This window comes from Erithacus rubecula, assembly GCF_903797595.1.
Source record: "Erithacus rubecula genome assembly, chromosome: 25".
Lineage (NCBI taxonomy): Eukaryota > Metazoa > Chordata > Aves > Passeriformes > Muscicapidae > Erithacus > Erithacus rubecula.
In genome coordinates this window covers 4,917,838-5,037,772 of record NC_136677.1, presented here as the reverse complement: position 1 = coordinate 5,037,772, position 119,935 = coordinate 4,917,838, and the positions used below count along the sequence as shown (strand labels likewise).

General features: G+C 48.4%; 3 protein-coding genes across 6 annotated transcripts; 1 reads left to right on the top strand and 2 right to left on the bottom strand.

The window, feature by feature from the left end:
* Positions 1–21,719: 21,719 nt before the first annotated feature.
* ZBTB44 (zinc finger and BTB domain containing 44) lies at positions 21,720–59,544 on the bottom strand. Of its 4 annotated transcripts, none has more exons than XM_079326595.1 (6): positions 59,374–59,544; positions 41,390–42,459; positions 37,835–37,919; positions 32,972–33,135; positions 28,783–29,083; positions 21,720–26,828 (listed from the first exon to the last, which is right to left on the bottom strand). In XM_079326595.1, exons 2-6 carry the CDS (start codon positions 42,405–42,407, stop codon positions 26,546–26,548), a joined length of 1,851 nt encoding a protein of 616 aa, XP_079182721.1. In that variant the 5' UTR covers positions 42,408–42,459; positions 59,374–59,544; the 3' UTR covers positions 21,720–26,545. The 4 variants fall into 4 exon arrangements, with proteins under 4 accessions (XP_079182721.1, XP_079182722.1, XP_079182723.1 ...); XM_079326596.1 differs by having other exon boundaries at positions 32,972–33,084; XM_079326597.1 differs by having other exon boundaries at positions 32,972–33,081.
* Positions 59,545–68,497: 8,953 nt separating this feature from the next.
* ADAMTS8 (ADAM metallopeptidase with thrombospondin type 1 motif 8) lies at positions 68,498–83,864 on the bottom strand. Its single transcript, XM_079326573.1, has 9 exons — positions 83,218–83,864; positions 75,720–75,959; positions 74,966–75,098; positions 74,059–74,226; positions 73,576–73,874; positions 72,113–72,296; positions 71,262–71,434; positions 70,611–70,786; positions 68,498–69,232 (listed from the first exon to the last, which is right to left on the bottom strand). The coding sequence occupies exons 1-9, from the start codon at positions 83,803–83,805 to the stop codon at positions 68,500–68,502; spliced, it is 2,694 nt and encodes an 897-aa protein (XP_079182699.1). The 5' UTR covers positions 83,806–83,864; the 3' UTR covers positions 68,498–68,499.
* An 8,332-nt stretch (positions 83,865–92,196) lies between these two features.
* Positions 92,197–104,681, top strand: ADAMTS15 (ADAM metallopeptidase with thrombospondin type 1 motif 15). Its single transcript, XM_079326500.1, is given in 9 exon segments — positions 92,197–93,238; positions 93,241–93,264; positions 97,244–97,376; positions 97,866–98,033; positions 98,572–98,855; positions 100,369–100,546; positions 101,247–101,428; positions 101,991–102,166; positions 102,569–104,681. Coding segments are annotated over 9 exon segments (2,811 nt in total). The 5' UTR covers positions 92,197–92,350; the 3' UTR covers positions 103,347–104,681.
* The last annotated feature ends 15,254 nt before the right edge of the window (positions 104,682–119,935 follow it).

Genomic DNA, 119,935 nt, shown 5'->3' with positions numbered 1-119,935 from the left:
AACACCAAATACCCAGAGATGCCTCTGACCTGTTCACTATCTCTTCTTGCTCAGACTTCAAGAGGTTCCAGATTCTTCCCAAAGCTTCCCACAGGATCCTCTCTCTGCTCACAGGAGTAGGTGTTGCTGAGAAGGATTGTTCAGACACATTCTGAACAGGATCCATCCAGGAGAGGTTATTTCCTGAATGGAAATTAAACTCCTTTATATAGGCTGGGTTAGGGAGTCAGTGGCCAAACTGTTCCCTTCAAACCTTATTTTCTTTGGATTTTAAGCATACCCCACATGAGACATCTGGCACAGAGTTTACAGGATACAGTTTGCTTTGGCACTGGCCAGATTTTGGAGCTCACAGTGTTTAAAAAGGATTTTATGAATTGAAGATCTCACTCTCTTCTGTAATGCTTCAAATTAAGGTTTCCACATGTGCATTTAATAGAGATTCATTAAGACACTTCTTGTATTTTAAATAAACACCACTCAGTGAAACTGAGCTCCCTCACTGAGGATTAACAAACATACAGTTCAGCCAGGGTCCTGCAGCAGATAAACCTCAAATACAACTTCACAGTCACTATCAGTCTCCTAATTCAGATAATAGTTGCCCTATTAATGCTAATTAAAAGAGTAATGCCTTCCCACTCTTCTGGCACCCTAAGGCACTGAGCACAATCCAAAGGTTTTCCCAGGAAAGCAGGGCAGAGCAGTGAGAGGAATGTCAAATTTGTCTTTACAAACAAGCTGTGGATCTGCTGGTGGATAAAACCAGCACTGAGACATAAAAGAAACAATGGGATGGATTCCACTGATTGATAAATGGAAAAAAGAGATTTGCCTTTACAAACAAACTGTATGTTTGCTGATCAATGAATTCTGTAAGAATGAAAAATGAAAAGGGAGGGTTGTACATTAGAGGGAATCTCAGGTGTCAGGGGTTTGGGCAGTCTGTGCCTCTCAAGCACCTCAGCAATGGGGAAAGAGAGAGGGAAATTGGGATAAAAGGAGGGTGTGACCTCCAAAAATTGGAGAGATCCCAGGGGAATGCCCCATGGCCTCTCCCTTTATTGGAATAAATCAGAAGGACTCCTCTGTCTCCTTTTTGGACATAAACCTCTGGTGTTTGTGGATCAATTTTCCTGACAGCAGCAAGTCCTGGGCACTTCCCAGCTACAGAGCCAACAAGGCAGGAAGGGATTGCTGCCCTGACAGCTCCTCCTGCACTCACACACCCTGGCAAGAACACCCTCAGGACCCTGCTGGGAGGGCTGGGGGAGCTCAGGACCCTGCTGGGAGAGCTGGGGGAGCTCAGGACTCTGCTGGGAGGGCTGGGGCAGCTCAAGACCCTGCTGGGAGGGCAGGGGCAGCTCAGGACCCTGCAGGAGCCACTGCAGCCCCCAGCAGGGGATGGGGGAGCCTGCAGCAGCTCCCAGCCCTGTGTCTGTGCAGGAGCACAAAGAGCCTCCAGCCCCAGACACTGGGCAGCCCCAACAGCACAGCCAGGAGCAGATTCCTCTGCTGACCTTCCAGATGTTCCATATGTTCCAGCCCAGGCTCCAAGGGGGCTCAGCAGCCCAGGCTGTGTTGTAACACTTGGCTGTCTATGCACAGAGATTCCCCTGCTCCTCATTCCTGGGGTTTTGGTAATGATTATTGCTATAAAAGTTGAGCAGAAAGAAAGCAACAGTGGATTCCTTGCACCCTCTTAATTTTAATTGGATTTATCCTCCTTAAATGGTGAATATAATTGACCTCATTTCAAAAGAGGCCTGTTATCCTTCCCCATGGGATAGTCACCTTCCCTGCAGCTCAGGGTTCAGCCTGTTAGCATTGTTAGTTTATAAAATAACCCCTCTCCAAGCCCTACAGCAGACTGCACATTTAGATATTGATCAATTGTTAAAGCATCTCTGAAATGTGCTCTGCTGAAAAGGAAATGACCTTATGTCTCCTTGGAGACTCTTCACCTTCCTCCCCCAAGGATTCCTCCAGCATGACTTGCTGCATTCCCTGCCACCCCCTTGCTGCATGGGACCCTTTTTCAGAGCTCAGTTTCCTCTCCAAAGCACAAAACCCCCTCAAGAGACTCTTTGTTAACCTGCTCCCCTCTCACTCAAGCTTCCTTTTCTGGCAAAGGAGGAGAAAAGGCACTAAAAGGGAGGGGAAAATTAAATCCAAAAGGTTTGTGGAGACTGACCTGGTGAAGAGAGAACCACCAGACATCCCACTGCACACTCAGGGCTAAAGAACCCCCAGAGCCCTTCAGTTCAACCCCTTCCTTGGGGGTCTGGAGGGTCAGAGCCAGGAGCACCAGAGGCTCCCAAACACACCAGTGTCAGAGCAGGGAACTGGAGGTGCTTGGAGCAGAGTGATCTCACCAGGAGGGAAATGCTGAATGCTGCTGCAAGCCCCAGGCTCCAGAGAAGCATCTGGCAAGATCAGGAAAGGGACCAGGTAACCATGACAACCACTCATTCCTCAGTGCCACACATCCCAAATGACACCTGGAGCCATGGCCATCACCTGCACCTGGGGAGGACAGAATGATGCTGGGAGTGCCCCCCAGTTCACAAATCACAATATCACTGCTCTGCTCAGCACAATTTCTTACTCCTGGTCCCAATCTCTGCAGAGGCCAGGCAGGCACCTCCAAGCACTTTGTTCCAAAAAGCCAGAGCAAAACAAATGGGAAAAAAACCACATGAAAATTAACAGGGACGCTAAGAAAAGCTTAAGGAAATCCACCATTTCATGGCAGAGCTTCATCTTCCCAGAACAGCAGGAACAATTCTAAAATGTGCACCTGAACTGTCACTGTTGCTCACTGCACACATCAGGTGGGAAGTTTCATCTCCACTGGGCACCCACATCACTGATTTTATGAGCTGTGCACACACATAAAATCAGGAATAAAATTTAAATGGTTCAGACCTCAGCATTAACACCTTGATACTTCAGGCAAAAGGCACTGAACTGAGCAGCCCCCTCACCTCCCACCAGCTCCCTGGCTCCTGAGACAGAATCACTGAATATTCTGGGGTGGAAGGGACCCACACACGAGTTCTCACTCCCACCTCTCACTGCTGCATCTTCCCAGCACACAAAACACAGCTGGTCCTATCAAAGCTCCAGTTCTTCAAGGCAGACATTTGTGGTTGTTTTCTGCCCCTGCTACAGGTGAGGAAAAGGTTTCTAAATCCCTGGCCAGGCAAGGATAGGATCAGCAGCCAGGTGTGCAGGAAATGGAAACTGAGGAGTAGGGTGAGACCCTGAATTCCTTTGCAAGGTTCTTAGAGCTTGGTATCAATTTTTTCTTTTTCTGGATGACCTTTGCTGTCTCAATGAGTTTTTTATAAAAAGCTAAAACACCTTTCCTGCTCTCCCAGCAGCACTCCCAAGCTCTCCACTCCCCAGAGAGTGATCAGACAGAAATACAATCACTGCACTGCTTTACCCCCACCCCAATTCACACAGCATTTGTGCTCAAGCACTATGTTTTACCTCTAACATCCCACCTTGCTTTTCCAGTGTGCTGGATCCTCACAGCTGGATCCTCACAGCTGCCCAGCATGGTCTCCAAAATCTGACAAGGAAGATTTTTTGTCAGGCTCTCCAAATCCATCACTTGCAAAACCACATTTCCCATTCCATTTTCTTTGAAAATTTCTGATTTTCAAATATCAATATAAGACATTTGCCTTTTCCTCCACATTCCCCAGTATAAGATCTTTGCCTGTCCCTTTTCCTTCAACCTTTGGCCCTCCCAGGAAGGGCTGGAGAAGCTCCTGGAGCAGAAGGCATGGTCAGCCAGCTCTCCTCCCCCAGGAGCAGGATTAAACCCCAACCAGGCACTTGTGTGTGGTGCTTTTTATTAATTTATTTAAACCACATTGTGTCCAGCTTAACTGGAAGATTTGGGCTGAGCTCAAGCCTGACCTTAAGCAAACCCACCCCAACCAACACCCACCCTGCAGAGCTGCTCCATGCCAATAAAACAGCCAAACTGGGACCCACAAAACCAGCCCATGAACCTGCATTTTCCTAGATAAGGATTTTTTTAAAAATTTTTGTTTTCATTTTCCTTGAGCACCTGCTTTTCTGGCTTGAGCTCGGTGCACTCCACCCAGGCCAAAGGGAGCCAGGAGTGTTTCAGATGTCAGCATCTCCAGCTGCTGTGTTGATTTTGAGAGAACAAATGTGCCCAGTGAAGCAGAGAGGTTGACATAACTCTGTCACTGCTCAGTGCTGCACAAAGCATTGAGGTTCAAGGAGTGAGCACACAGAAACCCTGTCTGGAAATGTTCTGAGTTAAGCACACAAAAGAAGAAGAATGGAAACAAAACACAGATTTTCAAAGCTGACATCAAATGAGCCTTGCAGAATGAGCTTTTAATTAAACAATATTACAGGCCCCTTTTCCTGGGGAAAAAAAAAAAAAGGCTTAAAGCTGTTATTATCTTTAATAGATTTTGTAAAGATTTTGATTTGGGGAACACAGGCAGCACCCTGCCTTTGGCAAGAGCAGCTAGAGAGGAAAAAGATGGTTCTTGCCATAATCAAGATGATCCAGCCTAATCCCTTTCTTTCATACCAAGTATGGAACACTCAAAAACAGTGACTGGGGAGGGCTCAGGGCTGTATTTTGGACAGGAAAGTCAAAGATTTGCTTTAACTACTGCACAGGGGTGTCTGTCTGGAGAGAGATGCACGTGTGGATTGAGAAATGAGGAGGGAGAAGATATGGCAGAGACAGGAAAAGGGAAAGGCAAATTTAGACTACAGCTGTATTTGGAGCCAAAAATTCAAAATACAGTACAGAACTTGGTTGCAAGGTTCTCCTCTTTGGCTTCCAAAATGTTTCTTGCCCAGGTGCTCTGCAGCAGGGAGGGAGGTGCTATGAGAACACAGGGTGTTAATATTGCCAGGGAGCTTTTCAGTTATTAAAAAAATGCAGAAAATAAAATGTTAATGGGTCCTCCACAAAAAAAAAAAAAAAAAAAAAAAAAAGAGAAAAAAAAAGAGAAAAACAAAACAACAAACAAATGGAAAACAAAATAAAAAAAGGGAAAAAATCAGGAACACCCCCCCCCCCCCCCCCACTGCTGGACTACATAATGAAATGAATTCCCCTAATTACCACAAGATGCTCCCCAAGTCTGACAGTACCTCTTGGAGCAGATGTGCTCCAACAATATTTCCTCATGCTGCAGCCTGCATGGGCAGATTCCAGCACCAGGCACTTCTGTTCAAAACTTTCTAATGAGCACGGACATTTAAGAGCCTGCCTTGGCTTTTGGTGGCTGCATTTTTCCCATCTCCCAGGCCAAGTTACAAAAGTTGTGCTGGTATTATTCACATCAGAAAGTGCTTGATTTAAACAAAACCCAAACCACTGAAATCTGGACTCATGAGAGCAGTTGCTAGAAAGGAAGGAGTGGAGCCCTTGAAGTTTCTCTGCAGACAGTGAGTGCAAAGGGGCAGCTCTGAGCTTTTTCCAGCAGTGACAGCAAACGCTGCCTGCCTTGCTCAGGAGCCCCTGCAGATGTTATTTAGGGATGAAGGATTATACACACTCACACACAGATCCCCAGCAGGTTTTTCTCATGGGTTTCCCTGGTGCTGTGCTGGTCTCAGCCTGCTGCAGGGCCATGGAGGATCTTGGAGTGATGACTGCACCAAACAACAGGCAAGCTGGCAGCTGCAAAAAGGCAGAAGAGAAAATTATGCCAATTTTTTTCTCCACAGTCTTTCCCTTGCTGCTTGGGAATGGACTGTCCAAAGAGCTCAGAGATTTTGAAGCAGACCCAAGAACAAATGTTCTGAATTCTGCCATCTGTTGCCTCCCCTCCATCACTGGTGTTCCATTGCTGCTCTACACGTGTTTAAGTGGAGACAGTTTGTAAAGAATATCTTCACAGAGTCTCTTTTCCATTTCCCTCTCCCTTTTCCCTTGTTCAGAGCAACCTCTCCTCTCCTCTCCTCTCCTCTCCTCTCCTCTCCTCTCCTCTCCTCTCCTCTCCTCTCCTCTCCTCTCCTCTCCTCTCCTCTCCTCTCCTCTCCTCTCCTCTCCTCTCCTCTCCTCTCCTCTCCTCTCCTCTCCTCTCCTCTCCTCTCCTCCTCCTCTCTCTCTCTCCTCTCCTCTCCTCTCCTCTTCCTTCCTCCTCTCTCTCCTCTCCTCTCCTCTCCTCTCCTCTCCTCTCCTCTCCTCTCCTCTCCTCTCCTCATTTACACTCAGAAATAACTGCTTTAATTAGCAATGATTGTTTTGAACAGAAAAACTCAGACTGGGATGGGGGATCTCTGGGGAAATCCTCCTTGGGCTGTGGCAGCCACCTGACCCCTTATCAGAGCAGTGCCTGTGTGTCCCTCACAGCAATCTGTGAGGACAGAGCTGGGAGAGCTGGAAATTAAGAAATGTCATTGAAACTGTGCCAGTTAATCCTTGCAAGGGTCTGGAAGGGTTCCTGACAGCAGGTCCCTTCCCTCCTTCTTCTGAGCCTGCTTTCAGAACCCTTGTCCTCCTCAGGGCCCCTCTCTACCCCCACTCTCCATCCTCATTTCTGAGCCAGCTCCAGGGTTGATTTCCTGCATGTTTGAATAGGACCAGCTTGACACAGCCTGCCTTAGGATGAAATCACCAACTTGGCTTGCCTTCTGTCTGAAAAACAAATCCTTCTGCAGGGCTTTCATCTAGAAAAAGGAGAAGGATTCTGAAATGCAGGCAGGACTCTGCCAAGTTCCTGTGAACTGCTGCCTGAGTAAAGCTTGTTTTCTGTGTACTTAGCTTATCTTTAATAAAGGTAACCTACCTGAGATTTTACCCTAAAAATCATCAATGGATCTCTTCCTGTTCACTCCTTTAGTGGCTCAAAATAAGGAAGTAGAGACAGAGGGAAGGGAGGTGTGGGAGCTTGCAGGAACTCACTGTTTCCACAGAGGAGTGGGAAATCTCACCCCTGAGGGAGCAAAGAGCAGGGCAAGCAGAGAAAGGGAAACTAAGACACCAACCTCAGGCTGAGAGGATGTCCCAGTCTTCCCAGGTTTTTACAGGAATATCTTCTGCTGGATGCCTGGGCTTTGGTTTTCCTATCACTCTGCTGAAAATGATGATGGTGATGATGATGATGATGGTGATGGTGATAATTTTGGGGGAGCTGAGAGCTCTGCAGGTATATTTTAGTGTGCAAGGGCAAAGGGGTCTGACATGCACCAGGGGCCTGCACACTGTGGCTCCTGCACTGCTTTTGGGACAGAGCTGCTTCTGTGAGTCCTCAAATCTGCTCCAGCATGGTTGGCAGTATTTGCATCCTAAATGAATCATATCAAAATGATAAGGTGCCACTTGCATTTGATTTGCCCCCAAACCTTGAAATTATCCCAAGGCCTGTCTCTGCTGTTGTCCAGCCCCTCTGAATTCCTCTCCCAGAACACAAAATGTGCTCAGAAGAAGAAGAGTGGAGATGAGCAGTGCAGCAAGGTGCTGGGGAGGAGGGATGCAGTGGGGTTTGGGCTCAGTGATGTTTGTTACAGGGGTTCCTGTGCTCCAGCCCTCCTCAGCTCAGCTGATGCTGAGCCACAACCAAGCTCCTACAGCCCTGCCCTTCCTGTGGGAAGGTGTTTGCTGGGTTATTTACTCTGCACTGACTCCTGCTAACACTTCTGCTTGCTGCAGAGCTGGGATCTGGCAGCCACCATCTGGTTATCATTGGTACCAGAGCAGCATGTGGCCAGGACACGTGTAACTCACATTTTCCTCTGGACCACACTCAGCCTGCACTCACTCACTGTGGAGGAGGGACTGGAAAAACCATTGACTCACTGGCAGGAACAAAACATTCAAAATCCTGAAAATGATTCTTTTGAACAAAGCTTTTCTGCTGGTGCAGAGGAAAGGGAACAAGTGTTGACTAGGAAAGTTTGGGGGCTGCATGGAGTTTTCCTTCTGTGAGAAGTGGGAGGGATACACTGAAGGGACAGTTCTTTCTGGCACTGCTTTAACCAGTGTCAGATTTCTGCTCTGGCCTTGCTCTTGTCTGTACCTGGTTGAACCCACACAGAAAAACTGAGATCTACACTACCTATATTCTTCAAATCCTGTCTGGTTTAGAAGTGTCTCCATCAGAAATGGAGCCCAGGTGGGGACCCTGGGGCTCAAACCCCCCTGTCAGCTTGGGCACAGTACCTCAGACCTGAAGGCACCCTGCAAATGGCTAAAATGCAGCCAGCTGGCACAGAAGGGGATCAAAGGTTTAACCTGGAATTCAGGTAGAGCACAGCTCTGCTCAACACTCCCTGGCATCTTTACACGTGCTGCTGTGCCTCAGGTTTCCTACACTAATGGGTCACAGCCTGAGGGCATCAGTCATTCCATGCAGGAGAACAGTTTGTAAGGAAGTGCAGGAGGGAATCTGTCCCAGTGAATTGCAGTGTACTGATTACCAGGACATGGAAACAGCCCAGTGAGGATGGGTGTTATAAAACAGTGGCCACAAGTTAAGTTGCAGTTGGAATTACAGAACCTGCTGCAGTTTTTGGCTGGAGCCTGCTGGCTGTGCTGTGGGCAGGAAGGGACATGTGGCTGTGCAAGGGACAGAGAAGGTAGAAGATGCTGTGTGAGGGACAGGCAGGGTAAGATATCTGGGCTGGGGGACAGATTGGGGTTTAGCCAGTCATGCAGAGAGCAGAGAAGGAGTCAGAGCTGTGTGAAGCTGTAAGAAAAGGAATCAGTGCTGTGGGAAGCTGCCTGTGAGGGAAGGAGTCAGAGTTGCCTGAACTGTCTGTGGAAAGAAGGCAGGAAAAGTTTTCTAATAAAGGACTGGTGGTGAAGCCAGTCATATCTGTCTTGACAGAATTGTGACAATTCTAAAAGCTGATCTACAGAGAAAGAAGAAAAAGTAGAAAAACCAAAGACATAAGATGCCTGTGGGCAAAAAGGTCTCAAATGTGGGCAACCTCCCCTGTGCTGTGTGCACAGCCAAATGCAAACAGCTGCACTTGTGTCTGGTTCAGTGAGGCTGAAATGTGTCCAGCTACTGACAAAAAAAAAACTCCTGCAGATCTGAGGAGGCTCTGCTGGGCCTAAGATCTGAGCCAAGCTTAAGCCTGGATTCTGTTACATCCAGCTCCATTTGCCACCATGGGTTCTGCCACACTCACCTGAGCACAGATTTCCAGCTGTACTCAGCCCTGCTCCCTTGCCTCTGCACTCTTCCTGCCTCACTCTGCTGCTGGAAAACACAAGATAATGGAGATTAGCCAGAGCTCAAAGGCCTTTCAAGTATTTTCCACAGAGCACGAGAGCTCTCTGTTCCTCGCTGGCGTCACACAAAGACATTTCTCCCACCCCAGACATCTGAGAACACTGAATGTCTCACAGCTGAAGAGGGTTCCCGTCCTGAAATGTAACAAACAATGAGATGGCAGAACATCTGCAAGGAGCAGATGCTTCTCATATCCCTGGATGGTGCAATTCAGTGAGCTCTTGCTGCCACCCTGGGCTGTCTGCCCCTGGAGAAAGAGAATCTGTGCTCCTGGCAGAGCTGAGCTGTGAGTCAGAGCCCTGCAAAGAGCAGCCCCAAACACCTGATTATCACAAAGCACCCAGCCAAATGGGGGATTCAGGGAATATGTGGATGGGAGTGGCCAGGAATAACTGGAATTAAGGCATGGGTGAACACTGTGCATGCAGGTGGTGTAAAATCAGTGAGCTTAGCCCAGCTGCCCCACAGCTCTTCTCAGAAAATCTTATCCCAGCTCACAGCAGCAGAACTGAGCTCCTGGTTCAGCCTGAGGAGTTTCCAGGCAGAAAAACTGAGACACAGGTAAATAACAGGAACTAACCCCACCACCATCCATTGATGAGGATGACCTCTTTTTGCAGCCACTGCTGAAGCAGAAGCCTCTGTGTCCTGTAGACCAAGAATGCCAAAAACCTCCTCAAAAGGAGCATTGTGACACTGGGAGGGGTTGAATTTTGTTTCACAGGGAAAAGGGCCACCATTCATGTCCAGGGGTCAGTGGCTGGGACAAGGCTTCTCCCTGCTAAAATTCCAAATTGCAGGATTTCTGCCAGACCCAAGCTGCCACCACTTGCAATCCTGGCTGCCAGGAGCAGAATACACCTGTCCTTCAGCCACAACCTCCATCAGGTGTCCTGTTTCTCTGCTGAGCACCCAAGGAAGCAGGAGCAGGTGGTTTTGTTTTGGCAGTCAGGGCTGCCAAGCCAAGGCTCTGTGGCAAGGACACTTTGAAGACAGATCCTGTGCTATTTTCACAGCCCAGCCTTTCATGGTCTGACTCTTGGAGATGGATGAGTGAGATCATACCTGCCAGGTGAGAAAGGGAAGAGCTGTGCTGACAAATCCCACCTACAGCACCAGGAAAGGCAGATGAGGATGTTGCAAGCTGCCACAGTTTTAGTTTGTGCTAAGCTGAGCCCTCCAAACTCCAAACCCATGAAAGTTTATAGCTGGAATCCACAAGGCATTAATCTGGTTTGTCCTTTCCAACACCATCACTGAGCTGCCAAGCAGCAGCACTGGGTGTTACACAGAAATAATCCCAGCCTTCTTATGGCATCATAAATTGCCTGTGTCGTCAGTCAGCAGAAACCCGAGATGAAATCCTTCCATTTGCAGTTAATTATTTCCAAGCCTTTGCAGCCTTAGCAGAAGTGGTGAAAGGTGCTGAACTGACAGCCCTGAAGAAGCAGGCTTGCCTTGTGTCCACAGGGATGGGCAGGAGGGAGCCAGCAGCAGAGCTCCAGCCTGCTCTGCCAACAACCTGCGAGGCTTGGGCTGCTCCTGCTTCCTGCTGCTGCTGGAAAACCACAGCCCCAGACTGATGGAGCTGCTTCCCAGGGCCAAACCCAAGATGACTTTTAGTCTGGCAGCCTGGGAGGGTGCAGCAGCCTCCTCCAGCCCTGCTGCTGACGTTTATCATGGCCAGGTGCAAATCTTCTTGTGCTGGCCCAGTGCCATGAGACCAGCATGTTTTTCAGAGTTTCACCCTCCTACCAGACAGTGTTTTTCAATATTTTGCATTAAATCTTCTGCTGTATTTGATTAGCCTGCAGCAGCTGTTTTCCACCCTCACAACAAATCATAAATCTATAAGCTTATGTGTGAGGGACTGTCTGTGCCTGAGAATGCTGTGTCTGCACAGCTGTGTGAGCCTGCACCTGAGCACAGGCCTGGGAGACAGCAGCACACAAACCCTGGATCAGCCAGCCTGCAGCTCTGCCAGAGGCTCTTGGATTGCCAAGGTGGTTTACATGTGTGTGTGAGTGAATGTAAGAACTCCTGCACGGATACAAAGGAATTTGTGTGATTCCTTAAATGAGTGTTCCACACTGAAGACATGAGAATAATGCTAATAAACACCAGTGGGAGCTCACATCTGTGCACCTTTCTATGGAGGGAGGTGAGTTTTAGCACAAACAGGTACAACACATGAGCTGGAGGCGTCAGAACACAGGTAAAAAAATGTAACAAATCCCTGACACGCCCATCCCAGTCCCAAAAACACAGGTCCATGTGTTTTTGTCCAATCTGCTTTGTGATTGTGCCTACTCAGCCAGGAACTGCTTGGTGTGAAGCCAAGATCTCCTGTCCCATGGCCAATTCAGATAAGGAGAGCAAATGGCTGGAAGAGGAGGGAGGGAAGCTGCTACATGTATTAAAAAAAAAAGGTGTTATTCAAAGACTATAAAAGGCAAAAGTTTGGATGAAGGAGAAGACAGAGGGTTGCCAAGTCATTGCAATTAAAAAAAAAAAAAAAGGAGGAGGCTGCTGCCAGGTCTTGGCACGTGTGCTTTTGCTTGTATAAATCAGTCACTCTAGACCTATGGTAGTTCTTGCTGACAAGCTGTCAGGATCCTTGGCTGGGAGAATGGGGCATGTGCTTTACATGCACTTACAGAATAGTAAACTGTTATTAAAAATGGGAAAAAAACCCAGGCTGATTTACTTGTGGTTTTGCCTGCTCGGCTGTATTATCACACAAATCCACTCATGCATGGAGCAGTCTGGATCCATGGAAAACTCCAGGCTGAGCTCCTCGTGAAAGCACTTGACCCCTTAAGGGGAAGGGCACAAACAAAACGTCTCCAGGAACAGAGAGCAGAAGAAGAAAGAGGCCAAAGCCACAGAGAGGCTTGTGTGGGTTTCAGACAGCCCAAAACTCCTCGGGGTGGGACACCTGTGAACATCCCAGCAGGGCTGGGGAAACGGGGAGAGCACCTGTGGGCAGGCTGGGATCAGAACTGGGAGCAGAAGTGACCCAGAGGGGATCAGAGCAGGGAAAGGGGGAGAGGAGAGGAGAGGAGAGGAGAGGAGAGGAGAGGAGAGGAGAGGAGAGGAGAGGAGAGGAGAGGAGAGGAGAGGAGAGGAGAGGAGAGGAGAGGAGAGGAGAGGAGAGGAAGAGGAAGAGGAAGAGAAGGAGAGGGGGAGAGGAAGAGAAGGAGAGGGGGAGAAGGAGGAGAAGAAGATGAGATGAGGAGAAGGAGGGGGAGAAGGAGGAGAGGAGGAGAAGGACAAGGATGAGAGAAGGAGGTGGAGGAGGAGGAGCAGCAGCAGCAGCAGCAGGAGAAGGAGAGGAGGAGAGGACAAGGACAGGGATGAGAGGAGGAGGAGGAGAAGAAGAAGGAGAGGAGACGAGAGGAGGAGGCTGCAGTTTGTGCTGCTGCCGGGGACAGGAGCTTTGCCTGAGCGCTGGGAGCACTGGCAGGGATTGCAGAGGACGGGAAAGGATGGATGCTCTGCTTCGGGGAGGAAAGGAGAATTAAAAGCAGAAAATCCAGCAAAGTATTTAGAGGGATGTGATCCAAAGAGAATAAACAGATAATTGTGCGAGGATAACCCGAGCAGACCGGCTCTGGGTGCTGGCTGTGCCCCCGGGACAGCCCCGGAGCCTGGGGCTCATCACAGTGCCCGACACCCCCCGACACCCCCAAACACCCCCAAACACCCATCCCAGCCTATCCCGACCCATCCCAGCCTATCCCGACCCTTCCTGACCCCATCAGCCCCCCCCAGACAGGCTCTGCTGCCCCAGAACACACTGACTCATTTTGGACACACTGCAGCATTCCTGGGCTTGATTCACACAACAGAATTTTTTTTTTTTTTTTTTTTTTTTTTTTTTTTTTTTTTTGAGACATGCTTGTCAGGACATTCAAACCTACAGGAATTAAAAGTGAAACCCAACACAGCTATGGAATTTTATGGTGCTGTGTGTAGCAATACTTCCAAAAGTAGCTTTGGCTGGACACAGAGCTGGGCTGTGCTGACCCAGGACACACAAGGCACATAAAACATTGATATTGGAAGAAATGGAGTTTTTCTGTGTGTCTTCTACTCTATTCCTCCATTTGGAACCCACAGCTCTGCTGTAACCTGTTCTGGTTGGTTCCTCCTCAGCAGCACATTTTTGCCACTCTGAGTTTTACTGCTTGTTTGTTGTAGTTGTATTTGGAGGAAAATGTTTGTAAGACAAAAAGTATTTTAAGAGATAACTGTCTGCTAACAGAACCAAACACAACAACTTCAGCAGCCCAAATCTCAAATCAAGAGCTTCTTTGAGCCTGCAAGCAGAAGAAATTCCAGTAATAATCCTACCACCAATTCACAGGGAGTGCAAGTTCATCAGGACAGAGACCATGGATATGATGGCAGAAAAAATGGACAAAATGAGGTTTTTGTGTATTTGCAAAGTGAGGCTGTGGCCAAATCAAGCACTCAGGAGTTCAGCACAGATACAAAGCATGGGATGCTCTGTGTGGCCTGTGCTGCTGAGGGCTCAGGATGGAGAGGGTCAGGCTTGAGGTGAAGCAGGGCACTGATCCAAACCCTCCACTGCAGCTGGGAACTCACTGAGGCTTCAGCACCAACTGTCCTGACAGCACAGGCATGGATGGGGCTGGGGCAGCAGCAGCCCTGAGCTGGAGCAGCACCCAGCCAGGGGCAGTGGGATCTGCAGATACACACCCAGCTGAGGGAGGGGATTCTGCCCCTCTCAGGTGAGACCCCACCTGCAGAGCTGCCTCCAACTCAACACAGGAAGAACCTGGAGCTGCTGGAGCCTGTCCAGAGGAGGCACCAAGATAATCAGAGGGATGGAGCAGCTCTGCTGGGAGGAAAGGCTGAGAAAATTGGGGATCCTGGAGAGGCTTGACCTATCTGTGGCTTTCAGTACCTAATGGGGTTGACAAGAAAGATGGAGAGAGATTTTCACAAATGCCTGGGGTGACAGGACAATGAGGAATGTCTTCAAACTGATAGAGAGTAGATTTAGGTTAGATCTATGGAAGAAATTGTTCCTTGTGAGGGTGAGGGGCTGGGATGGAATTCCCAGAGCAGCTGTGGCTGCCCCTGGATCCCTGGCAGTGCCCAAGGCCAGGCTGGATGGGGCTTGGAGCAGCCTGGGACAGGGGAAATGTCCCTGCCCATGGCAGGGGGTGGAACTGGGTGAGCTTTAAGGTCCTTTTCATCCAAACCATTCTGGGATTCACCCAGATTCTCCCAGGGTGACCTGCCCGTGGTGGCTGGTGCAGCAGAGACCTGTCACTGGACACCATCACAAAACACACAGGCTCTGACTTTCGGGACAATCACTGCACACCCCAAACAAACACCTCAGCTCTTCAGTCCATGGTTATCTCAGGGAGTTCACTTTGGTCCTCTTTAAAAGGTGTGGCTGTGAATGAGTCATGGGGCACAGGGGATTAAAGGAAGGGGGAGTAAGAGGTTAATTGGATTCTATTTGGAGAGGGATTTAGGTTGGCTGAGTTTTTTCAGTCAGCAGCACATAGTGGAACATGTCACTTGTAATTGAGCTAATGAAACACCTCTGGAGATAAAAAAACCCACAAGCTAAATTCAGATTTGGCTTTAGAGACTGGATGTTCATTCACCACAAGGTTATGCAGAGATGGAACTGCTTTGTTTGAGCAGGGGGGATGGAGAGGTAAGAGCAGGATTGGGTTTGCTTTGCAAAATCTGCTTTTTGTCACTCAGGGCTGCTGGACCTGGGGGTAATTAAGCAGATTTGTGTCATGGACACTCTCCCAGGCCAGGAACTCACACTCTGCCAATATGCTAATGCAATTTTCTGAGTCCAGCCTCTCTCCTGCTCTATTGCTATTATATTTGTTTTCTATAAATAGACATTTTGCTCCATGGTTATTGCTGGGGAGCTACACGTGGCTGAGCTGCCAGTACCTGCCCTTTTCCATGCACCTTTTGGTGACTCTCTGCACAGCCCTTTTGGTTTTCTCAAGGGTAATTAAGGACTCGTTTTTCAGTCCTCAAAACCATGACAAAAGCACCTCTGTCCCAAAGCCAAGCTACCAAACATGACTTGAATGCAAGTGGGGAGTGTTGCCTCCCTGAGCCTGCCCAAGGGCCAAGCCAGAATTCTCCTTGTGAGAGATTCTGATGATCTGAAATTACCTTGTCTTCCAAGTCAAGAAGAAAACCTTTCAGAGCAAGGTATATCATGTTAAAAAATAAAAGGGAGGCATTTTCTGGAGGCTGTTTCAAAATCATAGAGGTATTTCATGCAAAACCACCACCTCCATCTTTTCACAATGAACCCACTTTGAATGAAAGTCACTTTCTAAATTAAAAAGTTGCAGTGAAAATTAGTTTCCAATTTTGCAGGTTTCATATTTTTGCTTTGGGGAAAATGACAATAATTCAGTAATTTCCTTTACAAGACACTTTCAGAAAACTAAAACTCCACTTCTTCATTCTCTCTGTCTCCCTTCAGGAATTTAAAAATAAAGTTACTTTTAATGAGCAAAGTGATTGTTCTTGACACCACTGATAAAAGAAACCAAAACCAACACAGAAATGAATTTTATGCAGCTGTATAAAAAATATCATGGGCGTGAGGAGCTCAGTTCCTCCATTTCTGTGCCAATTTCAGAACAGGAAACCCTGGAATGATGTGAAAACCATAACACACAAAGCAGTAAGAAGAGAAAGCACAGACTTACACCCATTGCCCTGCATGGATCTAGGGGCAAGGACAGAGGCTGGGTTTATATCCTAGTGACACTTGCTCAGCAGGAATTGCCTCCTCCTTGGTTCCTCCTGCTGAGGTTTGATTCCTCCCTCTCTGGCTTGAGGCAAGGAGACAGCAGAGCAGCTGCCTGAGCTGCAGCAGGTCCCTGGAAAATGGAATGTCTCAGGTTAATTCAGGGATCCAAACATCCAGGCTGCAGGAGGAGAGGAGAACGTGTCCTCTGTACAGCCTTTGTCACACACAGAGACTGTCTCAGAGCACACCTGCACATCCCCTGTGAGAAGGGAATCCAGGCTGCAGCCTGCTGGCACCATCACCAGCAGCAAAGACAAACCCACCTGGTGCCCAGTCAGCTCTGCAGCAGATTCAGGGAGTTTGCACAAATGGCAGCTGGTGGGGAAAGGCCCCAGTGCCACCTGAGTTCAGCTCCCTCTCTCCAGAGAGGGGGATCCCATTCCCTCCCCCAAATCTGCTCCCACAGTGCTGGGACAAAGGACCAAAGCCAGCAGCCAAAACCACTCAAGGCATGGCAGAGAGTGACAAGGGTCATCTCCAGGGAATGGTTTTATTGCAGCAAGGCTCCCCAGCCTCCCTTGATGAGTGAGAGCCACACTCCAAAGGCAATCTGGCCTGGATTAGAAACTGGAATATCTGAGCAGCTTGCACTTTCCCATTAAGGGGTATTAATTGCCCTGGTTATCATGTTCTGCAGTTTGACCTAACCTACTGATTCCCCTTCCTCTCCTGCTGCAGAGCATCCATCACTTTTTAAAGGTTTCATAAAGCTACAGGGAAGGCAGGCTCTGGTTTGTGTTAGCCTGATTGCTCTGGACTGTAACAAAGCACCCATCACAGCTGCCCAGCCACACCATAGATCAAGCTCCTCTCATCTTTCCATGTCTCCAGAGGGGAAGGCCAGGCAAATCAGCAGATTTAACCTCCCAGGGCTTTGTTTCTGCATGGAGGATGTCAGAGGCCATGCAAGCTTTCACTTTTTCCTTGCTTCCTTAGAACCCCCAGCAACAGACAGGAGGAGGAGAGCAGGAAAAGCAAGAGAGAAGAACAGAAACTGGGCTTTTCATAAAAGCCACTGGACAGCCAAGGGCCACCTGCAATGCTCAGCTCCTGGCCCAAGAAACACAGGGGAGAGCAAGTGGCCTTTGGGGACTCCACAGTCAAGGCTTGGATGGAGATCAGCTTCTCTCCTGAGCAGCCAGGCTGCTGGGGATGAAGCTTCATGTCCAACCCCTCCATGTGGCAAAGCTGGCAGGGAACCAGCACAGAACCTGCTGGCATGTGTGGACAGTCAGTGTTTCCACCCTGCAGGTTTCCTTCAGCACTGCTCTGAACCTGTTCCATCAATTCCCAGGGTGACTCACACTAACCAGCACACAGCAGTGGGATGTGGAGCAAACCCATCTCATGCAGGCTCCTCCAAAATCTGCTCCTCCTCTCCCTTTGGAAGCAAAAAGCTCAGGGCTCTTGTGGTTCCTGCCAATCAGGGTGAAAAAGGTGAAGAGGAGCAAAGAAACACCAGGTTTGACTCCTATTCCTGTCTCTCCCTCAGTGCTTTATTCCCTGAATCAGCAGGAGAAGTTCACAGAATTACAGGCTGGTTTGGGTTGGAAGAGACCTTTAAGATCATCTGGTTCCAAGCCCCTGCCCTGGGCAGAGAACCTTGCACTGGACCAGCTCTGGAGAAACAGAAAATCCACAATGTTTCTTCAAAAAGAGACCCACCCTGCATGGTTTGATCCACCTTCATCTGAATGGCAAATGAATTCCAGGAGTTTGCTCGTGTCTGCACAAAGCCATTGCTGTAGATCAGTAATTGCATCCTCCCTCATCAGAGGCAGCCAGGGAACGAGCCAGGGGCAGCTCCTGTCAGTGCAGGCAGGCTCTGACTCAGGATCAGGGCTTGCCCAGGTTTCCTTTCCATGAATCCATCCCAGGCAAGCAGCACTCACCCAGGTGCAGCATTCCTGCCCAGGGTACCAGATGCTGCCTCCAGCTGCACTCACAACGTGCAGATGGAGATGGAGATGGAGGGGATGCTGTGGGGGCACACGTGGGCTTCTCCTCCAGGGTGTGAATCAGCCACTGCAATCACAACACCCAGGGATGCTCTGTTAAATGCTTTTTAAAAAGGAGACTTAAAGGAACTCCAGTAAAATTAAACATTGGACTAGTCAGATTAAAAAAAAACAAGCTGTAAACCTTAGAAGAGAAACACAATTTTGCCTCTAACACGAAGAGAATTTTTAAGACCTATTCACTCTGTCTGTTCTTCAAGGAGATTTTTCAGCCTGGGCTTATGCTTTTTCTAAAGAGGCTGACCTGGGCATTTTTCTATTTCTTTCAAGCATAACAATCCAACCCAAAGCCATTTCTTTTTTGTCTGCCTCCTTCCTTTCTCTGTATTAATTTCAATTCCATCAACGAGGCAGTTGCATAACTGTTGTTTGTAATTGCTGTCACGTCAACCCTGAAAGTGATCACTGCAACATTGAAGTTATATAAAAGGTTTTGTTAGGATTTTTGTTATTTTTCTCGTTTAAATTGTGGGAAGATGAAGTCCTACCCTGGAGAGATGTTTTGGTTTTCTGAGCTCTGTTGTCTATTAGTCTTGTGCTTTGGTGTCTTTTCTCTGCAGTTTTGTTTTACACAGTACAAGGGTCAGTTTATGCACAGAAACTCTCCAAAACCAGTTCTGTGCACCCCATTAATACACAGGCTATAAAATAAACTCTGCTGAGTCAGAGAAGCTACTGGCAAAAGTAAAGTTCACAAAATGAGTAAGCTCTTAAGGAGCAATTTAAACTTCTGGCAAGACAGACTATTTAAATGCTTCAGTGGCTGGGATTGTAATTTACCTTGTTCTTCCAAAAGCAGTGGCCTGTTTCCCTGCATGATGGAGATCAAACCCTGTGGGATCATTTCTCCTTGTGTGTATCTCTGCACTCCAACACACTGAAATGCTCCTGGAATTGAGTCAGCTCCTCCTGATCATCCCCTTTGACCCAGGGCTGTGCTCACCTGGGAGTTTCTCCCTGCCCCCAGAGAATTTGAATGATCCATTTTACCATTTGTTTTCTGCCTTTCTAGAGGCACCAGGGCCACACTCACAGATCTCTTGGAGCCAAGGTAGTGAAAGCCATTCTGCACTGCAGACAGAAATTCCTCAAGCCAACAAATAATTAAGAACTTTATTTTGACGTGAATTGTACCCAATACTCACTTGATGCTCCTTTTTAGTTAAAAACAATCTATTTGTAGCTGATATTGTTTTTTTCTGTGAAATAGTCTAGACAATGTCAGATTCTACAAAGAGAAAAAATGAAAGAGAAAAATATACTGAAGTACCATCAATGCTCACTACCCCCTAAAAAAACCCCAAACCCTTCAAGACCAGACAACACATCTGCTTCTTGCAGTGTCTTGTCTGTAAGTTCTGCCTCCCTGGGGAGGAGAAGCTTGTTTAAGGATGGGCATGGGATGGCAGGAAAGCACATCTCTCATTGCCACTCCAGAATCAAGAGAAGCTTGTAGGGGCTCAAAGCAGAGCAAAGCAAGGATCTTGTACCCCATTTCATCTGAGCACTAACCAAGGGACAGCAGCAGCTGCTCTGTGGGGAAGCAGCAAGGAGGGAGATGCTGAGCTGGTGTTTTCACATGGTCATTGCTCAGAATTCCTTCTGAATGAGCACATTTGGATGGCATGTGCACCTTCAGGGGAACAGACAGAACTCAGGGAGAAAAACCTGCAAAACACAGGCATGAAAACACCTGGGGAGGACAGGGGAGGCATTTACAGACACTCCCACAGGATGCAGCAGTGCTGGACATAAGAGGGGTGAGCCAAAGGCAGGGCACAGCCACTCAACACTGCTACATTGAATTCACTGACTTCAGGGTTTGGATAGAACTCAAACTCCAACGGTGAGGCAAAGGTTGGAGTGAGATACACAAATAGATGCTCTGAGAGTTGCACTCTTATCTTCACCTGAGACCTTGTGACTGACACAAAGGCAACTCATGCTCAAAGGCAATTAACTCAAGCCCTTAGAGTGGTTTTCAAACACACAGATCTCACTCGGGGTGCTTGTGGCCTATTTCTCAAGGATTTGTGAAAGGCAGCTGAGGAAATCAGGGCTACCATCAGTACATCTGCTATTTGAGCATGCTTGTGTGCTCTGAAAAACTTAACAGAGCCAACTCCACAAGGACTGTCCCCCAGTCCCAGGGCTGTGCCATGGCCACACCTGCCCTGCCCTGTGTGCTCAGGGTCTCACAGAATCTCAGCTCTCAGAGCTGATGTGACCTCACTGCTCTGCAGATGCAGCTTGTGCAAAGCACTTCATGCATAACCCAAGCCAGGTTTCTCTCAGCAGCTTCATTTTCCTGGGATATCACCTGGGTGATCAGCCCTGGCAGAACTCCCACCCCTGCTCTGCCACATTCTCAGCAGCTGAGTTTGGTCTTAGCTCAGACACCCTCCTCTAAGCAAAAGCAATAATCCTCCATTACTGGCAGGAATAAAGTGCTTAATGCTCTAATAAAGCCACACAAAAAGCTTCAATAGTGTGCACTTGCTTTGTTAAGGGTAGCTAAAAGATGTTCCACACAATGGTTGTGCTTTGGAAAAACCTGCTGCAGTCACAGCCTTGCCATCTACCCAGGTGTGCCCTGCTCATCTCTGGGTGCTGTGTGTGAATCTACACCTTTACATCTACCCAGGTGTGCCCTGCCCAGCTCTGGGTGCTGTGTGTGAATTTACACCTTCACACCCACCCAGGTGTGCCCTGCTCATCTCTGGGTGCTGTGTGTGAATCTACACCTTCACACCCACCCAGGTGTGCCCTCTCAGCTCTGGGCTCACAGGTGCTGTGAATTTACTCAGGATTTAGAAACTCTCCAGCCCTCCCCAAGGTCCACTGTGGCTCCAACTGCACCAGGGATTTTTTTTCCCATTTTGTACCATCCTGTGTCAGACACTGAACACACTTTGGCAGCTGGTGCACAAATCACTCCAGCCTGTTATTGAGCTGGTGTAGGGCAGAGTTACCTCTTCAGCCAAGCACTTCCCAGCCTCCCATTTCCCAAGTTAAGTGTTGGTCCAGCTGGGATTCCAGCTCACTCACACAGGTGGGTCTGTAGGAGGAAAGTGATTTTAGTTCCAAGGGTTGTAGGAACAGCAGAGATGGATTTTAAGTCCCATCCCTCTGGGCTGTTTCATGACTAAGCTCCCAGCTGCACTACAGTGACTGCCCACTGTCCTTTTTAAACACCTTCTGCTTTGGCTAATTTGATTAGGTTCCCCCTGGCTGTCCATCAGAAAGTTGGCCCCACCACTTTTGCAGAATGAGGTCCAAGGAGAACATGAACAGAAGGCAATCTAATATACAATGGAAAATTAAACAGATATGTGTACTTAATTCTTAATACTCTTTACTCATGTAACTTCTTCAACCATTTATTAATGTTAATTTTGTTTTAAACTCCCTTTCTCCCAGTGACAGCTTCAGCACCAGTGAGTTCTCCTCATCTCAGCTATTCTGGGGCTTGTTATAAGCAAAGCTACAAGAGAATGTAGCTCAAGGGACAGAGCTGCACCTTCTCACTGAGGGCACAAATTAACTCTGTTGTACTGAAAGGCAAACTCTGGCAGAGTTAAATAACGACACAAAGCAAAGATATACTCCATAAAACATTAATATTTTAATGAAAAATCTTAGCTTCATGTTTCTATCCAAAGACACTCAAAACTAGTTTTTCTCCCCCCTTAATTTTGACCTATAATGGGACCAGTTTGGAGATTTTTTTTTTTTTGTATTTTGGAACTTTTTTTTAAAGATTAAACAACCAGGCTAGCAAAAAGGTACCCAATACATACTTTTCTTATATCAAACAAGCTAGTATTTCAATACAATGTAACTATACAGAATATATACATTACACATATGATCACAAAGCAAACACTACAGGCTCAGAACAGATTTGAAAAAACATGATATTCACATTGATTACAATAACTCTAAAAATGATTGTAACGTTGAAACGGCACTTAGTTTACAAAAAAAGTCACAAAAATATATATAGCCACCAAGAACTATGGTTCCTGAAAAATACTAATAGCCAGATAGTATTATATAAAATGTGAAGTGTATTTAAACATCGTATACATTAAAAAACAAAACCAAAAACCCAAAACCAATTCTGTTAGGTCAATAAACATGCCAAGTAATCTAGCTGTGGCCAGCATCAACAAGAGAAGCTGTACTGGGGATGAGATGATGGATATACGGCTGGTGACTGGAGACTGGCACAGTTAAGGGGGTTTCACTGTTACTAAAATGCACAAAGAAGCCCAACAATAATTTAATTCACATTTTTTTTTTCCCTTCCAGCTTCCATTTTTCCCTCTTGGGGGTTTCACCATGGGGCAGCACCTGGAGTGAAGGCACTGCAGGAACAGAGCAAGGAAGCTGTCCAAGGACTCAGGAGCCAGGGTTACAGGTCAGAATATCAAAAGCATGCATCAGCTAAATGAATGGTGAAACAAAATCACTCTTCTGGGGACTTCAGCAACCCTCAGGAAGACTGTAGGTACAGTTGCCACACAAGCTGGCAGCACCAGATTCCACTTTTATTTTTTTTTTAGTGCAACCAGATTTGTAGCTGAGACCTGTGGGACACGGAGTTACTGTTACACACACGGAGTGAACGGAAACCCGGAGCAGGAAGTACTGCTGCACTAAAAAATTCACATTTGTTTCTTTTATGGTACATTTCCTCAAATACTTGGAACCCACTCTATTCAGCAGTACCTCTGATGTGGCTGAGGTGCTGTCTGGCCACCACGATGCTATGGGATTTGTTATGCCTCCAAAACAGGATTTCACCTCGTGAGCAAAACTGGAACGTAACCGGCCTGAGTGAAAATCAGCTCTTGTCCATATTGTGATGGTGTGGAATTGCATCTGAATCCTCTCATCCCTGCAGGGTGCACCAAGCTCCCAGTGGATTTGCATATCAAATGCTTCCTGGTTTGGCTCAGAGAGACCAGCACTGCTCTCAGCACTCCCCAGCCTGGGCTGCAGGGTGGGACCAGCGGCCGAGAGGTGCCTGAAGCCCTCATATAAAACCCTCAAACCATAGCTTAAAAACAATAAAACTCCATCCCACAGGGGGCATATAGGGATCATAGTCTTACAAAATATATTTGACTGCATTGGCAGCTATTACTTTTTAAAAAAGTTTCAATTCACACCTTTGAGACTCAGAATGGGTGCGAAGCCAGAAGCATTTCCAAGAAGTGAGTCTACTGATCTCTCACTATGAGAGACTTGCTGTGCTCTCTGTGAGCCTGACAACTCAACTCCAGCTGTGGGAAACACCACTTGTGGCTGCCTCTGCTTGCAGCACGAGGGCTGAACCACACCAACCCTGACCCTTGGCAAGCAGACATAGAAATGCATACTAAATAATGGATTATTTGGGGGAGAGGAAAAAAAAACAACCAAAGAAATAAGAAAATGCATCTCAGAATTCAAAACTCTCTGATAATGTACTTAAAGAAATTTATGTTTTAGGTTTAATCCCAAGTGTAGTTTAAGGCAAGTTTTTTTTTCTGTTTTAGTTATTTAGTTATCTCTCTTGCTCTGTTTGGAATCCAAGCACATTAGAAACATAAAATGTTTTAAGATGTTTTTACATCTCTCTCGAAGAACACCAGCATTTCAAAGAACTGAACACTTCCAACAAGTTAGAGAGGAGAAATAAAACGGTGTTTGCATTTAAACTGTATCAATTTCTATGGAGAAAAGAGATATTAACAAGAATTACAGACAGGGAGATTAACAAGTAAACCCAACTCTAAACCAACCAAACAAAATCCTCCAAGAACTCCATTGTTCCTCCAGTTGAACCAGACTGAAAAGTGAGAACTAAATTAAGATGTTACCCAGAGATTAGGAGGTTGAAAAGATAATGTGGAACACAATGCAATGAATAATGATCCCCAGGCCTTGCCTTGCACCTCGGTGTTAATGATCTTTATTTCTTTTCAAGGAAGAACAGATCAGAGCTATAAAATCTTTGCAACTTTCCCCCCTTCTCTTTGGTATTCTGAAAGCAATTTGCCTTCTGACTCAAAATTTTAATACCCAGATATGTCTGTGGTGGATTTGTACCTTCTCACCAATGAACTCTTTAGCAAAATACTTCAGGGATGAAAATGAGCAGATTCTAATGATCAGATTATATCCTCCACCTCCTACCTGACCACCTTTGATTATTTCATCTCTGCAGTCAGGAAATGTGGTTTGGGTGAAGCACTTTTCAGAACATGAATCACAAAGGACTCTCATTTACCTGCATAACACACCAGGGAGAAGAGAAAATGCTGTGTCTGAGTTCAGTGTTGTAGCCCTCTAGTTCAGAATAAAGCTCAGCAAAAGGCATTGTCTTGTCTCACTGGCTTCTCAGAGAAATCAGAAGTGGAAGAGAAATGGTCTCTCAATTCAGCTCATCAACAGGCACTGGGCTATTTCACAGTACAGCAGCCCAGAAAAAGCTTCAGAAGAATTTCCCCTTCAAGCCCTTTTAAGAAGCCTCACAAAGGTAGATATAATCAAAACTAAATTGCAGCACAGAACTTTGCAGCATGTTTCTAAACCACCTTTTGGATCTGTTGGAGAAACCTCATTCCAGCAACTTGGAAAGTACTTAAATCCCAACTGTTTTTGCTCTATTTAACTAAAATATATGGGTTTTACCTAAAAAGAGAAAAATTGTTGAAGTCACTGAAATCCTTTAAACTCTTTCCAAAGGTCAATAAACTTTTTTTTTCCTTACAAAAACTGGCTATTAATAGAAACAACTCAGTCCCAGAGAGTAACAGAGCTGCCTAGGCTGACTGAATACAAATTGATGTGCAATATAATACAACTTTTGTGCCTTCTATTTCTTCAGGAGCAACTTTTCTCTCTTGGTTTCATTTCCTCCTCATGTTTGCATAACACAAATCCGGCCAGAAAACAAGAATTTACAAAAAACAAGACTCAAACCTAAGGGAATACTGAGATCAAGCAATACCTACTCACTCAGCACATCATCTGCAGGCTGTGGGCATTTGGCATCAAACACTGAGTTAACTTCAGAAGCTGTAAGAAAAATCACAAATCTCCTAATGTACTTCATAATTTAGATTTCAAAGCAGTACTTGAGCTCAAACAGCCTGGACCAAACAAGACTCACTGCTCTGAAAAATCCCACACCCTCCATTTGGAGCTTTTTTTCTAAATATGGAAAAATGAAATTGCAAATATTTCAGTTTATTGCTTGCTTGAGCTGTGTGTGTAGCTGGAGTAATGGCCTTTAATAAACTGAGCTGGCAAGGATTTAAAGTGTTTTGAAACAGGAACAATTCATCATTGCTCTATAGGCTTTTTGTAAACAACCCCCTGTTGGTTAGAAAGTTGTCCTTAAGAGAGAATAAATTGCTTGTTTTGTCCAAAACGGGCTAATAAAAATCTCTGAAACTATACATACCTATGTATAAACAACAACAACAAAAAAGTGCAATAATGCACAAAAGAGCTTATTTTGTCCAATCTGTAAACTCCCTCTAACTGGCTCTCTGATAAGTAAAAATATACAGTGTGCATGTGAGGGGGCAATGATCAGAACTGCAAATAATCTGGTTTAAGAATTTCAGTTTGGGAAAACCTTCATTTTCCTTTGTGGCTCCCCATCTACAGACAGACACAGTCAGGAGATATTTGTCAGGCTTGCCTGGCTAAACACTTTTCCATCATTCCCAATTCTTGGGGCACCTTTAGGCTTTCCATGCCTAAGCTCAGCTGGGCAGATGTGTTTAGGCTATTTGATCAAGCAGTTTCTAAAAGGACTGGAATAGAAGAAGTTGGAATACCTGGCATTCATCTGGGCTGGAGAAGTGTGTGACTGCTCCTTTCAAAACCTCTCACCATTCCCAAGCACAGGGCACAGTAAGGGCTTTGAAAAACAGCAGGCACATATAGGAAGTGTCACTTCTTTATGCAGAAGATTAAAGCATCCACTCAAAACTAGTCAAAACTGTTCAATCATGACTTCCAATGCATCCTTTTGTTTATCATTTGAAAAAGGTTTCCTCTGATTTCTTTCCCTTTACCAGAGGGCCTGCAGAAGCAAGAGAAACTTAATGAGCTGCTCTAACTGTGGAAGAAGGATTAGTTAAAGTGATCTGGATCAGTTGTTCTTCTTTAGAAGTATATCACAGCTTCCATGATGTTCTGACAAGATCTTTTTTTTGTGCAATCAGTCTTAAATATTTTCACAGAAGTGATCATTCAGTCATGAAAAATAATGTAACATCTGTCGCAGTTTTCAGTTTAAAGCGTAGCTTACAAAGTAAAAAGGGGAAAATCTCCCCACTTTTTTGTTAAAAAAAATTAAATTAAAATGTACAGGACCAAACACAGGCACTTTCCAAAGAACAAAAATGAAACCAACCCATGAATTACTCAATAGTAATAGAGGACAGCTCTGCTTTTGGAGGCTCACCCGGGGCTGCCTCAGCACTGGCGTTAGTCTTTGGCTGCTCTGGCACATCTTCTTCCTTCTCTGCCAACCCACCCAGAGACCCCAAGGGGAAAGTGCTTTCACAATTCTGAGTTGAGGACACCTGTGAAATGACAGGCATTTGGACAGAAGAGTTGCTCTCAAAGCCATGCTCCCCTAGCTCATACTGCCCGAGGGTCTCCTCTTGCTCCTGGTTTAAGTAGTCCGGTACTAGGAAGTCACTGCAAGAGGGGTAAAGGACAGAAGAGAAATGTCATTTCTCACACCATGGAATCAGCTCCATCACACAAACTGCACACTGCATTGACAGAGAACAAAGGTACTCATTTCACATTGGCCAGGATCATGGCACTGACATCCTCCACTAAGCACTAAAACCTGGTTCTCATTTCCACACACACACAGAATTTATTCAATGGCATCTATTTCACATCTGTATTTCCTACACGGCAACTTCTTATTATTAGATTGTATCACCTTGATGAGAATGCAAGTTAATGTCTGGAACACATTTGGCACTGAAAACCTCATTGAAAAAAAGGGAGCACTCAGGCTTTAAAAATAGTAACAAAAATTAGTTCAGCACTGGCAAAATGTGGCCCTTTCCCTGTCTGAGGTACTTCCCTCTGAGTGGGCAGGGTGGAACCAGAGGCACAAGGTGAGGCAGCTGAAGGCAGAGGAAGCTGCCAGCTGCAGCAGGGATTGTGATCCTGAGAAAAGAATGGAATTGCATTTCCTTCCCTTTTTAATCCTTTCAGGACAACACTTCTGCTATCCACACTTAACAGCTGAGGGCTCAGTGGATCCAAAGAAAACCTATCAAACCCTCCAGCTGCATTTTCAGAGCATGAGGACATAATGAAAATAAATTTCTTTGCAAGTTTTCAGCACCAGACATGAAGTTTGTACTTGAGATAAGTATATACATATATCACATATAAGCATGTTTGGATGTTTTGGTTCACCTGGCAATGGCTCACTTAAAAGAAATCCTGAAATGACAGCAGCATTCACTGCTCCAACCCAAACTCACTGCTAAACCTTGTGTTGGTCAAATCAGACTGAAGGAAGGGCTGTAGGCAACTAAAATCTCAGCCTTTAACATGACTTTAATTTGCTGACAACATTGCAGTGCTTGCCACAAGCAGGGCATCACCCTGCAGAGTTCTTGCTCCTGTTCTGGCACAAGAGCCAAGCCCACAGATATGAAGCACTTGTACTTTTAAACAATATTCTGCTGAAAAAACAGCAACTGGCTTTCCTGCTTTGATTTCCATTTTTTTGTCCTATGTCACTTCTGAGTTAATCCAATAGAACAAAATACTCAAATGTTTTTTCTGGGAAAAAGGTTGATGTCTGGGAATCAGGAGGGGTGGGATTGTGATGCTCTAACATCCAGAACACATCTTTTGCATTGCTGAAGGCAGATGACTTACACCAAGCTGCACTTTCTCTGTGCACTTTCCTGTCTTCAATTTCTCTCATCCAACTTTTGAATTTTCTATCTCTAATTCCAACAATTATATTTATATCAATAAGACAATATAGTGCTGGTCTGATACCTCACAACTCTTTGAATAGTCTTTAGCAGTGCATTTGTGAGATATGCCAAGTCTTTTGTGCCCTGATAAAAAAATGTCCAAGTGGCCCTTACTATTTCCAAACCTATTAGTCTAATCATTTAGTAATGTTATCTAGAAAATGAGAAAGGAGAAGGTCTGGAGCCATGCAATCTTTTCCCAGTGTTTAGCAAACACTTAAAATGAAGTAGGGATTCTGTGCCCTATGAAAGTGAACAGGCTATGCACAAGATTTTGAAAAGCAAATCAATATCAAATCACAGATACACTGTGGCTTCAACCATTGGCCTGGCCACAGATACTGAAAAGAGAAATTAAGTAACCCAGAAGCAGCCTCTGCATATCACTGGATTCTTCAGTAGCCTCCTATACAGCTCCCATGCTGTAAAACAGATTAGATACAACAGAGAGTGAGGCAGGAATCAATCTGACTGGAATTAGCTGGCAACCTGATGAGAGGCACAGCAGGCTGCCCTGAAAACAGGAAATGATGATCTAAGAAAAAAAAAAAAAAAAAAAAAAAAAAAGAAGAAAAAAAAAGGCAAAAAAAGAAAAAAAGCAAGTTTCCCTGTTAGGTTTTTGCTGTGCACCTCACCTGCTCTGGAAGTAGTTTGCTAGCTCTGACGCTTCATGGTTCAAGCTCCTCAGGTGAACGATTAAATTTCCAGAGTTGGTGAACATGGCGCCGCATGTTTTGCACTCGTAAATCCGAGGCTTGCGGATAATGTGCCGGGAAACCCGCATGTGGTGTTTATATTCCCCGAAGGAAGTGAAAGTGGCACTACATATCTGGCAGCGGAAACAGCGTTTACCTTCGTGCTTCAGGCGGTGCATCTTGAGCGAGTAAGCGCGGGTGAACTTTTTCCCACAGCGGTCGCACTGAAAGGGTTTAATGCCTGTGAAGAGAGAGGGGAAATGTTCACCCGGTGTAAGCACGGGGGTAAAATCCTCCCCCAAAATCCTACAGCTGTAGGAGCTCACAGCAGAGCCCTGCCTGAGGAACAGATTGTCTGCTAACTTTAAATCAGCTGGGACCTGGGTGTGTAATACTAAACAAGTCTAAACCACAGTGACATGGCTGAACAAGTCCAGACTGTGCTCTGTATTGTATGCACCTGCCAAACTATGTTTGACTGTTTTTCTTCATGTTTTGCTGCTCTGTTGGGTTGATGTGGCCAGAAGTGTGTATTCTATCACCATCTGTTGGGGCCTTATCTCCATGGAACATACTACCTGCTAATGGGCCATCTTTGGGACAACCATATTTATCTTTTTCACAACCCATCCTCCCTCCAGGGAGGTATCATCTGTTAATGGGTCATTGAGTCCCAGTGTATGACTGATAAAATTCCATCATCCCACTGGGAGATGCTCCAGCCAAGGGAGGAGCCAAGCCTTTCCTACCCAGATAAAAACTGAGATTTGGAACAGCAAGTTATCCTTCTTTCCACTGGATTCCAGAAGAAAACCAGACCCTTCCACATCATCTCAGGAAAACTGCACCTTCTCCAGGAGCACTGCTCCAGCTGAACCACATCTGCCCCTGCAGGAGGATGCAGCCACCATTGAATGGGACTGTGCCACCACCCTGACTGACTGACGGGTGTCAGCTTGGATTCTGACTCTGGCAGTGTTTGGGATTGTTCTTTGTAATACTGCATTTCTATTTTAATTTTCCTAGTAAAGAACTGTTATTCCTATTCCCATATCTTTGCCTGAGAGTCCCTAATTTGAAATTTATAATAATTTGGAGGGAGGGGGTTTATATTCTCCATTTCAAAGAGAGGCTCCTGCCTTTATTGGCAGATACCTGTCCTTCAAGCCAGAACAGCTGCCTAGTTGTTTTTCTGCATATTTTGCTGTTTCTTCACACGCTTATCTGTTTTTCTGTATATTTCTTAGTTTAGACCAATGTTTATAACAAGTGCACAAAATAAGCCATTTTTAAGTGTTTTTCTGCAACTTGTTAAAACCCTTCAAAGCCACTAAAACATAAATTGTGCTAAATCAAAAAAGGAAAAGCTAAAAGCTAAAATACTGAAATTAAAAGACCCAAGATAGAAGTAAGCAGTAAAGTTCTAGACAGCCACCAATCATCATACCTGAAAAGCTCATGCAAAACGTGTAAACAACATAAAAGCACCAATCAAAAATGTGTAATCACATAAGCAGTAATCTTAAAATGTATAATTAAAGCTAAAAAGTAAACAATAAATCAGCTTCTGCATAATCATATTAATTTGCTGTCCAAAAATCCTATTTCTCCCACACCTGAGGCTCCTTCCCCATGGTTTAAATGGAACGTGAGGTGACACAACAGCCAGAGCTGCTCTTTGTCACTATGATCCTGTGCCTAGAGTGGGTCACACTCTGGGAACAGGAGGCCTTAGATGTGGCTCAAGCTTGACAGATTGTGTTTGAAGGAGACAAGGAGGAGGGGAAGGTCTTTTGCATAGGATAAAAAGGATTTATTACTCTGGGGAATTCACGGGGCAAAAAACAAAAAATGGCAAAAGTTCAACAACTTAAATATGGGGGAGGTTCAAGGGGAAGGTACATCATTAGCAAATTGGAGAAATTCTGAGGAGGGGTAGAGGGTAGGGTTCACAAAGGCATTGTCCACTAAGGGAGGCAGGGGGGAAAACTGGGTCACATGGACTAATGAGATGTCCAGTTTTAGGGAATTTCCAAAGAGGAATTCCAAGCAGGGGGCTGGCACAAAGCAGGATTGACAGGCAGCTCAGGGCAGACTGACAAGGTGGGTGGGAGGATATCATTTTGGACTAAACCATTAACTTGGGCAATAACAGAACATACCATTAAAAAGAAACACACTGCAACAAGGAGCCCCTGTGGATTAAAGATCCCCAGGCACAGCCAACAAGGACCTGATGCTGCAGCATCTCCAGCTCCTTTGAACCCCTTTGATCTTGGCAGATTCTTGTGCCAGACTGGTTCCCAACAATGCAATTATCAGCCTACTCTTAATTGCAATGTTTTTTCCTGGCTGCCTTTGGCCTCTGAGAAGTGTTCTGGCAAAGGGGCTGTGTGCACATGGACAGCACTGTAATGCAGCAGGAATGGTGATAAAAGGGGCACTAGGAGCCTTTATATTGCGTGGGAACCTTGCTGTACAAAAATTTTCAGCAGCTTTGCATGACAGACAGCTCTCTAAGACAGTTGAGCTTCATGCCTCTCTTTTTTTTTTTCTTGTATTAATTTAGAAATTCAGTTCCTAGCTCATTTTTCATTTCTTATCCTAAAACACACGAGCTCTGCAATGTTGCAGTGGGTGAGTGTGTAATCACACAAACAGAACTATTATAACATTAAAGCCTGAGTCACCAAAATCTTCAGATTTAATAAAAAGTCTCAACTCCAGAAAGTGGGAAAATCCAAACATGAGGCTAAGAATCTGGAATATGGAGCTCTACTCATAATAGGGCTGTCAAGGAATAAAAAGATTTTTTACAAAAGGCTGAATGTGCATCAGCCCTGGCTGTTAATTCCCCCAGTCTTTCACTCTGCTTTCCTTACTTTCAAAGCAGGAGGTGAACTTTTAATTGAGGGTTTTTAGACAGAGAAAGCTGTAGTTAAGGTTACACTGAAATGCCCTGTTAAGCATGTGAAAACAAGTTAATAAAGTGGAATATGGTCTGGTGGAGCTCAAACTTTTCATGCTTTCCTACTGTCCAAGGGCACCTATTTCCTCTGGTGGTTTGAGGGAAATCTCTAGCCACTTTGCTCATGTGAAAACACTTTCAACAGTTATAAGCTTTGAGAATTCTTTTGCATGTTTATTATTCTAAACCAGCTATTCAAATCTCTCCCAAATTTACCAGGGGTTGTAAGTTGATAGGTTGGCCAGAGATGCTCTGCTGTCAGATTTTAACAAGCTTGGGATTATTATTATTTTGCACCTGATATGCCCACAGAATTTGCTTTTTCAAGTATTGAACACATATGTGGTAATTTTTCCTGAAAGGATTTGAAAAATAATTGTTGAGAGGGAAAAAATTAGACTTTGTCAGCTGTGGCTGCTCTGTCCCAGATTGGTTCAGCCTGTGTGTACAGGTAAGAGTCAGACTCAAACCAGGAGAATCTAAACCATGAGACTCAGTGCCCAAGTGGAATAACCCTTCAATATTCCCTTTATTCCCTCAAATGTCAATGCTATTGCCACATAATGCTGACAAGTCTTGAAAACATTAATAGCAAAGACATTGGGGAGTTCATGCTTGGTTAGAAATCAAAATGAATTTGGGGACCAAGGCCCAGAGGAGGCATTCAGATAAACATTTGGCTGTCTGTGCTACCTGCAGGAGTTAAATTGGTTATCAAACCAATTCAGTTGTCCTGCAATCCCTCCAAAAAGTCTGAGATCCAAAGGCAAACAACCTTCTCCAATGCAAGGACACAGATAAATAACATTTTCTTATGGCTACAAGCCCTGTCTGAAACACAGCAGAGAATTACAACATGGCAGAGGAAGAATTTCCATCACCTTCTTTAGTGCAATAAAAGGGCCAAGTATACTTTATTTCATCTCAGATCTTTTTCAGGAAAATGACTTATCCTGATGAGTTCCAAGCAATCAGGCTTTTTTTTCAATCCACACAAATGCTAATCATCCACGATCACAACCATCAGACTCCAAGGATCAAAACAAGCATTCAAACACACAAACCTCTACCCAGAATCTTTCTGAAATCAACACAGGTGAGTGAAAAAGCTGCATTATTAGTGCAGCAGAGTGAGGCTGTGAGGCAGGAGCTGTTTCTTACCTGAGTGGATAAGCATGTGCTGCTTTAGGTTCTGAATGCGAGTGAAGCGCACCCCGCACGTGGGACACTGAAAGGGTCTGTCGGGACCGTTTGGGCTGGGCCTCTCTGTGCTGCTGGTGGAAGGAGCAATGTAGAGTTGGTAGGGATACTGAACATTCTCCAGACTATAAAGAAAAAAGGCACTGATTTACAAACAAGCCACAGAAATGACCCGTGAAGCCTTGTTGGTGAAAATCTGAACCTTGAGCGTTTTTGTGTGAGGAGAAGAGATTGGCACGTCACATTCCTGCTGGAATCTCCATTTATTCTGGAAATCTCTGGGACTGGAGCACTGTGTATCATCTGCACCTGAAGTCTTACAGTCACTGACTGCACATCTGAACACACCCAGGGAATAAGCTCAGAATTCTGTTTCTTTAGGCAACAGGCCTGAGCACAACTGCAAACTGTTATTTTCCAGGCGTGGGCATTTTCTCCAGCACATTGATGACTTGCAATCACTAAACAGTCCCTGAGGAAGAGTTTATAGAGCTGAGCAAATGAAAAGCAAAGGAGTATTTGCAGCTTCAGTGATATTTACAAATGAAATGAAAGCCAATTAATTTTTCATCTCGTCCAACTTCCATCAACAAATACTAGTTTCTACAATTGCATATTTCTAAGTGTAAAATATTAATCTAATGAAGCAATACTTGCTCCTTGTCTGATTCAAAGAGCTCCATGAGCAGAGCTCCAGTGCTGTGTTTAAAAAACAGCACACAGACTGCAATAAGGAACAATTTAACTTTCAAAGTAATTTATTTAAAACTGACTAATTGCTCCTCCATAGCCTCCAGCTGCAAACTGTTTAAGGGAGCTAGAGTGCTCTAATCCAAGTCCTCTGGCAAGGAGCTTGCTAAAGGGCACAGTGAAATAAGAACAAATCTGCTGGTACAAACATGGGAACAAGAGGGTTTGTACCTACCTGGGGTTTCCCTTCCCTGAGTATTCAGTCTGTATTTTTGGTGAAACAGCCACTGCAGCTGCTCCCAGCCTGCTGAAAGATCAGCCAGCACTGGCAGCAGGGAACTGCTCTGACCCTGACTGCTCATTCCAGGGCCAGCACATTGTAACTGCAGCTTTACTGAACTGCCAATTCTGAAATGTCCTGAGCAAAGATGCATTGATGTCTCCTCAAAGTCAGAAAGTTTTCCTAGCTGAGGAAATCCTTCTGCTGCTCTGGTTCTGCTGGATTTGGGGACTTCTAACACCCACACAAATGAAACATGCACTTTGCACAAATACATTTTCCTACACATCATACAAAAACCACAGAGCAGTTCAGCACAGGAATGCAAGAATTAGGATCATCTCCTTAAAATAAACACTTAAACTCTTTACTCTGGAGAAAGATGTCACTACAACTGTGAGGACAGGGGGTAGCTGAATTCTGAGCACAGAATTCTCAGCAGCAAAAATTCCAGTTGTAAAATTTATCTGGAGAGGGAGCACCAGGTATCTCTTGATACACACAAGATTAAAGAGTTTCCTGTAGGAGTTTAGTATCACTCAGTCTGTAAAACCCATCAGGATTTCTGATCTCACATAGCACTGGAGGAAGATTTGCACTAAAGAAGAAATTTTATTGTCCTTGATTTTATACACAGTAGGGTCCCAGAGCAGTGGAAAACAGAGCTGCTTGTCAATCTGTGATCAAGGGAATATCTGCAAGAGCAAAGTCACAGCTCCTCTCCTGGGCCTGGCAGAATGGAGCTCTTTGCCATTTTGGGGTCTAAAAAAAGCCAACTGAGGCTTTTTGAAATAAGTGAGGGTATTTGAAACACAGGTTCTGATTATTCCACCCAAACTCCTGACCAACTCTGGCATTACACTTCCTTTTTTATACATATAGTGTGCTCAAATAACATTTGGGTTTTGTGACAACAAAGAATTTCATCTTCCCTGCCATGTTCCTTAGGTCCTGCCTGCCTCACTCCTGAGCCAGGGACTGTGAGGAGGCACAGGCACATTGTGCTCCTGGAGCTTCCTCAGGAGACACTCAAAGTAGGGCAGGAATCAGGAGCCAGAGCTCTCCATGCCTGTGTTGGTGGCATTTCCTCCACTGAAGGAGAACTGCTGTGGGCACAACTCCATAGAAGAAAGTGAAAATAAATTGTTTAATTCATCCATCTTTCATGAAGAGGAGGGCTGGTTAAAGCAGATCCAGTGGGAATCATGGGGCTCTCCAGCTACCAGTTTGTCTTTTCCCATGCTCACAATGGCAGCAGGGTGACAGAACTTAGCACCATGAAGAGATTTTATTTGAAACACTATTACATTTTCTCTCCCCTGCTTCTTCTCCCCCCACATTGACTTAATTTTTCACAACTTGTAATTTGTGATCAATTTGGTATTTAACAGTTGAGATTTGTCTGACATCTCCAAGAACTTCTGTACCAGCTAAATATAGAGAGAGGTTTCAAATGTTTTCACTGAAATATCCTACTTGCACTTTTTCTTCTTTGCACCCTGAGATTATTTAATATTTCACTATGCAGAACTAAACTCTGACAAATATGAATGCCAAAATTGCCAGTGAACCTAGAAATGTGTGTTATTTGCTAATAATTATTTTAAAGAAGTGGAAGTTCTCATTCTACTGGATCAGAGAGACCTTTTATAACTTTTATTAACTGAGCAACTCCTTTTTAAGTGCAGCCACAAACTGATAGAGACCAACTGTTAAGCAGGCAAGATTAGAAAAGTGGATAACAATCCAAATGTGAAATATCAGAGGAAGAATAGATCAGACTTTACTGTGGAGCAATAATTTTAATACTTACCAGACTCCTGTGTGCCTATTAAGCTGACAACAATTATATGTGATCTACTGTTTATGAAACACTAATTATGCAGGAGGCCAAATTAATGATGTTAATTATTTAAGACAGAAACTCAAGAGATAAGACATCTTAGTTTTTGAAATTTTTATGATTCTTTCCACAGTGACACAGATGTAATAGTGAGAGCCCTTTAGAGGGACTAATCTTTTGCTTAGTTTTAGAAAGGGAAATGTAATATATGCTCACTACAACATACATTTTTCAGTATTAATTTGCATTAATCAACTGATTTGACATTTTGAGAATTTCTAATAATAAAGAAATGTACAACATGGAGGTAAAGGTGCATGAAACATTCAAACAATTTGGAAGGGAAATCCCCATCTGTACAATATATTGATTTTATTTTTTCTGATTCAGCTAGAAAAACATTTTATTTACTAACAATTCTTATGGCCCCAAAATGGTGTGCCCAAATTGATGCCCAGTGAAGGACAAGCCAAATTTATTGGCTGCAGTACCCATCCCATGCTTGAAATGGGAATTTCAGTCATGCTTGAAGGGTTGTCCCAGGGTATTTGAACACACTGACAAGACAAATACACACACACCCCTGGAAGCACCATTTTACACATTTAACTGCTTCTTGGAATAAGATCATTCTTAACACTTTAATTTGAATTTCTAAAATAAATCACTTGATAGAGGATTTTAGTTCTGGAGTCTAAAATCCCCATGACAAGTTCACTTGTAGCTATTGAAACAAGGTGCAAATTCTAGTTCACTTTGCTGATTTCTGTCACTCTGAGACTAATTATTTTCAAACTGGGGCATAAACTAAGGTAAATATTCTTTCCTTCTCTGCATGGAAGAGATCTTTTACTAGGAATTTTCAGTGTGTTTAAGGTATTTTTTGTATTTGGAATTTTCTATGCAGTTTGTGCTGAAGCTCTGCAGTTTTATAGGAAATTTCTGAAGCAATCCACAGCTGAAAATACATGTGCCACTTGACTTGAGAATTACAGCTTTAAAAGCCTGGATTAGTTCAAGTGCAACATGTGCTCCTACTATTAATTCAACTCTTAAGTGCTGGATGTTATTTTTATACTCAGGTTTGTTAGCAGATAGATAAAATCTTCCATGCCATCCAAAAAGTCTTATCTAAGCAGTTATTTTCCCTTTTTAAGGGAAGTGGGACAGATTTTAGATAGAAATGACAGGAAATATTTTATGAGCTATGAAAATGCAGCTCTTGGTTATTATCTCTATAGGGAGCTTCTCTTGACACTGGTTCTGGAACAACTTCCAAAGGTTCCCACTTCTTTCTCAGACACACTTGTCTTACAAATTCCTGCAGAAACCAGTTTGGGGAAATGTGCTTAGAGAGGAAATAGCCAAGAAATGGAAGTTAGAGCAGCTGAGAGCAGCTCTGTGTGCCATGTGTGGGTACCTCACTAACAGAAACTCTGTGTCTTTGACCAAACAGACCTGGTTTAGTTTGGTTTTCTCTGCCAGCCTTTCCTTTTAAGGGATTCCCTTAATAAATCTCTCAGCTCAGCACAGCAAAAGCCTGCTAAATATTTACAGCAAGTGCCACATAGCATCTTGGTAAGAAGCTACAGGCAGAAAGTTTGGGAGAAGAGATTTAAGGCTGCACTGCCTCTCCTGTGGCTTGCAGGAGTGAAGTCAGGGCTAGGTCCTTGTTTTCAGTTTGTTGCTTTAGCATGCATATTTTACATAGAAGTTTAATTAAAATTTATTAATAAAGAGCAATGATGAAGAAACAACAAGAACAGGACTATCTTTCTTCACCAGTGCTGCCTGCAAATAGACAGGAGACAAAAAAGCAACGAGCAAGCAGATTCTGACTTTCATCACCTACATCCTTCTCAAGCATCTGCCCCTCCAGGCACTGATTGTACCTTGATCAACACAGAGAACTTGATGCAGGAACAACTAAACATTGTGGGATTGAGGCTGGGGAGGTTAATTACAGCAGAGACTTGGTGCAGAACACTTTGCACAGCAGCTTGGTACATACCGATCATCATCGTCTGCATGAGCGTTGGTGCCAGAGGTGCTTTGGAGTGTGGGCAATCCCTCTGTCACCCCCTCATCTATTGAGCCTAGGCAAAGGAAAAAAAAAGGAAATTTAATGCAAATAACTGCTAAAAAAAGGTTGGAGGGCAGGTAAATACACATCAAGATTGCTTTCTCAAATCTCTGATTTCCTGGGTGATAAGATAATAAAAGCGCCTTAGGAAAATCATTTAGGACACCCAGAAGCAACTTGCTCCAAATCAGCTTCTCTCTGCACAGATTACCCAGTAAATTGACAACTCAATAAAGGGCACATATTTGGTACATCTAGAAAATGGAAATGTTAAATACAGCCAGTTTTCAAAACACATCCAGTACTAGCAGTGTAAAGCAGAAATGTTGCATTTACCTTAAAGGGACTATTTTGTCAATTTTTCAAGACTTCCTGAGCAATGGGGAGTTCAAACCTGCTACACTAAATGGCTTTTGTGTTCCAAATCTTCCATAAATATATTAAGTGATAATGTCTTCATTTATTGATAAACAGCTGAGATGGGAAGAACCTTCTGGGGAAATGAGTAATGCAACACAAAAGAGAACAAACACCTGTTTGTCAGAGAAATGTGTAAACAAAACCACTCCAGAGCTCTGCAGCACTGGGACAAATGTAGTTCAAGAGGTTTGGTTCTTGCTGCTGGGGTAAAACAATTCTGCTTTCTAAGAAATGGGTACATGGGGACCCTAAGTTCATCAGGAAAATCAACTAGAATTAGGTGTATCAGCAAGTGTCAGGGAAAATAGAAAATTAAAGAGAAGGAACAAAGATGTGAAAGGGGAAGCAGAAATTGTGCATGTTCTGTCAAAGAGAATGAGGGATCTTCCCTGAAGTGAGAGATTCTTGTCTTGATGTTATGGGGCCAGTGACATGAGGAAAATTGGATCTCTGGCACCTTCACATTTAGTAAAATCAAAATCTTGGAGTTTGTTAAGAGGTGACAAACCACACCTGGGAAATTCATCAACTGAGGAATTCATAAAGTTAGAAAAGTTAATTGCATTCTGATTTATCCTTCCTTCTCATGGAATACTTAAATGACAGTCTACTGAAAAGAAAGCCCAACTGCTCTTAGGTTTAATTTCATGCCTTCACCTCCCAAATGCCAAAAGTGCTAATGAGTTGTGAGAGTATCTTCTCAGACACAGCTGTTTTGTAACCATAATGACTTATTTATCAACTCCCTGCTCCACGTCTCCTTCCCTGTTATAAAGTGCTTCCAAATACAAGAAATTGCAAATGAGCAATTCTTCAATTTCCCAAAGACTGAAGAAGAGCTTTTTTGGAATATCAGAGAGAGAGAGGCAAGAATGCTTTTGTAAATGCACTATAAAACACTGAGATAAATATATGCAATTAAATGAAGAAAATATGTTCAGGGGAAAAAAACCCTGTACTTTAAAATATCTTGCTGCCTCCATTTACTATTCATACATTACTGCATAAAATAAGCATTTTTGGGAGGTAAAAAGTGCTTTCTAGCTACAAAGTGTGCTGTATCATAACTGTGCTAAAAAGCAAGAACACTGTTTCCCTTTATAGCCAAACATGAATAAAAACCATTCTGAGGATGGTTATTATGCCAAGACCACTAAATATTAATTCAAACATAGTCAAAGACAAAGAGCAGATTTGTACTTGAAAGATTTTTGCCCTGGAACATTTTTTCTTCTTTCTGCAGCTGTTTTAAGGCAGAACATGCTGTACTAACAGCAATGACAGATATCTAAAGTTTAAAAATTATAATCACTAAAGCCTGAGATTTTCTGCCCCATGCATACAAAGCTCCACATCTGTGGCCTGGAGTTTACACCCAGTTTGTTCTTTAAGCTGCCTTGATGTGATATTTATTATATATATATATACTTGATATGCTATTTTAAACTTTCCCTAATCATTATTGCTTCTTGTTCTGTTTTGTCTGTGATGATATAATTACTTTGATGAAGTAGTTTGCATCTCTCATCACATAAAATCTTTCAGTTCTGACTGCAATGAGTTAAAAACTCAAACAAACAAAACCTGTTTTTGAACAAGGACCTAAAAAACCTTCAGTAAACAAACTGTGCTGAGCACAGGTCAAGACATTTGAGAGTAAAATAGCTGACTTGGGTAAAATTTTGATAATTAAACTAGAAATATTTACTAAGATTTACTAAAAGCCATTCAATGCATTCTGCACAGAGGAAAAAAAGAGATTGTTCCAGTAACCTTTAAGTATCAGCTCTTAATGAAGAACAGCCTGCTATAAGAACCCAAAACTCGTTTCAAATTATCTTTCATGGAAAAAAAAAGATTTCTCTCAGCAACCAGCAGCATTTGAAGAAGCAACTTGAGAATCAAATCCCACAGAAATGGAAAGATTCTCAATATTATGACTGTGTGGTTTTATTTTTGTCTGGGGCATTAAGATGACAGTGTTTCACCACTTATTTTGCAAATCCTCTGACAAAGGCTCTCTGTCACGATTATATGAGATTTGATGTCTGATGCAAAGCACTGTTCTAACCCTTTGTGGCTACAGGCACAAGCTTTTCAAATCTGATGCTGCAGCTCAGCTGAGCTCATGCCTTTTGGCACTAATGAAAGCAGAATTAAGTTTCCCCAGTCAGGCAACTAGAGGTAAAAAGGAGTTATCAACCTCTGCTGAATAAAGAGGGCAATCACAGGCTCACCATTCTCAGCATAGTTATTTCAAGAACTTCAAGTTTATGTGTAAAAATCAGAGGGGAAAAAAGGGAGTTTCACAAAAGTGAAGCATGAAAACCCACGAGGCAGATTTCCAATAAAATCCCCAGTGCTCACAGGCTGCTGGGATATGTAACTGTACAAATGGTCATATGGTGGAAAAGACAAGAATTTGACAGGAAGGTCTTACAAATGTGTATGTACAACAAAAAGATTTCTGAATGTAGAATTTAAAGAAGGAATAGAAATAATAGCAAGGTTTGGTATAGAAGAGAAGAATTGCTGAGTTTTACTGGATAACTAAGAAGGCCATGTTAGTATGTGAATTGGAAGGGGCTTTCATGACTTTGAGCAAAAGATAAATTCACTTTAAACAAAAACTGTTTTTACCAAGCAAAAAGATTTTTACAGGTCAACAAAAAATGCTATATTGTAGGTAGGTAGAAAGATTTAAAAATTTTTTACTGGAAGAAAACTGAAAAACTACTTCTAGCTTGAAGTGTGACATACTTTTTTGTGATTAGAAAATAGTAACACGAGTAGTTAGTTAGGTTAGTTGTGATGATGTTAGTAGTGATGATAGGCTACAGGTGATGGTAAAGGTATTGACTGGCTGTCACGTTTTAAGATGTTCTGCCATATAAAGTGTATCATGCATTGTAACCAGAAGCTTCAGACAAACCCAGAGCTGTGGCTTGGGCTGGGCTGTTGTCACTCACAACCTGTGAATTGCTGCAGCAGTTAGAGACAATAAACAGCCCTTTAAAAGCCCCTGGAGCCCCCGCGGGCCGGGGTGTGCTCTGCCAGCCGTACCTATGGATGAAGACTGCGGGCTGATGAGCAGATCCTCCTGCACCTGCTCGCTGCCCGGCACTGTCTGCTGGTCGCTGAGCGAGCTCTGCGAGGCGCTGACGGGCTGCGACACCTCCTCGTGCGCCTCCTCGTCGCTCAGGCGCTCCACCTTGACGCGCACGTCCTCCTCGATCACCAGCGGCGAGCTGCCCTTGGTGCTCTCGCACGCCACGTAATCTGCCATCCTCCTGCCCGACTCCGAGGGGCCGGCCACGTCCAAAGTCCGAGAGTTCTCCGCCTGCTTCACCTTTTCTGACTGAAGCCTTCGATCGATTCCGAAAGGAAAAGTCCAGGGAAAAGCTAAGGACGAGTCCACGGGCTGATTTCTGGCCTCTGGGTAGGAAGCTGCGGGGTTGAGCACTTGGGGGGAGCTGGTCTGCGTGTTGCACTTGAGGGGGCTCTCGGGAGACATGACGATGTAGCTCTTGCGCTTCCTCCGAGACTCGCGGCACACGGGAATGGTTCTTTCCACCACGCTGCACTCGGAGGAGACGGGAGACAGGCTGCCGTCCCGGGAGGCGAAATTGCAGTTTGCACTGTTCTCCTGCCCCGCGTCCAGCACCTTCTCCTGCTGGCTGTTGGGTGTATTCCACAAAATGCTGGACTTCATGAACTCGGAGCACGTGCTGGCCACGCTGAACATCTGCATGTAGCTGGCGGCGGCCAGCACGTCGATGATGTTCTCGGTGTTGATGGACAGCGTGGCCGTGTAGGCGTACTCCAGCAGGGGGATGAAGCCTGTCACTGTCACATGGTGCAGGTCCAGCACGCTCTTGCTCTCCTCCTCTGCCTGCCCCACCAGTTTGGAGCGGAAGAAGTCGCTGCAGGCCGCCAGCACCACCTTGTGTGCCCTGAAGATCTTGTCCTGGACGCGGATGGTGATGTCGCAGAAGTGGCCGTCGTTCCTCAGCATGTTCAGCTTCCCCAGCATCTCCTGGCTGTGAGCAGGGGAGTTATGAGTGAATGTTTTAACACCCATTTTTAGATGGTTCTCTTAGCGTTCTTCCCACATATGACAGATCAAAGGTATCCTGAAATAAAGAGGAAAACTCTCATTTTCATCTCTGAAAGCAAAAGTCAAGTGGATTCGTGATTGTAAAGGTGAAGAAAATTCAGCAGAATCCTCTAAGGCCAGGCTCCTCTAGGATCCAGACTGTGCAAGGGACTAACTCTACAGAAATTTTCATAATCACAGATTAAATTATTCACAATCTATCCCTACCATCTATGTATCTATCTCTCCCTACACCTATAGGGTATTTCTCTCTCTCCACACTCCTGCTATGCCCACTTGAAACCAAATTCCCAACAAAACAAACAAAAAAATGTTTGTAATACTAAAAATACAGCACTTAAAAAACTGTTATCTGTGTAGAAACCTGTATTTTAATTTTCTGGGCCCAGAAAATCATTGTTCACAATTCTTAAACCTGACAGGCTATTGAAGGTTTGTTTTAAGCAGAAAAGTCAGGTTGAGTCAACAAGGGTGCAGGAGTAAGCCCATCTCCCAGGGAAGGTATTTAATACCAGAAAAGCTTTAGAGAAACTACAGCATGAATTTACATATATTTACAAAATATAGAGGCCAGAGTTCAAACTAGTAAACATAAACAACAATTGCCAATAGGTCTGATCTCCTGCTGTAGTGCAGATATTGATTACCTAAAGCTGCTTTTAATAGTTTTAAACTAGGATGAGAAGTTACTGAAAATTCCTTAAATCAAATACACATAAACTGATTTTATGTATGTGATAAATAAAACAAGGAGGGCAACTTTCTTCTCCTGAAAAACACAAACCTGCCTTCTTGGGGACCAGTTCTCTCCATGTGGGAGCAAATGCAAGGTCTGGATGAGGATGGGGTGTTTGACCCCAGGATTTCCCAAACATTTCAGAAACATTTCACTGTGAAGGGAACATAAGCCCCTTCCAAGCTCCATAGAATTTTGTGTGTTGTACATGCCTCATACAATTAACATGCTATAGAATTATCTCACTGGTTAAATATCAACATGATTGTTTTAGATTCATTCCTGGAGTCAGCCACATTCTGCACATCATCCTCTTTCCCTTCCATGGAAAAAAACATTCCCTGCTTGCAAATGGCTCACGTGGAGCTTCTCAGAGCAACTGCAAGTGTGGATAGAATAATTTACCCCAAATGTGACACATTGAAACAGCAGCTGTCACAGCCCACCTGGTTCTACAGACATTTACACTTGGCTGCTTCTTGCTCCTGGGTTTTCACTTTTGATACTCAAACCCTTGCAGACAGAGGAACACTAACTGCTCAAGAGAACAGATTAACTAACACCTGATAATATACATAAAGTCTGGTGGAAACTATAACGGCCTGTTAGGGTTTAAAATGAAATTTCATACTGGTGCAGAGGAAGAAGTTAAGCACAAGCAAAACATTCCCTTCACTGAAAGAAAATGGATCAACCTCAAGAGGCATCAGAATATCCAGACTGTTTGTTCTCCAGCATGAATCAAATGAAAAGCATATTTCATTGATTTCAGACCAACACACTACAGCAAAATCCTGTAGCAGCATATTTCAAACTGGCCTTTGGATACCCTTCCTCCTGAAATCCTGGTGGCTGCAGCTGCTCCTGGCACATCAGGACTGCACAAGCACTTCTGCTCAGCAGCTCCTACAAGAACAATACATTCACAAGGACTAGCCACAGAATAATTTGGTGTTTAGAAATAGTACCAATACATCATTATAAACAAGGAGAAAAATCTCAGAGCAATCCTCTCACTTCCTACAGGCCCAAAAGAAAAACCCATTTTCCCTTCTGTTCTTCTGAGCAAGGAATGCTCAGCCCTCCAGTCCCAAAGTGATCCTGCTGCCTGCTCTAAACCATTCCTTGTCCTGTTCCCCCCTTCCTGCTGCCTCTCCCCTCTTCTGGCTTCCTTTCCCCTTCTCCTTTCATCTTTTGCTTCCTTGACCTTGATCTGGTTACAGAATTTAAAATAAAACAGCGGAAGTCAGTGATGTGCAATAAATTGATTTGAATTTATTACAGGAGCAGTGTTCCTGCCACGAATGTGGAATATTGCTCTGTTAAATCACTTCTGGAAAGTGACTTTCACCCTCCTTGCACTGACACCTCCATTCAAACAGGTGGCTCCCACCCAGGGCTCAGTGTGAACAAGGAGATGCACACACATGCTATTTTCAGGAAAATCCAAAGGGCCAGGCTGAGGAGGGGGAACAATAACAGTTCTTTATAGTTAATGATGTAGTAAAAACATCAAATATTTTTAGAATGTAATTTAAACAGTATCAAAGTCTTTTCCACATGAAAAGATGAGTGTGCTAAAGCACAGCCAGGTTATACAGTGGTTCAACCCTCTTTCTAATCTTCTGGTGGCACAAGGCTCTTTCACAGCCACCCTCAATTCACAGTGACCTGAGAGGGTAAAGGGCTGCAACCTTCCAGCTCCAGCCCAGGCTCATCATCTCTGTATCATCATCATTTCAAAATTACACTTGGCCAGGTCTCACTCCCATTCTGAGGCAGCCCCTGACAGCAGCAATTGGACCACAAGGTGCAGGATGCCACATCCAAAAACTAAATACACCCACACCCTTGGGAATGCAGGGGTGGGGACATCAAGGTGCACACCTAAACTAAGTGCTAGGTGGGCTGGAGATGGAAAAGCTGTTAATTTTAGAGCCACATACCATCAGGGATTCTCTAGGCAGGGATCAGGGATGGTACCACAGAGTGGAGCTCCTCCTCCATTCCCTGAGCACACACACACACACACCCTGGCCCACAACACATTTCACACCTCTAGAGAAACACAGCCAAATTCAAAGACACTTTCACAAGTTGGAAAAATATTCACAGTGGGACACTTCAGTCCATATGTAAAGGGCTGGATTTAGCTTTGTCACAGACATTCACAGTTGGAGAGGATGGTTTTTCCAGCATGCATTCCTGCCCTGGAAACATGTGAGGAATCACCATCACTGATGCATGCATTCAGCACACATCCCTGAACAAGGTAAAAATTCAAATGTGAGCATTTCAGGGCTTCCAGAGCAAGGACAATTTTGTTCACCATTACCCAAAAGCACTCTGAAGGAAAGTGCTACTATACCAAAGGCTTTGTACAATTAATTTGAAAATGAGTTGGGTTTTTTTAACTCCTAGAAGCACAAATGAACATGTGACCTTTAAGTAGTTTGGGGTAACTCAGCTCATTCTCACTGTTTGAAGGCTACTGAAATGCAAATTTTAGCAACAGCTACCACAACACATACACTGCTTTGGGATTAACACAGGTGTCAAGTTTCTGAGCTTAGAAAGAGCAAAGATGAAACTGTACACTGTAAGTGTAATTGAATAATGTGATGAAACTGTGAATGGAATAGAAACTATATTGGAATTGAAAAATATTGCTTATGTGACCTATCAGCTTCCATGTACACAAAATTTAGCTCCTTGTTCACCTGCTGCTCAAATCATTGGGTTTGAAACATGGTATCTGTAATAATATTTTAGAAGAGTCACTGAATCAAACTCAGGGAGCTGCTTGCATTCAGTTTCTCACTTAGTCACATCATTTCAAAACAAAAGTAATTTTTAGCACCACAAAACCACCATCCTACCTTTAACCTCTGTATCCTGACCCGTGGCAATTTAAAGCATGAAAACACCAACTTATTCTGAATATTGAAACCAAGAGACTTCAGATCACTTTGTACCCACATGAGTCCTCAAAATGATTAGGAAATTCCCTAATGGTGCTCACCAAGCCCTCAGATACATTCAAGATACAACTGTGAGCCCATGGTGTAAATGAGATCATTGGTTGGTTTTTTATATTATTTTTTTATTTTTAATGCTAATCACTCCTTGGGCTGGTTAGAGCAGCATTCCAGACAAATCTTCCACAGGGATAAACATGTGACCTGCAGCATTTTATCTCTGCAATATCTCTGCAGTACACAGGTACCAGCACCCCTCACTCCCTCAATTAACTGGTTAGTATAATTAAGTATAATTAAATTCATCATTGAATCAGAACAACAGCTGCAATCAGAGCAAACTACAAGTGTGCTATTTCTATCTAACACACATCTGTTTCCCCAACAGCAGCTGGACTAGTCAAAGGTACTATCTCCACCATGAATCATGCCCAACCTCACCCCACAAAACTGGCCAGAGCTACCAAACCATTCTAGCTCCAAACCAGCCAACAGCACTTTCTAAACTTTATTTTAATCATATTTTCACTCAGGTCAGTAAACCTAGTTTGACCTCCACCCAGCACTGCCAAGCCTGACAGGATTCATGTAAAAGAGGCAAAAGGAGGTTTCTGTGCTCAAAATGCCATCAGTGTGGAGCATTGACTTTGGAGCTCTGGAATCTCTGGAATGCAAACCTGTAACCTTTGGCTGCAGTGGGTGAGTGGAGCAGGGAAATGACCCATTCTGGGTTTGAAAAGTTCAATTTCCTCCAGGAGAGCACATCTGAGTGCACAAAGGAGCCAGTGAATAAAGACCTTTATGTTAAACCTGAAAGAGATGCCAGCCTGGGACTGAGGTGATGCCAAATCCTGCAAAAAACTGGGAGCACTGACCCTTGGTCTCTCAGTCCCACTCTCCAAACCACTGAAATATCCCAGGACACTGATACTGCCCCTGTGTCCCTTCAGCTTCTCAGGAGAGGAGAACTGTCAGGCCCTGTCTGTTTTAAAGAGTTTGGAGGTGTTTTGTTCTTGAGCAGTGCCCTGGGAGGATCATCAGCCAAGAGGGGCTGATGACAGGGAAGTAACTCCAGAGAACTGCACGTGGGAGCTGGAATGGAAGAGAAATTTCACCTAACTGTAAACTGAAAGCTGAACTACTACAGCCCACCCATTTATTGTCAGCAGTTCCCACTCCCCTGCACAGCAGAAGGCATTTAAAGAGTGTGTTGTGCTTTCCCAATGTACTCCAAAAACACTGCATTTGACAAGGCCACATATTTCTACAACCACTGGGGTTTTGGCACACCACAAGTTCATGTGCCAGAACTTTTGAGGCCACTGACTTCATGACCATTAGTGTTGTTCACAGAGAGCATTTGTTGCTCTGTACTCACCTCCCAGTTCCTTTGTTCCACACTTAGTTTCAAAAAAATTATTTATTTATTTACAAAAGCACTTTCCAAAGATCCTACAGTGGCAAATTGCTTCCTAATTTGAAGAAGCCACCTTTCTCTCCAAAAAGCTGCTGGCAAAGAGATGTTTCAAAGTCTAGAATTTAGATTTTCTTAAATTAAATAAAGCAGCAGAAGCTGCTGCTGAAGGGTGGCAGGCAGTACTCCAGAACCAGATTTCAGCTCCATGGAAAGAGACTAAAACACTACCAGGAAGCAGCCATGGTTCAATGTAAATAACCAAAATTATTTAGGTTATTAGAGTTATACCAGGCTATATAATTATCAGAGGCTCTGAATGTTTATCACTCCCAGAAACTGCATTGTGACAATAAGCAACTCTCATCCCCCAATTTGAAATGAATTGGTAAACATTTCCAATGAGTGCTCTAAGAGCTGAGATTTACAAAGCCAACTCACCATGGCTGCAACTCTTCACAAAAAAATTGCTGAAAAGATTTGCACACCTGGAAATCCTGAGCTGTGACAGGGCCCACCACCATTTTTGGTAAAAATCAAGGTAAATCTCTTCAGGGCAGGAAAGAAATAAGGGCAAAAACACACAATATTTCTTTACTGCAAGTCCTCCAACAGACCAGGAACTGTGTTTATCTGCAAAGGACAAGGTAAAAAGAATCCAACAGCTCCTCTTCTAAAAGAATTACTCAGGAAAAAGGCAGTCCCAGAGTGTCCATGAAATACATGTTTTATATTCCTACCAGATCTCTTCAGTTTCCCCCAAATTAAACCCTGTAATAACAGAAAACAAAAGCTTTGACTGTACCATGCCACAAGAAGGAAGCAGATGTGTGCAGCCATGGCAGAGCCCCAGCTCACAGTTACAGCTCTGACTCATGCTGTCACTGCTATAGAAAACATTAATCTTTCATGGGGATAGGAAAAAACTGACTCAGATCATGGAAAAATGCATTTGCATGATGCAAATCTAGTAGGTGCATTTTAATTCTCAGGGCTGGTGAAGGCATTGAGACAAGTAGTGGGGTGTCAAACCCATCAATTTGCTCTACAAAATGGTTTTATTGTAAGTGGAGATGGGATGTCAGCTGCAACAGAACACTTCTGAAAGGATAAAATTAGAAAACATTTCCATACACATTTTAAGGGAACAGTACCAACAGACTTTCCCCAAGCAGAAGAGCACAGATTACCTTAGACTGGTTTGCATGAGTGGAATTTCAGCTGAGTGCTGAATCCAGGAGCTCACACTCCTCTTGGAGCTGCCAAGGCTCCCAGCCACTTATCACCTCTGCAATTATCACCCAAACCCAGCCTCTGCTTCTGGCAACAAAGCCTTCATCACTGCTAGCTTTATGAAAAAAAAAGTTTATCTAATGAACTTCTCAATGCATATTCCTGTACAAGAGAGAGCAAAAAATTCCTCCTACTTTGGGATTCTGTTTAAATTCTTACCAGCAGCAAGGTGTGAGATATGGTCAGACACTGCACCATCCTTGCAATCCACTCCTACACCTTCCTGGTATTTGATTTAACTTCCCTGGACCAAAGATGAACAACCAACACCTTAGCATGTACTTCCTGTTCCTCCCTGGTCTTGCAGAGTTTTTGTATTTTTACACCATGGATATTAAGCACAATAACTGCTGTAAGGCAATAGGGACCAGGAAAAAATCAGAAATATTTGCTTAATTCCAAATATCTCAATTGTCCTCATTCAAAACTACAAAACTCCAGAAAAGGTTCACAGTCTCCAAAGTGAGATGACTAAAATCTTCCTCATGTCACAAGACTTCCTGAGCATATAAAAGTCAAAAAACCCCCAAAACATCTACTGTGATGAGAAAGAGGTGCCTTGTGCCTGGCTGTACTAATTACAGATTCCAAGGCCACATTCATTAACTTCACCAGCAGCCACACACTTGCACCAGAGTCTCATACAGCTCTGGCTTGTCATTTCCTGATGAAAATGCCACTTTTAGATTTATTCTTGTCCCTTATCAACCCTTAGATATGGCCTACAGGAAAGGGCCTGCAAGACTCTGTCTGATCTCAAACTGGCAGGAGAGTTTAATTCTACTTCAATCCCCTCTTTTGAATTTTTCTGGCAGGAATTGCACATCAGTTATGTCTCAGGCAAATGAGAGTTGTTGGGCTCACAGCTGCCATGAAGCAGGCCTAGAGTGGAAAAGCAATGCACAGATAAATGGGGAGATTATTAACAGCAGAAATGTCACAGGGCTGGAACTGAAGCTGTCCCCAGTGAAGTTTCAATTGTTAAATGTTCCCTTTGGCATGAGGGCAATGGAAATTCACCCTCACAGCTCTGAGAATGGCCCTGGCTGAGCATGGACCCTCCTGACTGGAGGGACAAGCTGTGAGTTGGCAAAAGCTTGGAATCCAAAAGTTGGGAATCACTGAGAGCTGACCTGGAGCTGTGGATGCAGGCACTGAGTGTGCTGGATTAATGCAGCAAGATTAAAGCATAGCTACAACTCCTGGCCCAGATAAAAGTTGCAGATTAAATGTCATGTTGTAGGTGTGTAAAACATGTTAGCACTCCTTTCATCAGAAGCCAGTCTAAAAGTGTTTCCATTAGACACTGCTGTGATTAAGCAGTGATACTTTAATTCCCAGGGAAAAGGTGGCAGAGCACCCAGAGAAGAAGCAGGACTGTTAAAAAAACTTGTCTCATTTTGTGGTGCACACCTGCAAATAAGCTTGGCAACATTAGCACTATGATAATTTCATCTTTCAAATATTTCGTGTACAAGGTCTGATTATTAAAAAAATATAGAGATGTTTTCATCTCTCAAAGATACATGATTGCAGGTGTTTGTATACAAGTGCAGAAATCCAGCCAAAAGAAAACAAACTGAAGAAACAAGAATGAGGAGTAAGAAAACAAACAGAAATTGGGATACCACCTGTGTTTACTGAAGTTAAAGTGTCTCAAACTGAATCGATAATGCATTTGTGAGAAAAAGAGGAAATGCCAGCTATGATGAAAACTTCATTCAGTGTTTGATTAACATGACAAATAGAGGTGTTAGTGAAAACACAGAGGTGAGCAGACAAAATGAAGAGCCAGCTGAAATAAATTCACCTACTTGGAATAAGAGATTAAAGAATTTACCTATAAAGTGCCATAAGAACTTATTTCAGCAGAGATCTCCAAGACATTGGCTCAGAAAATGCTGATCAAAAGATTAATTATTCAATATTATATTGTTAGCACAACACACAAAAAGAAATGTCTGAGGACTGGAGTCCCAGGAACAGAACAATATTCATGGGAAACCCAACAGAATTTGACATCTGATGTGATCCATTAGGGAGCTAGAACAGACTTGAGCTGAGAACTGGAAGTTAATGAGTTAAAAGTGACTTTGCAGTAAGATCTCCATATTGTTAAATTAAATTAACAGCCAAATAAAAAGCACACAGAACACCAGCCTACTGCAATGCCTAATTTCTTGCCAGGTATTTGTCAACATCTATTTTAACCTCCTGCAAGAGTCTCCAGAAGAGGGTTGGGGTGTATTTCCCTTCTCTGTCCCTGAGTGTGTCTGTAAAATAAACTGTGCTTAGACCTTTTCAGAGCATCTTTTCCCAGGCCATGTTTCAGCAGGGACACTGCAGCAGCCAGAAGTGACAGGGAACATTGAGGGCACTGAGCAGCACAGCAGCTCTTCATCTCAGCATCTCATTAAAAGCAGAGATTGCAATAATCAGGGCAGGACAGCAGTGCCTGCTGTATGTAAACTGATCTGACACCACAGGCTGCTTTTTGAGATCATTTACAGATAGAGAAATAATATCTATGTCCTTTTTTAAAACTCTTTACCTTTCTATATAACTGAAGTTTGCTGGCTCCAAGCAAACCCACGTTTCATGCAACAGTGACACTCTGAAATAAGATTTATCTGGGGAGAATTGTCGTGTTTTCCTCAGCCATGACAGCTTTTTGAATTTTTGGTGTGATGATTTGAAGTCATGGCCCCTGGAGAACAGAATGTTACTATTCACTACTTCAAAGGACTCAGATTTAACTTGTTGCTTTTTTGAAGCTGCAGAAAGTTTAATATAGCTTTCACATGGTTGAATAAGCAAACCAGATAAATGCCACCTTCCCCAGCCTCTGGTGCTTTAAAGCTTGCACTGGAGCAATTTCACATCAGCATTCCACATAACACAGAAAAGCAAATTTTCTGACAGCACTTAAAGCTGAGCCTTGTTTAACAATATGAGCAGTAACTGTGAAAAGGTCTTGTTCCACACCAAATTACCTCCATTCTCATAATAAAAATTAACGTGTGAACTTCACTAGACAGAGTGTTTGGGGATATTTCACAGCAGATTCACTAGCCTGTACTTTTGGTTTTCACCAATTCCTGAAAAAACACGTGATGAAATTACTAAATGTGCCATCAACATATGAGACAAAATCTCGACTTTTTTTTCTTTTTTTTTTTTTTTTTAAGAATAAAAGCAACAAGTGAATTGAGTCCTCATCATATCCTGAAGCAGGGAAGTGCCTCAGAATTTAATCAGCTTACAGTGTTACAGCCCTAAGGCACACATTCAAATTTAACCACACTTTCCATAGCTGTGTTCATGCATAATTTTTATGTGATCTCAGTAACTTTTTTTATACTTCTGCTCCATGCAAATTCAAGTTGAGTTTTTCCCAAATTTCATAGTCTAGGGAAGCTGTTAGATGACCATTTCCCACTCTGTTGACTGCAGTTTTATAGTCCTTGGTCTTTAACCACACTACAAAACCCCCAGTTGAATATCAAATACTTCTAAGCACTGCAAATTGCCAAGAAATGTCCATATATTACTTTCATTTGCACGTGGCAGCAACTGCTAATTTAAACTAATTCCAGAAAGCTATTTTTTCTTGTTTTACCATGGCTACCCACAGCATTTGAGCCTTCACTTTCAGAAGCTTTGCAAGACTATCAACACAAAGTTGGGGAAAATATACATGAAGAAAACTACTCAAACCAGCCTCTCAAATTAGTCACAAAAGCAAAAATTTCCAAGCCCTGTCTGGTGATGGCACGTGGAAGAAATATCAGGAAAAACAGCACAGCAAAGCAGTATGGCCCAAGATTTTCTTGGTAGCACTACTCCTCTGGATCCTCTGAAAGAGTCAAAAAGACAAAAATAACAAAACTCCTGCATTTGTGGGTACCAACACATTGTTTTTTTCCTTTCCTCCAAGGCAAAATCAACCAAAAAAACAACCAAAGTGCAGAATCCCTCCTCTCCACTATCCCCCAAACAATTCCTGCCACCTCTCTGTGCTCCCTCCTGTCCCTGGAAGTGACTCCCTTGTCTCCTGTTTGACAGAAATAACTGACTGCAGGGCATAGCACAACCACAACCAGAAGTTTTGTCACAACCAAATTTGGCTAAGTGGAGTTTTTACTAGTTCAGCACAAAGCCTACCTGTCAGCTGACTGGTTGTTTGAAATATTTGAGTTTATTACACAAAATGACAGCTTTTCTCTCTCACTTTTATTCCAGGAAGCATTATACCCTAATGAAACCCACATTAACTAGAATAAATGATTTTTTTTCTAAAGGGCAAAGCAAACCTGAACTCTCCCTGAAGCACAGCAGCCCCATTAACACCCCCAGTGCTGGAAGCAACACTGAAAAAAAAGCTTTGTAAAGAGCAGGAGGGGGAGATGAAGGTAAAAATCTCCCATCCCATGTGATCTGAGGAGGGCAGGCATTCTAGCCCAGCCAGGCAGCCAAGGTGTCACAGACACATCAACAACAGCCACCTTCCCAAAGGAAGCAGCCAGAAAGAATCCTCAACAAGTTCAAGCAAGGCAGGAATGTGGTTGTGTCATCACCCTTTCAGCACTAGGTGTACCTTGATTTGCCTAATGACTCATTTATGCAGATAAATGCCTAAAAGGAGTTCTTGGCTCCAAAACCTCCAAGCCCTTCTATTTATGTTGTGATTATGGCAAGATGGACAGGGCTGGTTTAGTAAAAACTCTACATGCCTTCTCTTAATAAACTTCTTTTTTTTTTTTGCAACTCTCACTCCTCCTTTCACAGGCCAGGTGAGCAGCAGCTCCACAGGTAGGAGCTGTCTGCCCTTGTATGGCCAAAGCTGGCCTGGCAGAACCATAGCCATGGGTTTGCTGGGCATAAGGAGAGACTTGTGGGGCTTTTTTAAACCTCCAGCATCTTTACTAACATTTTACAGAAACTTCTCACAGTAGGTATTGGGATTTATCCACTTAAAAATCCAACATGAGATGTTGAAAGAAAACTGCAGGAACAGTCAGACCACAGAGTTTCAGCACTGTCACTATCTGCCCCTAAGACAGGAGCAATGTGGCCCTGAACCCATCAGTTATTCCCAAATCCACAGTAATTTCTGGGACTCTTAGGTCTCCACAGGCACCTTCCTGCTTCCAACACCTTCCAACAGACTAAACTCTGGCAGGTATCCACCACAACTGCAGTTTTTCCATAATGTTCTCTTGGTAATATCCAAATACTAAATGCCTTACCAATGGCCATCTGTAGCTGTATTTAGAAACCAAAATCTTCTTCAGTATCTGTATTTCCAGCACAGTATCTCTCACTGTGATTACTGTGTTCATTGGTACTTTGAATATAAAACATTACACACAGTAAATGTTTATAATGTTATCTCAGAGGAATTACAAAGTATCCCTTTATTAGAAAGCACATCTCCCTCTATTCAGTCTTCTTGGATAAAGCAAGCAAACAAATGTTGTGGTCAAATCACCTCAAAACAATAGCAGTGTTCAAATAAAAACAAACCCAAAGTGATGTAGAGCTGCCTCTGCAGACAGATGCACTAAACAGACTGGGATATTCAGCCTGGAAAAGGAAAAGAACCCAATGAGAAAAAACTGAGAACATGGAAATCTGTAAAATCACAAATGAGGTGTCAATGCTAAAAAGATTCTTTAGTCTTTCTCACAGAACTGATGCCTAGAAAGGCTGATCTGGAACAGAGACCAGACAGAGCTAAAAAGAGTAAAATAGGCATTTATTGAAAGGCCTTAAAAAGATCCAACTTGGGAAGCACAAGAGACTGGCAGGGGCTGCACCCAGGCAGGTGGGTAGGAGGGACTCAATGAGATTACAGTTTAAATAGAAGCAAAAAACCCCAGAATCCAGGTGTTGTTCTTGTACAGGTTGAGGGACTAAAACCCCAGAATCCAGGTGTTGTTTTTGTACAGGTTGAGGGATTAAAACCCCAGAATCCAGGTGTTGTTTTTGTAGAGGTTGAGGGATTAAAACCCCAGAATCCAGGTGTTGTTCTTGTACAGGTTGAGGGATTAAAACCCCAGAATCCAGGTGTTGTTCTTGTACAGGTTGAGGGATTAAACCCCCAAAATCCAGGTGTTGTTTTTGTAGAGGTTGAGGGATTAAACCCCCAAAATCCAGGCGTTGTTTTTGTACAGGTTGAGGGATTAAAACCCCAAAATCCAGGTGTTGTTTTTGTACAGGTTGAGGGATTCATCACAGGGAACTCTGTGGAAGCTCCAGGTACAAACTGCTGGAAATATTTTGGCAATTCCCTCAAGGACAGGTCCAACAGGCACTGCCAGCTCAGACCCTCTTGCTCAGAACCCTTCCCAGGCAGCAGCTGGGGATGGTGACTGAGCTGCCTGGGGTTGCTGCTCCACTCTCCCCTAATGATTCACTTCTGGCCACTGTCACAGACCACATGCTGAGCCCAATGCACTTTCTGCAGCCTTATTATCCCATCCTTCACCTACTCTGCTAAATCTGCTCATGTGAAATAATTATTTCCCCAGCTCTAAAGTGGAATGCATTAAGAACACACTATTTACAAATAATGCACAATTTAAGCCATTTCCTTAACCTGATTAAATGGAATGTAAGAATTGAATGAAATGCTGAACGTTTCCATTTCCTGTCACCCCATTTTATCAGGTTTGCAGCTCGTTTCCTACCACCACCATTTCACTTCAGCACCTTGCACAAAGCAGTCCTTGACACCTGCATCCATCCAGTGAAACCATTAGAAGAATCAATTTGCTCTCCAAGGCAAGAAGAGTGATGGACTCCTATGTTCACTTAGCAATAAGCACACAACAACTTAATTAGATCTAGATGCTGGAAACTGCAGCTTTGAGGCAACAGCAGCGGCCACAGAGAATGAATCGTTTCAATTTGTTACATAAATCAATGTTTTCAGCAGTTATTTTGTTTTTTTTTTCTGCTTGTAACTGCTGACTTCCATATGGAAACAGTGTCACAGGTAGAGGCACATCTCCCACCCGGTTTGGCTGCTACACCCTCGTACAACATTCCCTGGAAGAAACAAGCAATTAAGTTGCTGCCCCTTCTCAGCCACACGCGATTCCAAGATTGATGTCGCATTTCAAGCGACAGACTGTGAACACGCTCTGCAACCCTGGCATTTAATTTAGAAGTCAGCACTTGACACATTGAAGTATTTGGAATTCCTGAAGTCTGGCTGTCTGCACAGTTGCATAATTTGAGCAGGGATAACCTACTTATAACTGGGAGAGGGAGAAGAATGTCAACAGGCAATCCCTTCTACGTCAGGGGACATCTCCTTCCTTGTCACATGCCAGCAAAAGCACCACTGCTTTGTCACAGGTTGATTTTCTTCTTCTTTAAGCTAGTGGATTACAATTCTTAATAGGAGTGAAGCTACATATATCACCAGATGCTCTCTGAGCTCATGAAAAAGAAGTTTAGCAGATAAAATGGACGAGGCCAGTGAAATACTGATGGGAAATTCCCCACACAAGTGTGAAGCACCCAAGACTTGATGCTGGTCACACAAACACCTCACCTCACAAAAGCCACACATCCATTCCCAGAAAGGCCATAAAGATACAAAAATCTCCTGCCAGCAAGTCAGGGGATGCAACCAAAACCAATGTCTGGGTGCTTGTTCAGCCTCAGACAGGGGAAAGCTGTTTTGCTTTTGATCCTCTGGGCAAACAGCTGAGCAGACCCTCAGAGCAGCACAACTCTCCACCAACACTGCAGAATGAAAGCAGCCCTTTGGAAAGTGCCAGAGTTTATGATTAACCTCCTGCTGCAACAAACACGGCAAGGATTCAGTTTCACTCTCTGACTACTCCTATGTCCTGCAGAAACAACACCTAAGGACAGTCTCTCCCCTCCAAACCTCACAGACACACAGGCAGGAATTCCCTCACCCTGGAAACAAAACCAGGGCAAAACCTGCCTCAGCATCCCTGCATCATCCACCTGGGGAGGATGAAGTGGGGTTGGAAATTCCCTTCCCATGGAATGAGACTGCTTGGAGTGTTAGCACCAATTACAGCCTGGGATTAGAACCAGCTGTTTAAATAGAAGAAGTCCCAAGGGAGAGACACTTAGAGCATTGTAACTGGTTCCTGGAATAAACAGTCAGACATCAATGGAGCATTTACACTGGGAGAGCTGTCTGAGCTCCCAGGTTCAGCTCCACCTCCTGCAATAGCTGCACTTAAACCCAGCCAAGGTCTCCAGGCTCATCACACCTTGGGTCTGTCAGGTGTAGACACCAAGCTGCAATAGGGCAGAAGAAAAGCACATTGCCTCCCAATTCCCTGAAAGACTCCTGGGAGCTCAGCATCACCTTGAGTCCACAGAGCAGTGTCACAGGTGTGTCCTGCATGTGACAAATAACCAGCCCCTCACCTATGGAAACATGCAGCTCACAGCCAGGGATCAGCTCAGGAGTGAACTGGGTAACCTCTAGCTAAGGAAGAGCTGCCACGTGGATATACCCCCAGAATAACTAAAATTATATTTTTCAAAGGGAAAGAAAAAACCTCTTATCAGGCAGAAGCACAGAAAGAAAGCAGGGCCAAACTGTAACTGGGAAAACTGAGAAACTCCCCATGGGGATATGGCAAATCCAGAGTATCAGATGAGGACAATGATAATTCCAGAAGCATCACAAAATGGATTGGGTTGGAAGGGACCTTAAAGATCATGTCCAACTCCCCTGCCATGGACAGAGACCCCTCCCACTGTCCCATTCTGCTCCAAGCCCTGTCCAACCTGACCTGGAATGTCCCCAGGGCTGGGGCAGCCACAGCTGCTCTGGGCACCCTGTGCCAGGGCCTGACACCCTCCCAGGGAGGAATTTCTTCTCACCATCCCCCCTAACCCTGCCCTCTGCCATTTGAAGCCATTCCCCCTTGCCCTGTCACTCCATGACCATGTCAAAAGTCTCTATCCTGCATTCCTGGAAACTCCTCAGGCACTGGAAGGAGCTTTAAGGTCTCAGAAAACAAAATCCTGAGATGGACAAAAACAGAGAAAGTGATGGGATTTCAGAGCCATGGGATATGCAGATACCTGGGAGTACACAGACTACTTGATTTTACTCTGCTGGACTGCTCAGCAGAGGAAACCCCAAAGTCAAAGCAAAAAAACCAAAAACTGAGTCTCCCACTGCAGGGTCAGGAAGGAAAAGGGTGGAAGTTGTAACAGGCAGCCAGGAAGAGATCAGAGATGGGCACAGGGGTGACCTCTCTGGCATGTCCAGCAGGGAGGTGATGGCAGCAAGCACAGGAACAGCTGGCACTGGCTGTCTGTGGGAATGTCCAAGATGTGAGAGGACACAGGGTGGAAACCTCCACATGCCTGAGAAATGCCTGCACCTTCCCTGAGGGGTGCAAACACACACAGAGTGCAGGATGCACCAGCTTCTGGCAGGAAATCAGTGGGATAACCCTGGTGAGTGTGGAGGAGGAGCCACACATCCCTCAGCAGTGGGCAGAACAGCACAGGAGATGGGCTGGAGGAGTCATACACCAGCATTCAGAGGAGGATGTGTCTCTGTGGGTGGGGAAAAACCTCAGCAGCTTTCTGCAGCCAGGCAGGAGCCCCCTGAGGTGCTGGTCAGGCACAGAGCTCATTCCATGTGTGCATGGAAACAGGTACAGCAGATTTTGGGAGGCACCAGCAGCCTGTGTGTGTTAAAGGAGACAACAGGCTTTTGGCAAGGAAGAAACAGATGATACCTTCCCAGAATCTGCTGATTGTGTTTATATAGGAAAATGACTCTGGAGAGATGGAAGGAGAGCAGAAAAGCACGAAGCAGCTCCTGGCAGATGAGCACTGTGACACCCTCACGGACACACAGGCAGAGCAGCAGATGGACACTAAGGAATATACAGAAGGGAAAAAACAAACAACAACAAAGGGACAGCAGGCTCTGCCTCTCGGCTAGTGGGAATCCCTGTGTTCCTCCCACGAGCCGGCACTGGAGGCAGCAGGTATCCCGTCGGGATGCAGGAAACAACACAACTCCCCCCAGCCCGCGGAACTCCAGCTCCGCGTGTGCCCCCGCTGCGGCTCCCTGGGCCGGGGACACCCCGAACGCGGGCACGGGACAGCCGTAAACAACGGAACCCGGGGCAGGGATCGTCCCACAGGGAGGCGACACCGCCAAACACCGGGAAAAGGGGCAGGGGGCAGCCCCGGAGAAAGGTGACAGCCCCGAACGGCGCGGAGGGGACAGCCCGCGGCCCGGGAACCCTCGGCGAGGGGCGGGGGTGACACGGCCCCGCGGGAGGGGACACAGCGGCTGTGCACCGCGCAATGGGATCCCCGCGGGCAGCGCGGCCCGGGGAACGGACCGGAGGGGCCGAAGGGAGGGGAGAGAGGCCAGAGCCGGATCCCTGCCGCCCCCCGCCCCCGAGGGGCAGCAGCGGCCGCCGCGCCACCGAGCGGCCCCCTCCCGCGCCAGGCCCGGCCGCGCTCCCCGGTTACCTGCGGGCGGTCGCTGAGGCCGGGCCGCTATCTGGGGGCCATGACGGCGGGGCCGGAGGGCGGCGGGACCGGCGGGATGTTGTCGGGGCGCGGGGGGGGGGGGCGGAGGCCGCCGCCTCCCCCTCAGGCGGCGCGCGGGAAACCCGGGGGAGGGGGGGAGGGGCGGGGGGGGGGGAGAGCGGGGGGCGCGCGACCCCCCCGCGGGAAGGGGCGCGCGGGGCGCGCGCGCTGCGCGTGCACGCGGGGGAAGGGGGGGCGCGGGGAGGGGGGGGGGAGCGCGCGCGCCGCCGGCCGAGCTCCCGCGCGCGCCGCCCGGGCACTTTGTTTGTGTCCCACAATGCACCGCGAGCGGCGGCGGGGGCGGGGCCGCGCGCCTGCGCACTGAGCGGCCGGCGGCGGCCAGCGGAGCCGGCACCCCGCGGGGAGAGAGAGAGAGAGAGAGAGAGAGAGAGGGGACGGGAACGGGAACGGGAACGGGAACGGGAGTGGGAATGGGAACAGCGGGAACGGGAGTGGGAATGGGAACAGCGGGAACGGGAATAAGAACTGCGGGAATGGGAACGGGAACGGGAACAACGGGAATGGGAACAGCGGGAACGGGGACGGGAGTGGGAATGGGAACTGCGGGAATGGGAACGGGAACTGCGGGAATGGGAACGGAAACTGCGGGAATGGGAACAGGAACGGGAACGGGAATGGGAACGGGAAAGGGAACAGCGGGAACGGGAGCGGGAATGGGAAAGGGAACTGCGAGAATGGGAACGGGAACGGGAACAGCGGGAACGGGAACAGCGGGAGTGGGAATGGGAACGGGAACAACGGGAGTGGGAACAGCGGAAACGGGATCAGCCGGAACGGGAACAACGGGAATGGGAACGGGAAAGGAGACGGGAACTGCGGGAATGAGAACAGCGGGAATGGGAACGGGAACGGGAAAGGGAACGGGAATGGGAACGGGAACAGCGGGAACGGAACGGGAAAGGGAACTGCGAGAATGGGAATAACGGGAACAGCGTGAACAGGAGTGGGAACAGAGGGCGCGGGAACAGCGGGAACGGGAACAGTGGGAACGGCAATGGGAACAGCGGGAATGGGAACGGGGTCTGTGAACCCCGGCAGGGAAACCGGCTCCTGCTGCGCCCCAGCGGAGGGTAACGGGGCTCTGGTGTCCCCAGCAGGGCAGAACAGCCCCGAGGGCATGGGAAATGCACGTCCCCGGCTGCACATCCCACCTTCCCCAGCACGAGTGTCACATTGGACCGGGATTCCCGGGCACAGGGATGCCCCAGCCCTGCATTCCCGGGCACAGGGACGCTCCAGCCCTGCATTCCCGGGCACAGGGATGCTCCAGCCCTGCATCCCCCGGGCACAGGGATGCCCCAGCCCTGCATCCCCCGGGCACAGGGATGCCCCAGCCCTGCATCCCCCGGGCACAGGGATGCTCCAGCCCGGGATTCCCGGGCGCAGGGATGCTCCAGCCCTGCATTCCCGGGCACAGGGACGCCCCAGTCCTGCATCCCCCGGGCACAGGGATGCTCCAGCCCTGCATCCCCCGGCACAGGGATGCCCCAGCCCTGCATCCCCGGGCACAAGGATGTTGCAGTGCTCACGTTCTCCTCCCCCCATCCCAGCCCGTGGTGTACAGCAGGATGCTCTGCTCCTGCATCTGCATCTCCTTGTATTCCACCCTCCCCAAACATGCATCCCCACTGCATTCACCAGCTCCCAAAACCTCACGAACCACCCACCAGCACACAAACACTCCCTATTAATCAGTCTCTGAATTTGGTCCAAATCTGCACCAATTTGGATAAACAAGTTTAATGCAACCCTTTCCTCTGTGGATTGCTTTATGGTGTGGTTTTTTGTTGGTTTGGGTTTGTTGTCTTTGGTGATGAGCTCTTGATAAATTGAAGCAGGAAACAGATTGAAGAGCCATGGTCCAAAAGTGTTAATCAGCAGTAAAAAATTTAAAACTTGTCCCTGGAAAGGCCACGCTGCTCCATCAGCAAAAAGAAAAGGGGCCAACCCCCCCGTGCAGTTGTGAAAACTCAGGGATTCTTTTAGATGCTTCCTTGCAAAACTGGGGGGAGAACCAGAGCAGAGAGTCGGACTCTGCTTAATTCTCATTTCACTTCCTTTTGCACTGGTTTTGTATTTCAAGGGATCTCTCTTGCAATCCTGACACATGCAGCCTCCCATTGCAATCTCCTCCTGTGTAAAGCAGGAGTAAAATAGTGCCAATTTCAGCAGATTACATGTCTGCAGGTGTTGTTTCCACTTTAATGAGACATAACTTTCAGGGAAATCAGCTCCTGGCTACCCATGGTTACTCCTGAATCACAGAGGATTACGGAACAAACCTCAGGCTGCCATCCCTTGCTTTCAAAAAGCTCTGAAAAGTCTCAATCAGGGGCTGTTTGATGGTGAAATTGTAGAATGAGTGATTTTAGTCAGCCCAGAGCCACTGCTGTTTCCAGTAGATGCAGAACCTGATGTGCCTTTTCTTGCTGACTTCCCAGATGCGTTGTTGCAACTTTAAAATTGCTTCAAAATGCTGATTTGTAACAATTTCATGAATAAAGTGTCAGGTGAGCACAGTGGAGACAGTGCTGTGGGTTGTCACATGTGCTTGTATCCGGACTGAAACTTGCTCTGGGCTTTGCACAGGAGGGAAAATGAATCTAAACTATGCAAATTAGTGGCAGGAAGACAGTGAAATTAAGCATGGTCTGTGTCCTCAGTGTGCTTCAGAAATAAACCAACAGCCTTTAAACCTGCTCTGTGTGACCTGCAAATAAGCCATAAAACTCCAAAATAAAGGAAATACCTTGATTTTCTTTTTAAAGAATTAATTCAGTAATTAACTAGTCCTCCCTGTGAGCAGGAAGCTGGCAGGTTTGGGACACAGAGCACTCCACACATCACTGTGAGCTGCATTGATTCACACCTGCTCAGGTTTCCTAAGTGACTGGGTTGTCCTTTGTTAATCTGCTTTTTCCACCGAGTTGCAGTTTCCCAGTGAGAGGCTGAGAAATGCCAAATCCTGACTCCTGGTATTTGCTCAGTGATGGGATTTGCTTTTACATTAATTTTACAATATTGTGAGATTGATTTGTGGACATAGATGGAGCAACACCAATGTGAACCCTGAGTGATTCAGTGATAAAACTGCTCTGTGCATCTACTGCTCATTTATAGGGGCATAGAGGGGTCTCAGGAGTTCCTGGGCTGGAATTTGATGGGTATAAAACAGGAGAGGGCTTTCAATGTCTGCAGAGTGAGAAAAGTGACTGGAGGTTGTGCCATGCCCTTAAAGCCTCCTTTGTCTGTCTGAACAGAAATTCTGTGTCCCATACATCCAAAAAAACACCCAGGTGTATCTCACATGGGATCTGCCCCTTTTTACAATCCTTGAATCTCTCCCTTGCTTACCCCATTCAAGCACCCAGAAGGTGCCATTTCTGGCTGGAAGCTGGCTCCCCCTCTTTCTGCAGCCTGTGGGATGTGTTTTCCTGTGCTTCAGCAGCTCTTGGAGCAGGAGCTGCTCCTGGCAGGATTCTGCATTACCAGCCAAAGCAAGTGACACCTTCTCTGCACAGCCTTGCTGTCACCTCCCTGACCCAGCAGCTCCTGAGGGAAAATATCTTTGCTCCCACACTCAAGGAGTTGCTGCCTACTCCTGAATTTATCCCTGGAGTGCAGGAGATGTTTCCTCTCCATCCTCCTGCCCGTTGTGGTCTCCAGAGCTCAGTTAATCTGCTTCAACTCAATCCTGCTGACTTCTCTCTTTGGAAACTCCTGATTTTCTCCTGACATGAGGAGGAATTGGGGTTTATATCCTCCCCAGACCTGGAAGTGTTTTCCTTTTCCTCAGTAGTGCTGAGTGTTAAAACATCCTAGTTGGCAGGAGAGGAGGTTGAAGCAGGAATTCAGCAGAGAAACTTTTTAAAAATGCTCTGAATTGCAACAGCCCCTTGGAAATGTCATTGCTAAGGAACCAGAGACTTGCTTGGATACCTGAGGATGGATTTATCTGTGTGGAGAAAGAGGGATCTAACAGAGCAGAGGGGTCATAAGACCAAGATGGATGAGCTGAGCAGAGGATAACAGCAGAAAATGGATGTTATGGTTCTAGGACACAGCAGGAAGGATGATTCCATCAGGAATGAGGATGGATTTGTGGCTGGAGCTCTGGGTGCTGGTGTGACCTTGCTGGGACACTGTGCTCCCTTCTGTCCAGGGGTAATAAATTCAGTCCAGAACTGAGGAAAGGTGTTTTATGAGGTGAGCCTTACAAAGTTTAGCAAATGAAGGGTGGAAAAGGTCTGACTCCTGTCCACAAACGTGGGGAGGGAGGGATGGACCCAGCAGAGAGGAAAACTGCTGAAATAAAGATCAGTTTTAGCCCAAGGATAAGGGGGAGCAATTATCCAGCCATAGCTGGGGTTGGAGATCAGCAGAGCCCAGTCCTTGGAGGGAGAGGCTTAGGCATCAAGGAGCAAACCACAATTTCAACAGGTACCTGGCAATGTTCATTCCTGGGGAGAAGCCTGTGGCATCCTACATCCTTTGGAGGTGCTCTCAAGAGGAAACATGCCCATAAAATAAAATCACCCTGGCTGGGGAGCAGCATTATGTGCAGCACAGGCTGGGGAGGTTCAGCCAAGGGTTCCCCAGTGATTTCTCCTGGTGGGACTGCAGAGATACAGCTCTGCCTGCTGGTCCTTGTTGTCTCTCTGGTACCATTGTGGATACAGTGTAAGAAATGTTCCCATAAGGGTTTTTCTTACTCCACATTTCATTTTCTTATCCCACTACTTTTTAATTTTTTAAGTTAAATTATGATGGTTACACTGATATTCTTAATTAAGGACTTTTTCCCTACCTGGTAATATCCCAAAGCCTTTGGCATTGTTTGAAACTATTGAACTCAAACCTAGTGATGAAACAAAACGAGGAAGTAAAAATGTGGGGGAAAAGCCAGGGCAGGTTGTCACCTTACTGAGCTGCCAGGACCTGTCCATGTGCCAGGGGAAGTGATCTGGAATGAATGTCACACCTGGTTATAAATAGTGGCAGCAGTGGCTGTGCCCATTAATGTGGGGACACATCCTGTGGTGGCTTAACCCATGGCAGGGGGAACAGGCAGCCCCTGCAGCATCATCTTCTGGCTGCATCAGTGGATGGAAATCCCCAGTACATAGACAATAATAACATGATGTAGAATGTTACAATAATAATATTGTGTGTATGTATTATATACTATAATAATGTGATATAATAGAATGGTTATAATGTAAATAATAGTAACAGTGAAGATTCTATTCTATTCTATTCTATTCTATTCTATTCTATTCTATTCTATTCTATTCTATTCTATTCTATTCTATTCTATTCTATTCTATTCTATTCTATTCTATTCTATTCTATTCTATTCCATTCCATTCCATTCCATTCCATTCCATTCCATTCCATTCCATTCCATTCCATTCCATTCCATTCCATTCCATATAAAAATATATAGGAAATAAACCAGAATTATCTATATGTATGAACAGATTTATATTCTGTGTGTGTATATATATATACATACATATATATATCTATATATATGTCTATTATTGTGTGTATACAATATATAATTTATATATATATATAATACCCATGATGTATATAGATACATTATCTAGAATATAATTATTTGTATTTTAAAAATTATAATATTACAGATTGTAATATTTATAAAATTATATAGCACTATATATGTATATATTATGTATATGTAATATATATGATATATAATGTATATAAATATATTATGGAGTAATAGGATTCTGTGATAATATAATGTGTATATATCTAATAATGATATATATAATATCATTAGAGTTCTGTGATACTATGTGTATAATATGTATATTATGCATATATATATAATGTATATAAAATATATATGTATATATAATATATATAAGCATCAGATATTATATATACATAATATACACAATATATTATATGGTTCTATAATGGTTCATGTATATTATATATATGGTTCATAATATTATATATAAAATATTGATTATATCTATTATATATAATAATCTCTATTATCATAGAACCATATAATTATATAATAATAAAATATATATAGATAGATATACTGTGTATGTATAGAAAAGAAGTAGGTGCTTATAAAGCATCTGCAAAACAGAATTACTTCAAAATTTCTGCAGAATAATTCCAGCTTCATGGATTTTGTCTATTCTCTCATGTAATGTTTTGGTTCAGCATCTTAAAACTGAATGAAGCATTTATTATCAATAAGACAGGGAAAAGAGAGATTTAAAATCTCTCTGGGATGGAGATAATAGTCCTGAGAAAAGTGCAAATAAAGACAAATGCAAAGAGATTAAAGTCAGGAAATCCTTTATTGAAAAGGTAAAGGCAGAGCCACAAACAGACTGTTTTCAAAATTAAAAACAAATACAAACAAGAGGCTAAAAAATCAGAAAATTATATTTTCCTCCCTCTCCTTAAGATGAATTCCAAAGCTGAATTTTGGTTGGGTTTGTTATGCTTGCACAGCTTGGTTGGTACCAGAGAGGAGGGAAACACCAGTCAGATACCAGAGTGGATAAACAATGAGCAAAGACATCCCTTCTCTGAGCTCCCTGCAGCTTTCAGAGAGGGGATGTGGGAGCAGCATGTTCAAACAGTCTTTTTTAATCTCTTTTTTCCTTCTTTTTTATTTTCTTCTTTCTAGACAGCTACTGTACAAAACCAAACAGAAATCTGTAATAAATACCTAACCCAAGAGGCTCAGTACATTGCTACAATCCTTCACTGAAGGGAAACATATATATATACATATATATATATAGCCTAATATATAAAACCTCTTTGACTTAAATCAGCTACTTGTTTTTACAGGAGCCTGGGGCAGGAATTCCACTTAGCATCACCCACACCTCAACAGAGCATCACTGCCAGGGGGATCCCCACCTTCCTCCTTGCTGGAAAAGCAGCAGGATTTGCCCTCAACAAGGAGTTTTTACATCTAGGAAGCTCCAGCAAAGCAGCCACACAGTGATTATTTAAAAAAAAACTGGAAAAGCCCCTTGGCATGCACGACTCCTGTGTGATAAATACAGACATTTTCCTTGGCACTGTCTCAGACTGATATTCCTGACCCATCCTAAATGCTGGTGGTGACACTGGAGAGGAAACACATGCTGGCTTTGAGTTAAAACCCTTGCAGACTCAGAGGGAGAAAAAAAAAAAGAAAATAACCCTGTAAGGCTACATGACTTTAGCATCCAGCTATTTGTTAGAACTTAAATTCCTGGAGATTAATTAGCAGATGTAGAACATTGCCCAAAGGTAGGTCTGTACCACAGCCCAAACAGCTCTGCATCCAAACTCTGCAGCTGGCCTTCAGGTTTTTTTTTTTTTTCATTTCCTGAAAAAAGTAAAGGAGCCAAAGCCTCAATACCCTCAATCCTGGGTTGTAGTTCCCATGGTTTTGATAAGAATCATGGATGGGAGATAAAACAGGAATATTTCATGTTTTCAGGTAAAATAGTGAGGTTTGTGTTTTCAGCAGAGGATCTCACCCCACCTCCCATTCCAAACCTGTCTGGTCAGCCAGGAAAGGGTCTCACATGAGCTAGGCTTGGCTAAAAGGGACAAGGAAAAGGATTCACTCCATAATTGTGAATGGGGAATCTGAAACATCACAAATTCCAGCCCTCCTCCCCTTCCTATGAGAAAAAGGCAGATCCTGCTGGAAATTCAACATTTTGCTGCCAGAAAGGAAGCCAAGGCAGGGCATGAGAGGAGCCTGGAGATACTGAATTGCTCATCCAGCAATAGCAAAATCTTTCCAAATTCCATCCCAGCTCCCCAGGCACTGGCTGCTGCCAGCACATGGCCAGTGATTGCTTTGGAAAGGGCAAAGTTCAGGGTCTGAACAGCCATCTGTGCTGGGGCCAGGCAGCAGCTGGGCTGGGGAGAGGGCTGGGGCTGCTTCCCACTGGGAAAGAGCAGCTCCAGCCTTGCCAAGCTCGGTTTTGGACTGAGAATTGCTCAAGCAAGGCTGGAGCTGGCACCAGATCTGAGCATTTTCACATATCCCAGAGAAACAGAGGTGAAGAGCAGCACTGGTCACCTCTGGTATGATCTACAGATCCTGGGCTCATCCCTGCTGCAGACCAGGTTAGTGAATTATCTCCAAAATTACAGCAGAGCTGAAAAAATGAGCCCAGAGGGGACTGAAAGCCAAGGATGGGAAAGGAAATGCTGGCACACTGGAGTGCCTGCTCCAGAGGGCATTGCAGCAGGCCTTTCACAGTCAGAGCACTGCAGAATTAGGAATTAATTAATCCTCACAGTGGCCCTGTAAGACAGATCAGGTGTAATTAAGCCTTGGTTTTATAGCTGGGGAAAGAGAGGTGTGGGGTAACAGCTCTAGGAAGAACTGAAGATGCTGGGGGTGTTTGGAGACAGAGCTTTGTTGCCTTGTGGATTATAAATCCAGCAGAAACCACCTCTCACCTGTCCTCCTGCCTGATTCATGCTAGGATCTGGCTCTCAGCTTATTCCTTCTCCCATTCACATGAGCAATTTATCTCCCAAGTGAACCCCACAGCTGATAAAACACTTCCCATGCTCAAGGACACCCACGCTGCTGCAGGGAGGGGATGGCAGCCCATTCCATGCTTTTTGTGAAGAGATCCCAGTTTTATCAGCAGAGACACCCACCCTGGACCTCCCTGACCAGCAACTGGGACGGGGTGATGGCAGCACCAGGCTCCACAGTGCCTCCAGTGCCAAACCCCAGCAAACCCTACAAAAGCAACCTGCAGCCACACCGAAGGACAGCTCTTTGGAAACACCCTAGAGATAGGCTCATTTTTCCCTTTAAGTCACAACTTGCCTGCCAGCAGCCAGCCAGAAAGAAAAAGAAGAAAGAAAAGAAGTGATTCCTCCCTGTTTCGCCGCCGTTCTTCTCCCCTCTGAGGTAGACACGGGGACGAACCACTGCAGGTGTGGGCAGCGAGCCCAGGGCACCGTGCTGCCCTGCCCTGCCCTGCCCAGCGTGCTGCCCTGTGGCTCAGCAGTGGCTCAGCAGTGCCTGAGCACACAGGCTGTGCTGGCAGGCGCTGGCCCTGGCGAGCTGCACCTGTCCGGGGCGGCGAGCGCGCCGGTGTAATCGATGCAGGAGGCGCTGCGCGTCCGCACGCCCGCGCCGCACGTCTGCGAGCAGGGCGACCAGGGGCCCAGGCGCCACAGGGGGCAGGGGGTGTCCCCACAGGGCCTGATGTCCTCGGGTTTGAGGGACCTGTTGCAGGCAGAGGAGCTTTGACCCTCCGCGTCGCGGCAATCCACCGTGCGCCGCTGCCAGCCCGAGCCGCACGTCTTGGAGCACTCGGACCAGTCGCCCAGCACCCACTGGGACGTCAGCATGGGACGGATGACGTTGACTGACTTCTTCTCTTTGCCCTTCTGCTTGCTGAAAGGGACGTCCTTGGGGATGAAGAAGGTGTACTTGACTTTGGGTGGGAAGACCTCGCTGGCGATGGTCAGCAGCTGGACGGTCAGCGGCTCCGGGAGCCGTCGGAAGCTCTGCAGCCTCTCCAGAGTGGTCATGGAGCCGCTGTACTTCAGGATGGTGCCCTTAATGAGGATGTCCTGCTCCATGGCAGAGATGGCAAAGTCCCCGTTCAGCAGGTACTTGCCCTCCAGGGTTTTCAGGGCCAGGTAGTTGCCGTCGTGCCGCAGCCCCCGGTGGCTGCGCTGCTTGATGTCGATGTTGGTGGCGCCGGCGGGGATGGTGACAATGTCATTGTAGCCGTACCTGCAGGGCCAAAGGGACACGTTCATCTCTCAAGGCTTACACTGATGTGAGGAACAGCACTGGGGATCCTGGCTCTGAAGCCATCCCTCTGCAACCCTGAGCACCCAAGACAGAAATTTTGCAGGTGTTCTAGATGTGAGCTCAGCTGGAAGATTTATCTGAATTAGATATAAAAATGAGCAGTGCAATCAAATGAACAGCCCTGTGATTACCAGCCTAGGTGGGAAATTCCCCTGACCCCACATTTGGAAATGGTGAAGTATTTGGGATTGAAATCTGTCACTGGTGATGCAGAAGATTGACATCACCTATTGACAGAGATAATACAGAGATAATATAGATGTAAGTGCAGATACAGCTATAGATGTAGAACAACAGAATAGGAGGGAGTCTCTGCACCCTCAACTCACTTTTTGGAGAGTTTTGCAGCCACCACTACAACATGGAAGAAATCCCATTGGAGGATCAGAGGACATTCCCATGCCAGGGGAACATTTTCCTGCAGAGCAGCCAAGGGCCATCCCTGGAGCACCACGGCTCCCAGGATAGCACAGGGAAGGTTTCCCTTGAGCCCTCAGCACTGTGACTCACACTGTGGGGCCAGCACAGGATCATTTTCCATGGATCCCCATAGTGGATGCTGCAGTTAGTAATTAGGTTCAGAGTATTTTGGAAAAAAGCCTTTGAGTCAAACTCTGCTCTCCCTCACCCTGATCTTAATGGGATCTCTTCTTGGCTGTAGCTCCTATGCTAATCTCCCTTTAGTCAACCACAAACAACTCATAGGAAAGTGGAAGCCCCGTTTCAGCTGTTCCCTGGAAGGAAATCATTTAGGAAATCTAATTTGACTGTGTGAGTCACCTCGCTGCATGGAACTGGAAGACTGGGCTTTTGTTATGGTTTTCCAACAAAAACCTTAAATTCTGCTCTTTGGCAAAGCCACGGAGATGTTGGGTGAGGGAAGTGGCTGCCTCAGTGCCCTTGTCCCAGGATTCAAATTCACCCTCAAACCCAGGAAAAAATTATTAAGTATTTATAACACACGCCAGCCCTCGAATTATGTGTCCAACTCACTGCACTGGTGTGAAATGTGCTTTGTAAACTTGTTGGGGCAAATTTATTTGCAGTGGTTTACCCAGCCTGTCCCATCAGTTATTATTTTAGGAAACAAGCTCTACTTGGCTTGTATAATTCTGCCCTGAAATAAACTGAGCCTAAGTCCTGGAGTCTGAGGAGGAGCCAGGCTCTTGCAGTGCTGAGGATGCTTGGATGCTAAAATTCTAGCTTAGAATTGTAGTGATAAGAAAAGGGCAATGAGAGGGGATGCTGGTGCTTGTCCCCCAGCCCATCCTGCAGAACCTCCTTGCTGGTGCCTCACCTGGATCTGTTGAGCGAGCCGGATATTTTCCTGCACGTGGAGCCATTGCCACCACACACCCCACACTTGTCCAGCTTCTTGGAGGAGCCAACGACGTGGTCACAGCCAGCCTTGATGCACTGCCCGTGGACACAGATGGACAGGGTCTCTGGGCCACACAGCGTCCCATCGATCACCTGGGACAGGGCACGCAGAGCAGTGAGCAGGGCACGGGTTCTGACACGGGTCAGCATCACCAGCATTCTCAATTTGGTGATTCTCATCACCAGCATTCTCAATTTGTGATTCCCATCACCAGCAATCTTAATTTGGTGACTAACATCACCAGCAATCTTACACTGGGGATTCCATCACCAGCAATCTTACTTTGGTGATTCTCATCACCAGGAACCTTACTTTGGTGATTCCCATCACCAGCAATCTTAATTTGGTGATTCCCATCACCAGAATTCTTAATTTGGTGATTCCATCACCAGCAATCTTACTTGGTGATTCCTATTACGAGGAATCTTAATTTGGTGATTCCCATCACCAGCAATATTTGTTCATTCCCATCACCAGCAATATTTGGTGATTCCCATCACCAGCAATATTTGGTGATTCCCATCACCAGCAATCTTAATTTGGTGATTCCATCACCAGCAATCTTACTTTGGCCTCAAAGACTTTGAATTCACTCCTCCCTCGGGCTCGGCAGAAGAGTTTGCATCTGTCTCGGGGGGACACTCCTGCATACTTAGGAACCCACTCCAAGTGATTCCCTTCCAGGTCAGTGAAGTTGTAGCTGTTGTACTTCTCACACTGCTGCTCCCGAAAGCTTTTCCCTGAAAGGAAAGGTGAAACATGGCTCACAATCTGTGGGAAGCTGGCAGGAGCTGCTGTCCTTTCCATCACAAATGTGTGGGTGAACTGGGGATAGTGAGAGGGTGAGCTCACAGGGTGAGCGTGCAAGCAGAGAAGGAATGTCATGAGGAGGGATCCCACACTCCTTCCATCAGCCCCCAGCAGGAAGCTGATTTTTCCCCTAAACATGAATATCCAAGGGAGAGCAGAACATTCTGAAGGAGCAGCGGGGGAGCTAAGGGGGCATTTGGGAATTGCCATCCTTAGATGGGGTGGGCATTCCTGGGTGTGGCAGGGGCATTTGGGAGTTGCCATCCTTACCATGGGGCATTTGGGAATTGCCATCCTTAGATGGGGCACTCCTGGGTGTGGCAGGGACATTTGGGAATTGCCATCCTTACCATGGGGCACTCCTGGGTGTGGCAGGGACATTTGGGAATTGCCATCCTTAGATAGGTGGGCACTCCTGGTGTGGCAGGGACATTTGGGAGCTGCCATCCTTACCATGGGGCACTCCTGGGTGTGGCAGGGACATTTGGGAATTGCCATCCTTAGATAGGTGGGCACTCCTGGTGTGGCAGGGACATTTGGGAATTGCCATCCTTAGATAGGTGGGCACTCCTGGTGTGGCAGGGACATTTGGGAGCTGCCATCCTTACCGTCGGGCGGGCACTCCTGGGTGTGGCAGGACTGGTACTGCGTTCTCTGGCCCCGGCAGTAGCTGCCGCCGTGCTGGGGCCGGGGGCTGTCGCAGTGCCGGTGTGAGAACTGGATTCCTCCCCCGCAGCTCCGGGAGCAGGAGCCCCAGGCGCTCCACGGGCCCCAGCCGCCGTCCAGCGCTGCCTGCGAGGGGCAGGAGAGGCTGAACCCACCCTGAGCCCGCTGCTCCCTCGGGGCCAGCCGAGGCTGCAGCAGCGCTGAATCCCAGCCCGACCCGGAAAAGCGCTTTGGCACGTACTTCACACACGGTTAATACCGATTTCCACCAGCCTGCTTAAAGTTAAGCTTTGAGTACTTTGCTGACTGACTCTGAGACTGATTTCCCCAGCAGGGCAAAAAGTCATGATTTAATTGCAGATCTGCACTGCTTGTTTAGGTTCAGACCAGCCCACTCAGGAAGATGGCAGGGGTGGGGTCAGAGCTTTGGAAATCCCACAGGGTCAAGCCCCAGCCCAGCTGTGTAGGGTTTGTGGTGGGGGTTCCAGGGGTGGCTCCTGTGAGCAGCTGCCAGAAGCTCCCCTGTGTCCAGCAGAGCCAACAGCAGCTCCAGGATGGACCAAGGCTGAGCCCAGCAGAGATGGTGCTACCTTGGGGATAATGTATTTAAGAAGAAGAAAAGAAGTTATTAGGGAGATGTAACTGGGTGCGGAGAAGAGAGGAGTGAGAATACAAGAGGAACAGCTCTGCAGACACCCAGGGCAGTGTAGGAGGAAAGGCAAGGATTCCTCCAGGTACCAGAGCTGAGATTCCCCCAAATTCTGTAGGGAAGACTGTGATGAGGCAGCTTTGCCCTGCAGCCCCTGGAGGGCCCCAGGCCAGAGCAGGGGGATCTGAAAGAGGCTGTGATCCCATGGGAAACCTGAGCTGGACCTGTGGAGAGAGGAACCCACAGGGCAACAGCTCTGCTGGAAGGACTTGGGACCCTGAGGAAGAGCCACAGAGGAGCAGCCTGTCCTTGAAGGAGTGGAAGAGCAGTTTGTGGAAAAAGGGTCCATGGGAAGGACTCACATGGGAGAAATTTGTGGAGAATTGTCTCCCATGTGAGGGACTCTGCCTCCTCTCCCTGAGCAGCAGCAGGAACAGCCTGTGATGAGCTGACCATAACCCCCATTCCCTGTGTCCCTGCACCACTGGAGGGAGAAGGGAGAGCTGGGAAGGAGAGAAGTGTGGGGGAAAAGTGTTTTTAAAGTATTATTTTACTTCTCATTATTCTGATTTTCTTAGTAATAAATTCAATTAACATCTCTAACTTGAACCTGCTTTGCCTCTGGTGATTGGTGAGTAATCTCAAATCATCTCATGAACCTTGGTTCCATTTTTCCCTTTCCTGTGCAGCTGTGGAGTGAGGCAGAGGCTCTGGTGGGTGCCTGCAGTGCAAGCACCATTGCTGCTGTCCCCTTACCTGGGGTTTCAGGGTGTCCTGCTGCACACAGTGCCCATCCCAGCACAGCCCCTCAGCTTTGCAGGGGGTTCCATCAGCCCATGGCAAGCTGCCATTCTTGGTGTGGCACAGGGGCTCCCCACTGCCCGTCCTGCACCACAGCTGGGCACAGATGTCCTCCTCTGTGGTGTTGGGGCAGTGCTGGAAGTCCTTGCCAAAGATCTGCTGGCACTGCTGGTCCAGGCTGTACAGGGCTCTCTGGCCTGGCAGCTCAGCAGGCAGGGCCACGGGCTGGGCTGGGGCATCCAGCAGGCAGTCACCTGGGCAAGGGGAACAGTCAGCTGCAGAGGGAGCTTGCAGGGCCTGACACCCCTGACTGCACCAAGCAGGGCACCCACACCTCTGTCCATGGCCTGGTGTGACTCCCCCTTCACCCCACACCCCCTCCAGGCACCAGCAAGGGAGGAAAAGCTGGTTTGGGTGATGGTGTGGCTGACTCCTTACCATGCCCCCCATCCAGGAACTCAGTGAGGTACATGGCACTGCAGGGAGACCAGGGCTGGCTCTTGTTCAGCTGGATGAAGAGAGGAGCCATCACATGGTGCTGGCCCAGGGGCCCAAAGAGCCTCTCACAGTTCTTGGAGTCGTCGTGGGGCATGCTGAGCACGTGGCCTGGGGAGCAGAGAGCAGGGCACAGTGAGCTCCAGCCCAGCTCCTGCTCCTCAGCACATGCTGAAAGAATCAGAAAGAATAAAAACCTGCTTGCTCTGTCTCAGTGGTACAGCCTGCTGTGTGCAGGGCAAAGCAGAGCAAATCTGTAGAAACTCAGAATGGTTTGGGATGGAAGGGAATTAAGGCTCATCTCACCCCCTGCTATGGACAGGGACACCTTCCACTGTCCCACACCCCATCCAACCTGACCTTAAATGTTCCCAGGGATGTGGCAGCCAAAATTAGTCAGTGCAGGGATGGAAACCAAGGCAGAGATGTGCTTGATCTCATGCCTGATCTTATCACAACAGGTAAATCATAGAATCACTAAGGTTGGAAAGTCCAACCTGTGACTGATCCCCACCTTTCACCCAGCCCAGAGCACTGAGTGCCACATCCAGGTGTTCCTTGACCAACTCCAGGGATGGGGGCTCCACCAGCTCCCTGGGCACCCCCTTCAATACCCAACAATTTCCAGTGAAGAAATACATCTTGAATTGGTACAAATGCACCAATTTACACCAATTTGGGCACTTCTTAGTGTTTTTGCTGGAGCAAACCAGCTTTTGTCAGTGCCAGCAGCTCCCCAGGGCTCAGTGGATGGTCCCAGTCAGGAGATGCTGGTGCTGGGCTGTGCCAGGACCCCTCCCAGCAGCAGGACTGGAAGGAGCAGAGTTGCCCTTGTGAAGGGAGGTGTTACCCAGCTCATGGGCCAGGGTGTAGGCTGCCTGCAGACCCTCATCCTCGATCACCGAGCAGCTCTTGTTGCGGTCGCACATGGTGCCGATATCTGCCACTCCCAGCGTGTCACAGCTCTGGTGTCCACAGAAATCCTGTTTGTGCCAGGCAGGGGGAGCAGTCAGCAGGGGGAGGGGGTCCCAACATCTCTGCCCCCCAAATGAAACCACCCCCTGTGGATGATACAACTCTCCCTGAAAAAGGCCCTTGGGATTTTGTGCCCTGAGACAATGGAGCCTTTCATGAGTGATGCCCCCCCTCCCTGCCAAAACCCCTGTTATCATTTAGGATTTCTATTGGTCTTTAACTTTACTAGATGATTGGTCTTTTCTCACCTAGAATCTTAAACTAATTGGATAGTTCTCAACTTATATATAATTTTACTGGTTAGAAATTCAATCCCCCTGAAATCTATAAAGACCCCTTGCTGTGCTTTGCAACCGAATTTTGCTGGTAGAACCCTTCAAAGAAATAAAGCTACTTTCAGAACCTCTGTGGCAACTCCCACAGTCTCTCTTTGCTAGCTGAGAAGCTGAATTCTGCTTCAGGGGCCCCTGGGGCTATCTGAACCCCATATCAGCCCAAAGCCAGAACCACCCTAGCCCAGGCAGCTCCAACCCCCCAGCTGCAAAGAGCTCAGCACATCCATGCTCAATCCCCTTCTCCCCCCGCAGGGCTGCCCTGAGCCCTCTCCTCTCTGCACCCCAGGGTGCTACCTGTCTGGTGAGGAGGATGGCAGTGTCATAGTGCTCTGGGTGCCTGTCACTGGGGGGGTTGAGTTTTTGCTGCCAGCTGCAGAAGTTGCGCAGGGTCAGGCCCCCGTTGTCGGACACCTCCGGCCCCGCCGCCGCCTCCTCCAGCACCAGCACCTTCACCACCACCAGGCTGATGGAGTTCCTCAGGCTGGGGTGCTTGTAGATGTGAGCTGCCATGGACATCAGGGTCAGGACGTGGTTCTGTGGGGGGAAATGGGCATATAGAACCTTTGCTGTGCAGCAATTGTTTGGTTTGAAAAGAGAGAATCAGCCTCGTTTATGAAGAACATCATGGCCAGACCATGGGCTGATGGACTCAGTGCTGCCTTTCCTGTGTGTGATGCTTTACACCTTGACAGATGAAGTGTCTCCTCTCCCATGAGCCCTTTGCACCTAGAAATTCCTTAGGGAAAACTCCAGCATTCTGGAGAGTTCTCTGCATATTCCCAAAGCATTAACCCTGCTCTCGCTGCCCCAGGGCAGGAACCAACTCACACACATCTTGCTGGAGCAAAACCACCCAGTCAAACTTTAGCCTGTTTGAACCCAACATCTCTGGCAAAAAAACTGGGATTAAAACACTTTGACAGCCAAGAGTTTGCCCAGCAGCATCCCCTGCCTGGTGATGACCAGGGATTACTTAATATGTCAAAAGCGCCAGCGATGTTTAGGCTGATGTAAACATCTTATCAGAGCATCAAAATTCCTCCTCTGCTTGGCATTGCTCAGGGCCAGGAGTCAGGAGAAAAAAATGCAGCTATTACACAATACAGTATTGGGAAAGAGAAAGTGGCTTCTCTCCTCCCCAGACAAATTACACCCTGCAGTCTCAATTCAGAGCCTAATTAAACTGGAAGGACTCGATGGGAGCCCTCTCTGATAGCCAAGTTTCACCCAAAATACATTTCCTGAGCAAGGCTGACTCTGTGTGCTCATCCATCATGGTGCTGCCAGGACAGTGCCATTTTCTGAGACACAAAATGCTGTTTCCTTAGCAAAAGAGGGAGATGTTGACTGAGATACAGCATATTTGCTGCACCAAGAACTGCTTGCCCGGGGCACTTGTGGCTATTTTAAATTATTCTGCCACATTTTATCCCCTCACTGGCAGCCCCATGTAAACAGATGGTTTGTTTCAACAAGACATGTCCCAAGTCCTCCCCAGCTCATTATCCAAGGGCAGGCCCCAGCAAGGCTGATGGGAGCAGGGAATAGACTGGTTTATTTAGACTGGCCAGATCTCCACACCATGACTCACATCCAGCCCAGAGCATGCAACTCATGTCACTGAGAAGTCACTGCAGAGGCAAGAAATTGAGGCAAGATCCCCACAAGTGGCTGCTCCATGAGACTTGGGGGAATTGCTCATCCTGTTGAGAAACCCACTAAAAATATCACAAAGCCTTCCTAAAATTACACTCCTGAAGATCTAGAAGGATGCTCTGTGCTGGAGCTGCTCATCATGGGATCATCCCTCATTTCCAAGGGAAGAAATCTGCATCCTTTTCTATCCCATTAGAGGTTTCTGTCCATAACAGTAGATTTGACCTGGGAGATCTCAGTTCCTACCATAAATCCCCCAGGACACCAACCCTCACATCCTCAGGGGTACATCCAGCCAAAAAACTCTTTCAGCAGTAGGAGCAGAGGGACTTGGAAAACATCTGTCCACCTTCCCCGTGTCTGGAAAGGGAAGATGGAAAGCAAACAGAACAAACAGCTATTTAGTGAAGATTGAAAGGTCAAATTCACTTGTTCCACCATCTGGTGTCTATTTATACCCATCCCTGGCCAGTGCAGGAGTGGGTTTGGTTTCAGATGGACCCTGCCTGCTCTGGGGAGAATCAATGCACCTGCACTGCCTTGGCTTAGCCAAGGCTTCAAGCCATGGCCAAAAGCAAATTACAGATCCTCAGGAGAGGCCAGCTGAGCACTTTTGGCCAACAACTGGCTGGGGATGAGCTGAATCCTGCTGAATCCTGCTGGTCCCATCCTCTCTCTGTCTTTGCAAACCAGCCTGACCCCCACCCAGGAGGGAACTGCCTTCTCCAGGGTTTCCTTCCCAGCACTGAGGCTGAGGATGGGGGGATTGGGATCAGGAGAAGGGCAGTGTTTTGGGTTAGGTTTGAGGAGCCCAGGGCTGCAAACACACCAATTCCTGTCTTCCTGCCAGGCACTGCAGCCCTGTAGGCACAAGGAGCTTCCCTGCCATTTCCAAGCAGCATCCTGGGAGATCTGGCAGGATGTCTGGTAAACACAGCTGGAAAAATCAGCCTCTTACCTGCTCTGGGGGGAGAGGACACCAGTGTGAACCAGAGAGGGTTGTGGAGTTTCCCTTCTCTGCCCCATGCACTGCACTCATGCCAAGTGCTGCCCCACAAACCTCCCACCCCTTTCCCCCAGCTGCAACCCAGGGCTCCCTCTGCTCTCAATATCAAATTCCACCCAGTTCCCCCTAAAAATCAGCAGGGATGATTTTTGCCTGCCACACCTGCATTACAGGTGAGATCCCTCCTGCCACAGCATCCCTGTGCCTGGGAGAGCCCTGCCCTGAGCCTGACAGGAGCCCTCCAGCAGCCAAACAGCACAGGCTGGGACAGGAAAAATAAATACAACTCACAGCAAGAGGAACTGAAGTGGTTGTCTTTACCCTCACTGAAAAATTGAGTTTTCTGGTACAGGCTCATGCAAAGTTTCTTACATTCCCTTTCATGAGAACCACTCAGAGCTGAAGCCTGCAAAGCTCCCCAAATGCTGGCATTTTTTAAAATGATGATTATTACTCTGATGGGTGAAACTGCTCTTCCACAGACACTGTTGTTGTGGTATGCACAGAATGATTTAATGTTGCTGGACCCACCCAGAAGAGAGGGACAGCAAGGAGCACCCACAGACCACCCCAGCACAACCTGCCTCCCTCCAACATGCTCCCCCAAAGTGTGGGGAGCAGAGTTCAGCCCAGCTGGGGCTGTAGGATTGCTTCTTGGTTGGGTTTGGTTGGGTTTTTTCCCTGCTTTCTCCCTGGAATCCAGGAAAAGAAAGAAATGCTGAGTTTCTGGAGCACAGGCAGATGGAAGGAAGCAAACTCATGGTCAGATATAAAAGCTGCCCAGCTTTTAAAAACCAACTGGTGAAAACATCTCAGGTTGTCCCTTTCCCCCAGGGCACCATCTGTGAGCTCCCCCCTGGCTGCTGGCAGCCTCCTCCCGTGCTTCCAGGCCAAGAATTCCCTTGCAAAAATGTGGGAGGCAGCCAAGGGAAGTGGGGGGCAAGCCAGGGGAGGGGGGGACCCTGTGCCAGCCCGTGGGTGTGCCTGGCTGCCTCCTGCCTGCCCAGCTCTCTGCCCACCCTGCTCTGCTTGCCACATGATTCCCCCTCCTCCTTCTCTTCCTCTCTTTGCTGGATATTTGGGGCTGACCCACAAAAGCAGCACTTACCCCTCAAAGTGTCCCCTCAAGGCAGGGGAAACTGAGGCACAGCCAGACTGTCCCCACCTCCCCCAGAGCAGAGATGGGGTAAAACCCCATCCTGAGAGCACCCCAGAGCAGGAGTTTGGGAGCCAGCACTTTTCATTCCAAAGCCCTGAAATGCAGCAGCTGTTGGATATCCTGGTGTGAGATGAGTGCATCAGCCAGAGGAAGGTTCAGGGAGGCTGCCTGGTCCTCAGCCCCCCCTCCCCAAAGAGGATTCAGGCTCAGGGTCACACTCAGAGGACAAATCCCAGAAGAATTGCTGGTGCATGGCAGCATCATGCAGGTCCCCTTTGCAAAGATCCCCTTTAATCCCACTCCAGTTGCCTTTGGGATGGTTTAGGAGGGGCTGGCTTCTTTTGTCAAGGGATTAAGTGAATTTACCCAGTCACACTGCAAAATACCCTAAAGCAAACCTAAGAGCTGGACATGAGGGCACCTGGGGCTCCAGGGTGGCTTTGGATTTACCTCAGTCCATCCAGGTGGGGGAGATTCATGGATTTGGATTTACCTCAGTCCATCCAGGTGGGGGAGATTCATGGATTTGGATTTACCTCAGTCCATCCAGGTGGGGGAGATTCATGGCTTTGGATTTACCTCCAATCCATCTGAGTGTGGCAGAGCTGGCAGCAGGACCCTGGCAATGCCTCATGCTCTACACTCCTGTCTGGTTTTAAAGGGAAGGGTTTGCAACAGCACTCCTAAAACCTCATCAATCTGCCTGGAAAAAACACAGAAGTCAGCAAGGAATCCCAGTTTTCCAGACTGTGGTCCTCAGTCATCACCAGCCCTGGGAGTCAGGATCAGCAGATTCCTCACTTGCAAGAGGAGGAGGGAAAGGGGATCACAGCCATCGTGCTTGTGGAGGAAAGCTTGGAAATGTGTCTCATCTGCACCCAAGAGACTGGAGAAATCCCACCACAGGAATCCCATTTGGCTGCCAGCTGGCTGGGGATGCTGCAGCTGGGTTTTGGAGCTGCCTGGTGCTTTAGGTGTCCTGGCAAACGTTTCCCAGCCATGCAGAGCATCCTCACAAGTGCAGCCCAGCTGCAGGTGCTCAGCCCCCCTGCACAGGGGCAGGATTAGCCCCATCTCCTGCCTCAGTTCCTCCTGTTCAACCCCTGAGTGATGCTCACAGTCTCTTTGTTTTCAAGCACTTGGGATCCTCTGACACAAAAAGACAAAAACTCCCCTGTCCAGCCTGGAATTTTGCTCCATCCCTACATCCCAGTCCCTGCAGGCTGAATCCTGCCACATCCCCCAGGATTTATTGCCCAGCACTGCCCTGCTGCTGCTGTCCCCCCAAATACCCCATCCCCTGCAACCATCAAACCCAAGCAATGATTAAACCCCCAAGTTTCTGCTCTCATTTCACCATTTCCTTCTGGTTTACACGAAAGTATTGATGAAGGTAGAATAAGCTCTTATTGTGCAAATCAGGTTAACAGCTGAGCTATAAGGCTCAAATTGATTGGAAATAATAATGAACAGCATTTTCCCAGCACAAGCATGGCATTGATTATAACTCTCATCACTTGAGTGCATCTTAGGGTGACTCTTCTGCTCGAGCTGTTACAACTTATGCAAGAAAATAACTGGGAATACAAACAATGCTGGTGACCTTTAATAAATATTTGGTAATTAAAGTGTGGTTACGGGAAGAAAAGTCATTATATAAATATGGTTTGTTCTGACTCAACATTTCTACTCCCTGTGCATCCCTCCTAGTCAGCTCTCTAAGATCTCACCAGCACCTGCCACTGTTCTTTTTTCACCCCACAAGAAAGGTATTCAGGGAGAAGCAAGATTGCTGTGCTGCACCCTGCATTCTTGTTCCAGAGAACAAAAGACACAGAAACACAGCAGGTGGTTTTTTTGGTTGTTGTTTTTTTAGCTGCTACAACAGAGCTGATGGAAGTTTTCTCCCAAATATTTTAATCTGCTGTTACTCTATTCATCCAAAACAAGATCTTTGAAGGTTTCCTTCCCATCCCTGAGAGCTGAAGCAAAGATATTGCTCTAAGGGCCAAGGAAATGATGGTAAAGTGGGAGCCAGCCAGGCAGGATCAGCCAGCCCAGGCTGGAGCAGCCAAACCAGGGCAGGGTGCCTGTTCCAGCCCCTTGGTTATGTGGAAATGCCATTCCCTCTCCTGCTGCCTTCACACATTTACCCACAGGGCTGTTGCTTTTCCCCCAACTCAAGCTGGGCTTTATCAGGATTTCCCCCAACCCAAATATATCACCTTATTTCTAGCAATTCAGACACCCTTGGGTGTTGCTTTAAAGCCACCAGGTGCCCAGCTGGGGGCAGAAGGTTCACTGTACCATTTTTTCTGCCCTCTTAGGGAATCAGAGACCAACTTCACATGCTGGCGAGAATAATTTCCACCACCATTTATATATCTGTTGCTTAAAAATTCGGTTTACTGGACTTCAGACTCTTTTCTGAGCACTGTGAGCACTCGGGGTGCATCACCCCTCACTCTGCTGTCTGCTCCTGCCAGCCTGGCTTGGTGGCAAAACCAAGCAAGGGGCAAAACCAGAGTGATGCTGAGCAGCTGAAATCAGCTGGAGCCCCAAGGTTTAGCATTTCCCAAGGTCCAGCCTGGCTTGAGCAGGGCTAGAATTAAAACACTGCTTTGTTAGGAGCAGAGAAGCCTCTAGGGGAAGGATAAAGTCACTAGAAGTGGCAGAGCCAGGCTGCCCAAGGTTTCAGCTTCCCAACTGCTCCCTGCTGAGCTCCTGCTTCGAGGACTCTTCTCACAAAAAAACCCCAGAGAATGAGCAACTTCAAGGCACAATTATGCCTTAACCTCCGAGCATTTCCGATGCTGCAAACCTGAATTTGGAGCTGAAGCACCCATCCCTGCAGGGGAGGGTGGGGAGCTGGCTTTGCCAGAGGCATGAAAAATGCCCCGGTGCTGATGAATGAGGCACATCCACATCTCTGGAGATGGATGTGGGGGGCTGAGCCACCTCGGTGTCTGCTCTGGGGTCTCCCCAAAAGCCTGGTCGGGGCAGGGTGTCCGCAGAGAGTGTTTAAGAAGGGTGGGAATTCCTGGCGCTGGTGGCTGAGGGCTGCTCATCCATCTGCTCAGCTGCTAACAGGTGGCTCCGGAGGGAACAGCGCATTACTCAGCCCCTGCTCTGTTCACTGCTGGCCCCGGCTCGCACCCGGCAGGGAGCTGAGCCCATCGCTGTGCAGCGGGAAGGGCACGAACCCGCCCTGTCCCCACCTTTGGGGACACCGCGATGACGGGACATGGCAGTGCAGAGACAGACTCGCTGAATCTGGGAAAGGACCCCCAAACACTGAGCGAACCCCACAGATCAACAGTGCAGCTTTTGACCCGGGGTTTTACAGCCCCTACACGGCAAGAAAAGGTGGGGACCAAGGTCCCCCCGCCCCGCCCTCGCTCACTCAAAGCTGTCCCCGGGGCTGGGGGGATCGGGAGGGCGAGGGGGACTCGGCAAGGACAGGAGGGGATGGGGAAAGGATGGGGCTGGAGGAGCGCGTTTGGGAGGAGGAGGAGGGGAGAGGCAGCGGGGATGGGGACAGGACAGAGCGGGATGAAGGGATGCATGTGTAAGGAGGAGGAAGAAGGAGGAGGAGAGGCAGCGGGAATGGGGACAGGACGGAGCGGGATGAAGGGATGCATGTGTAAGGAGGAGGAAGGAGGAGGAGGAGGAGGAGAGGCAGCGGGAATGGGGACAGGACGGAGCGGGATGAAGGAATGCATGTGTAGGGAGGAGGAAGGAGGAGGAAGAGAAGAAGGAGAGGCAGCGGGAATGGGGACAGGACGGAGCGGATGAAGTGATGCATGTGTAGGGAGGATGGAGGGATGAGGGCGATAAAGAGGCAGGAGCGGAGCGGCGGCTGGGATGGGGACAGCGAGGCACGGAAGGATGGAGCGGGATGGAGGGACGGGACAGGCACAAGCGGCCCCAGCTGATGCGGGCAGGGGGCACGGCACCCCGGCAGCCCTTACCTCCACATCCTCCCCGTAGAAGCGCACCATGGACGCATCGGCCACCAGCAGCGTCTCCACGTAGCGGGGCTGTGACACGAACCGCGGCGCCCTGCGGAGCGGCGGCGGCGGCGCGGGGCGCGCTCCCGGCGGGGCCGAGCGCCGCTCCAGCCGGTGCGGCCGCCGCCAGCGCGGCCCGGGCCCCGCGGGCGCCAGCGGCCGCAGCTCGTAGGCCGCCCCGTCCAGCAGGAAGGCGGCTCGCAGCCCGGCCGGGCCGCAGCTGCTGAGCACGGCCGGCCCGCCGGGGCCGCCCTCGGCCGTGCCCGTGTAGAAGCAGCCGCGGCGCGGCGGGGCCGGGGCGCGGCGGGCGGGCAGGCGCTGCAGGCGGAGCCGCGGGGCCAGGAAGGCGCTGTCGGGGCGGAGGCGCAGGACCACGGCGCGGCCGAAGGCGGCCAGGCGAAGGGCCAGCTGCCCCGGGGGCGCGGGCAGGCGGGCGGGCAGCACGGGCTGGGCGTCGCGGGCGGGCGGCGGCAGCGCCCAGGCGTGGCACAGCAGCAGCAGGTGGAGGTGCAGCGGGGCGCGGCCGCCCAGCAGCGCCCGCCGCCCCATCGCCGCTCGGCCCCGCACCCCCGGGCTGCTCTGCCTCCGCGCCGCCCGCCCGCCCGCTGTATTTATACTTTCTCCCCCCGGCTTTGACATAAGAGGTTTATTTTTGATCTCTCGCTGTTCTCCCCACTCCCCTCCCCTGCCAGCCGGAGCCTGGGGGAGGAGGAGAAGTGAAAGAGAGAGAGAGCGAGGGAAAAAAAAAAAAAAAAAAAAAAAAAAAAAGCGAAACACCAAAAAAAAAAAAAAAAAAAAAAAAAAATCAATAAATATTCCCCCCCCCAAAACCCAGGGAAATTAAAAAAAAAAAAAAAAAAATAAAGATGAAGAAGCAGCGAAGGAAAAAAAAAAAAAAAAAAAAAAGAGGGGGAAAAAACTTAAAAAAAAAAAAAATCCCCAACCGACTTTTGGATACGATTTGAGGCCAATCAGGCGCCGACAGCCCCGCCTGCCTCCGAGTGTCAACTGCAGCCTGTTGCTCTCCCAGCATTAACCCCTTCCTCAGCCCCAGCGCTGCCCGCGCGGCTCTGATCCTTCCCAGGCTCTGGGGTCCTGCCCCCGGGAGACACTGGAACACTTCCCCCTCACCAGCACGGAAGGATTTACTCCAGGGGATGATTCTCAGCATCCCTTCCCAGCTGGAAAGCTCCCGGCCCGTGCCAGCTGGAGAGCACGGAGCTTCAGAAGGTGCCTCGGGAGGTTCCCATGTCCTCCCCTTAGCCAGGGACAGAGAGGGCTTCGGGCCCCAGGGAAAACTCCAACAGGACACACGTACAAGGAGTTTCCATGCTCTGAACCAACAGCTGGATCCACATGGGGTTTCCTCCAGCTGGAATAAGACAGCGGGCTAAATCAAACTTGTGGAAAATACCTATGAGAATAATACAATGCAGCCAGCTCCTCCTGTTGCTCCTTTTTATTTTCTTTTTTTTTTTCTTATTTTCATGTTTGTTTCTCTGTGTGTGTTGTGTGACTTCATTTACAAACCCTTCATTCACCCCGTTGCAGACTGAATTCCTAACTGAGCTCCCTTGCAGTGAGGAAAAACCCTACAGCAACATGAGAGTCTCAGGCTGTAAATCCAGGTAGCTGCTGTGTGCTCAGCGTGGCCAACGCCAGGAGATGGGCAGAAACATTCTGTCCCTGGCTGGGAACCCACTCAGAAGCAGGGAACAGCTGGCTGTCACGGAGAAAGGGAAATCACTACGTATATATTACTCCTTCTTTCCTCCAAAGCCCTCCTTCTCCATTAGTTCATGAAATTCCTGGCCCCTGGAGCTCCCTTTGTGCAGCACTGGAACATCCTGGGATATCCTTGCTGCAGTTTGGGGGTGATAGATCCTGTCCTGCTCCGTGCCCTGATTTTCTAAACCTTCAAAAGGGAATAGCCCACGCTCAGGACTTGGACTGTGCTCCTTTAACCTTGCTGGGAGTGCCAGCCCAAGGAACACACTTGTTTGTTTTTATTCCCCTCAGCCTAATCTTAAAAAGAACTGGAAGAGCAAAGCAGCATTTGGCACCTCAGGATTCCTGGGAAACCAGAGTCTGGCCAGTGCTGAGTAATGAGGAGTGGGGTTAAAGGCTGCTCTCCCTTTGGTCCAGGATGTATTTACATCTCCCTCTCTATTATTATCTCCACTTTAAAACCACATCCCTACCTATCTAGTAAACACACAGCCCTGGCTCCAAACAGCAGCTGCCCTGGGGCCACGGCTCTGGTTACTCCTTTTTAAAGTGTGGAGTTTGCAGGCATAGCAGAGGAGGAAATAATAATTAAAAATAATTTTGGATGCTTGTGGTGGACAGTGACACAGGTGTGGAAGGAGACACTTCCAATCCAGGTGCTGGGTGGCCAGAAAACTGCAGGAAGGGAGGAAAGCAAGGCCAGGTGCAGTGAAATTTGTCCTGGGATGTGTCCATATCTGTTGGAGTCCTCCAAGACCCAGAGCCTTGGCTGGTCTCCAGCAGCCCCCTCCTCTCCTGGCAGCGAGCTCAGTCTGTTCTCTCCACTGACACGGGTGGGTGCTCCTCCCTCTGCAGCTCCATCAGCCTGGGGACAGCCTGTGTTTTAACAGCAGCAGGAAAGTGCAGAGCCAGGAGCAGGAGCCAAAAGTGAGCCCTGACTCTGCCTCCTCCAAGCCCAAACCCCACGGAAGGTGCCAAAATCTCCCCGGGCTCTGCCTTCTGCGGGTGGGGGGAGGCAGGGAGGTGCAGCCCCGCTCTCAGCTGGGACAGGTAAGGCTGCAGGCAACAGGATGTAATTGATTCCCGGCTTTCCGCTCCCGGAGCTGCATCTTTGATCTGGGAGGACGTGCTCGCATCTTCGCTTGGAGGCACCGCTGGTTTTCATTAGCGGCTCGCTCTGCAAACAGTAGCTGGAATTTTTTGTAGCCTCTCCGGGCTCGTTACAAACCAGCCCAAAGACTCGCTGGGAAAGAGCAAAACCTCACCTGGCTGCCCCTCTGCATCTCCTCCCGGCAAAGCCTGAAAAGCCTCAAGGTTTTTTGGGGTTCCTGCTTCTTATCCCCCGCAGGATGCGCCGTCACCAAACCTCGCCCTCCGCTCTGGCTGCCCGAGCATGTGAAAGCCATTAAAGCCCAGTCACGGTGATTTAAAGCCCCTTTTGATCAAACAGCTCGGAAAGGTCTGTCCCCCCATCCCCTTCCCTGGCTGCTCCCAAGGGAATTTCGGCTCCCGGGGTGAGACCCTTTCTTGTCGACCCTTGAGCTCGCTGTTCCTGCCCTGCAGCAGCACCATCGCCCCGTTTTGGGAAGTCTGAGATGCTTTGCTGTTCCCTCCTTGCTTTACAAACAGGCTCGCATCCAAATCTGCAGCTCCAGGATGAGTTTTACTTATTCCCTTTTGCTCTCAGCGCGGAGAAAACACTTGGGATAATTATTTAAGCTACTAATGAAGCAGCGCCGATGCCCAAAATTGAAACCACTAGATGTCAGTGCTGCCCTACGCTGCGGTGGGAAACCCGAAATCCTTCCCTGGGAAAGTGGGAGTGAAGGGGAGCTGCAGCCGGCTCAAACCCCACCCCACAGCAAAGGGAACATTCCCGATAATTTTCATTTAAAGTGATCAGGTGGGCGGAAATATCTAGCAGAAAAGCAGCTGGGCTTTGAATCAGAGTCCTGCCAAGTTGCCTTCAGTGGAACCACCCTGGCTGTAAAGGTTGGTGAGGGGGAATCAGGGAAATGGATGTTTCCTGGGAGGAAAGGGGAGATTTGGGCTTGTTTTGGGGCCAGTGAGTGAATTAAGGAGCGAAATGTGCCAGCATCAATCTGCGATCGCTGCCTTGCCCTCCCCTCTCGCCATGGCCATAGCCACAAGAGGGCCCTCCTGCCTTAAAAGTGGTGCTGATTTAGGGTTTGCTGCCTCAAAACCGGAATATCCCATCAAAAAGGGGATTTTCCTACTCCTTAGTGCTGTATTTGAACGCCCCCACGGTGCAGCAGCTCATCCCTGGAGATATTTGTCAGCAGCACCAGAGGGTTGGCTGCTGTGGGAGTGATGCTGGGCAAATCCCCAATCCCCTGGATCCCCTAAACGGGGGAAAAGAAGATTTTTAGAAGTCAGGGAAGGGCAGAGACATGCAGGCTGGTTCATCAGCTGGTGATGCTGCCTCTGAGATTTGGTGCCTGTGATGCTGGGCACATCAAGAGCCGTGGTGAGCTCATGGTGATTTGATGCTTTCATTTGATTTAATACAATTTGTAAGAATTCCATTTCTAATTTCTAAACCATCTCTAAGTTTTGTTTTTTTTTTTTGTTTTTTTTTCATATAATTTTCTCTATTTTCCCTATTTATTCTTTATTTTTATTTGCATTTTGTTTTGTAACACCATCACCCATTGCCTTCATTCCATTTCACACCTGGATTTCCAGAGCAGGGATGTGGCACTAGAGGTCAGCCTTGCCTCAGGCTGGGTTTGGAGCTCCAGTTGTGTCCAGGTGAAAGGGTTTCCAAAATCAAGGGATAAATCCTGTTTCCAGCACTACAGCCTCCTCCCAGGGAAGCTGCTTCTCTCTTCCCTGTTTGGATCTTGGGGATTCTGAGGTGTCCTGAGAGCAGCACATCAGTGAGAAGATCCCCCAAGGATTGTCTGGTCCTTCCTGAGACTCCAAAGCTGTGTCTGGTCTGGGTTAAAACCCTCTAAAAAACCCTCCAAGCTGCTTTTCCTATGGAGCAGCCCATATATTCTCTAAATAAATATGGCATGTTAGAATGAAAATACTCTTTTCTACAAATAATAATAATAAAAATCTCCTCTCCTCTCTCTTGCACTCTCACATTGTTTATGGGCTGATGGAAATTAATGAACTCTAATGCTTTTTCTGAGTGATGAGCACCCTGCACAGCTGGCCTGGGGAATCTCCATCCCCCCCCCCAGGTGTATTCCAGATGTGCATCATTTTAATGGCCCCTCAGGCTTACCCAGACCTGCAGCCTCACCCTCTGAAACCTCAGTGGTGTCTGTGCTCTGACACCAGCATGGCAGGAAGGGAATCAGGCAAGGGTGGGAGCAGTGCTGAGTCCTGGGTCATCAATCCCCAGGTGAAGGTGAAAACAAGCACATGATGCTGCATTTTGGGGGTTTGGGGGTGTGGGACTCTCATCTGGCTCTTCTGAACTTCTGTTCTGTTTTAAAACACCATGGAGAAATCTGTGTCTGTCTTCCTCCAGCAGAAAAAGCCTTAAATACCAAGGGGAGTGAGGAGAGGGGGGATTTGAGATTCTTTCAGAGCGAATGAACTATCAGCAACCCCAGGACCTGCAATTCCAGCAGGGAATTGCACAAAACCAGGGATTATATCAGGATTTTTCAATGTACCACGATATTCCCATTCAGAACCCTCCCAGACTGCAGAGGTGACACTGTGTGAGGACATGTGGGAGGGCAGGGATGAGGATCCTTCCCCTGTGTCTCCTGGGGCAGCAGCCTGGGCTGAGTTTGTTGTGGGACACAGATCCTCTCCTCCCACCATCCCTGCTGTGGGAAACCCCAGGAGGAGCAGCCTGCCCACCTCCTGTGCCATCATCAGTCAGAATAAAGCTGAATAAATTAATTCAGCATCTTCCTGCCCAGCGTGGGGCAGGGTTTAGGTTGCTGAGTTCTCCACATGCTCAGGTTTCTTGTGTACCTCACCCTCAATGTCCCTATCTAGACTCAGCTAGATTTTCTTCTCCAAGCCTTTATTTCCTGGAAAGCCAGCTAACAATGCATCTGACTCATACTAAATCCCTGGAGAGGATCTTCCTTCTTGCCCAGGTGATGGGGAGCTGGGAGAACACAGCCTGAACTTTTGGGTGGGAGCCCAAGCCTCTGATATGACAATCTTTTAGCTAAAATCAACTGCTCAAGTGGCAATTTTCCCTGCCTTAACCACCTTTCTGCTCTGTCTTGGGCTTAAAATTCTCAGATGGTCTATTTAAAACAATTTCTTTGGTGAACTGGACCACCCAAGAGATATGTGAGGTTTGAAGTGGTTTCTTTTTTTCTCCTTTTCTAGTTTAAAATGAATGCATTTTCATCACAGTGATGAATAAAAGAAACAAGATGACTTGGTGCTTGCTGGAGATGCTTGATAGGAAGGTGAGAGAAGGAGAATCCACACTGCAAACCAGCTCACACTGATATTTCAAGATCAGAGTGAGCAATGGGTTAAGCCTGAGTGAGATAGGCTTTACCTTAAAGCAGTTTCTAGAGAAAAATCAAAGTAGAAGCAGAATCCACCTTATATACCTTTGATACATTTCACTATCTGTAGCTGCTCAGAATGTTCCAAAGGCATCTTCCACCTCCATTCCCTGCTTCCTGTGTGCTCTCCTTCAAGTCACACACATTCATCCCATTTCCATCCCATCCAGGGGGAGAGGACAGCCAGGCTCAGCCCCAAGATGAGGAGTGAGGGACACCAGGGTGTTACCTGGGCCTCCTTCAGGTGTGGGGTGCAAACAGCTGCTGGTTTGTCCTCAGAGAGAAAAATCTCGTCACATCCACAAGCTAGAGAACTAAAACAGAAATGTGAATAGAAATTCTTTTATGTAGAGCTCTGAAAAGCTCCTGTACCCCTGGGAGCTGCTGCACAGGGTGCCCAGCATGTGCTCCTTGTGCTCCCCAGCTCTTCTGCTCACCCTGTGCAGGGAAGTGAAGCAGCAGATGGGTTGGATTGCAAACAAAACAACCTGCCCTGGGGTAGGTGATGCCCAGAGTGAGGCTGGGACAGAGCATCCAGCTGCTCCATGCCTGTGCTTGGCACACCATCAGCATCACAGGACACGGCCAGTCCCGTGCTGGGCTCAGCCCAGAGCCAAAGCACTCACATTTGCTGCTTCTTTCCCCATCAGGAGGCAATCAGATGTTCTCCAGGCTGGAGATAAAGTTCCTGCCAGCTTGGTTTGACTCATGCTCTTGATGAGAGTTCCCAGATGGAGAGGCTGGAGCTCAGTGAGTAACTCTGGCTTGGTGACCTCTAGGCTGAGCTGGTGGCAGCTCTGGGAGCCTGGGGCACTCTGGATGCTGCTGTGGTCTTTGGAGAAATTCATCCTGCTGAGCAGGGCAAGGCTGTGGGAAGGAGAAATTCCCTCCTGGCACCTCAAGATGCTCGACTGTCCCTCTTCCCTTGCTCCTCCTGGGTTGTCTATTTTCCTCCACTCCCTGGACCACCCATTACCAACATCCCTGGGCACATTGCACTTTGGCCAGCAGACAAAACCCCTGATTCCCTCAGCCCAATGCAGTCAGCTGCTTTTTTTGGGTCACAAGTCCAGCTGCAAGGCACACGACTGAGGAAACCACAGCAAGGGGACACACTGACAGGAAAACGAGCTGGGCTCTGGGCTCTGGGCTGTGGGCTCTGTGCCTTGGTTTCTGTTTCATACATGGACACATTCTTCAGCTGGGCTTGGATTTCAAAGGATTCCAGCCTTTGCTAAAATCACATCAAAGCCAGCTTGTCCATGAGAGGCCTCAATTTCATCACTAAACCAAACCATGGTGCTTACTGGTGCTGATAAATCCGTTCCTCAGCTACAGATTGTTGCTGAGGACTCTTCACTCCTCTCCAAAAATCCCATCCACAGTGAGATCTTTCTGCCTCCCCAGAGCATTAACTGCCCCAGCATCCTCCACACCCGTTTCTGGTGGTCCCTGTATTTGGTGGGTGTGGGGAGTTCCCATGTATTCCATACAGGTTGTCCTGCAGTCTCAGAGGAGAGGATATTGCAGGTGTTGACACTCATGGAGTGCACTGTGCTGGTCAGGGATGGAGGGAGGCTGAGCTCAGAAGTGGAAATTGCCTTTGCCCCCAGCTGGAGCCCCTGAATGAGGGTGGGGTGGGGTGAGAGGGATGCACTGGAAGCTGCTTTACTGGGGAGAACAGGGATCCTGGTGTGAATGCAGCAATTGTTGGGGCAGTGTTACACTGGAGGTGCATGGAGGGGCACAGCCCAGATCTCAGTGCTGGACACCCCTGGGCTGTGGAAAATGTCTATCTTCCTGAAAAAAATCTGGGAACTAAGCCCTCAGCTGCCAAATAGCTGGTTCCCCACTCCACTGAACCGTCCCAAATACCAGCAGGGAGCAGAGGATGGAGGGCTGGAATAGCTGACCTTTAAAGTTCCCTTCCAACCCAGACTATTCCATGACTCAATGATTCTATGACCTTTTATCTTCCCTGCACACCCTTGTTGTAAGCAGAGGCCCCTTCCCCGTGGGGTCACAGAGCTCCATGCCTTCACTTGGAGCAGGATCCAGAAAAACTGGAGAGTGGCAGGAGGGAGCCTGGCAGGTGGGAGCATCCCTGGGGGCTGCAGTTTCCTTCTTTGCTGCAGGAATTAAAGTGAAGAGGGTTTCCTCCCAATACATCCCACCCAACCTATCTTGTCCCACGCCCCACATCCCACCTTATTCCATCCCCCTCCCAGCACCCATTCCACCCTGTCCCACCCCACCCCTTACTCCATCCTGTTCCCACTCCAGCATCCCATTCCATCCCACACAATCCTACCCAATCATCTCACCTCAGTGCTCCATCCCATCCATCTCACCCTGTCTCATCCCACCCTCTATACCACCCCATCTCAAACCCACATCCCACTCTATCCCATCCCACCCTATCCCACCCCTTATTCCATCCTGTTCCCACCCCAGCATCCCGTTCCATCCCACACCATCCTATCCCACTCCTCAACCCCCCGTCCCGCCCCGTCCCCTCGGCGCTCCCGGCGGTGCCGGAGCCGCCCCCGCCCCGCTCCGCCCCGGGAGGCGGTGGCAGCCCCGGGCGGAGCGCGGTTCTCTCCGCCGCTCTGGGGCTCCGCCGGCCCCGCTCGCCCCGGCCCCCGCCCCGATCCCGCCCCGCTCGGCGCTATAAGAGCGCGGTGCGCCCCGCACAGCAGGTACCGGCGGGGCCGCTCCGCTGCTCCAGCCTCGCGGCTCCGGGAGGAGGAGGAGGAGGGAGGAAGGGAGGGGGGGGGCCGGGTCCTGCTTTCTCCCCCCGCGCCTCCCCCGAACCCCGATGCCGCCGGCCTGAGCCCGCCGGGACGATGCTGCCGCTGCTGCCGCTGCTGCTGCTGGGCGCCCCGGGGCTGAGCCTGCCCTCGGGGGGACCCCCGGACCCCGACTCCGCGCTGGTCACCCCGCTGCGCCTGGACCCCGACATCAACGGGCCCGCTTATTTCAGGGGGGGCCCGGCCGAGCCGCCGCGGGGCGGGCAGGCGGTGGTGATCCAGCTCTCGGCTTTCGGGGAGGATTTCTACCTGCACCTCTCCCCCGACGCCCGGTTCATCGCGCCCGCCTTCGCCGCCCACTACCTGGGGGCGGCCGCCCGCCCGCTGCCCGCTCTCCGCCACTGCTTCTATTCGGGGGATGTCAACGCCGACCGCGAGTCCTTCGCCGCGCTCAGCCTTTGCGGGGGGCTCCGGGGGGCTTTCGGCTACCGGGGAGCCGAGTACCTGATCAGCCCGCTGGCGGGGGGCTCCGGGGGGCTCCACCGCCTGCAGCGCCGCCGCCCCGGCCGCCCCGTCGGGGCCGCAGCATCGCGCTGCGCCGTGGGCTCCGCGCTCACCCCCGGCGTGCTGCAGGCGCTCGACAAGTACCGGGGCCGTGCGGGGGGAAAAGGCGCCCGGGCCAAGCGCTTCGCCTCGGTCCCGCGGTTCGTGGAGACCCTGGTGGTGGCCGACGAGTCGATGGTGAAGTTCCACGGGGATGACCTGCAGCACTACCTGCTGACCCTGATGGCCACGGCCGCCCGCCTCTACAAGCACCCCAGCATCCGGAACCCCATCCAGATCTCCGTGGTCAAGTTCCTCCTCATCGGGCAGGATGACAAGGGGCCCAAGGTCACCAGCAACGCCGCCCTCACCCTGCGCAACTTCTGCGCCTGGCAGAAGAAGTGGAACAAGGGCAGCGACAAGCACCCCGAGTACTGGGAACAACCGCCATCCTCTTCACCAAGCAGGTGGTGCGGGGGTGGCCCCGAGGAGCTGTCCCCCCGTCACGGAGCCCTGCGCTGGGCTGAGGCGTTGCCACCTCTGTGCGTGCTGGTGGAGGCTGTGCCTGTGCCTGCTCCCTCTTTCCCAGGGAGCCTCCACTCTCGGATGCTGGGTGGGAGGTGCAGAGGCATTGAGATGCCGAATTGGGCCGGCCCTTGCTGTCCCCTGGGCAGGTTTTGGCTAGCATTCTGGAAGAATCCCTGCCGTGGGGTGAATGAGGCCGGGGTGTCCAAAGGCAGGTTGCCCCACGGGCAGAGACCTGCTGCTCTGTCTCCTGCCCTCCTGCAGGAGCTTGGCAGAATTGCCCTGCTGCTCTGGCGTGCACCCTGAAACGAGAGGTCTGAGCCCAGAAGAGGAGGAGCACGGTCCCGCTTCCCCCTCCCCAGCTGGGAAGAGCTCACAGTGCCACCTGCCAAGAAAAAAAACCTCTCCCTGCTCCCTCTGGCTTGTGTGTGAGGTCCTCCTGAGGAGCTGGGCTCTCCTCAGCACTGGCTGTGCTGCATGGACCCTGTTCAGGGCTGGAAGTGAAGCACCAGGGACCAGCCAGTGTACAGCCCTCGAGTGGGGGAGAGGGGACAGCCACTGCCACCACTGCCTGGGCTGGCTCACCCCTGTGGGGATAGAGGTTGGAGCTGCCTTTGGTGTGGCTCCGTGGGGATGTGGGGTGTGGGATGAGCACTGCATCCTTCCATCCTCACAAACTGCATGACACTGAGGTTCCCACAGCCTCTCCCCATTCCTCCTCCTTCCCTGTAGTCCTGTGTCAGTGTGGACACCAGTCCAGTGCCTGCATCCCAAATTCACAGATGGGGTGGGAGGAGGATGAGCCCAGCTTGGAGGAGACAGTCACGTCTTCTCCTGGCTGCAGCAGGCTTTGGCAGCAAAGGCTCCTTGCATTTTCTCCTTCTACTATCCCTGCCCAGATGTTTTTGGATCAGGGACACGTGAGGAACTCCCCTCAGCAGCAGGGAGACCATTCCCAAAACATTTTCCCAGGTCAAGCACTTGTGGGTGGGGAGGATACAGCATCCAGCTCAGCTCAGCTGTCCCTAGCCTGGGCTCAACAGGGGCTGACACTGGTCTGGAGCAGGAATGATGCTGTGCAGGACGTGTGAGATCTTGTCCTGTCTGTCTTCTTGTCCCCCCACCCCGGGCCAGCTGTAAATCCTGTGGGAACACAGGCAGCATGGAAGGCCAGGCTGCTGCAGCAGCTCAGGGAGGAGGACACTGCTGACACCTCTGCAGGGACAGGCCAGCTCCACCTCTGGTGGAAACCCAGTGAGGTCACTGGAGTTGCACGTGGGACAGATCCGTCCCAGCCATTCAAAAGATGTGGAGCACGTCTGGGCTGCATTTTTTACACATTGCTAAACCATCCATTCCTGAACTCCCAAAGCAAGCTCAATGCAAAGGCACACGGTCAGGGAGACATCTGCCTTCCTTGAATGCATCCATCTGTGGTCCCCTGACATCCTGAAGCTTATCTTCCTGCCAAAAAGCTGTTACATAAGCCCCCGACTTAAATTTCACCTCCAGGCTGGTTGATAGGCAGTTTTCAGTTGTGTTGATGAGCTGCTGACGAATGGGGCTCTCTTTTACTGCTTGGATTTGCTCCCTTCCAACACTGGTGATGCTGAGTGATGGATTTGCCTTTGGGAAGCTCAGTCCTGATCAGCTGGTGGGTGCAGATTCCCATCCTACCCGAGCCACTGCTTTTTGGAAGGTCCTGCAGAGCATCCAGCCTTCAGCTGCCCTGCACACCTGGCACAGGGCTTGTCCATTCCTTCCACCCCTCCTGGACCTGGGTGTCACACCAGCAAACGTTTGCTGAGCATCTTTGCTTTGCTGTCAAACCAACGGGATGTTGCATGAAGGAACATCTGGTTGCAGCCAGGCACGTGGCTGGTGCTGTGGGGGAATTTGGAAACTGCAGCTCAAGCCTCAGCTTTTTGGAGTTGCTTTGGATGCACACAGGAAGGAGAGTGCTCATGACTCTGAGTAGGTGAATTAATGCACAAGCCACAAGGATCCCCCTAAATGACCTGTGGAATGTCTTGAAGTTCACAAGGGGTGATGAAAAGCCTTGGAAGGTCCCATGCAGGAAGGTCAGGCTGGCAGCAGAGTGCTGATGCCCCTTGGGGGACCAACAATGCTCTCTGTATCTGTGCCAGCAGGGGGGACACTGGTGACACGAGCAGAGGCAGAGCTGGCTCCTTGCACGGTGCTTTCCCACCCTAAACCTCTTCCCCTCCTGAGCAGCCCCAGCTCCTGGCAAGGCTGAAGGAGTGTTCAGCTGGGGGATCAGGACCTCTCCTTGAAGCCCAGAGGTGCTGCTGGCATCCCTGAGGAGGCTGTGGTGAGGAGTGAGGGCAAAGCCCCTGCAGAGCTGCTGGCTGTGCCTCCCAGCGAGGTTCAGAGCGAGAAGTGGGTCAGTGTGTCAGTGCAGGTGTTGGGCTGGGAGCCAAAGCTTGCTGTGCTGGCGAGGAAAGAGCTCTTCAAAGAGCAGGGAGCTGTGAGCTGTGACATTCCTCCCCGTGCCCCATCCTCACCCCCAAAGCCCCTGTGCCGGCCAGAGCACGGGCAGGGGCTCCTGGGCAAGCTGCAGCCTGGTCTGGTCAGTGTGGGACTGGAACTCTGCACCTGGGCTTGCCAGCACCATTAATCAACCCGTGCCCACCAGTGGTGGCACTGCCAATGCAACGTGGGGTTGCCACCTCTACTCCTTGCTGACACTGGTGTGTGATGGGATCAGGGATGCAGCAAATTCAGGCAGGAAAATTGCAGAGCAAAGCACTGAGCCCAGTGTACGATGGGGTTTTCCACCACCTGTGCAGACCCAGACATTTCTTCACGTCACCTCTCTGGAGATCCCAGTCTTCCCTCCACGCTCTGCAGCCCCAGGTCCCTGTTAAAGCCATCTCAGCCTGGCTGGGGCTCTCTGAAGTCATCAGGACTTTACCCACGGCTGAACCTGCCTGCATGGGAATGCCTTCAGCTTGGAAACCTTGCTGGAAATATTGGCAGAGCAGCTCCTGCAGGATTTTGAGCAACCCAGGCGCTTTGGCTGGGCGAGTGCTGAGCATGAATCACACTTATTTATAGCAGGGGAGCGCCCAGCGAATCCCTGACTTTGCTTTTCATGTGGAAAACAGCTCCCTGCCCACTGCATGGGCTGCACCAAGGGAGGGGAGGAGGCTCCAGCCTCCCAAACCAAACCCACAGCCCAGCAGGGGAAGGGAGCACCTGGGACAAGGTTACTGCCAGGCTGCAGCATCAGCGTGTCTTAAGAGGACTTTTTTTTAACACAAGCACCTGGAGAAGGGCAGATTGGTTTATGATGAGACCCTTCCCAGGCTCTCTCCTGGCAATATCTGTGTAGGATCTGGCTGTCCTCAGTTTGGGGGAAGCCTGGGCTGGTTCCTACTGTGATCAGCTGGGCTTGGTTACTCCTTGAAGGATGGCTGCAGAGTGTCTTAGAGAAGCAAGAACACTTTCTTTAGCCTTGGAGACCTCTGGACCTGGTCCAGGGCTTTCTTGTTCCTTGGAAGAAGCTGAGGAATGAGATTGAGAAGTGGCTGAGCCCTGAGTCCAAGGCCAGATGTGTTCTCATCCACCCACCTGGGTCTTGTGCTTGAGCTCACTTAGGACGCAGGGAACCAGACTGGTTCCTCTGTGACAAAACCAGCTCCACGCTGGCCAGAGGAGCTGTGTGGGTAGGAAAAGCTGCTGCTGAAGACAGGGCAGAATGCTACACACATCCCTGGTGCCAGGGTTAGCTGCAAACACCCTGTGCAGCCTGGGCTGGGGCAGGATTGAGATTTGCTGTCTCTATCCTGCTGTGGTTCCCATCAGTAGCTCCCCGTGGGGGGCCAGGGATGAGGTGGGGAAGGGCAACCACGACACCAGTGCTGTCCCCAGGACTAACCCTTCCCTCTGTGATGGCAGGACCTGTGTGGTGCCACCACCTGTGACACGCTGGGCATGGCAGACGTGGGCACCATGTGTGACCCCAAGCGCAGCTGCTCCGTCATCGAGGACGACGGGCTGCCCTCGGCTTTCACCACGGCCCACGAGCTGGGTAAGGCTCCAGCTCTCCTCTCCTCTCAGCAGCACTTCCAGGAGCTGGCAAGGCTCAGAATAGCCCTGGTTTCAGCCTCTGGAAACTCTGCCTTGGCTACAAGAGTCCCCTTGGGTCGGGAGGGAAGGGGCTGCTGAGGAAACAAAAGGTTTTGCTCTCATGGTTGCTGCCAGCTGGGTTTTCAGGAGTCCTTAAACAGCAGGCAGAGGGCACAGCTACCTCTGGGAGGGAGGAGACAGCTGGACAAGTGTGAAGTCATCTGTCACCTTCTCTTCACAATTTCCCTTGCCCTTCCTTTTCCACGTGCATGAGGCACCTGGCAGAGAGCTGGAGTGTTGGCTGACTCTTCTGGGCTATCCAGTTCCATCATTGCAAGGCTCTGCCCCACTCTATGTCTGAGTCTCCCCTGAAAGAATCTGGGGGTGGGGGGGTTCCTGCTCATCGTGCTGTGCTGGGTTATTCATGCTGCCTCCCTTTACCCACCCCCAGGCCACGTGTTCAACATGCCCCACGACAATGTCAAGGCCTGTGAGGAGGTCTTTGGCAGGCTGAAGACCAACCACATGATGTCCCCCACCCTCATCCAGATCGACCGTGCCAACCCCTGGTCAGCCTGCAGTGCTGCCATCATCACTGACTTCCTGGACAGTGGCCACGGTGAGCCCTCCTGTGCCCCCACCTGTGTCCCTGTCCTCTAGAACCGGCTCTGTCCCTGCAGGCTGAGCCCTCCTGTGCCCCCACCTGTGTCCCTACCCCTAGAACAGGGTCTGTCCCTGCAGGCTGAGCCCTCCTGTGCCCCTCAACCTCCACCTGTGTCCCTGTCCCCTAGAACAGGGTCTGTCCCTGCAGGTGTTTACTGGGAAAAGATAGTTGGCTGTAGAGCTCTTCCTCTCCTGGCTCTGTAAACAAATTGAGAAGGAAATGGGAGGTTGGAGAGGAAGGAAGTTTAGAAGGAAATGGGAGCATTTCTGTAGCATCTAGACGTGCTGGGTGTCCCCAGCAGTGACATCTGCACTCAGGCTGCTGGCACAGGAGATGGAATCATCTGAGTCAGGGACACAGCCAAGATAAAGGGCATCCCTGGGGTAGTTTTGGCCCAATCTCTCCCTCATCTCCCTGCAGCACTGCTTTCCCTCCCCACTCTGGTCCACACAACCCCCAGGACCTGCTAGCCCTGCTGTCCCCCCTCCTGCAGGGGACTGCTTGCTGGACCAGCCTGCCAAGCCCATCCCTCTGCCCGACGACCTGCCGGGGACGAGCTACAGCCTGAGCCAGCAGTGTGAGCTGGCCTTTGGGGTGGGCTCCAAGCCCTGCCCCTACATGCAGTACTGTGCCAAGCTGTGGTGCACGGGCAAGGCACGGGGGCAGATCGTGTGCCAGACCCGGCACTTCCCCTGGGCCGACGGCACCGCCTGCGGCGACGGGCGCTTCTGCCTCCGGGGAGCCTGCGTGGAGAGACACAACGTCAGCAAGCACAGGGTGAGTGCTGGGGCAGCCCAGAGCCCTGCAGGGCACTCAGTGCAGGATGAGAGCTGGGGGGAGCCCCAGAGCCCTGCAGGGCACTGAGTGCAGGGTGAGAGCTGGGGGGAGCCCCAAAAACACTCCATAGAGTCACACTGAGTGCAGGGTGAGTGCTGGGGCAGCCCAGAGCCCTGCAGGGCACTGAGTGCAGGGTGAGTGCTGGGGGGAGCCCCAAAAACACTCCATAGAGTCACACTGAGTGCAGGGTGAGTGCTGGGGCAGCCCAGAGCCCTGCAGGGCACTGAGTGCAGGGTGAGTGCTGGGGGGAGCCCCAAAAACACTCCATAGAGTCACACTGAGTGCAGGGTGAGTGTCTGTGCTGGAGCCCCAAAACCCTGTAGGGCACTCTGAGTGCAGGGTGAGTGTCTGTGCTGGAGCCCAGAAACCCTGCAGGGCACTGAGTGCAGGGTGAGTGCTGTGGGGAGCCCCAGAAACACTCCATAGAGTCACACTGAGTACAGGGTGAGTGTCTGTGCTGGAGCCCCAAAACCCTGTAGGGCACTCTTAGTGCAGGGTGAGTGCTGGGAGGGAGCCCAGAGGCCTGCAGGGCACTGAGTACAGGGTGAGTGTGAGCATCCTGAGATGGAACCCCAAAACCCTGCAGGGCACTCAGTGCAGGGTGAGAGCTGGGGGGAGCCCCAAAAACACTCCATAGAGTCACACTGAGTGCAGGGTGAGTGTCTGTGCTGGAGCCCCAAAACCCTGTAGGGCACTCTGAGTGCAGGGTGAGTGTCTGGGAAGGAGCCCCAAAACCCTGCAAGGCACTCTGAGTGCAGGGTGAGTGCTGGGAGGGAGCCCAGAGCCCTGCAGGGCACTGAGTACAGGGGGAGTGCCTGGGAGGGAGCCCCAAAAACACTCCATAGAGTCACTCTGAGTGCAGGGAGAATGTCTGAGCTGGGAACCCCAAAAACACCCTGTAGGGTCACTCTGAGTACAGGGTGAGTGCTTGTGTTGGAACCCCAAAAACACCCCACAGGGTCACTCTGAGCAGATGCTGGCGGGGATATCCCCAATCTCCTGATGGTGGATTCCAGCATGGGGATGCTGATGTGGAAAGAGCAGGAGATCCCTTGGGTATCATGCATTTCTCAAGAGGAAAAGCTGCTGCCCTGCTCCAGCCAGCTCTGGGCATGGTTCACAGAATTTGCAGTGTTGGAAGAGACCCATGAGGATCATTGAGTCCAACTACTGGTCCTACAGCACCATCCCCAAGAGACACCCCACATGCCTGAGAGTATTGTCCAGATCCTTCTTGAGCTCTGCCTTGGGGCTGTGACCACTCACTGCCCAGTCATCCTCTGGGGGAAGAACCAACCTAACCCTGCCCAGCACGGCTTGGGTCGTGTCACTGGTCACCACAGCGGCGAGATCAGCCCCCCTGGGGTTCCCCAGGGCAGGTTTGGCTGTTTTCCCCGTGCAGGGCTATCCCAGAGCGTGGCTGTGGGGTGACCCGTGCCGTCCCTCCCCGCAGGTGGACGGCGGCTGGGCGCGGTGGGCTCCGTACGGGCCGTGCTCGCGGAGCTGCGGCGGAGGGGTGCAGCTGGCCCGGCGCGACTGCACCGAGCCCACCCCCGCCAACGGGGGCTCCTACTGCCAGGGCATCCGCGTCAAGTACCGCTCCTGCAGCCTGGAGCCCTGCGCTGCCGCAGGTAAGGGCTGCAGTGCGCGGGGCGAGAAACGGGACTGCCCTATAGAGAGGGGTTGCCGAGCAAAAGGTGCTAAGGATGTACAAACTGTCCTTGAGATTGAAATGAAAGCAGCGCTCGACTGAGTGGCTGTGCTCGACTGTAGATGCTTGAAGTTCTTCTCCCTTTGTTAAGATAATGTCAGTTGCTGCAAAGACACCAAAGAGACCCCCTCCAGGCATGACAGGGAGGGTCCAAGATAAGGTTTAGAGGTAGGAAGGTGGTAAAATGTGGTAACGTAGTGATTCCTATAGGTTGTATGTAAATGTTAGAGAATTTGTATTTTGTACTAGATTGGTTAGTGGAAGAGTAGAATATTCAACATAGAAGGAGATTTAAGACTTTGTGAAAGGGGACCACACTTGCTCTTACATCCTCAGACTCCCTCACTCTTGTCCCTGCACCCCTCACCCTTGCTTTTACCCCCTTTGTTATCCTATTCCTCTGGGCCCGCTTTGAGCAGCATTTGGCAGCTCCAAGCTCAGCCCTTTTCACCTACCCCGATGTAATAAACTGCAAACTTCAAGACAGAATATAGACTGCCCCCGAGTTTGTCCTGACCACCAGCTCCTACACTGGAGCTCGGCTTGGGCTGCGACAACCCCAGAGAAATAAAGCTGGAGCTGCAGGCTGGCACCCAACACCACATCCCTGTTATTTTCAGTGCCAGGGAAGAGTTTCCGTGAGGAGCAGTGTGAGGCTTTCAATGGCTACAGCCACAGCACCAACCGCCTCACCGCCTCCGTCTCCTGGGTCCCCAAATACTCTGGCGTCTCGCCCCGGGACAAGTGCAAGCTCATCTGCCGGGCCAATGGCACTGGCTACTTCTATGTGCTGGCACCCAAGGTAGGTGGGAGACCCCCAGGGTCAGTGCCTGCCTGTGGGATGGCTGCAGGGCACCTGGAAATGGATTGGTGTTGCTTGTCTGGTGGGGGGATGGTGTCAGATGGAGGTAGAGGAGGGGAGTCCACCAGTCTGCTGTGAGTCAGCTTGGGGCTGGAGTTGGTCCAAGTTGTCATTTTTTATTCTTGTAAGTGTGCCTTTGGCATATTCCTGTGGCCCTGGGATGGAGAATGATAGTTTGGGTACTGGGGAAGCAATGGGCAGGACAGGGTGGACATCCAGATGTGGAACTGAGCGGGATGGTGTTAGGAGTGTCTGCTGTGCAGCTTGTTTCCTGCAAGGGAAAGGGCAGGAAATTCTGTAGATGGGAGCAGAAAAGGGATATAGTCCCATCCATCTCTTCTCAGAGACCCCAAAATCCTGTCTGCAGAGCAGAACATGAGCAAAGAGCCACATGGTGCCTGCTGGCATCTCCTCAGCACCTGTTGGATGGATTGGGGTGGGATGGGAGGCCTTGGGAGGTGTGAGAGGAAATGCAGCAGCTTGTTTTACTCACCTGGTTTAGGTTGTGGATGGCACCCCTTGCTCCCCGGACTCCACTTCGATCTGTGTCCAGGGCAAATGCATCAAGGCAGGCTGTGATGGGAAGCTGGGCTCCAAGAAGAAGTTTGACAAATGCAGCGTCTGCGGAGGAGACAACAAGAGCTGCAAGAAGGTCTCAGGCTTGTTCACCAAACCCATGTGAGTATTTGGGGACCATGAATGCTTCCCCTACTCCCAGCTCTGTATTTTGGTGGGGAGATGCAGGAAGGTTGTGGGGACGGTGATGGGATAAATCCATCCTGAGCAAAACCTGCTGGTGCTCATGTACATCACAGCACAGACACCTGGGCTGGCTCTGAAGGAGAAGCAGGACACATTTAATGCTGTGTTGATGGAGTCAACTCCATTCTGCTGATGGAGTGCTGTTGAGCCAGAGGGGCTGAAGCATCTTCCTGTAGCTGGCTGACATCAGCCTAGACAAAACCCAACACTGTGAGGAATTCAAAATGATCTTCACAAGCAGGAGACAAACATAGGGCTGGGAGGATCTCGGGGCTGAAGTTATGCACAGTGTCTGATGCCCTGCCCGCTCTCTTCCAGGCACGGCTACAACTTTGTGGTGGTGATCCCCGCGGGCGCCTCCAACATCGACATCCGCCAGCGGGGCTACAAGGGGCTCGTCAGCGACGACAACTACCTGGCGCTGAAGAACGCGCAGGGCAGGTACCTGCTGAACGGCCACTTCATCGTCTCGGCCGTCGAGAGGGACCTGATGGTCAAGGGCAGCGTGCTGCGCTACAGCGGCACCGGCACGGCCGTGGAGAGCCTGCAGGCCTTCAAACCCATCCAGGAGCCCCTGACGCTGGAGGTGCTCTCCGTGGGGAAGATGACCCCTCCCCGCGTCCGCTACTCCTTCTACCTCCCCAAGGAGAGCAAGGAGGACAAATCCTACAAGAAGGAGGGCAAAGCCCCGCCGGACCTCAACAACAGCGTCCTCAGCCTGTCCAACCGCCTGGACGGCGGGCGGCCCAGCTACAAGCGGCCGTCCTACAGGTGGGCGGTGGGCGGCTGGGAGGCGTGCTCGGTCACCTGCGGCGACGGCTTGCAGAAGAGGTCGGTGTCTTGCCGCGACTCGTACGGGCAGCCGGCGGCCGAGTGCGACGCGGCGCAGCGCCCGGCCGAGGCGCGGCTCTGCGGGGAGCCCTGCCCCGCCTGGCGGGCCGGACCCTGGGCCCCCTGCTCCAAGAGCTGCGGCCGCGGCTTCAAGAGGCGGGCGCTGGAGTGCTCGGTGCCCGGCGGGCGCCTGCTGCCCAGGGACAGCTGCAATTTCCGGAGGAAGCCGCAGGAGCTGGATTTCTGCACCTTGAGGCCGTGCTGAGAGGGTCGAGGGGTGCCTGCGAGGAAGCTGTGGTGGTGTTATGGCTGGGTGCAGCCAGAGGTTGGGAGTGGGGGAGATGTCCATAGCACATAGCAAAAGGGGGAAAAAATAAGGAAAAAAATGGGGAAAAAAAACGGGATTTGGGTGTGGAGACAACCCCACGCACCTGGGAGAGAGGGATTTCGCCAAGCAGGTCGCTTGGAGACGGAGCGGGAATGAACATCTACCTCGAAGCCACTGAACGGCACGGAAAGGAGGCTGGGAGCTGGGGGCAGATGGAAACCAGGAGGATCACCCCTGCCTGTGATGGATCCGTGCTACAGGCAGGGGGATGCCCCTAAATTGCACGGGTGAAGCCTCCCCCACCTTCCCAGGAGCAGCCCTACCTCCCTTCTCCCTGGACTCCCCCAACACTCACACTATGCCAAAAGGATTCACCAATGCAACGACCACCGGTGCCACAGGCGCTGGGACTGACGCCTCCAGGGCTTGCTGGTGGGCACTTTGTTGTCCCCTGGGCCAGGCTGGAAGGTGGTGGCTTTATTTTCATTCTCTCCTCATGTTTATGACCTGAGCAGTGTAAATTTTATGGTGCTTAACTCTGTATTTTTTTAACCTCCTTCCTCCCCTCCTGACGGATGTAAAGCTTGCATTCCCAGGGGATCTCACCAACCTGAGGTTTCCTATGGTGCTTTGGGATGGGGCTGTGTGAACATCTGGATGCTCCCTTACACCCTGCTCCACCTGAAACTTTTTGGGGCTAAAAGGGATCACAATGGACCTGAGGTTTGAGCTGGCATTCCAAAAAAACCCAAACAACAAACAGCTGTGCTGTAATTCCACAGGGTCAGATGCAGCCCCCCCCCCAGTCACTGAGACTTTGCTTTGCTCTGGAAATGGTGCTCAATGGGACCAGTATGTCCTGCCCAGACATCCATCCCATTGCCTCCAGCCTTTAAACTGGTTGGGGTATTTTTTCCTCTTTAACCGGGTTGGGGTATTTTTCCTCTTTAACCAGGTTGGAATATTTTCCTTTAAAGCCTCCCTGAGACATCCTGAGCTCTATCAGAGCTGGGGTGACTTCCCTGGCATCCCTTTTGAGCTGAGGGAGATTCATTTGGGCCTTTGGCTTTCCTGAGGAAAAAGGGGCTCAGCAGGGTTCAGGCATGCAGGGAAAGAGGGGCTGTCAGACCTCTTGGTGCTGCAAAGCATCTATAACCAGCTTCCCCCTCCAGTTATTCTGGGGATGTTCTGTACCTCTCATGGTTTTGTAACATTGTGCCTGTTGTGGTCAGAGGCTGTTTTACCTCTCCCAAACCCCATTTATCATTTAGGTCTCTTAGTCTTTTTTGCATTGTCACTGATGAAGGTGCCTCTTAATCAATGAGCTGTGACTGTGAGCAGGCCAAAGCTGCTGGGTCAAGAAAGGTATTTTAGGGATGAGAGACAGATTTTGGATGGGCAGAAGGTGTCATCTCAGCAAGTGGAGGCTTGGACCCTGCTGTGCTTGTTCAGTCCCTTGGAGGTACAACATGGAAACTGCTGCCCCTTGGGTGGCTCCAGAAGGTCTCTGTGGGCAAGGTGACAATGACAAGAAATGGCACAGGTGCCATGAGAGTTCCCTCCTCAGGTCTTTCCAGCAGCTCACGGACTCCTTGTGACAATGTTTTTGGGCTCACCCTGCCCAGGGATCCTCCTAGAGGGTGGATCTGCTGCCTCTTCCAACACCCCATATCCTCAGAGCCAGGTGTTGAGCAGATGTTGTGCTTGCTCTGCTCAGCAGGGAGCAGGAGTTCATGTTCTTGGGAAATCCCTTCCAGGTCTCCATCCCCATGAACACACCACCCATTTCCCGAGGGTTTTCCTGCAAATCTGAGCCCGCTGTGCTTTCCCCTGGGGGCAGAGCCCTGAGGAGCTGCCCTTTGTGTGCTGCCATCCCCAGCTGGGCTCTAAGCCCCCGGGACATTGCCAGCCCATCCTGAGGCAGGGAGGGGCTGCTGGCACGTGGTTCTTTTGCTGAGGGTGCAGCAGAAGGACAGAGATGCCCAAGGTGCTGGCTGCTTTCTGTATACCATGTATACTGAACATCATCTCTGCTGTTTGTGCGTCAGTAGCAAACCTGAATAAATCTGTATTTAAAGTTACGCCTGCTTCCCTGGTGTGACTTCCCTGCTGCTGCAGGAGTTGTTTTGTTGGTGGCTGCAGGGCATTCCTTGTCTTGTTGTGATCCTGACCCCTTTATAGTGTCAGCTCATTGACTAAAGAACACAACTAATGCTTTTCTTGGGTGACCTAAAAACAGAGGTGAGACAAAACTAAGGGAATAAAAAGCAGTTCTATTTATGGAAGGGCCTTCAGGTACATTTAGGACAGACAAAGCTCCCCAGAGGCTACACCCCAAAAATGGACAAGTCATCACAGATTTTCACACTTTTATGTTTGGTCCATTTGCATATTGGAGGTTAATTTTCCAATGACAGCTTCAGGTGATGAAGTAATTTACCCCAACTCAGTTTTGTTTCCATCTCTCAGGCCTGGGGCAGTGAGGTGTCCTTGATTCCCACCCTGGAGAGGAATTGTGTCTGCCCAAAATGGGAGAGCAGCAGCTCCCACTGGATGTGGAGTTTAGAGTTCTACACTGAAGAATTGCAGGGTTACAAATAGATGGAAAATAGAAAAGCTAAAATCCTAAGGCATCAAACCATCACCTTTAAAAGCCCAGCAGGTTTATTCTGACTTGGTTCTGCCACAGGATTGGTTGGTAAAACAGAAACCCACCCTGAAGGAGGCCAGTGGTGAATCAGTCCCAGGGGGATGCTCAGTGAGGGAGGCTGGTTTGCCTCAGGCTTCAATCAGGATGTTCTATTGTCAGGCTGACAGGAATATAGAATTAAAAGGATTGATGCAAACTGGAACAACAGCACTCTCACATCCTGGAACAGCCCTGGCTGTGTGTTCCTCCCAAATTTCTCAGCACACCCTCCCTGAGTCAGAGCCCTCTTTCTTCCCTGTTGCACCAGGGCCAAGGGTGAGATAAATCCCTTCCTTTTCCTGGGATGTGTCAGCTCAGGGATGCCTGATGTCACCCCCTCCAGCTCTCAGCAGGTTGCCTGGGATTTTATTTCCCCCCAGAAAATGCAATTTATTCCCTCATTATGCTGTAATGATTTGGCAAATTTCGTGTGTTTTATTGGGGGGAAGAGCTCAGTTTGCTTTTCATCATCACAGAATCTCAGTATGGTTTGTGTTGGGACTGTGAAGATCATCTCATTCCATTCCAGGGACACCTTCCACTGTCCCAGGGTGCTCCCAGCCCTGTCCAGCCTGGCCTGGGACACTTCCAGGGATGGGGCAGCCACAGCTGCTCTGGGCCAGGGCCTCAACACCTTCACAGGGAAGAATTTCTCCCTGTTTTATCATAAAGACACAGCTTCCCCCTCAGCCTCCCCTCACAACAAAGTTCCCTTTCACCCCAAATATATCCCACACTGCAAAAGCACCAGCTGCAAATGGCTTTATTTGGAGCAGGGAGGGAGATTTCCACCCATTAGAGCCATAACTTCCACCTCAAGTATCTGCTCAGGAGCAGAAAAATAAGTTAAAACTCTCACCTTGCTCCTCCAGGTGTCAGCTCCACACTTTTAACCAGATGCCCTTAGAGATCACCCAGAGAGAAAAACCCCCCAGGTATTTACCTGGAAGAAATAAAGAAATAAAGAAGAAATAAAGGCCAGAAGCAGCCAGATGGAGGGGAGGGTTGTGTTGCATCAGAAACAGGCTCCTGGTGCAGGAGGAATGATGTGGAGCATCAGATTCTGCCTGAGAAGAAGGAGTGGCTTTTCCCAGCATCATGAGATGCTGCATTTGATGCTTTTCCTCATTTTCCAGCACTAAAAGGTTTTATTGTTTCTTCCCTTCACTGTGAATTTGTATTTTTGGGTTCCCCTGTACCCAGTAAAGACTGAACTGGCTGCTTTTCCCTTCAGGGGACACTGATGAGCCTTTACTTGCAGGGGAGGGAAGGTCAGGACAATCTGATGGGACAAGAGGCATGAGACTCATCCCCTCAGGCCAAGGAATCATGTCCAGGAATCCCCATTTGGGTCCAAATCCATCCCTGGCTGAGCTGGAGAGCTGAGGATGGCTTGGGCAGAGCACACCAAATGTCTTTAGGAAGCTAAAACTCAATCCTGCCTGCAAATCTGCTTGTTTATATTTGTCCTATGCTGAAACCCAATAAGCTTATTTTTTTTTTTTTTAAAGGGATTACCTGGAGTGTAAGGAGAGAAACTGTGGAGGGTGAGGGAAATGCTGCTGCCTCATCTGGTGTTTTGGTCCAGGAATTCAACGTGGCTGTGGATCAGCTCCCTGGGGCTGGGATGCTGCCTTGCTATTTTTATATCTCTACATACACACACATAAATATATATTACTGCCATTACTATTAATAATAATTATAATTACTGGGCTTTGCCAGGAGACAAAAGCTAAACCAGACGTACATTGAACTAATGGACCTAATTGATAACACATGTCCTGCAGAAAACTTCTCCTGGGAGAAGAAAGAAACTGGAAAGGGCTCTGCTGTGCCTGGGAAAGCAGGAATGTTCACTTGAGCCTGGGGATGGAAACCAAAATGCTGGTGTGGAGCCAGGATGTAAGACCCTCTTCCCCTCCTCTTCATCAGCACTGACACTGATAACACGGCTGGTTCTTCCTGCATCTGGCAAAAAATCCTGCTCTTCCAGCAGAAAAGGCCTTTTCCCCACTCTGGCAGCCCTGAGAAGGGTCTGAGTGCTGGGTCAGGCAGCCAGAGGAAGCCTGGGCAGTTTTTGTGATTGGGATGGAGCCCCCAGCACGACGTGGGACCAGCTGGGGGGGGGCCAAGCCCCAGGCACTGCCCACCCCTGGCCCTTGCTGCAGACTAAACTTCCCCTGTTGTCCTCCCAGCCAGCAAACTGACACGTTCCCACAAGCATTTCTGCTGCTTTGGGTTTATTTTTTTAATATTTTTTTTAATTTTTTTTTCCTAATTATACAGCACGATGAGTGCCAAATTTGTCTGGCCAACGTTAATCTGGCAGGCAGAGCTCATGGATTTATGGCAAACAATCCCCCACCTCTTATTGACCAGCAGCAGGAGGAGGATTTTATCTTTTTGGAGGTCTCCATCACATCCTTTCACTCCTAGAAATGCATAATCCTCAGAGAAGTGATGGCAGGAGGAGTGGGATGGTGTCAGCATCTCAGAGGGAATGAGCTGAGTAAATCAGGCAGCTGTTAAAGATTATAATCCCTAACTAGGTACAAACCCTGGAAATTGCAGCATGGGGTGAGAGCTGAGAGCTTTCCAGCCAACTCCTGGGGAAGGTGCTGCCTTTGGATTTAGCCTAATTAATGTCAAGTTCAGCCAAGCAAGCCTGGGAGGTGGATGGGCTCCCAAATGGTTTTTTAATGTGCCTTGATTATTTTTTAAAGGTTTTTTTTTTTTATTATTATTTTCCCCCACTTGTAGATGAATTTAGTGCTGGTGAAAGGTGTTGGATTGACAGGCCTGGAAATATAAGTCCTCAAGGAACAATGTTTTGGAGTTGTGAAGGGAACAACACTGTGTGTAATCCAGACATGAGGGTAATTATTCACAGCAACAGCTGCTTTTTGCTCTAAATTAAAAAATAGAGACCACAGGGATTCATCAGAGCATCTGAGACATTTTCAGGTGGCTAAAGCATTGGGCACAGTCAGAGCTGGCTAAACACACTGTCCCTGGGTTGCTGAGACACTCAGGGCCACCCTTCAGTATTTAATTGCTATTTCCACCTTTTTTTCAGCCCTTAAGAACAGTCCTAATGTTGAGCAGCAACCTCAGCACCTCCCTGCTCAATTCAGCCTGTAAGCAAAGCTGGAAGCTTCCACTGAGGCTGGATCAAAGCCTTTGGGGTGTTCAGAGAGGAGAAAATCTCCTAAAACATCCTAAAAACACCCTAAATCCTAAATATATCCCTCCCACCTCACAAGACAGGGAGATGTTTTCTGGCTATTATACACTGTGAGCCTTTTCTACAACTCTATCACTGAGAATGTTTTCAAAGGGCAGCATCCAGGCCCTGGAGAGTATAAACACTTCTCCAAATGGTGCCTGTTGCAGACAATCACCATGACAGAGCTAATTAAGGATCTCTGTGCTCTGCATGTGCTGTGCAGAGCAGCCCTAGCTGAAAAAACCAGGCAGGAGAACCAGGGAAGGACATCTGGACCAGGGATGGAGGGAAAAGAAGCAGCAGGATGGTGAGGAGTGGACTGAGTCTATCAAATCATGGCTTATCTTAAAGAAATCTCAGGGAATTTGGGGATAAAAAAAATCAATATCTCAGTGCTGGATGTTATGTGAAATTAGGGAGACTAAAGGCCACCTCTTCATCCATCTTCAGGTACCCTCAGGAGGTGAGATCTGGGGTTTGGGGTCTTATTTGGGGTCATGCAGGATCATCATGGCAAGGAATGGCCTTGATTACAGTTTTCCCAAGCTGCCCATTAACCCCTGGGCTTCAGCACTTACTAGGGAGGTGAGGATATATTAGCTGGAAAAACAAACACTGGGGAAAACAGACACTGAAAGACAGGGAGAAGCTGGGCTGAGCTGAGCTCTCCCAAAGGGAGGAGAAAAAGAGTGAGCAGAGAGAAAAGGAAATGAGGAGAAAGAATCAAAACAGGAGAAACCCCAAGAGGGAGATGCTAATGCAAGGCAGATGTGATCCCACCTGAATCCTGGTGGTTTTGGCTGCTCCAGATCCCTGGAACAGCACAGAGCAGCCAGAGCCCCTCTGAGAGCTGGTGCCTGCTGTGCCACTCCATCCTTTGAGGGGCTGGCAGAAGGACATGGCAGAGGAAAGAAAATCCCTTCTCTGCTGCTCAGTGTGCTTTTTGGGGTCTGTCAAAGTGTTGGAAGGGGGCAGTTTTTGAAAAGGAAGCCTGTGGCTCAGTCCTGTTTACATTTTTTTCTGTGTTTGAGGAAGAAAAGGGAAGAGAAAAGTGATGACACATCTGATGGCTTCAGTCCTTAGACTTTGCCCTTGAGAATAAGGACCTGGCATCTTGAAGAAAATGGGAAGCACAGAATTTTAAAGCAATTAAGCTGCTCTTTATTATAGAAATTCTGTCTCAAATATAAACTAGTGTCCACAATTCTTCCCTTCCCTTCCCTTCCCTTCCCTTCCCTTCCCTTCCCTTCCCTCCCTTCCCTTCCCTCCCTTCCCTTCCCTCCCTTCCGTTCTCTCCCTTCCCTTCCCTTCTCTTCCTTCCCTTCCCTTCTCTCCCTTCCCTTCCCTTCTCTCCCTTCCCTTCCCTTCCCTTCCCTTCCCTTCCTTCCCTTCCCTGTTTTTAATACACCCAAAGGATTGCTGGAAGTGTTGGTTTTCCAGTCCTGGCTGATGTTCCAGCTCCTGAAAATCTGAATTTCCCAGAATTAGAGTGTCAGGTGAGTTGGAGCTGTCAATGATTTGTTTCCTCCTGGGATGGAGAAACCAAACCCCCACAGTTGGTACCAAGTGAGGGACATCCAAATATCCCCAGGGAAGGCAGGGTCAGTCTGTGGTCCCTGGGGTGATGCTGAGCATCCCACAGAGCCCAGCACGTGCCACAGCCTCCCCACCCAGCCTGGGAATTCCTCACCACATCCAGCTGGGATTCACTCCCAACAGTGCCATGTGGTTTTTTTTGGGATAGGGAAGTGTGTTTATATGGGAAAAGAATAACCCTGCCCTTGGCTTTGTTCTGCTCCCTGCCAGGGATTCCTCTTGCCTTTTGTTTTTTCCATTGTTTCTGCTTGGTGGGAAGCCAGAAGCACCAGGGAACCTGTTTGTGATTCATCTCTGTCTCCATCCTGCTGCTGGAGGATCCCAGCCCTGTCTCCATGGTGCAGAGGGAAGGGTTAACTCTTCCAGCCTCCTTTCCACGTTTTTCCATTTAATATTGCCTCTGAGGAAACAAACAGAGGCAAATCCCACCCTCTCCCCAGAGACTCTTTCTTGGCTTGTTCCAGAGAACATGCAAATAATAATTATTTGTCCTATATTTTCTTTTTCAGTGCCCCATTTCAGCAGCCTGGGGGACTGAGTAAACGAAATGACAAAGTGAGCAAGGAAGGCAATAAACCCAAATAAATAACCAACTGATAAAACTGGAGTGGGGAGGAGATTAAAAAAACCCCGATGACATTCCCCTTGTGGAGTGGAGAGGCTGAAAATGTGGGGCAGAGAGGCAGGGGACGTGCAGCTCCCAGTGTGCTGGGAGAGATACAGCCACAGATGCCTGGGAAAAACACTTAAACCCTCCTTTTTCTGGGAGCCCAAATCTTTGGGGGTAAATCCTTCCTGGAGCAGCAATGAAGGTTTCAGTGCCTGCATTTGCTTGTGTGAAGGTGAAACCCACTTGGGGTGGGACCTTCTGGTTTTGCACCTAATGTGCTGCTATTTCCAAACATTTTCTCTCTTTTTTGTGCTCCTCGTGGGTTTTTTTTGTCCCCCAAATTGGTTCATATCTATATCTAATATATCTGTATCTATATCTATATCTATCTATCTATCTATCTATCTATCTATCTATCTATCTATCTATCTATCTATCTATCTATCTATCTCTCTATCTCATCTCTCTATCTATATCTATATCTACATCTATCTATATATCTATTTATATTTGTATCTATATATATCATCTATATCTATATCTATCTATATCCCTATATCTATTTATATTTGTATCTATATCTATATTATCTCTATCTCTATCTCTATCTCATCTATATATCTATATCTATATCTCATATATCTATGTGTATTTATATTTGTAGCTATACCTATATCATCTCTATCTCCATCTCTGTCTCATATATCTATATCTCTATCTATATATCTATCTATATATCTATATATATCTATATATGTATTTATATTTGTATCTCTATCTATATCTCTATCTGCATATATCTATATATGTATATATGTATTTATATTTGCATTTCTATCCCTATCTCCATCTCTATCTCATGTATCTATATCTGTATCTGTATCTATATCATGTATATCTCTATATATTTATATCTGTATCTACATCTATCTGTAAATACAGATATTTACCTCTTCTCCCCTGGCTGTAGCTTGTTGTGCCAAACACCCTCTGAAGTCACATTTAAACCTGAGCTCTTGCTCAAATCCAGGCTGGAGGGGCTCAATCCCTGCTCAAGACAAGGCTGCTCCTGCTGGACAGATTCCAAACCCATTGGAGTTGGGTTAGGGCTTAAGTTTGGACAACCAGCAAAAGACATATAAGGAGTTTTTCAATAGAAAAATTTGTATTTACAAGAAATCACATTGCTTTGCTGGATCAGACATCATCCAGAAGCAGGGGATAAATAAAACTCCTCTCTTGACCCATCACCTTCAATTTCTGCAGGTGCCTCTTAAAAAGATATTGCAGCACAAAAAAAAAAAAAAACAACAACAAAAAAAAAAAAAAAACCAAAAAAAAAAAAAGAAAAAAAAACCCCAAACCAGAATTCTGCTGTTATTTTTCCCAAATGGGGTAAAAAAAAAAAAAAAAAAAAAATCAAGTTGGTGGGTGCAACCCTGTAGTGTGGAGAAATTCCTGATTCCTAGCCAGGTCCTGGTTGTGCCTGTGGTGTGCAGGTTGGAAATATCAAATTATAGATTCATCATCATATCTAATAATGCAACACAATGATCATAGAAGAAAAGAATTTTCTGAGTTGGACCCACAAGGATCATCGAGTTCAACTCCTGTTTGCTATAATAATAATAATAATAATAAATAATATTATATAATATATGCAATATACAATGCATAGCATATACAATAAGTAATAACAAATGAAACTACAATACAAACAGAGCCAATATCTTGCTCTGGATGCAACCAGTACTTTCAAGGCATTTTCACATCCTACCAGAGAGAAATCCTGTATTTTCCTTTCCTGGAACATGGATTTGTGCCTTTCCCCCTAATCTCTCATCTCCGAACTCCTCGGAGCCAATAATGAAAAACTTCCCTCTGCTTTTCCAGATTAAGGAAGGCTCCTGGAGGAAGCTGACAACCATAACAAACCATTTGCTAAGATAACATTATTCCAGGATTGTGGCTGCTTTCCTGCACGTGCCTCAGCTCAGCCCCTGTGGGTAAGAAACTTTCATGACCAACAAATCCTGCCCAGAGGGTGGCCTGGCAAGGTGATCTCCACCCCAACACACCCCAGGGGGGATTTGAGCTGAGTTTTGGGCTGAACTGGAGCCAAATGAGGCACATGGGACTGGGTTTGGGGATGCTCTTGATGCCTTAGGAGTTTAGCTTTGATATTTTCCATCTATTTGTAACCCTGCAATTCTTTAGTGTAGAACTCTAAACTCCATATCCGGCCACTGCTTTCTCATTTTGGTCAGACACAACAATTCTTCTCTAGTCTAATCTAATCTAATCTAATCTAATCTTGGCAATCAAGGACACCTCACTGTCTCAGGTTTTGGAAACAAAAGTGAGGTGGGGGGAGCAAACTTGGGGTAAATGACTTCATTACCTGAAGCTGTAATTGGAAGATTAACCTCAATATGCAAATAGACCAAATTTACAAAAGTATAAAAACCTGTGACCTATTGTCCATTTTTTTGGGTGTAGCCCCTGTGGGGCTTTATCTGCCCTTCAATAAATTGAACTGATTTTTATTCCCTTAATTTTGCCTTTGTTTTTGGGTAGCCCAAGCAGGCATCACTGAGCTGCTGCCTCCTGCACCCCAGGCATCTCCAGAGCCCCAGCTCCTCCCTGTTTGCCCTCCTGGCCCATCCCTGCCTGCTGACCACACATCTGCTGGGATAACCTGGTGTGCAGCACTGTTTGTACAGGCTCAGCAATCTGTTTACTCACACCAGGCTTGTTTAAAGCCCACTTGGCAGGAACATGGATGAGTGTGGGTTTTTTGTGACTCAGGACAAGCTGACATTGCCTTGGTGCAGGCACAGCAAACCCAACCCAGGGTTTGAATCCCTGGGTCAGAGAGCAGGGAGAGGTGAGAGGAAAATGAACAGTGCAGCAGGATGGATGGATTTCATTGTGAAGGAGAAGAAGGAATATCATTCCCAGTTGTTGTCACCTCTGTTTACACCAATTGGTGATGAGACCTCTCCTGTTTCAGGGCTGCATGGGATGGAAAACAATGCTTGAGGGTTTGGCCATTGGGTAAAGGTGCTCACATCCCTTTCCCTTTGGAAAGCAAAGCCCCAGTGATGACACTATTCTCCCATGAAGGTGGGAGTGAAGGTGTGAGAAAGAAGCAGACGGGAAAGGAACAATTATGAAAAAACTTCTAGACTTGCAAAAATTGGGATGCTCCAGCTCAGAGATTAGGAGAGCTCAAAAAACCCCTTATTTTCCTAAATTGTGCAAATCCCATCTTAACAAATCCTATAAAAAAGCCTGATGGAGAAGGAAAGCAGCAGGATTGCACCTGATGGTTTCCCAGCAGGAGGCTTTTTTGGGCAGTGGGTTGTGGGAACTCAGATGGATTGACCTTGGACTAACATGGGAGCAGGGAGGGGATGTTCCCCAGGGAGGAGGGAAACAGGAGCATCAAAGCAGGGAGAAATTCCTCCTTGTCTGCTGATTTCTTCAGAAATCTAAATATCCCAAATAGCCCGAGGAGGCTGAGCAGCAGATGGGATCTGGGCCCTTTGGGGAAGCTTTGTGCTGCTGCCACTGAGAATCCACCATGGGAATCTGCTCTTGGGAGGCTGCAAAGCCCAGACCCAGGAGGTTTGGGCAGCTTGGGAAACTTCAGAGCTCTGCCTTGCCCTGGACCTTGGCTGGGAGCCCAGCTCTGACCCTGCTCTGTTTAAGCTGTGCCCCTGAGCCCCTTCCCAGCCCTCATGCCTAAGCCTGGTCTTGGTGGGTCCAGCTCTGCAAGACCCCCTTGAGCTCCAGACCCCAAACATCCAGTGAAAGTCCCTTTTATCCCAAACCCACATCCTCACCCCATTCCTTCTTCTGCACCCAAAGTCATCTCTGCTGCCACCCAAAGTTTTCCCACTCTCCTTCCCTGGCACTGCTGCTCCAGCCTTTCCTGGGTGTCCCTTTCCTAGGGACACCTTGCACTCATCAGTGCAATCCCAGCCCTCCTGCTCACTGCACACACACCAAGACCTGGAGAGAATTTCTCCCTGCATTGCTCTGAGTGATCCTTGCAGGGAATTTATTTATCTCCCCTGTGGTCCCTTTGTGCAGTTTGTATAAAGTCAGGGTGCTGGCCTCCAGCAGAACACACAGCAATTATGAGGCTGCTCAGATTAACCCCAATTTCAACATTTTGAGTTTTGGTGGTGGAAAAAAAAGGTGAATTTTCCATCAAATTTAATTTTTAGGTATTCTGTTATCAAACCACACAATCCAAGATCAAAAGACAGCAAAGCATCCTTGCATGCAGCATCTCCTGAATAGTGTCCAGCAAAGTCTTGGGGGAATTAAGGGTAGGGAGGAGAATTTTCCAAGCTCTCTGACATTTTGGGGGTCCTTTGGGTTTTCTGTTGAAAAAATCCCAGTTTAGCACCTGCTTTGCAGAGCTTTGCCTCCTCCCATCTCCCCCCAAAAAAAGGAGCAGGAATTGGTGGATCCTAAACAAACTTCAGGGGACCCATCCAGAATTGCTGAAGCTCTGGAGATGTGGAACCTCTGGAATTGCAGGGACCCCTCATAAGGGGGTAATTTTGGGTTGTGATTTAACAAAAAGAGTCTGGATTGCCTCTACAATGGTGCCCCCCCAGCACTCTGCTTTTCTCCCTTGAGTGCTTAATGGCTTGTGTTTATGAGAGCTAAAAATATTTACTTGGGGAAGAAGGGGCAGGGAGAGGGGACATTGCTTGAAGACTTTATAGGGCATGTTTGGGAAAGAGGCTTCTATAAAAATAATGTGGTATTAAAGAATGAAACAACAAGCACAACCAAACAACAAGCCAGGAGGAGGCCCCTGCATGACCCCAAGGATGATGCTGGGGGATGGAGATCCCAGCAGGAGCCCAGTCCTTTGCAAACTTTGCCCAAATTTCATGGCCAGGGGGGTTTATGTTGCCACCTGAGCATTTCAGCTCAACCTCTCACATTCTGCTAGCTCAGGAGGAAGGAGATTTGGGGGTGATGCTGAAAAAGGGCTCAGATAAAACCCAACTGTGGCAGCTGGGGAGCAGCAGGAGGAATTTTGGCAGCCTGGCTGCTGTTGGGCAGGGCCCCTGCTGCTGCCTGGTGAAATATGAAGTGCTAATTCCCTTCTCCCCGGGGCGAGCTGGGGTTATCAGCACGGGCAGGGCATCCCTGGAAAGGGCACACAGGCAGGATCCAGCCCCAAGGCACAGCCAGTTCAGCTCTTCTGCTCCATCTTTAAAGGGCATTTTGTCTGCAGAGGGGAGCTGGTGACGTCCATCCCCCCCAGAAAGGAGGGCCTGTCCCCCAGAACCATAAACCCTTTTGTGCTGCTGGTGGCCCCACGGTGTCCCTGCTGCCAGGCACAGTCTGTGCTTTGTGTGAGCCTTTCCCAGGGTGGCTCAGGCTCTGCAGAATGGCAGCACAGCCTCTCTGCTCCTCATCAATGGCATATTGTCTCTGAGGTCTGAGGGCATGGAGCAGCCTGGGCTGCTGGCACGGGGGTCAAGGACATAAAGTCAGCACCAAAGTCTCTCACTTGTGGTTTTCAATGCTCACAATATTGCTCCCATTCCAGCACACCTTGTAGGTGCACCAGTATTCAATGGCAAAGCCCAGCTGTGGGTTTGGCAAGCACCAATATTCAATGGTAAACCCAACTGTGGGTTTGACAAGCACCAATATTCAATGTTAAACCTGACTGTGGGTTTGACAAGCACCAATATTCAATGGTAAACCCAACTGTGGGTTTGACAAGCACCAATATTTAATGTCAAACTCAACAGTGCATTTGACAAGCACCAATATTTAATGTTAAACTTGACTGCAGGTTTGGCAAGCACCAATATTCAATGTTAAACCCAACTGTGGGTTTGACAAGCACCAATATTTAATGTTAAACTCGACAGTGGGTTTGATAAGCACCAATATTCAATGGTAAACCCAACTGTGGGTTTGACAAGCACCAATACTCAATGTTAAAGACCAACAAGGAGCTCAGGGTACAGGAAGCTCCTTCCAGAGCAGGAATGGATCTCTCTGGGGTGGCAGATGGCAGCAGGGCCCCAGGGAGCTCCCAGTGCTCCATCAGGGGAGGAAAAGCAGGATGGACACACACCCAGTGCCCCCCAGTATCACCCAGTGCCCCCAGTGTCCCCAGTGCCCCCAGTGCTCCCAGTGTCCCCAGTGTCCCCAGTGTCCCAGTGTCCCCAGTGTCCCCAGTATCCCCAGAGTCCCAGTGTCCCCAGTGCCCCCAGTGCCCCCCCAGTGCCCCCCAGTGTCCCCATTGTCCCCATTGTCCCCAGTGTCCCCAGTGCCCCCCATTGTCCCCATTGTCCCCAGTGTCCCCAGTGCCCCCAGTGCCCCCAGTGTCCTCAGTGTCCCCAGTATCACCCAGTGCCCCCAGTGTCCCCAGTGTCCCCAGTGTCCCCAGTGTCCCCAGTGTCCCAGTGTCCCCAGTGTCCCCAGTATCCCCAGAGTCCCAGTGTCCCCAGTGCCCCCAGTGCCCCCCCAGTGCCCCCCAGTGTCCCCATTGTCCCCATTGTCCCCATTGTACCCAGTGTCCCCAGTGCCCCCCATTGTCCCCATTGTCCCCAGTGTCCCCAGTGCCCCCAGTGCCCCCAGTGTCCTCAGTGTCCCCAGTATCACCCAGTGTCCCCAGTGTCCCCAGTGCCCCCAGTGTCCCTCAGTGTCACTCAGTGCCCCCAGTGTCCCCAGTGTCCCCAGTGTCCCCCAGTGTCCCCAGTGCCCCCAGTATCACCCAGTGCATCCAGTATCACCCAATATCACCCAGTGTCCCCAGTGTCCCCAGCAGCAGTGCTGGCTCTGTGGCACCCCTTGGCACTCAGTTCCCAGCAGGGTTTTGGTTTCCCCATCTCCTGCTCTGCAGACTCTTCCCCCTTCCCAGTCCCAAATTCTCTGCTCCCTGTCCCTCTGGGGGTTGTTTCCACCCCGTTCCCTGCCCCTCCCTCTCTGTTTGCCCCTTCCCCACCCTCCTGTCCTGTCAAAGCCTGGCTGGAGCAGCTCTCCTGGAGTTAGACCCGACCTCCAGCTGCCAGCTCTGCCTTTGGCCTGTGGCTCCACTTTCATATTTGACTCTAATTCCCCAATTTATACAGCAGAGCTCTTCCCAAACTGCCTGTCTCAGGAACCTGCCAGAATCCTCAGCTTTTCCTAAGCCTGGCAAACATTTCCTGCCTCCATCCCTGCACCTGCTGTCTGTGCTGTGCCTCCAGGCTGGGCAGCAGGGCATGGGATGAGCCCCAAGCTGCTGCTCTGCCTTGCCCTGAGCCTGGCTGCTCCCTGTGCAGATGGGGAATGAGCTCATGGCACTGCTCCCCTGGGATAACTCTGTTTTTCCTGGCAGATCAGGCACCAGCTGTGTCCAAAAAGTGCATTTCTGCTCAAAGCTGTGTGCAGATTTTTTATCCTGAGGTGCTCTGCAGGCTGGGGCATCCTCTGGAGGGATGGTGCCCACCTGGCCCCTACCTGACCCCTGTGCCCAGAACCAGGGGAAGGTTGGGATGTTTAGGGGGATGATCTGTTAATGACTTTCTCTTCCTGCAATATCTGGGGGGTGTAAAATATTCACTTGAGGCTGGAACAGAGAACAAAACAGGCACATCCTGTGTGACCTTGGGCATCCCAAGAGGAGGTTCTGGGAGCAGGGATAGGGACAGGCATGCAGGTGTGCCAGGCAGTGGGGCATCCAGGAATGCCAGGACTGGGGTGGAAGGGATCTAATAACTCATCTCATTCCAGAACTGGGATGGAAGGCATCTAATAACTCATCTCATTCCAGAACTGGGATGGAAGTGATCTAATAACTCATTCCAGAATTGGGATAGATAGGATCTAATAACTCATTCCAGAACTGGGATGGAAGGGATCTAATAACTCATTCCAGAATTGGGATAGATAGGATCTAATAACTCATTCCAGAACTGGGATGGAAGGGATCTAATAACTCATCTCATTCCAGAATAGGGATGGAAGGCATCTAATAACTCATTCCAGAATTGGGATAGAAGGGATCTAATGACTCATCTCATTCCAACCCCTCACACCTTCACTAGACCAGTTTGCTCCAAGCACATCCAAGCTGGCCTAGAAAAGGGAAGCAGCAGCTCGTAAGCCATGGGAAGAGAAGAAAGGAAAACCTTCACCTCCTGCCTGCAGGCCCACTCATGGTTCCCTGCTCATGGGAACCATTGTGCTTCATCCTTTTCCACTTGCACATGAGAAAAACCAAAGCATCAGCTGAGCACAGGGCAGGAACATCCAGGACAGATAAAGCCAATGACACATTGGGAGTTTTATCTTCCCAGACCACTGAGAGATTCTTTTGCAACTGAACTGCAATGTCCTTTTTTTTCATGTTATTTTTCCTCCTGCAA

Bases quoted from the DNA above. Each gene is read 5' to 3' on its own strand.
- ZBTB44 (XM_079326595.1), bottom strand. From the start codon at position 42,407: ATGGGTGTTAAAACATTCACTCATAACTCCCCTGCTCACAGCCAGGAG. The intron at 37,920-41,389 runs GTACGGCTGGCA...TCCTTTGCCTAG, and splicing joins CCCGCAGTCTTCATCCATAG to GCTCAATAGATGAGGGGGTG. The intron at 29,084-32,971 runs GTAAGAAACAGC...CTCTCTTCACAG, and splicing joins GCACATGCTTATCCACTCAG to GCATTAAACCCTTTCAGTGC.
- ADAMTS8 (XM_079326573.1), bottom strand. From the start codon at position 83,805: ATGGGGCGGCGGGCGCTGCTGGGCGGCCGCGCCCCGCTGCACCTCCAC. The intron at 75,099-75,719 runs GTAGCACCCTGG...TGGCACAAACAG, and splicing joins CCATCCTCCTCACCAGACAG to GATTTCTGTGGACACCAGAG. The intron at 69,233-70,610 runs GTGAGGCACCAG...TTGGCCCTGCAG, and splicing joins GGCTCGCTCAACAGATCCAG to GTACGGCTACAATGACATTG.